The sequence below is a fragment of the Amblyraja radiata genome, chromosome 33 (genome assembly GCF_010909765.2).
Source record: "Amblyraja radiata isolate CabotCenter1 chromosome 33, sAmbRad1.1.pri, whole genome shotgun sequence".
In the NCBI taxonomy this organism is placed as follows: domain Eukaryota; kingdom Metazoa; phylum Chordata; class Chondrichthyes; order Rajiformes; family Rajidae; genus Amblyraja; species Amblyraja radiata.
The window spans coordinates 913,056-1,057,234 of NC_045988.1; the positions used below are offsets into that span (position 1 = coordinate 913,056).

The following is a 144,179-nucleotide window of genomic DNA, read 5'->3' on the forward strand; positions in this document are numbered from 1 at the left end:
GACGCGCATGCGCAGCCCCGCGTCTGAGCGATGCGCACCTTCACCCCGGGGCCTGGGCTGCACCCGCGCGCATGCGCGCCGCCCAACATCTAGTCATTGGAAGCAAAGATCATAGATAATTGATTGGAAAAGCAACAGAGCTGAGGAAACAACTTCCCCTCTCCTCACCCACCTGCAAGTGAAGGTGACCTTGTGTGCATCAAACTACTCCAAATGCCTCTGTGAGCAAATCTCCAATGTATTTCTTGCATTCAGATTTACTTGAAAACAGTTATCCTTCATTGAACTTGTTACTCCTTTAGATCAATTGGTCTTTGTTCAACTTTTCTTGTGCATTTAACTATAATATACTATCTTTTGTATTTTCCTTGTCCAACTGAGCAGAAATGAAATACATTTAGATTAGATCAGATCAGATTAGATTAGATTCCTTGTTCAAAAGGGAACTGCAGATGCTGGAATATCGAAGGTACACAAAATTGCTGGGGAAACTCAGCGGGTGCAGCAGCATCTATGGAGCGAAGGAAATAGGCGACGTTTCGGGCCGAAACCCTTCATCAGACTCTGATTAGATTCCTTTATTTGTCATTCAGACCTTTAGGTCTGAATGAAATTTCATTGCCTGCAGTCATACATATAATAATAAATAACAAAACACACAATAAACACAAATTAACATCCACCACAGTGAGTTCACCAGGCACCTCCTCACTGTGATGGAGGCACTTATAGGAGAAATATGAAATCAAGGAAATGAAAATGAAGTTTGACAACACATGGCAAAGATAAACATTAGAGTTTGATAATTTTGCTTGTGCCAATTTTATTTTTAATCACAAAAGCCAAAAAAGATCTGCCTTATAGTTGAAGATAGATTTTTTTATCGAGAAAACTCATGTTTCTGTTCTACAAATGTTAACTGACTTGTAGACATCCACAGTTGTGGATTACTGCGTATTTATGTTGCTTATTAAAAAAAACCCACCTAAAGTCCCAAGATAAACTCCATGGATGGTACACAAAAATGCTGGAGAAACTCAGCGGGTGCAGCAGCTTCTATGGAGCGAAAGAAATAGGCAACGTTTCGGGCCAAAACCCTTTTGCTTGCGAAGGGTTTCGGCCCGAAACGATACCTATTTCCTTCACTCCATAGATGCTGCTGCACCCGCTGAGTTTCACCAGCATTATTGTGTACCTTCGATTTTCCAGCAACTGCAGTTGCTTCTTAAACCTTAAGTCCCAAACACTTTTCACCTCTGGTTTCAAATCTATTTGTGACTGGTGATTTAAAATCTAAACAAATTACATAAAAATTTAATGAACATAAATTCATTTCCTCCAGGACTATTTTGAATGCTGATTTTCAAAAATTGGAAAGAAAGTGGCCATGATGTATAGCAAACACAAAATATTTCATTAAAATTGAGATGAATTGTTAGGTTATTTTGTTAGGATTACGGAACCAAATCAAATAAATGGAATCATGAAGCAGATCAAAATTTATTAATTACTCCATTAAAGTTCCCCCTTAGGGGTGGAAGATTGCAACCTTCACGTGGTCCGCCCTGTTTCGACTAATGCAATCAACTCTTGGAAGATCAAACAGAACAAGTCCAACAACTTTAGGCTGTGCACGTCACACGAAAGAAGAAGTTCCTCCTTAGTTGTAAAATACTTCAGAATGCCCTAATTTATAGAACCTAACATACAGCTCTTTTGTTACTTTAAGTTTTTTGGTTATCTGTTTGTACAGGCAAAGAAGCTGCCATGACAAATCACCTTGGCTCAATAATAAAGCCAATCTTAAACCCTACAATAAACCCAAAATAATGATTTTAATTGTAACAGTTGCATGTTACAGTACTTTGTAATCTTAAATATTGAAGTTTTTAGGAAAGTTCATTCCTTGGCAGTAACCGTTATTTTTATAGATTGTTCACTGTGACTCCATCTTTCCTATTCCCATCTCATTGTACAGCCCAGCCCCCCCCCCCCCCCCCCCATTATCAATTTTGGTGACAAAAACAGGAAAGCAGACTATTATCTAAATGGTGGCCGATTAGGAAAAGGGGAGATGCAGCGAGACCTGGGTGTCATGGTACACCAGTCATTGAAAGTAGGCATGCAGGTGCAGCAGGCAGTGAAGAAAGCGAATGGTATGTTAGCTTTCATAGCAAAAGGATTTGAGTATAGGAGCAGGGAGGTTCTACTGCAGTTGTACAGGGTTTTGGTGAGACCACACCTGGAGTATTGCGTACAGTTTTGGTCTCCAAATCGGAGGAAGGACATTATTGCCATAGAGGGAGTGCAGAGACGGTTCATCAGACTGATTCCTGGGATGTCAGGACTGTCTTATGAAGAAAGACTGGATAGACTTGCTTTATACTCTCTAGAATTTAGGAGATTGAGAGGGGATCTTATAGAAACTTACAAAATTCTTAAGGGATTGGACAGGCTAGATGCAGGAAGATTGTTCCCGATGTTGGGGAAGTCCAGGACAAGGGGTCACAGCTTAAGGATAAGGGGGAAATCCTTTAAAACCGAGATGAGAAAAACTTTTTTCACACAGAGAGTGGTGAATCTCTGGAACTCTCTGCCACAGAGGGTAGTTGAGGCCAGTTCATTGGCTATATTTAAGAGGGAGTTAGATGTGGCCCTTGTGGCTAAGGGGATCAGAGGGTATGGAGAGAAGGCAGGTACGGGATACTGAGTTGGATGATCAGCCGTGATCATATTGAATGGCGGTGCAGGCTCGAAGGGCCGAATGGCCTACTCCTGCACCTAATTTCTATGTTTCTATGTTCCCAAGAGAGGGAATGTAAAATGGAATAGCCAGCGTTTGTACTTACAACTACATAAATGTCTTAATTTGGTGCATGCAACATTTTGCAATACACATGCAGCTAGCGAGTGAAAATATTTATTTTCTATCATGCAATTTCTTAGGAATTAAAAAGAAACATTATCATATAATAATAATAGTGGCAAATCTTTTGGTGTATTGTATATCTTAATCAGAATCCCATTTTATTTTTTAAATATTTTGTAATCCAGTCCAAAAATTTATGAATGGAATCATGATGTCAAGGTCAAAAGTAATTGGACCAGCAATTAATTATATTTTGATTATATGTACCAATTATTATCAAATTTCATACTGAGAGGTGTGTGCTCACCTTTCAACCACTCTTTAGAAAATCTAGAGCAAATTGTATTAACGTCAATGGTATTATTAAGGCACCTCAGCATAAAAATTGCAGGTTATTTATGAAGAATCTGAGTGCTTTTTAAAATTGTTCTCCCTAATACTCTCCCATCTGATTGTAGAGTAGGGCAATGTTAAATACAAATTTGCCACTTAAACGTCTTGGCTTTTTTAATAAAGCACAGCAGATAACATCAACACTCACATTGTAAGTATATAATATTGTGATATAATTTTGTTGTTTGTAGATTATTGCATTCAGTCTTAAAGATTTCTAATTGTTGTTGTCCTCTCCTAAAGGTGTAAAACTCATGTTGAAATAGTGGTCCCCAGCCTATTACTTATACTTAAATCTCATGGAACATTCTTCATTTGGGATCCAGGATAACAAACATCAAAAATCTACCAGGCAAAGGTTCAATTCATTTTTATTTATACTCATCACAAGTTTTAAAGGTGAAAACTGTTTATATATTTTTTTCAGTAATTCCAGCGAGATTCTAGACAATTGTAATGTTCCTGCTGATATCTTCTCTTCTTGAAGTACAAGTACATCTTTCTCTTTCCAGATGTGGGTATTGAGATTGTAGATTTGTGACTAAAAGTCTTCGTAGATGAATAGCCACTGTCAAACCGCAAGGTCCTGTACGCTTTTAGAAAGAACATGGCCATTTTGACTTCTTGGTCGGTGGGGGCGCTGCAAGCCGGCAGCCCTGCCAGCAGCGTGTCAGTTTTTTCTACTTTTTGTGTTTTTAGTATGTTTTAATGTATGTTTTTAATGTTTCTTTGTGTGTCTTGTGTGGGAGGTGGTGTGGGGGGGTAAGGGGGAAACCGCTTTGATCGCCTCCACAGAGAGGCGACTTTTTCCATGTCGCCTCCCCCGTGGCCTAACAGCAAGGATCAGTGCGGCCTTTCCCGGAGACGCGCCTGAGGCTTCAGCCGCAGGCACAGCGCGGACTCTCGGCGTGGAGTGGGCGATATAATTTTGTGCCTTCCACCACAGTGATGAATGCTGTGGTGGATGTTTGTGTTAAATTTTAATTGTGTTTTTGTGTGTTCTTTTTCATTGTACCGCAGCTGGCAAATTCATTTCACTTGCACTTTATGTACAAGTGACGAATAAAACTGATTGTATTGTATTGTATTGTTGATCAGTTGCGATAGCATGGCTGATCCGAAAAGGTTGTTATTTGACAGAGTCAAGGGTGCCCATGACTAGGATGAAATCACAGTTGACAAGGTTTTAAGTGTTTCTTCAAGCAAATATTTGCTGCCTTTCTCCTTAAAAAACACTCATGTTCTTACCTCTTAATAGATTAGGGCTATGGGAGGTTGAACTATTGATTACCCTAACAGTGCTAAAGAATCCATGCATGTCATAGTTATCAGCAAATTGCTGGGAGCTCCACACTCTTTCCATCCACCATATGGTTGTTCAACCAAAGTTCTTTGTTGGTCCTCTGCCTGAGGTGCTTATAGAACTGTTTAATTTCTCTTGAGGAATGCTGGATCAAAACTTCACACCTGACATAAATTTATGGTCTACCAGGCAACAGCGATCTCGTATCCTCCTTCATTGTTGTGGAAAACAAGGCTTTTCCAAAGTTACTACGTACCAATATTGCTTCTGAAAAGTACTCCATATGCTCTGGATAAATGAAGCAACAACAATGTTCTCTCCCAGGCCAACATTCTCAGTATTGAAGTTCTAATTATGCAGTTGAATCCATTGATCAGTCCATGAAATAACAGAAATATTAGGTGATGCATGTTGGAAAGATGAATGAAGAAAAACTATTTGAAATAAATGGTGCAGATCAGAGACCAGGTGGGGAGATACCTGTACATATCTTTGCAGACCCCAAGACAGGTTAAGAAGATTTTTTTCCAAACAAAATCATAATAAATAGTGAAACATGGATCGTTAATACTGGTTAAGCCTCATCTAGAATGTTATATATTTTTTCTCCATTTATGACACTATGGCTTTAAAGACTTGATGGGTACATAAAAGATGCATAATGAATTACACAGGGATGAAAGACTAAAGCTCTGTGGTAATAAAAACAAACTCTGATGGTTCTCCTGAGATGAAAGTAGGGCAAGAGATTTGTGAGATTTGTCCATTCAGTCTTAAGAGTAACTATTACGAAAATCATCAGGGTACAAACCACCAGGGGTGCCGCACAATTGGCAGCCCCGTCAACAGTCTGTGTTTTTTCGTCTTTATTTTTGTTATTTTTAGTGCGATTAAAAAGTTTGTGTAAATGTTCTCTGGTTTGTTTTATGTGGAGGGAGGGAGAGGAGATCGGGGGAATTTTTTTTTTATCAGTCTCTTACCTTGCCGGAGATACGATTGTTTTCCAGGTCGTATCTCCGGTCGCTATGCGGCCTAACATCGTGAAGCTGGAGGCCTCCTCGGACTGACTTTGAGCCCCTCTGCGGGGCATGGACTTACATTGGGGCTGATCCCTTGCCTGGGATCGCTCCAACATTCCTTTACATCGAGTGGTCACATTCTCGGGAGAGGCTGGGTCGGGCGCTCCAATGACGCAGATGTTCGACAAGCCCCGACCCCCGTCCGGCGCGGGATGCTGACATCCCCCCGATGTGGGAGCTGATCGCCCCGACACGAAGGGCCCAAACGCCGCAGGCTACAGGAGTCAAAATCATCCCGTCAACAGAGGGCTCGAGGCCCCCGACCACGGGAGAGCAAAGAAGGGAAGAGATTGTACTTTTATTCGTCTTCCATCGCAGTGTGGAATGTGGAGGAGTCACTGTGGTGGATGTTTATGTTACAATGTATTTTGTGTGTTCTGTTGCTTTTTATTTGTATGACTGACTTGGCAAATGAAATTCCTTGTATGTTGCAAAACATACTTGTCTTCTTCTTTTCGAGCGCACACACAAGATTAGAAGTTGTTCAGCCAGAGCTGAACACACTTCTCGGCATCTGCATATAATGGTGTTTGTCTTGCGTTTCTTGTGCCTGGTGGTGGAAAGTTTGGTGAAAATAGGGCCTCGAAGTGAACGCTCTTTCCTTGACCCCCATACCTGGCTAATAAAGTATTATTGTATTGTATTGTAAATGTTTCTAATAGCAAAAGAAACAGAAATGAAATGCCCAATGATGGGCGTACATTTAAATGCCAAAGCCCTAAACTCTCAAATGCCTTATATTCTTTCCAACATTAAGAGAACATAGAAACATACAAAATAGGTGCAGGAGTAGGCCATTCGGCCCTTCGAGCCTGCACCGCCATTCGATATGATCATGGCTGATCATCCAAATCAGTATCCCATCCCTGCCTTCTCTCCATACCCCCTGATCCCTTTAGCCACATCTAACTCCCTCTTAAATATAGCCAATGAACTGGCCTCAACTACCTTCTGTGGCAGAGAATTCCACAGATTCACCACTCTCTGTGTAAAAAATTTAAGAGAATGAGTAGAAATCTATCTTTTTTCATTCTGTGGTTTTTCTATTTTCTATTTTTAGATATTCGTGCTTAGCAGAATATAAAAACATAAATGGGGGCACCAGACGGAAGACTCTTCCTATTATAATTGCTGTCAGGCTAAATCAGGAAAACTCTTTGCAACAAAAAAATGAGACAAATTGATACTATACAATTCTTATTTTGCTATAGTATATCAGTATGGAATTAGGCATTATAAACTATCTGTAATAAGTCAGGTAATAATTTTATTTAAAACAAATCAATGATTAAATGCAGCAGTTTTATTATTTGACATCTAAATACCAAGCAAGAATACCTGTTACTCACAACAGCAGAATGCAAATAGTGTCACTATATTTATTATGTACATTACCTTAGAAATGAATGGAATATAGAACAGGACAGCACAGGAATGGGCCTTTCGACCCACAATATTTGTGCTAAACACAATGACTACCTGAATTGATCTCATCTGCCTGCATGTGATCCATATACCCCTCTATTCCCTGCACTTCCATGTGCCTTTCTAAAAACATTAAATGCGGCTATCGTGTCTACTTCCACTGTCACCTCTGGCAATACGTTCCAGGCCCTCGTCACTCTGTGTGTGTACAAAACATGCTCCGCAAATCTTTCCCCCTCAGTGTAAACTTTCCCCCTCTCACTTTATAGCTATGCTCTCTAGTGTAGGATACTTCTACCCTGGAAAAAAAAGTTCTGACTGTCCACCCTATCTATGCCTCTCAGAACTTTACATATGTCCACAAATTCCGACGTTCCAGAGAAAACAATGAGAGAATATTGTGAATACCAATAAATTACATCACAATTTCTTATGGCATGAGGCTATTACGTCTATACTAGTTCCCAGAGCAATCCCATGAATCACATTCCCCCACTTATTTCTCGTTAACACTTTCTCTTTCCCAGTCCCATTATCTCTCTGATTCTCTAATCACCCGCGTACACTGGGTGGTAATTTATAACAGCCAACGGCCTACCAACCAATGTGTTTTGGAGATGCGAGCATCAAGATGAAACTTGCACGGTCAAAGGGAAATTTGCAAACAGCACGGAGACAGCACCCTAAGTCAAAAGCTGGTTCTATGTGGCAGCAGCACTACTGAAGCTTTTTGAGGACAGTAGTAACAGCCAACTTCAAAATATTTTTAAAATTGTAGTTTTTTTGCCTTTATTGTTGAAGGTCAGGAGATTGTTGTTTTTCTCTTTCATGCATTGAGGGTGTTGGGTGTCAAGAAGTTGTCAGAACACAAAAAAATCTAATCTCTGGCTTCAATTGACATCTGTAAAATTACTTCAGATATTTTTAAAGCACACATTCACATTCCATCTATGAAACTTAAGTTTTATAGCAGCATATAATCACATAGTTACCTTCAAATTTGAAACTGATGAAAACTAACCAAAATTTACATTGGATAAAAACAGACTTTTGGGAAATTGCATACACGAAGTAATCAATTTCAATTATATTTTTGCTGTGGTATATGTTTGTGTCATCTCTTAGCTATTTGGACAATATTCCACACAGCACTAGGCAGCTAGGAGTACAGACTGAATGCAAGATAAAAATATTCAATAGAATACTAAAAACATTTGAAATATTTCCATTAATTGTAAATCAGTTCTGTAATTCCAGTTGATTTTAAAATAAACTTTTTTCCATTTGAAAAAAATCTTCTGTCATTTTTACTGGATAAAACTCAAGGAACATATGGGACAATGTCACAGATCACAAACCCAGCTTCTTGGAAAGCCTTCTTTAGTTCAACCTGCAAAGAATATGGAAACACACAAAGTAAATTTAATGTGACCTGCTATAAAGAGTGCTAAAAATGACAATAGAACAATAACTCAACATAGAAATAACACACATTTATTTTCTTATCCAATGCTCCATGTAGGGGCATTGCTGGGAAGTCAACATTTATTCCTTGCACCTAGAAGATGTTGTTTACTAAATTAATGTTTAACTGTTGCACTAAACCAGTGAAGCGTGTTGGTTATTGAATACTGCTGAAAACAAAAGGGAGTTAACTTCAATTCTTCATTTATCTCATAATACCAGCAGCTTGATGCGCAGACATATTTGAACATACCCGGTTGTCAGGGTCCAAGCATAGACCAATTACTGCTCCTCCACTGCCAGGAAGCTTTACAGCTGAGCCAAACTGTAAAAAACAACAGATGCGCATGTAACAGACTAGTTTTTCTCTGAATTATTATCTGAACATGTCAAGCCATTCCAGAATCACATTCATAATTAATCAAGATGGCTTGCTAACCCTAATGGTGAGTGAAATGCATGGCATATTTGTGGATTTTAAATATTAAAATGTTAATGACAGATTCATTAGACTTAAATCTTAATTACCACTAGTAATTGAGATAATTTTTAAAAAATATGATTTTTAGTTATTTATCATTAAAATAAGAATAAAATAGATTACTATTGTTCACTAAATTACCACAAAATAATTTATAGGTAAAGCCATAGTATTTATGTAACACGGACCAAGCATAAATACAATCCTTCCATAATTAATTAATGAAGTATACTTTATAATTCATTCCTACCAATATTTTGGAAAGGTTACACTAGGGTGAATCAGAAGAGAGTCAATTGTCTCCAATATGATCAATCTTGTGCTGTTTTTTTAAACTAAAGTTTACTATTACATCTCTGAGTAAATACTTCATACTGGGATTCAGATACCATTACCACATAGGAACACAGATGGAATACACATTTTATAGTTTTAACAAACTTTTTATAGTGAATACCTTTCTGCCAAGTTGTACCATCCTTAGATTTCCTTCGCCCAAACAAGAGTCTGTATATATGGACCTTAGATAAGCAGAAAGCAATTATTTTCCATTGAAAAATCTCTATTTTCTCTTGAAGCCATGTGCAAAAGCACATGCAGTGAATTTTTGACCTTTGTATAACAAACTGAGGTAACCATTCAATAATGGTATCAAATAATTTCTCAAAATGACAGTTACTTAATAATACATTGATTTTTTAATCCTTTGAGTACAATTGCCAGTTCAAATTAAAAATTGAATGATGAAAATTGGAGTCTAAATAGAGGATACTGGGAAGGAACTATTTTTATTCGTTTGATGGATCTAAACTAAAGCTCATTGGTGGAAGGATCAGAGGAGTGAAAAAGTAAAGGGTGGGAGAGATTTGAAACTCACTGCTTGAAATGAGGTAGAGTAAGCAAACTTGATTACCATCTAAAAAGTGTCTTGACATGTATTTCAATAGTTAACACGATTGTAGATCAAGAGCTGGAAGGTGGCAACATGCTAGGTTAATCTTCTTCAAATCAACACAAGCACTTGCCAAACAGCCTTGTGTCATTTGGTAGACATTAATGCTGGAGAAACTCAGCGGATGAGGCAGCATCTATGGAGCAAAGGAAAAAGGCAATGTTTCGGGTCGAAACACTACTTCAGTACCAGAACATATTCCGGTAGAGATTTACCTCATGATTTCAAAAATGTCCTCTTCTGAAAATTTGGTTAATTATTTCCCGAGTTTTTTACTAAAATTGTTTTAAAATCCTCCCCCCGCCCCGCCAAGGGCTCTGGGTTGAAGCCCATGAACACGTGATCAAGCCTTGCTGCTCGCTCCGCTGGACTCTTGAAGTTCAACAACATGGCGGCGGCTGTCGGTATTGCAGCGCGGCCGCGGACAAGCGCAGTTGAAAAGTCGTCGTCGCGCCCGTCACAGGGGACGACCTCCTCTCAGTCTCCCCCGCCCAATCGTCTGTCACGCTGGTGAGTGAGCTTACCCTCGGGGAAGCCACGAACGGCAGGCCCACTACGGGCCTCGCTCTGGTCAATGACGCCCGCAGCCTAGCTCGGGCCGGGCACCTGAGGGCCCGGCTTGTGCTCTATGACTTCGGTAGCTGCTGCCTCTACCCCCTCCCCCTCCCTTTTTACCCCATCCCCGAGGCAGAGAAAGAGAAAGAGAGAGAGAGGGGGGGAAAGAGGGGGTGGAGAGGGAGGGGTGGATCGAGAGGGGGAGAGGGCCCTTCCTCTCTGTCCCCCAACTCTCTGTCCTGTCCCCTCAACACGCGGTTGAGGGGACAGGACCCAACGGGTCCCTCTTGGTCTAGTAATTGAATAAAATTATATTTCCGAATGCCAGTTCACAGTTCAGAGATGGAATGCTGAGGCTCAATAAGGCACTCGTCAAGCCGCATTTGGAGTACTGTGAGCGAATTTGGGCCCCATATTTGAGGAAGGATGTGCTGGCACTGGAGAGGCTCCAGAGGAAGTTTACAAGAATGATTTCAGCAGTGAGTGGATTAGCATATGATGAGCATTTGACAGCACTGGGCCTCTACTCGCTGGTGTTTAGAAGGTTGCTGGGGGACTTCATTGAAACTTAGAATTATGAAAGGCATAGAGTGGATGTGGAAAGGATGTTTCCACTGGTGGGAGAGTCTAGGACCAGAGGTCATAGCCTCAGAATTAAAGGGCACTCTTTTGGAATGGATGTGAGGAGGAACTTCTTTAGTCAGAGGGTAGTTAATCTGTGGAACTCATTGCCACAGAGGGCTGTGAAGGCCAAGTCAGTGGACATTTTTAAGGAGAAAGACAAATTCTTGATTAGAACGAGTGTCAAGGGTTATGCAGAGAAGGTAGGAAAATAGGATTGGGTGGCAGAGATCAGCTATGATTGAATACGGAGTAGACGGGATGGGTGGAATGGTCTAATTCTACTATAACTTGTTAATTTGTGAAAATTAAGCCATACCTTCGTAGTTCAAAATTTTTGTTCATCAACTCAAAAAGATCATTCCAATTCCCAGACTCAAGGGCTATCCTGCAGAAATAGAAAGAAATTTTACTTTTAACCAGGTGCAATGTTCTGAAAGAAACTCATCATTTTCAGCAGTTCTTGTTTTGAGTTAATTAGTGAAAGGATTTTGTGCTAATGACATGCACTATACTATTGTGCATTTATGATATTTATAGTTTTAATTCACTAAATGGGCAACAATGGTATATCATGCTCTAATTTCTTTTGAGTAAAATATATATTTGCTATACTCTGACAATTTGCATGTTAAGCAAGCCATAGCATTATCGAGAAGTATCCACATGAGCAGCCTATGGACCAAGTACTTGATTGTTGGTAGAGACACAGTAGGCCATAGGGTTCTTTTTCTGTGCTGCATGACTCTTAGTATTTGAACAACATTGTTTTATTCCTGTTAAATTACTGATCTTGTCATCTGCAAGCCTGAGTTGATCATTCCATTCAGAGGCGGACTTGAAATCATGCCATGGAATTTAAATTTGTTCAAATAAATGTTGAAATTCCAACAATAGAACTACAGATTATAATAAAAAATCCATCTGGTTTACTTAATGGGCTAAATCGTCCTGGATTTAATTAGTTGCCTGCACTCGACCATATGCACTTTCATTCATCAGATGCTAACCCTCTGCAACTGACAGGCATTCTGCATGATTGGTAGAATTCAAGTGGCAAATAGACCTCAAGTAGTGTTATGACCTAAATTAGTACAGTCTCGTGTCTCCACTTGTCTCGGGCATTTAAAACTACTCCAACAGATTTTTTAAAATATATATATTTTTTAATTAATCATTAGAATAAAGTAAAGTAGTTAAGAAAACAAAACTTGCTATTCTTGCTCAAACTTTACACTTGAAGTGATTTGATTCTTAACTGCCTTCTGAAAAGGTTTAGCATGCCTCTGTTCAAGTTACTTCCCAACCACATCCACTGAACTAATTTCAATCACATGGCTATTACTAAAGCACTGTATACTAATTCTGGAATAATGTTTCCAACTTTCCAATTTTCTCAAAAAATACTTACTTAGCCAGATCAGTGAGTTCTGCAAAGGTTTTCATTGCTTTCCCAACATCAGAATCACCTCAGCAGTAAGAAAAGTTTCACATTAGTTGTAATTCATTGGCAAATAAATGTAGTCGTAAAAACACAACCAAGATAATTGAATCTTATATTAACGTTGGTCTCTACTTACCATTGAGCCATCTTTGTCGCACATTACTATGAATCTTCCCAGAATCACTTGGATCTCCCATGTAAGCAAGCCAGAAGTTGGGTAAACAGTTCATATCCATATTAATATAGCTTCCTATAAGTAGATAAAGTATGCCAAACATATCAATAAACACAGTCTTGCCCAAACAATAACCTCTACCTAGAGCATCTTCTTTGGGTTTGTCCTTACCCCCAACCCAATGCCATTTTTGCTCCTCTTTTCCCTTCTAATTACTTTTATCTTAAGTGATCCTTTGTACCCCATCATGTGGTCTTGCTTGATTTTAGGATAAGCCACCTTTTTTAATTCCTTATTCAATCCCCAATGTCCCTGGATATCCAAGGTTTCTTAGGCTTGTTGACTTTACCCTTCATCATTGCAGGAATTCACTGGCCCTGCACTCTCACCATTGCATTATTGACCTGCAGAGTTACCTGTAGTCTTACCATTATTGAAATCAGCCTTTCTCCTGTTCACAATCGTAATTTCCAATCTATTCTCCTACTTTTTTATAACAATCTTAAAATCTTAATAGTCACTATCTCTGAAACATTCTCCCAAGGACTCTCGCACCATTTGCTCAACTACATTTCCAATGATTGGATCCATTGCCTCTCTGGACTGCCTTAAAAAGCTATCTGGGATGCACTTTAAAAGTTCTACTCTTTTAAGCCTTCACATTAAAGCAATCTAAGTTAACACTGAGAAGGTGGTTATATTTAATGCTAGGAGAATCATGATAGGCAATTTTTGACTAGATAACAATATTACAGCTGGGATATGGACATAAGTGGTAGCTCAGAGGGCACAAGGTCTCTCCACAACCATTAAGCACATTAAGGATGTTTGTGTTTGTGTTTCTATGCCGCCTCAAGAGAGTTAAACTTGGATTATTTTGTATGCCTTGCAGCTTAAATGTAATTTCAAATATTTCAGAAGCGATCTGTAAATCTTGGCAAAATTAAATTATCTGGAATTGCTCTTTTTTTTGCTCAGAATGGAGGGGCAGAGCAAATGGGTAACAAAAAAAAAAGGTATCATGTCATAAAGCTGTACAGCACAGAAACAGACCCTTTGGCCCACCTTGTCCATGGCGACCTGATTAGCATTATCTCATGGAGTGATGGGACACCATCATCCTGTGTCTCTGATGGACATTAAACTGAGGCACAGTACACAGTACAGATGTAAAAGGTTTCATGTCACTATTTTAAAAAAGAGTTGATGAATTCTCCCCAAATCTATTTCCAACATTTCTTCTTTAGCCAACATTAAAAATCATACTTCTTTATGACAATGATCAAGAATTTGAGAGAAACAGACATGGTTAATTTCTAAAGTGGCAGCTTGCCACTCGCTCATGTTTAGTAAGGATTTCCACTTCATAAAAAAAGCTTAATCATCGTACCTAATATACTATTTCTTTTCATGCAGCAATAATTACCACTTAGATTGTTCATTAATTGTATCAAGGCGAAAATTCCATATCCCGATATTATCTATTGACAAACAAGGCAGCATAGATCACGGGTGATTTGGCTTAAGGTTGTGAAATAATGGAGGGGCTTGCTTGTGTTCATGTGAAGCAACTATGTGGGTGACTGGGACTGGGATGTGCTGCCAGGGATGGTTGAGGCAGTTATGCCAGTGGCCTTTAAGTCATTTTAAGATAGGCACATGAATATGCAGAGATTGACAGGATATGGATCACATGCAGACAGAGAAGATTAGTTTAACCTGGCATCATGTTCAGTATGGACATTGTGGGGCAAAGGGCCTGTTCCTGTGCTGTACTATGTCCAACATCATGTTCAACTATGTCATTTTAAATCTCCTCATTTTATATTTCCTTTTTTACAACGTTTAATGTTTAATCATATCTTATGATAGGAAACATCATGTAAAATGTTATACTTTGATGAATAATACTGTACTGTACTGTTCTATGAATAGGGTAGGAAAGCCCTGCGGGATTTTTACAACACCCGTTTGTGACCTTTTGTACAAAATTGGAGGATAAAAAGCTCATATCTTCCAGAGGTTCTATACAAAAAGGCTACAGAACGCACCAGCAAATTGTGTGCTGCAACACAGCACTAGTGACCCAGGTTCAATCCTGACTATGGGTGCAGTCTGTACGGAGTTTGTATGTTCTCCCCATTACTGCGTGGGTTTTCTCCAAGTGGTCTGGTTTTCTCACACATTCCGAAGATGTGCAGGTTTGTATGTTAATTGGCATCTGGAATTTACTGCTTGTGTGCAGGATGCAAAACTGGCATAACATAGAACTGTGTATGGGTGATCGTTGGTGGGCGTGGACTCGATGGGTGAAAGGCTTGTTTCTACACTGTATCTGCAAACTAAACTAAATTGGTGGTTTGCAAATAGCACAAATATTCACCCATACACCTTCCTTGCAGAGTGAGATCCAAAGAGCAAGATTAGAAACTGTGAGCAGGGAATGGATGGGAGAATTATAATTATAAAAAGCTGCTTTATGCATGACCTGATTTAGAGGTCAAAAGTATTAGACAGTCAATAATAACCAGTAAGGAATTAAAAACAAATGTTGTTAGCCTGTCATGGTTGCAATGTGGAACTTATTATAAGAGGGAGAGATGGAGACAAATAGCTGGAATTAAATGAAACAGAAACTGGTTACACATTTAAACAAAATGATTGTGAGGGTCAATTGATGCAGTGAGAGGAATATGGTCAGAGCTAGTTCCAGCAGAGCATATCAGCAGCAGACCTAGTGCTATAAATATTTCATAAAATGGAAAACACTTCCACTGCCTAATATAATTTTTAATCAAAGTTCATCGGAAGTGCAGCCTAAATATAGGGTTTTATCACTTCTCAACTGCAAGTAAAACTCTTACCATAGCCCTGCTTCTCCATGAGTTCCTTACTGAAATCCATGTAAACCAGCCCCTCATAAACCTAAAATATATAAAAGAAATTGAGCCACCAAGTCAGAAATAATGCTAAACAATGCATTGAATCCATTATTGTGTCAGCGTAGCTTAAACAGATTACTCTGAAACACGGTGGCCATTATTAACAGATAAATGAATGGATTTGCACAGTGCAAAATCAGCAATTGAAAGAGATGAGAAATTCTTACACTTACTTTATTTATAACCAATTACTTGTTTTCCTGGTAGTGTTAGTTGAGGTAAGGAGGACACTGACATTGAATGATTGGGCAGTAATTATTTGTCATGAACATTATTTGTCCTGATTTTTGGGAACAGATCATTGTGGGCAGTTTTCCATATAATTAGGTAGATGTCAATGCTGTAACTATACCGTAACGCATTGCCCACTGGCGTCGTTGATTCAGAAGCACAAGTCTTCAGTGCTGCAACAATTTGCTGTTTGTTCCCATAACCATTGCTGTATTCAGTGTTCTCTCAGCCATTTCTTGATATCAATTGGAATTAATTGAATTGGTTGAAGAGTACCTTTTGTGATGGTGGCAATCTCAGAAGGGAACCTAGATGGACCATCTATTTAGCACTTCTAGGTGACAGTGTTTACAAATGTTTGCTTTATCTCCAATGTCTTTGACAATAGGGATGTTCTTGGAGACTGTCTTCCTGCTAATTTCCCACCACCATTCACAAACAGACGTGGTAAGAGAGCAGTTTTCAGGGATCTGTTGTTGTAGGATTACTGTTTAGCCTGCAGGTTTTACATCTTCACCATTTAGATATTTCACTATTATGTGTGCCTGGTTCACATCGACCATGCCTTCTGCGCCCTTTCATTGAGCCAGAGCTCATTGTATTGGAGGAGTAAGGAATACACCAAACTACAATGTTACAGATTCTGGTTATGCTGAAAGTTCACTGCACCATAAAAATGCTTAGCTTTGAGCACCAAGATCTGTTCTGCTCTATCTTTTTCAATGCAAATGTATTGCCACACAATAGAATGGAGTGCCGTTAGTATTAAGATGGGTCAATGCATCGTATGCATAAATTAAAAAACAAATTACACATCAATTCTAAATAGTGAAAAGAAACTGCAAAAAAAGAGAGAGCAAAGCACAATTAGAAAGTAAGTCCATTGTAGTGCAAGAGGTGGTCCATGTGTTATGTTGCCGAGGTAGGATTAGGGTTGCTCAGATCTATTCAGGAACTGACCTATATCTCCATGGGTGCTAAACAGCAATCCTACTCTATCAGCCACTCAGCTGCAGGCCCATCCAGGCTTCAGGATGCCTTGTGCTCATTTCATGATCTTCTGCTTAAGGGTTAAGCAGTACTAAGCAATTTAAAATGATACTTCTTCCATTGCTAAAATGGAATTAATTTGATCCCAATGCATATTTGAAATTTGAACTTTACCTGGACCACTCGATCTTGGAGTCCAGCTGTAATAATGAGTTCTTCAGACTCTACATTCAGAATAAAGTTTGCTCTAAGTGGCTTTGGCAAATCCTGTCAAAAGAAACTTGAAATTGGTCTCAAAGATTGATGGAATTTATATCATCATTTTACTAAGGCAAAAAAGAGGTGAATTAGTTGCACAGCTGTTAGTAATGTCGTCATTTTATGAAGGGATAGTGTGGCACAGCAGGTTAATCCCCAAGATTAAAATCCAAACCAGATCAGATAGATAAATTACAAAGTACCATTGTGCCCTTACTGTTTAGATACATACTCAGATAGTAGTTGATCACTGGAGTCATGTAAAAAACAGTAAACATATCATCTGCCACGCTTTGTCCTGTCTTTCCTTTCTCCCAACTTTCTTTGCCCCAATCTACAATCAATCTGAAGAAAGTTCTCAACTCAAAAAATCACCTATCCGTGTTCTCCAGAGATGCTGCCAGGCCCGCTGAGTTACTCCAGCACTTTGTGTCATTTTTTTTGTTAACCAGCATCTGCAGTTCATTGTTTCAAAAGTTTTATCATTCATGCTTTCAACACACCAGGAAATACTCATCAATGGAAAAGATTCCTCAGTCATTACTCAATGCAAGGTCACAGTGGCCAAGGCCTCATACATTTGCACATGATGGTCAGTCTCTCAATCCTGAACATGAATTTAACTAGATCATGATAGATGTGCATCTTGACAGATCTGGAAGACCAGATCTAGAAAATAAAAGTTGATCATGACTGAATTTTGAAATGTTCAGCTAATCCAGAAAGGAATCCATCCCTTAAATCAGAAGGCTAAAAAATTGACAAGAGGAAAAGGACATAAACTTAATCTAACAGTCGGTGGTAGACATAAAATGCTGGAGAAACTCAGCAAGTGAGGCAGCATCTATGGAGAGAAGGAATTGACGACGTTTCAGGTAAGACCTTCTTCAGACTGATGTCAGGGGAGGGGGCGAGACAAAGAAAGAATGTAGGTGGAGACAGTAAGACTAGTGGGAGAACTGGAAGGGGGATGGGATGGAGAGAGAAAGAAAGGGCTACCTTAAATTAGAAAAGTCAATGTTCATACCGCTGTGGTGTAAACTACCCAAGCGAAATATGAGATGCTGTTCCTCCAATTTGCGCTGGGACTCACTCTGACAATAGAGGAGGCCCAGGACAGAAAGGTCAGATTGGGAATAGGAGGGGGAGTTGATGTACTGGGCCACCGGGAGATCAGCTTGGTTAAGACGGACTAAGTGGAGGTGTTCAGCGAAATAATTGCCGAGCCTGCGCTTGGTCTCACCGATGTAGAGAAGCTGGAACAGCGAATACAGTAGATGAGGTTGGAGAAGGTGCAAGTGAACCTCTGCCTCACCTGCAAAGACTGTTTGGGTCCTTGGATGAAGTTGAGGGAGGAGGTAAAGGGATAGGTGTTGTATATCCTGCGGTTGAAGGGGAAAGTACCTGTGGAGGGGGTGGTTTGGGTGGGAATGGACGAGTTGACCAGAGAGTTACGGAGGGAACGGTCTCTGCAGAAAGCAGAAATGGGTGGAGATGGGAAGATGTGGCCAGTAGTGGGATCCCTTTGGAGGTGGCAAAAATGTTGGAGGATTATGTGCTGTTCACTTGCACCTCCTCCAACCTCATCTACTGCATCCGCTGTTCCAGGTGTCAACTTTTCTACATCGGCGAGACCAAGCGCAGGCTCGGCGATCGTTTCGCTGAACACCTCCGCTCAGTCCGCTAACCAAGCTGATATCCCGGTGGCCCAGCACTTCAACTCCCCCTCCCATTCCCAATCTGACATTTCTGTCCTGGGCCTCCTCCATTGTCAGAGTGAGGCCCAGTGCAAATTGGAGGAACAGCACCTCATATTTCGCTTGGGTAGTTTACACCACAGCGGTATGAACATTGACTACTCTAACTTCAGGTAGCCCTTTCTTTATCTCCCCATCCCCTCACCCTTCCCAGTTCTCCCACTAGTCTTACTGTCTTCATCTACATTCTTTCTTTGTCCCACCCCCTCCCCTGACATCCGTCTGAAGAAGGGTCTCGACCTGAAATCTCGTAAATTCCTTCTCTCCATAGATGCTGTCTCACCCGCTGAGTTTCTCCAGCATTTTGTGTCTACCTTTGATTTTACCAGCATCTGCAGTTCTTTCTTAATCTAACAGTCCTTCCATTCATCTTCTCTAACACTATTGAAACAAATTAAATAAGCCAGCATATAACTCACATCATCAATTAAATCATAGAACTTCATCAAGCACTTAAGTGTGGCTGAAACAATGGCACTGTAAAAATTAAAAAAAACTTTGAGAACAGAATACATGAAATTCAGAATATCACATCTAAAAATATGTTAATAAGTTCAAGCACCCAGAAGGATAAAAAAAAAGGTGGTCACATAGGAATGGCATCACTTATAAATCCCACCCCACCCAAAGATCTACACTGCCCTGACACAGAAATACAGTATGTCACCATTCCTTTATTGAAGTAATTCATAAACACACTTTTTGAAAAAACATTGCTGGAAAGAGTGCAGAGAAGATTTACAATGATGTTGCCAGGACTTCGGGGACTGAGCTATATAGAGAGAGTTTGGGCAGGCTAGGACTTTATTCCTTGGAGAGTAGGTGGCTGAGGGATGATCTTATAGAGGTATATGAAATCATGAGGGGACTATATAGGGTGAATGCAGAGCCTTTTACCCAGGATAGGGGAATCAAAAACAAGAGGATATATTTAAGGAGAGCGGCAAGATTTAATAGAAACCCGAGGGGCAATTTTTTCACTTGGAGAATGATGGGTATATGGAATGAGCTGCTAGGGGAGATAGTTGAGCCAGATAATATAACAGCATTTAAAAGACACTTGGACAGATACATGCATAGGAAAGGTTTAGAAGGATATGGGCCAAATGCAAGCAAATGGGACCAGCTTATTTTAGACATTTTGGTTGGCATGGATGAGATGGGCCGTAAGTTCTGATTCTATACTCATCGAGTTAAACAGCGTGGAAACAGGCCCTTCGGTCCAACTTGCCCACTTGACCAATATGCCCCATCGACACCAGACCCACCTTCCGGCGTTGGCCTATAACCCTCTCAACCTATCCTATCCATATACCTGTCAAAATGTCTCTTAAACATTAAGATAGTGCCTGCCTCAACTAGCTCCTCCAGCAGCTCGTTCCATATATCCATCACCTTTGTTTAAAAAGTTACCCCTCAGGTTCCTATTAAATCTTTTCCCCTCCACTTTAAACTTATGTCGTCTGGTTCTAGATTCCCCTACCCTGGGCAAAAGACTGTTCATTTACCTGATCTCATGATTTTTTACACCTCTAGAAGATCACTCCTCATCCACCTGGGTTCCAAGGAATAAAGTCGTAGGCTGCTCAACGTCTCCCGAAAGCTCAGGCCCTTGAGTCCTGGTAACATCCTCGTAAATCTTCCCTGCACCCTTTCCAGCATCTTTCTTATAACATGGTGACTAAAACTGAATGCATTACTCTAAATGTGGTATCACCAATGTCTTATACAACTGTAACATAATCTCCCAATTTCTACACTTAGTACTCTGACTGGTGAAGGGCAATGTGCTAAAGACCTTTTGACCACCCCATCTACCGGTGGCACCACTTTCAAGGAAATCTATACCTGCACTCCTAGATCCTTCTGCTTACTCCATGTCCTGTGTACGTCCTGCCTTTGTAGGACTTCCCAAAATGCAACACCTTGGTTTTCTCTGTATTAAATTGCATCAACCATTCATTGCCCAACCGATCAATATCCTGCTGCAATTTTTGACAACTCCCTTAACTGTACAATACTACCCACTTTAGTGTCATCTGCAAATTTGCTAATCATGCCTTGTACGTTCTCATCCAAAATATTGACATCAATGCCAAACAGCAATGGGCCCAGCATCGAATGCTGACGCATAGCACTAGACACATGCCTCCAGTCCGTAAAGCAATCTTCCACTATCACCCTCTGCTTCCATCCATGAAGCCAATTTTCTATCCAGTCAGCTATCTCTCCTGGGATCCCATGCGATCTAACCTTCCAGTGCAGCCTACCATGCGGAACCTCGTTGAATGCCTTCAGGGCCTGTCCCACTTGGTGATTTTTTTGGCGACTGCCGGCATAATTGACTGATGTATCAGGTCACCAAAAGAATTTGCAGTGTGATGACGTATGACGCGCAGTGTTTTTTCAAGTGTCGCAACATTTTTTTTGTCGCTGCTGGATTTTGAAATGTTCAAAATCTTTTGGCGACACTGATATGACACTGGCAGTCGCCGAACAAAAATCAGCAAGTGGGACAGGCCCTTTACTGAAATTCATATATACAATGTCTACAGCTCTGCCCTCATCAACCTTTTTGGTCACATCTTCAAAAAACAGATTTGTGAGATACGATCTCCCACATCGATACTGTGCTGACTATCCCTAATCGGCTCTTGTCCATCTAAATGCATGTATATCTTATCCCTCAAAATACTTTCAGACCACAGATGTTAGACTCACTGGCCTGTAGTTACCAAGTTTTTCCCTGCAACCCTTCTTAAATAGAAGCCCAGCAGTTGCCATCCTCCAGTCATCTAGCACCCTACCTCTATTTAATGATGACTCATAAATTCCAGCCAAGGCACCTGCAATTTCCTCTCTAGCTTTTCAATGTCTCCTTGGATATATCTAATCAGGCCCGGGAGATTTGTCTACTTTCGTGACTTGGCTTGGCTTGCCTTCAATACCTTGCCCTCAATGCCTTGAAGGGCGTCAGGACATTCAGCACTTTCTCGACCACAATACCGACTTCCCTCAAGAAACTTCCATCAGCTGGCCCAAGTTCCTGGGTCCTCATGTTTTTCTCCGCAGTAAAAACAGAGGAGAAATACTAATTGAGGACCTTGCCCATCTACTGTGGCTTCAGCACTGTATGATTCTATGGCTCTATTGAAAAACTTGAGCAAAGACATGATGTACAATGTAGGAGGTAGCCAGGATTAGAAAGGGTGGGGTGAGAAAATGGAAAAAAAATTTAAAATATATATTTCTGCCAGCTGCAATTAGTGCATTGAGAGAGACATTACGATTGTAAAGATCCAAATAAAACGAGTTTCTTCTGAATAAACAAGAGCAAATTGTCAGCATAATTGTTTACATACAATCTCCAATGTGGTCAATTTCTGAGAATTTCTGAGATCCAAGCTTATAATTGTCCTGATTTTGATTAATGCTGACAGTGTTACAGGGAATGCATTTATGACTTCTCCGGCTTTGCAGCCATTTTATGAACAGAACGACTGGAATAAAAATAGCAAAAGTTGACATGGAAGCGAGAGAAGCCCATGTTATAAATTCAGAGAATCACAGACAAAACTGATTTTGGTTTAATATCGTCACGTATATTGATATTGGTGCTGTAGATTGGTAATTTCCGACTAGCCAATTGTAGTGCTTGTTAGTAGTTGTTCTGCCTAATATGCGCTTTATATTAACAAGAGCTTGCCTACGCCATGCAATATGAGTAGCTGCTAGGAATGTAATGTCCAGCAGATTGATACTGGAATTCCGTGTCCCTCGCCATCTTCCAGTCCCGCCTCAAGACCCATCTCTTCACCTCTGCCTATCCTTAGCCCCACGTCCCCGTCCCTTTTCATCTGTGCATTAATTGCCTCATACTGTGTTTTGTATTGAATTCTGTCTTTGTGTACTAGTCATGTCTCTACTATTTATTTCATTCTCCTTACATGTTTTTCCTCTACATGCTCAATTTTTGTAAGGTGTCCTTGCGACTCTTGAAAGGCGCCCATAAATAAAATGTATTATTATTATTATTATACTGTAAGTAGATTTAATAAATATGTGTTGTATCTTGATATGTGTTTGACTCAACTCATTACAATGCCTTACTGCTTCAGCCATAAAGGCTCACCACAGTCAGCTGCTGCTCATTTGATTTATATTAAGATCAACAAAAGACTTCTTTAGTATATTTTCCCTTACTGCATAGACTGCAGTTTATGTTAGAGACAGCCACAACAGACTTTTCAATATGAAGTGTAAAATCACAAACCATTATTTCAAAACATGTATCTCTTGAGAAATAATCTCCCGACCTGAAACATCATTTATCCATGTTACTCCAGCACTTTGTATAATTTTTCCACGTCTTGGATATTAAAACAATTTTATATATAATTGGTCGCATGTGGTCTGTCTGAACCTTTCAAAGTCTCCCACTGTGAGAAATGCAGACAAAATGTTCAATGCACAAAGATATAAATTTGAGTTTCAGTGAGGGAATAAATCTAGCTTTTTTAACAACTGGACCAGTTGCTAATTGTAATTGCCTCAAATGAGTAAATGAATTGATGAAGGGTCTTCAATCTGAAAAGTTAGCATTGCTTCCTATCAACATTTGATGCTTGACCTGCTGAGTGCTTCCAGCATTTTCTACTTTTAATTGAAGTTATTAGCTTTGCCAATTCCCTCCATTTTGCCAAGTTTTCTCCCTTTCCTATGCCGTCTCATGCTTTAAGAAAAAATAAACAAGCGAGGGTTCTTCTTTGGATCTTTGAGCAGATGCATTAAACATTTGTTTTAGGTTATGAGGATGTTTAACAGATTAGAAACTGATAAAAGTTTCTATTTTACAGGGAGTCTAATACAAAGTATAAATAGATGATTAAAAAAATACAGGAAAGAATTCAGAGCAATGTACTTGCTCATGAATTAGAGTGTGGAATGCGTGGCTTATCATTTCGTGGGAAACACTAATGAATGAGCACTTTGTTGACCTTTATACAAATCAAATGAACTGTAATTGATAGAGCGAAGCACATTTTTAACTAACCAGTAAATCTTTCCTGCAGTCCACTGTGGCCTTCATTTTAACAAAAGGCTCTGTCACCTTCTCAACAGAGGTAGGCTGTCAATGTGTGTTTTAATGGAAGCTGAATAAGTACATAAAGGAGAATAGCTTTGTGGAAAAAGTTCTATTATTGTGTGCTACATTCCGTGTAATTTTGTGAATCTGTAATGATATTCTAAAAATGTTAAATATAGGAATGAGAATGATGAGTGCAGAGAAGTGAAGGGGGTTATGCGATCATTAATCTTATTATTTTATGGCATGCAGTGCATTAATACCATAATAACAAATTTACTATTGTACTTTAGTTTCATTTCTGCAGTATTGCAGTGAGAGGATCTGATGAGTACAGTCCATCTGCGAATATGCTAGGAGAAATCTATTCACATTTAAGGATTTTTATGATCTATAGGAATGTTCATTTTAGTGAATATATGATCCAAAAGATTTTATTAACACTGACCTGCTTCCAGCAAGGCCCTGTAGAAAAGACATAAGAGAAATGAGATGACATGCATCCAAACTGCACTAAAGAAAATCCTCTCAGAATCCACAACCATCGTCTACAATTACCTTTACCGCTCCAATTCCTTCATAGACAAGACAGCTTCCACTTACTAAGCACAATGAATTACTCTCAATAGCATGTAGAGAAACATAATCAAATAAATAGATGCTGAGCCAAAATACTAAATATTAGCAAGGGTAATGGAAAGCATGCCACGGAATTGGATCTTGAGAAGAGAGCAGCAAAATATTTGGTAGTTAATTCCAAACCCAGGAGCCAGGCTATAGACATGGCCAATCATATGTAAAAACCTGAATGTATAAAAGGCAGACGAGAAAAATGTTGTTAGGCATTTTAGAGTGGGAGGAGGCAACAATAGGGATGGATGAGGCAACAACAAAAAATTGAACACAGCAAATAGCATAATACATTAAAAGTCATTGTCTGGACTGACATTGGGCAAATCAGAGTTAGCAATGTCATACAGCTATTTGTGACAGAGAAGGTATAAGTTCAAGGGTTTTGACTGTTTAAGAACAAGCCAGATAGTGAATGGAATTGGTGCCAACTAGATGGAAGGTGGTAGAGGTTGAAGACATAACTGACATAGGATAGATGAGCTGGTTTCCAAGAGATCAGCAGCACTTGTTCTGTACTCTTGGTCTGGCAGTTCAATGATAGTTCACCCCCCCAATGTTGCTAAGTATACTTCCTTCTGTAAAGAGCCCAAAATAGAAAATAAAATGGCGTCATAGTGAGAAAGGGGTTGGAAACCTTATAATTACCCTGCATAAAGAAGAGGGAAATCCTATTCCAATTGTGCTAAGGTAGGGAAGAATGTCAAGGATCGATAAGGAATGCAACTTGAGTGAACAATGAAGTCTAACAGAAACAGTTCCATTCCAAGCTACTTATTAGTATGCAGGATTTTATAAGCACAGAAACAGGCAATTCATGCCATCTGGAGCCCTTCAGCACATCTTTTCATTCAGTTGCACGTCTGCACTTACTGACAAACGTAATTCTCCTGACACAATGCAGCACCAGTTTCAACTCCTCCTGCTCTTAGTAATTGCTTGAAATGTTATCCACTTCAAAACAAAAGCCAGCATCTACAAATTTGCTCATAGATGTACCTACCACTTGCCGTGGTATATTAGTGTCATATTTCAAAGTGAAATTCCGTTTGGCCAAAGCAATTCTGAAAAATATATACATGAAATTAATTAAACTACAAGGAAAACAAATTGAGACATGAATCGGTAGAATTTCATTTTCCTTCCAACAAACCACAATTAGACGTAAAGAAGGCACGGTTTACACCCTACACTGCCTCAGGACATTATGATCTTTTTTAATTAGCCAAGTATATATTTTTTATTAGCCTAGTATGTTTTGCAACTTATGAGGAACTTCATTTGCCATACAGTCATCATACTAATAAAAAGCAACGGAACACACAAAAAACATTTTAACATGAACATCCATCACAGTGACTCCTCCGCATTCCTCACTGTGATGGAAGACGAAAAAAATTCCAATCTCTCAATAGACAATAAACAATAGATGCAGGAGTAGGCCATTCAATGTGATCATGGCTGATCATCCACAATCAGTACCCTGTTCCTCCTTTGTTCTCCCTTCTTTGTCCTCCAGCGGTCGGGGGCCTGTAACTTTCCGTTGACGGGACGATCTTACTCACGGTGCCGGCAGCTGGCCTTCCTCGTCAGGGCAATCAAGCTCCTGCATCAGGGAGGAATCTCAGCTCCCCCCTCGCTGGGCGATCTACCCTGGGTCGGGGCTAGTCAAATGTCGTGCGGCTTTTGGAGTTTCCCGACGGCCTCAACCCGAGACAGCGAGCTCTCGATGGTGAAATCCGCAGACTGCGGTTGGAGCAAGGGATCGGCTTCGAATGGCAAGTCAACGTACCCTCAGTGGGGCTCAAAGTCAGTCCCGAGCAAGGCCTCCAGCTCCACGATGTTAGGCCGCAGAGAGACCGGAGATACGATCCGGAAAACAATCGCATCTCCGCCAAGGTAAAAGATTGAAAACAAGTTTTCCCCTCCCCCCTCCCCCACATAAAACAAACCAGAGAACATTAACACAAACTTTTAAAACACACTAAAAATAACAATAAAAAGAGCCGAAAAGGACAGACAGACTGTTGGTGAGGCTGCCATCGAAGCACCACTCGGTGGTAACATCATACAGGGATTTACTGTGAACAAAGTGATTTATTGCTAGTTACGTGCCTTTGAAGCATGGGTACTGTAAAAATCATGAGGACTAATATGGCTACTGCAAAATCCATGTAAATATTGGCCAGGCCACAGGGGAGCAACTACTACTCTATTTCAAATCAGTGGTTGACGGATTGTTTATGACACACTGGCAGGGCAAACAGAGTCTCTGGTTAACCTCAATATCAGAATATACATCGCTTGATGATCTATTTGATCTATGAAACAAATTATAAAGCTCTCCTTACCCTTGTTCAGAGCAGTACTGATAAAACTTTTTACACGTTGCTTGCAGTAACCTCAAACCACCCAAATAGCTGTGAAAATAAACTTTAGTTAAGCACTTCCTTTTTATTGCCCCCACAGATATTGTATCCAGGGCCGGATTTAGATGAAGAGAGGCCCTAAGCTGTTCCACTTGTGAGGCCCCCTCCGCGTTGGTTTTCAGCACTGGTGGCGAGGCAGCGACCCGACAGCCATGGCGGCCAAATCTCCCAAATTTCAAAGCGAGGGAGAAAGTGCCCAGCACCGACCAGTTGCTGTTGCAGTGCGCATGCGCAGGGCGGCCGATGATGTGCTGGCCGTGGTTGTGCGCATGTGCAGGGGGGAGGACGTACAGGCCGCAGCAATGCGCATGTGCAAGGCGGCCTGACGTGCCGGCGGATGAGGAGCGAGTGGAGCCCGGCGGCCCGGAGATGGATAGCGGGGGGAGATGGAGAGAGAGACATAGAGAGGGGGGCCCGCACAGAGTTGAACGGTAGGTGTCCTGCCTTGGCCGGAGGCCCCCCTAGACATCGAGGCCCTAAGCTTAAGCTTGTCTAGCTTATAGGTAAATCCGGCCCTGATTGTATCTTCCCCCCACCCCCTCACCCCCAAGCTTTACGGTTAGGGTTCTCAAAAGAAGAATCATGCACATATTTCCATTGAAGAATGCTGTAGTTTTTAGGCTTCTTATTATAACATCACATCCCAACCAAGAAGAAAATGATTGGGTAATTTATCCCATTAACTGTCTAGAAGCCACAATCCATGTGTGACTGGGATTGACAGAAACATTTTGTATTATGTAACTACCCACAACACTACCTTATGCTGGATAAATAATCCTAGTTTTATTGGCAAACTTTATTGTAGTTTCACTCAGGAAATCTGTTGACTGCAGTATTGCGATTCACTAAATAAAAGGATGTTTGCTGTAGACAGTTGCCTGTCATATTTCTAAGTGTGCATAGTGATAAACTAGTACTCAGTGATACATCAGTCTAATAACAAACTGCACAGAACAAGGTCTTTGTGTCAGCTCTATGAAATGTCCTGAGTCTGTTTCCTTTCCCTCCAAAAATCCTGCATTTCCCCCCTTTAATTCAATTCCCTTTCAGAAACTAATTCCTCCACCAGCAGATCTCCACAAATTTGTGAATAATAAAGCCTCCAATTGTCTCTCCCATTCTCCAACCCCACCAAAAAGAATACATCTTCATGCTGAAATAGAAATGTTACTTTGCAAACTGCTGCTTTCTAAAAGTGAAACAATGATTCAAATTGAAATGAATGTTTGAGATACAAACCCTTCCTTTCGACTGATCCCATGCAAATCCTGCAAGCTTCCAAATACTGTCGGGTCATTGAGAGGATGGGGTACCAGTACCTGAATTCAGAAACAGAAAAAGAATCACAAGCACGTTTTGTTTCAAATGCTCAATTTGTTTTTGCCCTCAAAAGACTGCACACATATCATTTACTCAACCTTCTGTTCCTAATGAGTGATGTCATTTAATGCCACTATGGTTTTCTATGGACAGTCAATCTGCTGGTTCCTAACAAATACATTTCTTCCTGTTAGTTCCTTTATTTCCTTTCAGGAGGGTGACCTGATTGTGGAAGCAGTAATAACTGAACCTCGCCCTCTTTTTATCCACCAAGTAAACATTTACAGACTCATGCAATCCAGTTCTGAAAAAATGTGCATGTATAAACACAGCTGTAATTTCTATATGATGAAACCAAAATGTATAAAAATGGCCTTTCATAAAATCTGACAACGTGCACTTTAACCACATGTGATTTTTTCTATTACAAATCTCAAATTGTGGAGTACAGAGGCAAATAAATAAATGATGGATCTTTGTCCCAAACATTATGGAGGGCACTGTATATTGCAAGGTCATATTTGCAAAGTGAGGCTGAGTTGTAGACATAATGGATAACATTGCAGAAAAGTGATATTCACTTTACAAATTACAGAAATTTGCAGATAATTAAGTCATTAATTTCTGGCGGGAATCAGATTAAACTTAAAAACACTCCTTATACTTAAAAACAAAACACGCAATTTGCGTCCGCATTGTATTTTACCTCCATATCTATTTTTTTGTTTTCGGTGCATGCCTGAATGCACTATAGGGTGATTTCACTAAAGGTCACTGGAGCGTAGATCCGCACCCACGTGACCGAAAATTTTAACTGGAGTACATGCGTCACTTCCGGTACATGTTAGTGAATGGGAAAACACGCACTTTCACACCCGTTAAAAACATCGAAAACGGCACGTTTTTGAGCTGCAATTTACTGTGCCAGTCGGGGTGACCGTGAGGCACAGCTACCTAAATTTACAGTCCAAAAAAAAGATAGAAACTAAGGTAAATTCAAGAGGGAGCTGAAGGTGTAAAAACAGCGGAAGTTGTTAGCGGACATTTGCCGTGGAGATTTAAAGATCGAAAATATCGGGAATTATTGCGTTTGCTCGCTGCATTTCATCAAAAGTAAGGCATTATTGACTTTTTATCTTTATTCATTTGTTATATGAAAAGTATTAAAAGTTAAAAACCCGTCAGTAAAATTGCAAAATCGCCCATGGTTCTCAGGTGGGTTTTAACATGCAAAATGAAAATGCTTCTGAAGCTCCATTTACCATTTAAATAATCGTAAACTATCAATGCGTTTTGGAAGCAAGCTAAGGAATGGGATAATTGTCAGCTGTTAGTTGGACAAAAGCAGGACATTTTATTATTTGCCAAAATATATTTCTCAATGTTTCTTGTTTAAAGCCTGCACAATCACCCAAACTACTTATTTATTTATTTATTTATCATCTAATAACAGACAAGCCTGCAGCATGGAATGATGTCGACAATCCTGATTGGGCACCCACTGTGAGCAGGATAGACAATGTGCACAAGAACGCCATCAACTTGCAGAGCTATAGATGCTTGAGCTGCAACCAAATCTGCTTTAATACTCTCTTCTTGTTGCACGTGCATGGCGTTTGAGGCAGCAGAAATCTGCAGCAGGGTGATGCCATCCGGTTCGACATCCGTAGGTGCCCGCCCTAAAAAGGACACATGCTCCGGGTTGGCGCCAAGCCGCGGTGCTGCTGTCTCCGTTTGTTGTCGTTCGCCAAAATGAGGACAGTTGACAGGGCTCACCACGGGGAGATCGACAACATGAGCCCTCTGAGCAAATTAAAACAGTTATTTCCCTTAAAGCATTTGATAAAACCTGTATGTAAATACTGTATGTATTCTACACCAAGTTCTCTGCTCAAGCATGCATGAGTTTCACTTACAACTTTTTTGCTTTCATGTATCGTTACATCAGCCCAGAAGTTAGATATTGTCATCGCAATAGTCTTTCCATTAAAGCCGTCTGATGGATTTCCCATAATCCCTGCCCTAAAGACAAATCAATGTCAGTGCAATGATTCATTACAAGGCCAGTACTTGTTCAAACAGATCTGGAACATGAAGAGACATCTTCTGTGTAAACAGTGGATATTTTGTGGTTTTAATTCTCAACATTTAGATACAAAACAAGATTAGAGTGGAGAGGTACAGACATGCATACAACTAAAGAAATGTATCATAAATTAATGCTGAATGGAAAACAACTGAAAGGGCATATGCAGATAACAGCATGGTCATGATATCATTTGTATCTTCTACTCTGTAATCTTCCTTTACATTTATCAGCCTCAGTGATGTAATGTTATTTGGAGATATTAGAGATTGCAAATGCAATAATCTGAACCAAAAACAAACTGCTGGAGGAAGTCAGTGGGTCAAGCAGCATCTGAATAAGCAAAACATTTGTTGAAATTTCAGATCAGGACCCTGCATCATGACTGCCTCCCCTTCAGAATCAATTATTCATTGTCAATTTAAAAGAAAACTTTGCAAGAGTGGTACATTTAAAATAACTTTAAATGACTGATCTATTTTCCCCTCTCATTCATCTAAATTCCAGTGAATACAAGCCCAGTCGACCCATTCCTCTTCACCGTGGCTATCTCTCTCTCTCAACTCTCAGTCCTAATGCTTGGTGTTGACCCGAAATGTCAGCCATTCCTTCCCACTCACAGGTATTGCTCAATGGAGTTCTTCTAACGGATTGTTTGTTGCTCCAGATTCCAGTAACAGCCGTCTCTTGTATCTCATTATAACATGCCTTGTCCATATTGTAAACTAGTCAGCTGCCAGTTTATGCTACCAAATTAAAAGCTCAAAAGAATCATCCAATTCCTCAGCAGCTGTGTGAATCTCAGACATCTGCTCTGCTGAAATAGCCAGCCTGTTCCAGAAGGTCGGCAAGCTGTGGGCATACAGAGAGCCAGTTCCTATTTTCCATTCCATCCCCTTTCCACACTGACCTTTCTGCCAGGGGCCTCCTCCATTGCCACAGTAAGGCCACATGCCAACTGAAGGAACAGCGCCTCATATTCCGCATTGGTAGCTACAACCTAACAGTATGAATATTGAAGTCTCCAACTGTCTGACACATTCCCCCACCCCACCCCCCCCCCCTTTTGTTCTTTTTCCCTCCCCTCCTCTCATCTCTGTCCCCCACATTTTGTCTTTTCATCTCTAGCCTATCAATGCCCCTACCCTATCTGTATCCACCGATCACTAACCAGGCTTTCTCCTGCCCCTCGTCTGTTCCATCTTTCTCCCCAAAGGATCCCGACCCAAAACAACACCTATCTATTATCTCAAGAGATCTGCCTGATCCGCTGTTCCAGCTCTTTATGTCTTTTCTAGCTATCTTTGAATGGAACAGTGTGGGAAGGAACTACAGATGCTGGTTTAAACCAAATATAAACACAAAATGCTGGAGTAACTCAATGTGACAGGCTGCATCTCGGGAGAGAAGGAGAGGTGAGGTTTGGGTCGAGACCCTTCTTCAGACTCGGAACAGTAATGTAGCACCCTCTGGTGTCAGGCAAGGAGATAGCCTTGTGCCAGAACTCTACAACACCTTGTGTAGGAAAGAACTGCAGATGCTGGTTTAAATTGAAGGTAGACACAAAATGCTGGAGTAACTCAGCGGGACAGGCAGCATCTCTGGAGAGAAGGAACGGGTGACGTTTTGGGTTGAGACCCTTCGAAGAGTCTGAAGAAGGATCTCGACCCGAAATGTTACCCGTTCCTTCGCTCTAGAGATGCTGCCTGCCCCGCTGAGTTACTCCAGCATTTTGTGTCTACCCTCTCCAACACCTTGTTTGTTGCTATGCTTCATGAACACATAAAACTGCTGCACCAAGCATGCCCCACACCATGACGGTCAGAGCATTATGATGAAACACCTCTTTGCCTATACTTCAATATAATTAGAATGAAAAATAAAGAATGAAGACATACATTCTTTAATGTAGCACTTTTTTTTTAACATAACACCATATAATCAGAAACCGGACTCCACTAACAATCAAATTGCGATCAGATGTGGATTTGGTTCTAGATCCTCTGTGCATAGGATTATCATATGAAACGTTGTTCAACATTGATTTGGGACGATCAGCCATTATCACAATGAATGGCGGTGCTGGCTTGAAGGGCCGAATGGCATCCTCCTGCATCTATTTTCTATGTTTCTATGTGCAGCTGTGAATGGTAGAGTCCATGGAGAAACACACCTTCAAAAGACAGGCGAGGTGTGCTTCCTCATAATAAATGACCAGCCTGATCAAGTTCTGTGGCTGTGTTGCCAGCACATGGATCCTACTAACAAGAGGTCCCCTTAAATTTTTTATCATTTCTATTTCTTATCATTCAAACACCCACCCTTCACTACTAATGTCCTTCAAGACCCTGGCCATGTAACCACAGCTCAACCACATTTCCAATTTCCAAACCCTTTCGCTCATTGTAACCAACTTCTCCCACATCCCCAAACTGGCCCCTCCACTCCACCCTCTGCCTGCATCAATTGCATCTCATTGCAAGCCTCACTTGTTGTGGAGCAAGTGGTGGTAAGTCATTTATGTGTGATTGCTGCAGAAGCCCACTCTTCAGATGTTTTGCAAAATAAAATGAAGGTGCACAGGATCCACACACCAAATGCATATTTCCATCTCAACCACTGCCATGCCCTTTGAACCATGGGAAATTTTAAGTGGATTTGAGATGGAAGATAATTCATACTAAATGTCTCATTTGTTAAATATTTGGAAATGGATATCCTGCTAATCCACTCAAATCACACAGATAGGCAATAAAACATTAGACTTTCCATTCTAGGACATCGGAAATATCCTCTTTCTTTAGTAAATATGCCCCCCCCCCCCCCTCTCTGGATCCATCACCCACATCTCCTCTATGTCCCTTAGTTCTGCTTTAGCTCCATTTCCCCCTAGATGGAACAAGGATAGAGTTGCCGTCGTCTTTACCTTTTACCCTACATGCCCTCACTCCAACCCATTGTCTCTGACATTTCCGTCACCTTCACTGTGATCCCACCGCCAATCACATCTTCCCTTCCCCTCCCCTTTCCACAGAAACTGCTTGATCCTCAACTATATGGTTCACATCCTGTCCCACCCAAACCACCACATCCTCAGGTATTTTCTCCCTGCAACTGCACGAGATGTAACACCTAGTGGTGTGCAACAGGTTTCAGTGCTGGGCCCATTGCTGTTTGTCATCTCTATCGCTGATTTGGACATACGTACAATAGACAATAGGTGCAGGAGTAGGCTATTCGGCCCTTCGAGCCAGCACCACCATTCAATGTGACCATTGCTGATCATCCACAATCAGTACCCCGTTCCTGCCTTCTCCCCATATTCCCTGACTCTGCTATCTTTAAGAGCCCTATCTAGCTTTCTCTTGAAAGTATCCAGAGGATAGGCCTCCACTGAGGCAGAGAATTCCCCAGATTCACAACTCTCTGTGTGATAAAGTGTTTCCCCATCTCCGTTCTAAATGGCTTACTCCTTATTCTTAAACTGTGGCCCCTGGTTCTGGACTCCCCCAACATCGGGAACATATTTCCTGACTCTAGCGTGTCCAAACCCTTAATAATCTTATATGTTTCAATAAGATTCCCTCTCATCCTTCTAAATTCCAGAGTGTACAAGCCCAGCTGCTCCATTCTCTCAACATATGACAGTCCCGCCATCCCGGCAATTAACCTTGTAAACCTACACTGCACTCCCTCAATAGTAAGAATGTCCTTCCTCAAATTTGGAAACCAAAACTGCACACAATACTCCAGGTGTGGTCTCACTAGGGCCCTGTAGGGGTGGATGATTGCAACCTTCACGTGGTCCTCCCTGTTTCGACAAATGCAATCAACCCAGTGTGCACAGTCAAATAAGATCAAATAGAACAAGTTGTCCTACAACTTTAGGCTGTGCACGTCATACGCAAGAAGAAGGGCCCTGTACAACTGCAGAAGGACCTCTTTGCTCCTATACTCAACTATACTTGAGAAAAACATGTCATGATTAGCAAATTTACAGATGATACAAAAGTGTGTGGTATTGTTGATTATGAAGATGATTGTCAAAAATTGCTGCAGGATCTTGATCGGTTGGGCAGATGGGCTGAAGAATGGTTGATGGAATTTAATACAGAGAAATCTGAGGTGTTACATTTTGGGAAGACAGAACCTACACAGTGAATGGGAGGGCTCTGGGGAGTGTTGTGAAGCGGAGGGATTTAGGAGAGCAGGTACATCATTCGTTGAAAGTGGCATCATAAGTAGATAGGGTGGTCAAAAAGGCTTTTGGCACGTTGGTCTTCACCTTTCTTCCCCTCCCTACTACAATCAGTCTGAAGAAGCTTCATGATCAGAACATCGCCTACCCATGTTCTCCAGAGATACTGATCCACTGAATCACCCCAGCACTCTTTTTGTAAACCAGCATCTGCAGTTCCTTGTGTAAACAGTTGGACATCTCACACTTGATTAACAAACTAATTGCAACATTTCAGGCTTCATTGCATCTGCATTAAAACTTAAATGCAACAGAGTTGTGTGAGCAACACAAAATGCATGGTACCTTGCGTAGGAACGGCAGGTCATTTGTTTGACAGCCACGCCATGTTGTTTGGAGGAGTAAAGTGCCAACCACTTCTTATATTCAGAAAGACCCTGAAACAAACAAGCTGTTAGCAACAAAAGCAAATGCAACAGAATGCTAAATAATAAGTAAAACCACCGTGTACAACATGACAGCAAAGATTCCCCCGTTTTCACTTCCATGGGATAATTTTGATTTAAGTTGAAGCTGGATAATCATAGGATAGGGTGGCACAATGGCAGAAAAAACTGGGATAACTTAGAACAAGTGTGAATGAGTGATCGATGGTCGGCGTGGACTTGGTTGGCCAAAGGGTCTTTTCTATGCTGTATCTCTGAACCACACTAAACTAAGTATAGAGGAAGTACACATTTAAACACAATTAATCCAGAGTTGTGAATCTGTGGAATTCTCTGCCACAGAAGGCAGTGGAGGCCAATTTACTGGATGTATTCATGGGAGAGTTAGACATAGCTCTTAGAGCTAACGCAATCAAGGGATATGGGGAGAAAGCAGTAACAGGGTACTGATTTTGGATGATCAGCCATGATCACATTGAATGGCGATGCTGGCTCGAAGGGCCGAATGACCTACACCCCCACATATTTGTTATGTTTCTATCCAATGTTGGACATGTGCAGCAGCGCCAGCACCATCTGTGGAGAGCCAACAGAGTTAATGCTTCCCTTCAGTAGTTACTTTGATGGAAAGTAATTGACCTGACACGTTTGTTCTATTTCTTTCTCTGTTGGCTCTGTCTGACCTGCTGGGCATTTCCAACATGTTTCAAATTTCTAGCATCTGATGTAACAGATTAGATGGACAGAGCCAGTTAGTGTGATAGTGTTTACTTCAGAGTTATTTCTCAACTTTTCCCACAATGTATGATTTCATTCACCCCATGATGCCCCTCAGAGCAATTCCATCAATGCCATTTCTCCATTGTTTATTAATGTCACAAGTACCAAGGTACAAGCTTTATTTTGCATGCTATCTAAACAGGAAATATACCATACATAAATAGTTTAATCAGTTTAAAATCATTATAATAGAGAAAAGGGGAAGATACACAGAATATAGTAGTCAGCAATATATTTAATTGTATTATATGTATGACTGCTGCAATTTCGTTCAGACTTCGGTCTGAATGACAATAAAGGTCTGTCTGTCTGTCTGTCTGTCTGTCTGTCTGTCTGTCTGTCTGTCTGTCTATCTATCTATCTATCTATCTATCTATCTATCTATCGCATATCAGTTCCAGATAAAGTCCTAGTCCTCAGGTGATTCGGACAGTACCCTCGCTTATGGAAGGACCATTCAGAGCCTGATAACAGAGAGGAAGAAGTTGTTCCCGAGTCTGGTGTTGCGCACAATGTTGAGCTACCCAAACCAAGCTGTGATGCAACCTGACAATACGGTTTCTATGGTGCACCTGCAGAACTTTGAATCCAAATTTCCCTTGTTTCTTCAGGAAGGAGAGGAATTGGTGTGTGTTCATGGCTGTAGATCAATGTGGTTGGTTCACGACAGATTATTGGTAATATTAATGCCAAGGGACTTGAAGCTCCTTGACATTACTTTCCTGTGACACATTCTCTTTCACATGCCCACCAACTGGCTCCTTCAACTCCTGCTTGATTCTCCTACTCCTACCAACCACTTGCACAAGAGGAAATTTACAGGAATCAGTTAAGGGCCTGTCCCACTGTACGAGGTAATTCTCCCGAGTTTCCCCTGATTCGAACTCGGAGAATTACGGTAATAGCCGTTCGTTGGCACTCGAGGCTCTCGTGGACATTTTTCACATTGCTGAAAAAACTTCACGAGTTACCGCGTTTCCCGAGTACCTGCCGTTAGCGTTACGAGCCGCTACGAGACATCCACGAGCTCCGACATAGCCACTACGTACTTACCACGAGTTTGATCTTTTTTAAACTCGGGAGAGCTCTTGAATTACCTCGTACAGTGGGACAGGCCCTTTAACCTACCAGCAATTATTTGGGATATGGGAAGAAATACACTAAGCTTCTATGGGAAACGCATGCAATTAGATGGAGAATGTGCAAACTCCACTCAGATAGGATTGAATGTGATTTGCCGCAGTTATGGAGCAGCAGCTCTACCTGCTACACCACTGTTATATGGAAAATAAATGTGAACATAGTCCAGTCGCAGAAACTAATGTTTAGTCAATTTGATTACAAAGTAACCCTCTTGACTTACACTCCAACCACCGACCCAAACATACATTCCTTGCACCATTATGGCACGATGGATATATTCTTCACTATCTACAAACTACAGTAGGTTTATTCATCTGGGACACTCAAACATCATGTCCCAAACATGCAACCTTAACGGAGAATGGCTTTGTGGAACAGAAGTACCACGCATATGTTCACAGCTAAGACACACCATCCTGACTTGGACATATATCACCACTCAATCATCATCTAAATCCTGAAACACCCTCCCCAAAAGTAATCATAGGAGTACTTTCACTGGAAGGACTGCAATGGTTCAAGAAGATGGCTCATAATCTTCTCAAGATAAATTAGAGGTGCTAATAAATGCTGGCCTCTGTGAAAGCTAGATCCCAAATAAATATATATAAACTTTAAAGAAATATTTAAACATGTCTCTGGATGAATGATTGAGAATTCTAGCTGCCACTCCCCTACATTGTGTCTTCCTCCTCCACATCAGGGAAAACCAACAGGCCTCCTATGGAGGTGAATTTAGCAAACTTTAAGGAATCTCGCTCTCAAGAAAATCGGGGAGCAAGACATATTTAGAACCTTACATTGGAATATGCTAAACATGCGCAGGGTTCAATGTGTTTACAATCAACACTTGGATGAGCATGTCTCTGACTGCAGAACATTTTGTTGTTGTTCCGAAAGAACTTGGTAACAAAAGGCAACTGTTTCAAATCTCTGCCTCAGACTTGCACACCAAGAATTGTCATAAATCTAGGGCAGCAACAGTTTAGCATAATATACTGATGTGTACTGGATAAGACAAAATTGTAAGACATAGAAAATAGGTGCAGGAGTAGGCCATTCGGCCCTTCGAGCCTGCACCGCCATTCGATATGATCATGGCTGATTATCCAACTCAGTATTCCATCCCTGCCTTCTCTCCATACCCCCTGATCCCTTTAGCCACAAGGGCCACATCTAACTCCCTCTTAAATATAGCTTATTTAACATCTAACATCTAGACAACTGACATCTAACATCTGACAACATTTAACATCTAGCTACGTGGATATTAGGTCGGCTGGCTAAAATATATTTCAAGGAGCCAAGAATTGATTGAAACAGATTGAATCCTCACCAACATCCATCTCCAGTTCGCATCTATTCCCTACACACTAGGTGCAAGTTACCGAAGCCAATTAACCTACAAACCATTACGTATTTTTGGGATGTGGGAGAAAACCAGAGCACCCAGAGGAAACCCATATGGTCACAGAGAGAATGTGCAAACTCCACACAGACAGCGGCCAAGGTCAGGATTGAACTCGGGTCTATGCACTGTGAGGCAGCAGCTCTACCACTGCGCCGCCCTGAAGCTTTCAAGAAAAACTTTCAAAACGGTAAATAATGGCAGAGAGCTTCAGGGAGCAAACTCCAACATGTAGGTATCTAGGCTGTTGAAAGCACAACTGGCAATTTAAGGCAAAGGAATTCAAAGATAGAGTTTTCATTTGGATGTTGAGCTCAAGGTGATTACAGAGATGAAAAGGAGATTAGATGATTAAAAAAAGATTTTTCAAATGCAGGGATTACTAATGTATAGGATTATTCAGTCCTAAATTCCCTTCCCTTCTCTTTTGTATCATTCATTACAATCAGACTGTCTAGCTGCACGTCAACTAAACATTGGCATCAGCACATTACATTCTGCCTTTGAAGTAATGGACACTGGAATATGGCATGTTTGGTTATTGACCAGGATGAATTGCCATTAATTTTCTTCAATTTAATTCTATATTCCTAAAGAGTCTATTTCCACAGGCAATGCCATGGGGAAACTGTAGGGTTAACTACATTGTACCATGTAACTATAAGTGGCAGCAGTCTACATTTTAATTGCAATTTTAATTGCCAAATAGATGTTGATGTCCAATCTTACCACTTGGCCAATGAGCTGGAATCCAGTAGGCAACTTCATTCCAAACACTGGGATGTTGGCCTCATTGATGAGCCATTCCTGAAGTGGAAATAAAATGGTTTCAATCATCATATAATAAGAAAACAGTTTGGTACTTCGGTAAATGCTTGCAGAGGTTCAATGGACTGATTTCCCAACATAGCTAACATCAGAGCATTATTTGGTTTCTGTCCTCTCCACAAAGAGTTTTGTGTCATCCACATCCGACACTTAAAATACTGAGTTTTAATAAAACTATTCCCTTGTTGCATGCACAATCCTTCTTGCACTGACAAACTTAGTTTAAAAGTAGGAAGATTTTCTCACCATATACTTCCCAAGACCTCGATTGTTCACCTGTGAATACTGGCTCAAATACTTCCCAAGAGTTGGTAGCGTCTTTCTCTGGAAACAGTAAAAGACAACACTCGCAAGCCTCGAGTCTGTGGCACCTGCACAGGGTTTCTCATAAAACTTAGAGATTCTGAAAGCACAGAATCATAAGTATTTTTAGTAAGGGAGGACTCCCTGGGCTGGCAGGTCTGTACATAAGCAGAAGGAGGAATTAACCACCGACCCATGGGCCTTCTCTGCTTCCCAACAAAATCTTTCACCTCAGTTCCACTTTGGCACATTGACCCCTTAGCTGGATAAATATTTTGGAAGACAACAAATGCTTTAACATAGAAACATAGAAACGTAGAAATTAGGTGCAGGAGTAGGCCATTCGGCCCTTCGAGCCTGCACCGCCATTCAATATGATCATGGCTGATCATCCAACTCAGTATCCCGTACCTGCCTTCTCTCCATACCCTCTGATCCCCTTAGCCACAAGGGCCACATCTAACTCCCTCTTAAATATAGCCAATGAACTGGCCTCGACTACCCTCTGTGGCAGGGAGTTCCAGAGATTCACCATTCTCTGTGTGAAAAAAGTTATAGAAACCATTTATGCCATTAGCTGAACCAATTTTCCTTCTTTGTCTTCCAAAGCACAAGCAAAGGTATGACTTTGGAATCCATGATTATGAACTCTTCCATGATGATATGATTCAATCCCCATGTAGAAAGTAAATACAACATAAACACTCGGTCTTTCCAATCAGGAACCTACCTGTGTGTATGGGGACACACCTCAACTATTCCCCGAGATTCAGTCTTCTCTCCTTCTTCCATCTCATAGTAAATCGCCAGCTCGCCCATCTGTCAAACAACAGAAGCATAGTCATCATAAAAAGCAGATCATAATGGTTAGTTGCAATTGTTGTGACCACCTTAAGCCCTTGCATCATTAGCAAGGCATGTCAACAGCGCAATGGGATACTTTCCAATTCATTGCAAATGTTAATAGTCAAGAGTGTTTTATTGTCATATGTCCCAGATAGAACAATGAAATTCTTACCTGCTGCAGCACAACCGAATATGTATTCATAATGAATAATATAATAAACGAGAGAGGAAAAAATATACACACATACTCACATATGTTTATATATATATATACATACACACATACTCAAAAAACAAACAATAACAGTGCAATAATAATAATAAGTCTATTGTAGTTCAGAGCTTATGAGGTTATAGTGTTTAATAGCCTGATGGCTGTAGGGAAGAAGCTGTTCCTGAACCTGGACGTTACAGTTCTCAGGCTCCTGTACCTTCTTCCTGATGGCAGTGGTGAAATGAGTGTGTGGCCAGGGTGGTGTGGGTCACTGATGATGTTAGCTGACTTTTTGAGGCAGCGACACCGATAAATCCCTTCGAAGGTGGGGAGGTCAGAGCCGGTGATGGACTGGGCAGTGTTTACAACTTTTTGAAGTCTTTTCCGCTCAAGTTGCCTCACCAGGCCATGATGCAACCAGTCAGAATGCTCGCTACTGTGCACCTGTAGAAGTTCAAGAGAATCCTCTTTAACATACTGAATTTCCATAATCTTCTCAGGAGGTAGAGGCGCTGATGTACTTCCTTTATAATTGCATCAGTGTGCTAGGTCCAGGAAAGATCGTCGGAAATATGCACGGCCAGGAATTTGAAGTTCTTGACTCTCTCCACCATCGTCCCATTGATATAAACAGGATTGTGGGTCCTCAACCTTCCTCTTCCAAAGTCCACAATCAGTTCTTTGGTTTTACAGATATTGAGAGCCTGGTAGTTGTGTTGGCACCATTTGGTAAGTTGGTCGATCTCACTTCTATACTCTCACTCATCACCATCTGTAATTCGTCCCACAACGGTGGTGTCGATGGCGAACTTGAAGATGTAGTTCGCACTATGTCCGGTTACACAGTCATGATTATAGAGTGAGTAGAGCAGGGGGCTGAGCACGCAGCCTTGAGGTGCTCCTGTACTAATTGCTACTGATGGTGAAGTATTTCTGCCAATTCGAACAGATTGTTCGCACCAATAACGCTCAAGAAACTCAGCGGCAATTATACAGAACTAAGGGGTACCACAACTGTGGCCTCCCAGCTCGTGACCGAGGTTCATTTCTTCCCTCCTGTGCTGTCTGGAGTTTGTGCATTCTGTCTTGGACTTCATGGGTTTTCACTGAGTATTCCAGTTTTATTCCCTGAATTGCACGCCGTGTACAAATAAATAATGGAATCTTGGGGGAAATTGTTATGTTGGAGGATAAAATGGGTTAATGTAGTATTAGTGTAAGAATGGTTAGCATCTGTCTTTATGAGAAAGTAGCTCACTGGATAGGTTTAGGCATTCAGTTTAGGAGAGGAAGTCATGATGCAGCTTTCTAGCATTTGGAATATGGTGTGCCGTTCTGGTCACCCCATTGCAGGAACAATGTGAAGGCTTTGGAAAGGGTACAGAAAACGTTTACCAGAATGACGCCTGGATTGCAAGGCATTAGCTAAATGGAGAGGATGGACAAACTTCGATTGTTTTCTCTGTAATTATGGAGCTTGCAGGTACCTTACTAAATTTCCATAGATCCCTATGATTCTTGTAGTTATGCCAATAGGATTTTATGGATCAATTAAACAAGGTTTAAAAAAAGGGAACTGGAGGTCCCACCTGACCTTAAATTTGAAGAACTTGAGGACTTCAGCAATATCAAAGTTCGGATCTTCACACAGCATATCCCCAGCAATCTGGAAATAGATAGTTCACAATGAGACAGTGTTACAAGGATGCATGCACATCCTCAACTACATATCAACTAGACAAGACATACCACCATGACGTCGTCACTGAACTTCTTGCTCCTGGCCACCAGCTCTAAGTCAGCTACAGCGCCTATCTGTGTATCACTGGTGGTCGAACCATCGTTAATAATGTTTTCTGCTGGGAAGTCATTGGCAGTTGCCCATCGTTCATAGTATTTGTACCTGAAGGTGAAAAGACCACAATTAATGCCAAAGTTGTTGAAGGTACATATTTCAGCTGCATTACACATGTGACATTGCAGAAGAGTAAGTCTTCCATCCTAGTTAACCTGCTTAAAACCTAAGTGATTCCGGTTATACCATATTAAATACATCCACTGCCTTAATTAGAGTTTATTTTGTAACTCACCTATGTGTCTATTATTCTACACATATTTGTCTTGGTATTGGTTTGCTGTTGATATTGGTTTATTATGGTCATGTGTACCAAGATATAGTGGGAAACTTTGTTTTGCGTATTATTTGGACAAATTATACCGTACATGAGTGTAACAGGTCGTGCAGAAGAGGAGATTCTGTACATCCTGCAGAATATAGTGTTACAGCTAGAGTGAAAGTGCAGATTAAAAAATTGCTATGGCTGCAACAAAATAGATTGGAATATTAGAAATTCATCTTTAGCTTATGAGAGATCTGTTCAAGACTCTGAACACAAGGGGAAGAAGCTGTTCCTAAATATGGTGGTACATGCTCTCAAGCTGGTGTTCATGGTGAGAGGGGACAAGAGAAAGCATTTTCCATTTCTAACCCCCCTTTTGACTGATTCTGCTCTTAGCCAAACCCATTTACCCTTCTGTCTAACAACATTTACACTATCAACAATATTTCACTTTCATTTGCTTGATTTATGCTAAAGGAGAAAACGGATGCACTCACTTGTCGGCGTTTGTGATAAGGTAGACTTCATTGAAGAGGTGACGCCTACAAACAGAACAGTCAAAATGTATTCTTTATTCAAAGTAAAACCAATTTCAGACAGAAAGTAATAATTTGCTTTAAAAAGTTTCAACCTTGAACATCAAAATGTTTGACATGGTTTTTACAGAGTGGGAAACATTGCATCTTGCTTCTACACACAAAGATCCGTCAGTGATGGCAGCCTTTTCATCTTTTTTTGTTATTTTGAGTGTGTTTAAAAGTATGTGTTGATGATTTATTTTATGTGGGCGGTGGGGTCGTGGGAATCTCTTGCCTTGCCGGAGATGCGATTGTTTTCCAGATTGTATCTCCGGTCGCTCTGCGGCCTAACATCATAGAGCTGGAGGCCTCCTCGGACTGACTTCGAGCCCCACCGCGGGATCGCGGACTTACCATCGGCGCCGATCCCTTGCCTGGGATCAATGCTCCAACTGCGGTCTGCGGATTTCACCATCGAGGAGCTCGCACTCTCGGGTAGAGACCGATGTTGGGAGCTCCGAATGACGTAGAAGGTTTTAACTATCCCCGACCCGGGGTTAGATCGCCCGGCACGGGGGGGGCTGAGATTCCACCGATGTAGGAGCTTGATCATCCTGACGTGAGGGCCCAAACACCGCTGGTTACGGGAGCCAAGATCGTCTCGTCAACAGAAGGCTCGAGGGCCCCGACCACGGTAGAACAAAGAAGGGAAGAGATTGAACTTTTTTTCGCCTTCCATCACAGTGAAGAATGTGGAGGAGGCACTGTGGTGAATGTTTATGTTAAAATGTATTTTGTGTGTTTCGTTGCTTTTTATTGATATGACTATATGGCAAATCAAATTCCTCGTATGTTACAAAACATAATTGGCTAATAAAGTATGATTATGATTATGGTCACAAAAATATAGTATACATAACTCGATGATAACTAGGGCTTATGGCATCAGGGAGCGTTCTTCTCCAAAACAGTTCCATGGGATTTCCCTCTGAAACCTTTTTTGAAGATATTTCATCTGACAATTGGAATCTTGAGAGCGCAGTATTTCCCCTGTCCTGTTATAGACCCCCCCCCCCCCCCCCCCCCCTCTCCTCTTGATTATACACTCAGGTCTCTAGCAAGTAGTCAAAAAACACAAACATCTGACGTCAGAGGTGAAGAGATGACCAGTCAGCCACGGCAGTGTGGCTGCAGCCAGTTAAACATCACTGCAAACCAAATCATAGGATTACTATGGCACCTTGCAGTCCATCGAGATTACACTGGCTCATGGCAGTGCTCTGTAAATCTTATAGTCCAGGAAATTATTCTTTCTCAAGTGCCTTTCCTTTTTAAGGAATTGATTGATTCAGTATTCACTAAATATTATTTTTCTTCTCATTCCCATTTATACCTAGTGCTCAATATTTTAACTCTATGGCCCTTGTCCTTGTCACATTGACTTCAATAAAAACTTGCAGATTGCCCTGATATTGGCTTAGGTAGCCACGTAAGCCTATTTATTTTGAAATGTAATGCTTTAATGAGAACAGTTTATGTCATCTTGGTGCACATCTGGTGATCACAGATTTATCCCAGGCAATTTATTCAGACAAAATACAAATTTGAAAAATTAACAAAAATTCAGCTCTTATTGGTAGAAGTAGGAACAATAATAACAATGCACTCACATGTTCACAACTTCCCACCAGAAGTCCAATATCTTTTTTCCACCAACTCCAGGTAACAAAGCCTTTGGGATTCCCTCCAAATGGGAATACAGGCCAGTTGCTTCATTCTGAAAAAAAGACAGACACAGCAACCCAGATGTCATGTGAATCCCGCTCACTAGTATGAAGACTATAGTATGTGGAAGCAGCAACATTAATCACTGTGTCTACAATGGAACCATTCTTGGTGAAGACCAGCATCAAGCAAGGCTGCGTCATTCAGGAAAATCTTCCTGCAATGTAGCTTCACACCGTCAACAAACTACCCATGGGAGTGGAGCTAAACTTTGAACTAATGAGAAGTAATTGAATTCTACAGACTCCAGAGATAAAATTGGCCAAACATCCTTCAGGGCCTGTCCTTCTTGGCCGTCATTTGCGCGTAATTTACGCGTCATGATGCACGACGCTTGCATCATGACACGCACATGATGCGCGCATGGTGCGCATTACGCGCGCATGGTGCGTGATGACATGGGCAGTGATGCGCGGCCGCACGTGGAATCGCAGGATTTAGTGATGTACAAAATCTTTGCGCGCCATGTGCGTGACGCGCAAATGACGGCCAAGTGGACCAGACCCTTAAGTCATCTCAAATTGTGGAGTACAGAGGCAAATAAATAAATGATGGTTCTTTGTCCCAAACATTATGAAGGGCATTGTATTCAACTTATTTTTGTGTTTAATATATTATTTATTGAGTACTGTGTTTACTAACCTGTTCTGCTGCTGCGAGTAAGAGTGTCATTACTACGTTTAAGTATGTATAACAATTAAACATTCTTTACTCTTGTCTTTGAGACTTGGGAGGAAAACAAAGCACCCAGGAAAACCCATGCAGTCACAGCAGAGTGTGCACACTCCACATGGACAGCATCCAAGGTACTGTGCCACTGAGGCAATGACTCCACAAGCTGCACCACTGGTCTCATTCCCTGGTGTGCACAATAGAGTAGAAATAAGCCACCCTTGATCTCTTGGACCTGTGACTGCCAAAAAAGTTATGCAGGAAATGAGAATTTCATATTTCATGAAAATCTTCATTTTATGCAACATCTTTCATAGTTGAAGGGCTTTAGAGCCGACCAAGTACATTTTGAAATGTCAGGAAATCCAACAAATAACACACGCAGCAAACACCTACAAATAGCAAAGATTAATCTGTTTTAATGGTGTTGTTTGCAGAACACGGTGATTATTCTATTTAATTAACTTCCTTGCCAATATTTATCCCTCAACTAACAGTGACGGGATCATATTATTCCAGTCATTATCACATTGTTCTTTGTGGGAGTTTGCTGGATGGTCTCGACCCGAAACTTCACTTTTTATCCAGAGTTGCTGCCTGACCTTCTGAGTTACTCCAGCATTTTGTTTCTATCTTTGCTGGATATAAACTGTTGTTGCAGCTTCAACATTACTTTAGGACTATAGACAAGGTGGAACAAGGTGGAATGTCCTGTGAGCATGAAACCCACACTGGAAATGGAAGTTCCCATTCCCAAACCCCATTTCCCCAAAGATTTCGAGCACTTCCTTCTTTTTAGGGATCAAACCATCTGTACATATGTGTCTGGTCGGTTCCGAGGCCTACTCTGTCCCCAAATTGTATTTTTATTCCAGGTAAACCACATAGTGAGAGTTTATAAATCTGCAAAATGTCCACAGGATCTTTTCTGATCAATATCTGTCCCACTTATCCTATTACAGCATTCTCTCGTTCCATTCCAACATTCAGTCTATACTCGCATACTCACTACTTTAGATTTATTGTCCAAGCCAAAATCTATCTTCTCTTTACAGACTTAAAACATTTGGTACTCTTCCTAATTTTTATTTCTAGCCGGTCAGGTTTCATTGTTACCAATCTTAGTGGCCTCAAGATCGCAACAAATTGTTACTTTTCAAGGTTATTTGCAACATTATATGTTCACAATAATGTAGCCATAAATTGGCTCTGTTTCCAATTTTCTGTTTCAGGGAGTTTCTGAAAACACATGGTTCAGCACAGATAGTCATTTCTTGGGCATATGCAGAGTTGGTTCTTACACCAATCATCTCACAAAATGCAATAGGTCTTAAAAGATTTTGGCAGTTAAATGTTGATGTTCTTTCAAAAGGAATGACATATTGTATTTAATTCTAGTGCTTTAATGATGAAGTATAGGCTTTTAATACGAGAAGCTAACAGAACAATTAAATGTGATGCAAGTGCTGTTAAATTTGAGAGGTTACAAAATTGATTTTGAGGTTGAATGGTATGGTATATTGGATCTGACATTTCCATATATAGCGACTTCGGGGACGAGACCCAAAGTACATACAGTTTATTAACTTAGACATCCTAAGAGCTTAACTAAAATTCTCACTTACCACTTTAACCCTCGAACCAGTGTGTGACAATGTGATACAATTCCTGACAGTATGCCACAGTTACAACCTTACATTAGAATAAGGAATGACTGAGAAATTGAATCACATTACTTTGACATTCTAGACCATGACAATTTTCAAACAGCTTTTTGCCCATGTGTACAAAGCCAACAAGATATTTCCACCATCTCTATCTACTGCATTGCTATGCCTTATATTTTCTAAAAAAAATGTTGTTTCTCACAACAAGTCTTTCCAGGTGAGGCAGAGGTTCACCTTCACCTCCTCCAACCTCATCTATTGCATCCATTGTTCTTGGTGTCAACTCTACATGGGTGAGACCAAGCGCAGGCTTGCTGATCGCTTCGCCCAACACCTCCGCTCAGTTCGCATTAACCAACCTGATCTCCCGGTGGCTCAGCACTTCAACTCCCCCTCCCATTCTGAATCTGACCTTTCTGTCCTGGGCCTCCTCCATGGCCAGAGTGAGTCCCACCGCAAATTGGAGGAGCAGCACCTCATATTTTGCTTGGGTAGTTTACACCCCAGCGGTATGAACATTGACTTCTCAAATTTTGGGTAGTTCTTGCTTTCTCCCTCTTTCCCCTCCCCTTCCCAGCTCTCCCACAGTACACTGTCTCCGCCTCTTCCTTTCTTCTTCCCCCCCCCCCCACCCCCACCCCCACATCAGTCTGAAGAAGGGTCTCGATCCGAAATGTCACCTATTCCTTCGCTCCATAGATGCTGCCTCACCCGCTGAGTTTCTCCAGCATTTTTGTCTACCTTCGATTTTTCCAGCATCTGCAGTTCTTTCTTAACCATTCAGATAGTAATCTGCCTTCTTGTTCTTGCCACCAAAGTGGATAACCTCACATTTATCCACATTATACTGCATCTGCCCACTCACCCAACCTGTCCAAGTCACCCTGTGCAGCCTCATAACATCCTCCTCGCAGCTCACACTGCCACCCAGCATTGTGTATTTTGCCCACTAACTTGAGCAGAACCTATAAAGATGTTGCACACCAATAACAAACAAGGTAAAGGCACTGGAATTTGCACGGGTCCATCCTAACCTGCAACATTATCTGCACTTCAATCATATTACTCGGCTGCAGTCATCTTGAGCTCTTGTAAGGTGCAAATGCAAAATGGAAATGGAAAATTCCCTTTCGAACAAAAACTTGATAAGCTGCTAGCAAAACACAAAGTGCTGGGGGAACTCAGCTGATCAGGCAGCATCTGCCAGCCATTCACTCCACAGGTGCTGCCTGAGCCACTATCTAGCACTTTGTGCTTTGCTCAAAATTCCAGCATCTGCAGTCTCTGGTGCCTCCACTGTACAAATGCAAAACTGCATTTTCACCAAAGATATAATAAGCTTCTCTGGACTGTAAACTGGGTGCCATTGAATCGTCACCCTGCAGCACGGTGACGATTCAATGGTGTGTCCAGGGGGAAGGGGTGACATTGTCGCCATTTACTGGTTTTATTTGAGGTTTAGCGTTGACAGCGATTCTCTTGACAAACGTCCAGGTGGTGATCCCACCCCTTTGACTTTGGACCTGACCTACTCACGAAATCGGTTACAAACATGTTACAGCTCCCTTTGTAGCAATATGGTGCACTTATTTTGCAAGAATAAAACAGTATTCCAGAATCCTCAAGTGTGGAGCCGTTCCACGAGTGAAGCCTATACGTGGCAAGTTCCCCATCCACAGAAGGGAGGCAGCAATCATGCCGCACAATGGCCGAGAAAGCGTGGTGCGGGAGGACAGTAGCAAATCCTCGTGTCTAGCGAATGCTGGATCTCCTAAACAACCCCTACAACCAAAGATACTAGCTTTGCCTACAACCGTCCTATCCAAACAGATCCGCACAAGCAGAGGGGTTGAACTTATTCCGGAAGCCGTGATGTGATCCCTTCAGTGAACTCCTTTCAGTGCGTTAGCAATGCTTGCGATGCTCAGCAGCGAGTAATTCACCTTGATCTCGCTCTCCAGCAAGGTTCCGTGTCCAGCAACCAGAAGCACACAGATCATGACCCCAGCAACCGGCCGCGCCGCAAGGCAAGGGGATTAGCCGCAGCTTTCAAACAGCCCAACTTCAATCGCCTCTTTTTTTTAAACAAACCCACAGACTATCAGAGCCGAAGATCAGTGCTCGCTCGGCGTCCTGACATCATCGGGTGCAGGCGGGGCCAAGCAAGGCAGCAGGAGAAAGTAAAGGCAAGTAAAGGTACTTGTGTTGGCTTGTATTCTGTGTCTCCTGTGCAAAGGACTGTGGGTTGATTTTCGCTCTGCCTCTTTACTTAACGTAAGAATTATATTAAATATAGTAATGAAAATAAATAAAGCTGTAGACGCTAAAATATAAAATAAGAGAAAATGTTGGAAATATTCAACAAGTCAGGCCGCATCCGTAGCAAGAATACAAATCGACGAAACAGAGTTAACCTAAAGCAAAATGTGGAAATAAAAACAACAGAAGTGCTGTTATTATGCTATAATAACAGGTACTATAACAACATTTAAAAGACATTCAGGTACGTAAATAGGAAAGGTTTAGAGGGATTAGGGCCAAATGCGGGCAGGTGAGACTAGTGTAGATGGGTCATTTGATCGTCAGGGGCAAGTTGGGTCGAAGGGCCTGTTTCTGTGCAGTATTACTCTAAGTGCTGGCAACCCTCAACAGGTCAGGCAGCATTATGTGCAGTAAAAAACAAATCTAACCAGTCATCAGAAAGCTAACTTGAGGAAGCTCAGACATGAGGAAATATATTTTACATCTAAAGTCTTTGTGCACTGCCAAGAGTATCAGTGAAGGCAGATTAAAGGGCCTGTCCCAATTGGGAGACCTTACCCGCGACCTCTGGTGACCTTACCCGCGAATACTCAGCAGCGTAAGGTTGCCACGAGGTCGTAGGAGGTTTTCGTCACTCTCCTTCATGGTCGAAAGTGATCTCCGCGTAGTCGAGGCTTCAGCTAGGTCGCGGCGTATTTTTCAAGATGATAAGAATTGGCCACGACTAAAATAGGTCACCGTGGGAAAAATCGATATTTTTTTTGTCGTAGGTCTAGTCGAAGCCGGTTGTAGTAGGCCGTGATGCTAGTCGTAGGTAGTCGAAGGTGGTCAAAGGTAATAGCTCCGGGGTGAAAATAAGGACAGTGTGAAAAAAAGGTAATTTAAACTGCAGAACGTCACCTCTGTCACTCCATGGCATGTTCATTCATAGCTGGAGAATGTTTTGTAGAGGAGACGTGTTTTAGAGATGGCACCAAAAAGGCTGCAGCACAGGGGGAGGGCACTACCCTAAAAAAAACCTGCCATGCAGGTATTGCCCACCTAGGAGGAGGAGTGGCAGGAGGTGATGCCACAGGAGGTGATAGTGTAGGAGGAGGTTGCCCTGCATGAGAGACCCCTGGAGGAGGAGACCAGGGTGGTAGTACATGTCCCCAATACCACCCCATACTTCACTGCCTCATTTGAAGGCAGCAAAGCAGCCCTTTCTCCTGTGTCTGACACAGCATCAGGCAGATGCCCCATTGGTGGTGAGGGAGGGATGGCTGGAGGAAGGTTATGCCCTACACCTTCACCAGGCAGCAGGAGGAAAACCTTGAGGAATGGTTCCAGCAGAATGCCATTCTGTACGAAAAGGAAAATGAGGGGTACAGGGACAGGGACAAGAATGGCATGCTTGCCATCCACTGCCCCACATGTGTGCTTAAAGTTCCATCTTTTGTCAAAGCCCAGTGCCACTCTCTTCCAGTCATCTGGTGTACAGTCCATCACATCATCTCCATTCACCCATTGAGACCTCTTCTTGTGCTTCCTCTTCACCCTTGCTCTTCCCCTTCTGCCTTTCTTAAAAGGCTGCTGAAGCAAAAGGGCTACTGCAAACAGCAGTAGTTGTATTTTTATTAACATTCTCCAAACTAGTTCCTTCCTTGCTTGCATGGTTCAGAATGATTTAGCAGAGACCATCCTCGAGTAAACATACATGGTCGAAGCCAGTCTTTAACATAGTCGAAGGAGGTCTTCTTCATAGTTTGGGTGGTGCGACCGACGTTCGCAGCGGCCTCTGCAGTCCGTCCGTCTTTTTTTTATTTTTGTCCCGTTGAATGTATAGTTTGTTGTTGTTTTTATATTGTTTTTAGCTGTGTATACATGGGGAGCGGGGGAAACTTTTAAAATGTCTTCCCTGCACAGGGGACCCAACCTTTCCCCTGTCGGGTCTCCGTTGTCGTTGGGGCCTCCAACCGGAACGACCTGGGGGCTCCAGTCGCGGAGCCTGCGGACTTACCATCGTGGAGCTGGCCAGCTTTGGAGCATGGAGAGCTGTGGTGGCGCGCGGCTGCGACCCGACTCCAGAGCTCGGAGGCTCCAGCCGCAGGTCCGGTGGACGGTGACATCGGGATCTCACTTGAGAATAATTAGCCAGAGACCATCCTCGAGTAAAACGTACATGGTCAAAGCCAGTCTTCAACAAAGTCGAAGGAGGTCTTCTTCATAATTGAGGGAGGTCTTCAACATAGTCGTAGGAGGTCGTACACATAGTCGTGGAAGGTCGTAGGAGGTCGTAGGTCACCGCAACCTTTTTTTTGAAGTTGCTTAAGGTCGCCAGAGGTCCCAGTGGAGGTCTCCTAAGTGGGACAGGCCCCTTACTTGTTACTTTCAAAAGACAGCTGTACATGTACAAGTAGTTCATCTATTATGTATGTTTCCACAACATAAATCGGATATAATGCAGTTGGTGAATTGGAGAACAACATTTGTATTATACAATGTAGGAAGAAGCTGCAGATGCTGGTTTACACCATAGACACAAAATGCTGGAGTAAATCAGTGGGGCATCCAGCATCTCTGGAGAGAAGGAATGGGTGACATTTCAAGTCGAGACCCTTCAGACTGAGAGTCAGGGGAGAGGAAGAAACAGAGATATGGTGTGAAAACGAGACATCAAAGGAGATGGACATAAGGAAAACGTACAATAAATCATTGTTAGCTAGGAGAAGTTGACAACGAAGCATACAAAGATAAAATGTAATCAGGGGTGCAGTCAGACTGGTCGGTGAACTAAGATGGGGGAGGGATGGAGAAAGAGGGTTACTTGAAGTTACAGATGTCAATATTCATGCCACAGGGTTGTAAGTTGCCCAAGCAAAATATGAGGTGCTATTCCTAATTATAACTACTTAAAAGTTATTTTGGTAATTGGCAACCATAAAAAAGTTATCTTTGGGAAAAAAAGATGTTGGAAGAAAAGTCTCTGGACATGTAACCTCACAGCAATAATCAGACACCATTGTGTCTTAAAAACGCATCTTCTTTCTTCACAGTGGGAGGCCATTTAAATTGACAATCACTTCTGTTGATACATGCAATGATACTGTGTTAAACAATGTAACACATATTGGCACCTTACATTGTTTAATAAGTGTATCATTGCGCAAGTATCAAAATAACCAATTGATTGCCTATTTCAGTGGCCACCCATAGTTTGGTGATTGTTTGTATTTTAGGTTGCATAAAACTAAATAGTTATGAAAAATAACCTTTAGTTCTGTCTGAAAGACTTGCAGGAAAAATAACTTTGTTACAGCAAATATGAAACACTCTAGCCCCTAACACATTTTTTTCCGATTAACACAATTGTTTTTATAAAGCAAAGTTAGTTTAGTTTATTGTCACGTGCACCAAGGTACAGTGAAAGGCTTTTGTTACGTGCTATCCAGTCAATGAAAATAGACATGATTACAATTAAGCTGTCCACACTGTACAGATAAAGGATAAAGGGTACCACATTGAGTGGAAGATAAAGTCCGATAAAAGATAGTTCAGAGCTCTCCAATGAGGTAGATGGGGACAGCACTCCAGCTGATGATCGGAAGGTTCAGTTGCCTAATACCAACTGGGAAGAAGCCGTTCGTGAATCTAGAGGTATGCATTTTCAAACTTCTGTACCTCTTCCCCGTTGGAAGAGGGGAGAAGTTACTGGGGTGAGACTGGCCCTTGATGATGCTGAGGCAGTGTGAAGTGTAGAGATGGAGTCAATGGAAGGGAGATTGGTTTGTGTGATGGTCAGTACTCAATAGTGTTAGCACAAATCTTGAAATAAAACACCCTTACGATCCCTTGGGATGACATCCCGTCTCCTGTTTGAGGGATGTTCCCCTTGAACTTTGCCCCTCGAATACTCAGCAGCGTAAGGACCCAAGCCTGCCAGACCTATCATTGCCCGGACAGGACATAAAGTGTGACTGAGTAACTCCAGCACTTTGTATCCTTTTGTGCCAACCAGCATCTGCAATTTCTTGTTTGTACATTTTGACTGGCATTGCCCGAGGTCTGGTTATTCTCAGGGTCTGACCCTGACTCTATCCCAGTGCCCCTGGCCTTTTAACTGCAAGGTTCACCATCCCCAGGACCCCAGTGCTGTCTGTGCCCCAGCCCTTAAATGACCAGGTTCACCATCCCCAGTGACCATTGCTCCAGCCCCCAGCCGCCACTGCCCGTGCCCCCGTCCCCAATGCCCCTGTCGCCACTGTCCCAGTGCCCCCTGTCCCCAGTACTTCCACTGCCACTGTCCCAGTGCCCCCTCTCCCCAGTGCTCCCAGCATCCCCTGCCACTTTCCCAGTGCCCCTTGTCCACAGTGCCCCCTGTCCCCAGTGCCCCCACTGCCACTGTCCCAGTGCCCCCTCTCCCCAGTGCTCCCAGCATCCCCTGCCACTTTCCCAGTGCCCCTTGTCCACAGTGCCCCCTGTCCCCAGTGCCCCCACCGCCACTGGCCCAGTGCCCCTGTCCACAGTGCCCCCTGTCCCAGTGCCTCCGTCCCCAGTGCCCCCACCGCCACTGTCCCAGTGCCCCCTGTCCCCAGTGCCCCCACCGCCACTGTCCCAGTGCCTGAAGAGCGTAGCGGGTGGCGTTATCCTGATGTCATTGGTCAGACGACTGCTCGGCCAATGGCAGCCGCAGCTGAGCTGACGCAGAGTGTGTGATTGGTCCGCGGCATCCCCGCCCCCTCCGCCAATTGGCTGTCCCGGCCCCTCCAGAGGAGGCGGGGGTCACACGGCCGCCTGGGATTGGCTGCTGTAACCGCTCTATGATCTTTGCTCGTGTTGATGCTGGAGCGGCTCAAACCCCAGACCTCGCACAGGCACCGGGACCCACAGCCCGTGGACCCGGCACCGGCACCGGCACCGGCACGCACAGCCAGCAGCCCTCGCACCGGCCCGTGGACCCGGCACCGGCACGCACAGCCAGCAGCCCTCGCACCGGCCCGTGGACCCGGCACCGGCACGCACAGCCAGCAGCCCTCGCACCGGCCCGTGGACCCGGCACCGGCACGCTCAGCCAGCAGCCCTCGCACCGGCCTGTGGACCCAGCGGGCCAGGCTCAGCCAGAGGCAGGCAGGACAGGAGGTACCGTGGGCGAGATGCGTGGCTGGGGAACGGGTTGGGCAGGATGGAGGGACATAAACTCAATGGGCCAAATGTCCTCGTCCATCAATGTTCTAATACCCAGTCAAACATATCCCGAGCAGTCTGCAGATGATTAGACTCTTCCCCCCGAAAACGAGCTGACAGCGCTATCTTCCCCAAGGGGGATCGCAGATCCGAAACATCATTCTCTTCCGAACATGCCGTCCGACCTCAAGAGTCAAGAGTGTTTTATTGTTATATTCCCAGATAGAACAATGACATCCTTACTTACAGCAGCACAACACAATATGGAGACCTGATGAGCTTTTCCAGCGAATTCCGTGTTTGCAACAAATTGGGTACTTGGTGTGCGATTCGACAGCAGTTTGGTTTCCTTTGCATTAGCCACGTGCAAGGTGTTTTGGTTATAATGTGTCTGTTGATCAATGCGACAATAAATAACGTGGTTGTTATCACATTACTGCTTTTGGGAGCTTGTAGCTTAACATATAAACTGCTTTACTTTAAAGGTACGATATGGCATAAAAACAGAAAATACAAGAATCCCTCCCTCAGCAGGGCAGGCAGTGTTTGTGGAAAGAAGCATTTGGGGTCAAAGACCCTTTATCAGAACAGGGATCAAGGAAACAATTTGGCTTCCCGCTTCCCCAGCTCAGGATCAGGATCTTCAACCTATAAGGTACGATAGATATGCAATTCTCCATTTTCCTTTTCTCTCCTCTTTGTCAGGAAAGGTACCATACTTTGTTTTTGTTGGATTGGGGGGGGGAGGGAAGGGAGAGGGGGGGAGGGAAGAAGGGAGGAGATGGGGGGGGGAGGGGAAAGAAGAGGAGCGGAGGAGAGATGTCAAATGCTTACAGGACAAGAGCAATGCCTGGAGTCTCAGGAGTGTGGAAATACAAAGTGACCTTCGGATCCAAGTTTATTGATCCCTGGAAATGGCAACACGGGTGGATAGAGCAGTGAAGAAGGCATTTGGCATAGAAACATAGAAAATAGGTGCAGGAGGAGGCCATTTGGCCCTTCGAGCCAGCACCGCCATTCATTGTGATCATGGCTGATCGTCCCCAATCAATAACCCGTGCCTGCCTTCTCCCCATATCCCTTGAATCCACTAGCCCCTAGAGCTCTATCTAACTCTCTCTTAAATCCATCCAGTGGTTTGGCCTCCACTGCCCTCTGTGGCAGGGAATTCCACAAATTCACAACTCTCTGGGTGAAAAAGTTTTTTCTCACCTCAATCTTAAATGGCCTCCCCCTTATTCTAAGACTGTGGCACCTGGTTCTGGACTCGCTCAACATTGGGAACATTTTTCCTGCATCTAACTTGTCCAGTCCTTTTATAATTTTATATGTTTCTATAAGAATCCCCTCATCCTTCTAAACACCAGTGTATACAAGCCAAGTCTTTTCAATCTTTCCTCGTATGACAGTCCCGCCATCCCAGGGATCAATCTCGTGAGCCTACGCTGCACTGTCTCAATCACAAGGATGTGGTCTTACCAGAGCCCTATACAACTGCAGAAGAACCTCTCTACTCCTATCCTGAAATCCTCTTGTTATGAAGGCCAAAATTCCATTAGCTTTCTTCACTGCCTGCTGTACCTGCACACCAACTTTCAGTGACTGGTGTACAAGGACACCAAGGTCTCGCTGCACCTCCCCCTTACCTAACCTAACCCCATTGAGATAATAATCTGCCCCCTTGTTTTTGCCGCCAAAGTGGATAACCTCACATTTATCTATATTATATTGCATCTGCCACGCATCTGCCCACTCACTCAACCTGTCCAGGTCACCCTGCAACCTCCTAACATCCTCTTCACAGTTCACACTGCCACCCAGCTTTGTGTCATACTTGTCTTCATAGGCCAATGCATTCAGTATATGAGTTGGGGTATCATGTTGCAGCTGTGCAAATCATTGGTCAGGCTACCCTTGGTGTATTTTGTACAGTTTTTTGGTCGCAATGGCGAGAGTGCAGAAGAGATTCATTCGGATGTTGCCTGGAATGAAGGGCTCTGTTTATACAGAGAGCTTTGATAGGCAGGATTTATTCTCACTAGAATGCAGGCTGAGGGGTGTGTAGGAAGGAACTGCCGATGCTGGTTTAAACCGAAGGCTGAGGGGTGACCTCCTAGAGGTTTATAAAGTTATGAGGGGCACAAGGTGGCACAGCGGGTAGAGCTGCTGCGTCACAGTGTGACACCCGCCTTCGACCCTGACCTTGGGTACTCTGTATAGAATTTGCATGTTCTCCCTGTGACTGAATTTGTTTCCTTCAGGTGCTCCGGTTTCCTCCCACATCTCAGAGACGTGCGGGTTTGTAGGTTAATTGGTCCTCAGTAAATTGCCCCTGGTGTGTAGGGAGTGAAATGCGAAAGTGGGATAACATTCAATGGATGATCAATGGTCAGCATGGACTCAGTGGGCCAAAGGGCCTGCTTCTGTGCTGAATCTCTAAACTAAACTATATGAGAGATAATCACAGTATTTTCCCAAGGTGGAAGATTCTAAAACTAGATGCTTTAGGTGAATGGGGAGAAATTTACAGGAGATATGAATACATTTTTCACAAAGAGCATTGCAAGGGTTATTCTCGTCAAAACAGTGGGTTGGGATCATTTGGCAGCCTGGACAGTGATGAGAGTGCGCTTAGTAATGCAGATGAGAGAGCTGCTGCCTTGCAGTTCCAGTGACCTGGATTCACTCCTGACATTGGAGCTGCGTGTGCACTGTGTGCATATTGTCTCTGTGAGTGAAAGGTTTCCCCAGGGTGTGCTGGTTTCCTCCCACATTCCACAGATGTGCACATTGACAGGTTATTTGGCCAGTGTAAATGGCCTGATGTGTGAAGGTGAGTGGTAGGATCTAGGGGTAATTTTAGGGAATGTGGGGAGAATATGCTACAGGGATAATTAAGAAGATAGCCCTGAGCCAGCATATACTCGATGGGCAGATATGGCATCCTACTGTGTGGTAAGGAAATGAAACCCCAGTTTAATTTTGCCCTTGGTGTAGCACTGAGATGATAGATTTGCCTTCGGAGAGGGTTGAATCCATGATCTATTGACCTCGGATGTGAATGTACCAATTGAGCCATAATGTTAAGGGAGAAGTAGTGGACTGGAATTAATTGCAGAGCCTTTTTGAAAGGGTCAGTGTAAGCATTGTAAACCAATTATCTGCTACCTGTGCTTTCACTATGTTTGATGAATAAACCCATTTTAGGACAGTTTACTACCTTTTATATAAGTTGTAACAATGCAAGTTTTTGTTGCAAACTTTTATGGTGTTCTGTCAAATATTTTATTCCTCAATTATTTTTAACCATGTTTATTGTGTTGTGACTGCAGTTCATGTGTTTAAGCTGGTGTGTCGGCTGCCAATAAAGTGGGTTGACATATTCCAGTATTGAGGTGTGTTAGTAGTGCAAGAATTGCATCAAACAGACTAAGTGCAAAATTCCATCATAGCTTTAGCTTATGTTTTGGAAATGGATCCCACAAGTTGCAGTACAGAACATTGAGTCTCTGATTTACTCTTGTGGTTGTATCAGGTGATGCATCAGACAAGTTAATCGCTACTCTTGACAGAAGCTTCTTGTGCCCCTTGCCTTGACTGTATTGGTGGAGAGTGCAGCTCATGATGAATGATATTCTACCGGTAATGATGACATCTCATGGCACCCAATGGATGCCTAGTGTTGATCTGCCAGATCTGCTCTGTTCTGTTCAATCCGATTTAGCTCCATATATGGCAGGTATCTTCAGTGTGAATATAGACTGTGTCTCTGCGAAGATTATGGTTGTTGTTCCCACCAATGTTGTCACGAGATGTATCGACAGTAAGTATATTAGTGTGGATGATGTCAAGGGAGTTTATCCTCATGTTGGTTTTTTCTTCACCGGCCACGGTTTCCCATGCTCAATCAGAGGTATGGGTGATGGGTACTTGAGTCCTTGTTATATACCTTGTTATATATGTAAAGTTAATGTGTGAATTCAAATGGTGTTTATAATTATCGGTTAAAGGGCTCTTTCAAAGGCTTTTAAGAGTCAACCATATTGCTGTGGGTGTTGGATTGAGATCAAAGTATTAGCTTTGTGAGAGCTGTGGTTACATAATCACCTTTAATGTGACTTGCTTTCAGATTTAGTGAATTTACAGTAGGTACCATATCTATAATAGCGAGATCTGAATGATTATTTCAGAGTTACTGGTCTGATAATCTGGGCAATGTTTGGGATCTATCATGCAAAGTATCTACACTAAATTGGGTAACATTCAATGTACATCACCTAACATCATTTTAAAATTGTCAGTTTGTATAAATGCCCATAATAACTAGGTTGGCCTACTGTGAGAAAATCCTCAGGCAGCCTCGGGGCACCTGTAATTGATGCATGATTGCCATTCTTTTAAATGTGTTAATGTTTTAAAGGTAATCCTTCAGATGAGACCAGTCTGTGGCTATTGTGTGTCTGTCCAAGCCACTGCATGACATTGTGCAGTGGTTTATTAAGCAGGACAGGCCACATGCACCAGGGTATTCTGTCAAAGTAGCTCTGAAACAGACGGTAGACTTGCAATCATCATTTGTGATGAACTACTACAACCTCTTCTCTTTATTGGCAGGTTCTGCCATGGACATTGTACTACACTACGCAGATGACCACATTTTCACACCGTATGTGTATCCCAGCTCCTGGCCAGAGGGTGGTGCTCTACGCCAGATAATCAGCCTCCTCATTGTAACCAACCTGGGAGCCACCGCTATATATCTGTTCTTTGGAATGTTGAGCTATTATCTTATTTTTGATCATACACTGAAGAAACATCCACAATATTTGCCAGTAAGTCTTACATCCATGGATGTTCCATAGAACCTTTTCTCTGGAAATATGTGACAACCTGTTTTGATTTGATTTTTACACCACTAATCAGTATTGGGTATTGAGTATTCTGCATGTAAACCACTCATAGTTAGATTCACTGATCCAGTTTTAAATGGCCTCCTCCTCTCTCATTTCCAAAGTGGATTTAGTTTATTTTAGATTACTATTGTCACGTGTGCCGAGGTACAATGAAAACCTTTTTGTTGCTTGCTATCCAGACAAAGAAAATACTATACATGATTACAATCAAACCATCCACAGTGTACAGTTAAAGGATACAGCATACAATATTTAGTGTAAGATGAAATCTGATTAAGGTTAGTTAAAATATCTGGAATGAAGTAAATGAAAGGTCAGGACCACACTCTAGCTGGTGATAGGATGGTTCAGTTGCCTGATAATAACTGGGAAGAAACTGTCTCTGAATCTGGAGGCATACGTTTACAGACATCTGTACCTCCTTAGAGAAGGCAGAAGAGAGAGTGACCGGAGTGAGACTGGCCCTTGATTATGCTGCTGGCCTTGCCGAGGCAGGGTGATATATATGGAGTCAATGGAAGGGGAGTTGGTTTGAGTGATGGACTACGTCGTCCACATTTCTCTGCAATTTCTTGCTGTCTTCGATAGAGCTGTTAACCAAACCATGCCGTGATGCATCCCGATATGCTTTCTACAGTGCATCTGTAGGAATTATTGAGGAATTATTGTCGGGATATGCTGAACTTCCTAAGCATTTAAAAGGTGAAGCAGTTATTTTATTCCTTGCAATGGCAAATTCTTATCTTTGTATGTGTTGCCTTGCCTGTGATGTTAATTCAATTTGTACTACTTTATTGTATGTGTAAAAGGGCATCAAGAGAGATTTGAAAAGTTATGGTTTCACTTATTTGAAGATTAATATCCAGGAGAATTCGCCTTCAAAGTAAATGATGTTCACTGGCTTTTGTAGTTGCTATTTTGCGGGCAAAATAATATAAGAGAAACATGAAAGATTGGAATGTGGAAATATTTTGTTATTGAAGCAGAATGAGGCATCACAGTCTGAGGAGAGAGAGACTGACGTAGGCATCATGGCTTGCTGCACCTTCCCCTGCTCCACTATTTGATAATATTTTGTGTTCAGGTGCTTCTCAATGTTAGTGAGCCAACAAAATTGAAGTGCACACTGCTAGTGCACACAGGTTAGTGAAAGAGTGACAGGCAACGCTTGCATTATGGGGGGGGTTGCATTCCTCAAACTGTCTGTCATGCAATTTTCTGTATATCAAAGCCACATCATCTGCACTTAACAAAAGTTTATCTATTTACTTCCTTTACATATTCTGTAATTTTTTTACATAAATGTTATTATACTTTATCTCAAATTTTGGCAAGTGAATTCTGTAAGACAAATCTCCCTTGCCCAAACAGCTGCAATATTGAGGTCACCTGGACTGAACTTATTTTATCTCTCCATAGAATCAAGTGCAACGAGAAATAAAGTATGCTATGCAATCACTTCCATGGATAAGTATTCCAACGGTTGGACTGTTCTTTGCAGAAATCCGTGGCTACAGCAAATTGTACGATAACATTGAGGATTCCCCTTATGGTAAGTGTTGAGAAAGAAGTGGAACAGAGCTGGGAAGTGGGTAACCTGGTGGTGTTGCCACTTGGCTGCTGAATATTTGTCACTTTTATTTCATCTTCTTGCATTGAAATCCATCCTCAAACAGCAAACTAGAAATGAATGGCTGCAATTTTAAACCTGCTAGTTTGGTTTGGTTGAGAACAGGAAGGGTCTGTTGCCATGTTTCCTCCACTTGGAGAGTCTCCAATGTGTTGTAAGATGCAAGTGTGGTCGTTTACAAGTGAGGTGTGTCAGAATATTTTTCACAGTGGATGGAAAATCTCTGAAATTGTTCTACTCTGCAAGGTTGCAGATGCTGGATCAATTTAAATAGATGGTTATTCTACTCTATTTAGCCGGAGGAATTTAAATAGATGTAGATGTTCACTTTTTCACCTCTAGTTTTTGTCACTATCTCCACCCATCTGCCAATCACCACACGCCTCTTCCTCACCTGTATCCACCTATCACTTGCCAGGCCTCACCTTGCCCCCAACTCTCTTTTCCAGTATTCGCTCCCCCCAATTCCATCTGTCTGAAGAAGGGTCCCGACTTGAAATGTTATCTGTCCATTCTCTCCACAGATGCTGTCTAACCTACTGAGTTCTTCTTGCAATTTAGTGTTTTGCTGTAGATAAATTGTCTACATTTTTTCAATTGAACAATGTGGGGAATTGGCACAGAAGAGGTTGGAGAACAAGGACAGATAAGCCATGATCATATTGAGGAACCAAATGGCCAGCTAGCTCCAGCTCCTATTTACTTGTTTTACTGTAAAAACAAAAACTTTTCACTCTACCTCGGTACACATGACAATAAAACTAAACTAAGCTAGATTTTGTTATGCCTATGAATGCCTTAAGATCGGGATTTACTTAAAACCACCCTTTTCCAGAAGTTCAAAGGAACCAGCTTTCGTGTCCAATATTAGAACTTACCACTTTTTCCAGCGTCACTGCCAAACTATTATAATGGTCTTGGAGGCATCTTTGAATGTTTTAGATGTTAACTGTGGTCTCCAGATGCAAGTCACCATAACTGCACAATGACTGTGGAGAATTAGAATGTTTAATGTTTGCATAGTTACTCACCAGCACCAAATGATAAATCTGTGACTGTGTGACCCTGAGTGCTGTTATGTAATCTGGAAGGGCTGAGTGATCTCTGTACTGAAACTACAACCTTCTTTCTTTTTAGGTTGGTTTGGAGTGGTGCTCAGTATGATCTCCTTCCTCTTCTTCACAGACATGTGTATCTACTGGATCCATCGGTTTCTTCATCACAGGCTCCTCTATAAAGTAAGAAGCTTGGGGTTGGGTGACAGGTTTTGTTTGGTTGTAGAGATCTGAAAATGGCCGTTAGCACACATTTGAGAAATGCATATGTAGAAGGTATTCAAATGCCTAGCTGCTATTTCATTGCATAATCCAGCACATTTGTGCTGTTGTACCTGTGCCAACTCCTCCATTAGTTCCAACCCTCCCAATGCTGCTGCCCCTGGCACTGCAAATCCATATATTCATGTGTGAATGTTTGAGAATGATCATTGAATGCGTTGCCTGAACATATGGTCTTGACTTCATTCTCCTTGCGTTATATTTATTTAATAAAACGCCAATGACATTCCATGATTTCATGGACCCGGCTTTATCTGTTAGTTGATTAGTCATAGTGAGGATGGGCTTGAAATGTATTGTAAGTAATATCAAATGTTTCTTAATTTTAACATGAGCACTTAATGTGTGGATTCTTTAAACCTCTGGTATTGTCTTTAGCATTTGCACAAGCCCCACCATATTTGGAAGCTTCCGACGCCATTTGCAAGTCATGCCTTTCACCCAGTGGATGGTTTCATGCAGAGTATCCCATACCACATCTACCCATTCCTCTTCCCGCTGCACAAAGTGGTCTACCTGGGTCTCTACGTCTTTGTCAACATCTGGACGGTGTCCATTCACGATGGGGACTACAGAGTGCCCAGAATTATTGAGGGCATCATTAATGGGTCGGCCCATCACACAGATCACCACCTGTACTTTGATTATAACTATGGGCAGTACTTCACACTGTGGGACCGAATTGGAGGCTCCTACAAATACCCGTCAGCCTTGGAAGGCAAAGGACCACGGGACTTCATGAGGAACTTGAAGGCCAAGGGAAAGCTTATGGATGGGGCATTCATCACAGCTGACAAAGAAGAATGAGCAGCTTTCATTTCCCCATTATTGCTCAGCCGTAATCTCAATGGAGCTCCCTATCTTTGTCCCGCACTGTTCTGACACAATCGACTCGATGATCTGCTAATATTTTCTGCATTATTGCAAGTGAGAGCAGTTTGAAGTAAGCAATATAAACTGTAGCCTTGTGTGAGATGTGGTGTGGACGCCACTTCCATATCTCTTTGCAGATTGGATGTAATTTTGTGGAAAGCCTGCATTGAATGTAGCACAGAATATCTGGAAGACTTGTGTATCATGGCCTCGATGTACTATTGAAGCAAGTGCTGTAGTATCACTGAGCACTTCACATTTTGGGTACTGGTGATGCCTGGCTGTCCAGTTTTAATTATGAAAGATATTATAATGGGAATAGAATGATTGCTGAGGATCTAGATTATTGTGAATCAGATTGCAAGCATTAAAACTAAATTCTGTGCCATAAAATTGTCCTTGTATTTTAAATATTTTAGAAATGTACTGTTGGTTTTTAGTGATGAATAATACAGCATCTGAAATGAAGTGTTGAACTATTGAGGCTTAAACCATTTTGTTTTGTTTTTAATGTTTACTTACTATATGATTTTTCTCTGTGCTTGTGATGAATTGTATCGTGAAATGACATGTTATTTTGAGATTGAAATATAATGAATCAAAAAATGATTGCATATCTCATGTCTTGGTATTCCAATTGTGTTGTATTATATGTGTTACAGTGCGTTCAGCCATCAGTCCTGGGTTCAAATCCAATGTGAAAGATTGAATTTACCAATGTTATATACAGGAGCACATAAAAAAAACCCTTTGCTCCATTACTTTCATGCCAACCTTGTGTTTGAAGATTTGGAGGGAATTGTAATAGAATTACTGAATTGTAACAGAAACACTAAATGAATATAAAAGTGTCATTCTTCATCATTTAAATTATTAACTTAGACCATATAGGTGTATCATGTGAGAAATTGTGACATATTGACCTTGGTAGGCTGCATTTACTTGGGTACGGAAGGAAAGGTCTGCTTGTCATGGGACTACATTGGAATAGGTTCTACTAGAAACTTGCACGGGCTCATGCATCCAGTGATCACCTGTGTTCATAAGACAAAGGAGCAAAATTAGGCCATTCAGCCCATTGAGTCTGTCCACCATGGCTGATCTATTTTTCCTTCTCAACACCATTCTCCTGCCTTCTCCCTGTAACCTTGGACACCCTTACTAATGAAGAACCTATCTTTCCCCTCTTTAAAAGTACCCAATGTTGGCGTCCACCACCATCTGTGGAGATGAATTTCACAGATTCGCCACACTCTGATTAAATAAATTCCTCCTCATTTCCATTCTAAAGGTACAGTCAAGTCAAGTCAAGTTTATTCGTCACATACACATACGAGATGTGCAGTGAAATGAAAAGTGGCAATGCTCGCGGACTTTGTGCAAAAAGACAAACAAACAAACAACCAAACAAACTATAAACGCAATCATAAACACACACATATTCTTTTACATATTAAATATTGGAAGGAAAAACGTTCAGTAAAGTTAGTCCCTGGTGCGATTTACAGTCCGAATGGCCTCTGGGAAGAAACTCCTTCTCAACCTCTCCGTTCTCACAGCATGGCAACGGAGGCGTTTGCCTGACCGTAGCAGCTGGAACAGTCCGTTGTATGGGTAGAAGGGGTCTCCCATGATTTCCTTTTATTCTGAGACTACGCCCTCTGGTCCTAGATTTTCCCATTAGTGGAAACATTCTCTCCACATCCACTCTATAAGTATGTGGTTGCAGGGTGACATCTTCTGGCAAGTGAATACTTCAGGATGCTTGGTAATTTGGAAGGTTGGGATGAATGGAAATAAAGGCCAAGACTAGTTAGCAGTGTGATTCTGAGCCATTTCCTATCTCATCATCGCCCAGCTGAGGGCAGCAAAGAGCCAAATGTTTCAAATCATCAAGGTGCAGATGGTTAGATGTGTAGGAAGATGTTGGTTTAAATGGAAGACAGACACAAAATGCTGGAGAAACTCAGTGGGTGAGGCAGCATCTATGGAGCGAAGGAATAGGCGACGTTTCGGGTTGAGACCCTTCAGACGTCTGAAGAAGGGTCTCGACCCGAAACGTCACCTATTCCTTCGCTCCATAGATGCTGCCTCACTCACTGTTGACTGTGGGCCGAGCATCAAAAATGTGTCTTGAATTTAACTTTCACGACCCATGTCTCGGAACTACGTTCAATTTTTCACAGATTTAGATAACATATAATTGAGACGAAAGTCATTCTCGTCAGTTGGGGAAGTCCAGAACAAGGGGGTCACAGTTTAAGGATAAAGGGGAAATCTTTTAGGACCGAGATGAGGAAAACATTTTTCACACAGAGAGTGGTGAATCTCTGGAATTCCCTGCCACAGAAGGTAGTTGAGGCCAGTTCATTGGCTATATTTAAGAGGGAGTTAGATGTGGCCCTTGTGGCTAAAGGGATCAGAGGGTATGGAGAGAAGGCAGGTACGGGATACTGAGTTGGATGATCAGCCATGATCATATTGAATGGCGGTGCAGGCTCGAAGGGCCGAATGGCCTACTCCTGCACCTAATGTCTATGTTTCTATGTCAGTGCCAAAAGGTGCACATTAATTAATTAAACTAATTAGAAAATGAGATCGAAAAAGAAAGCGCCATCTATTGTCCAATGCCCATATTGCACCATGGTGAGCCTAATTCCATGCTGTGGCCCTCGGCCAGCATGCCCTTCTGGATCATCGTGGTGATGATGGTGGGGAGCAGCACTGCCCTGCACACCGCACGGGCCGCCTTCAGCACCACCATGGCGCCGGCTCTGTCAGTCCGCCCACACGCTCGCTCGCTGCAACAACGGCCGTCCGATCACTCGCAGCACCCACCGGTGGCCCGGCCCGGCCCGGCCCGGCAGCCCAACTCTCACCACCCACCGGTGGCCCAGCAGCCCAAACGATCCTCCACAGCATCCATCGGCCTACCGACAAGCCCGACCGACAATCCCGACCGACAGACTGACCGATTGACCGATTGACTGACTGAATAACCGACTATTATTTATCATTTTTATTTAACAGTTCACATCATAACTTTATAAAGATAAATCAATTAGAAAAACAAATTATCAGCAAGGTGAGCATTACCTTTATTCCTTGGAAACCTTGTTATTGCTTTGATGTAATCAGGAGGCAGTCATGATCCCAGGGTCCACCCTGCCAAGCGACCATAAAACAAAGTGCGGGGTTGGTCAATTTGCGTCCGACCTCAATGTCAAACGTGCATTTATTGGACAATTACTACTCGGAAAATTGGAGCTTTTTCTCATATTTTTAAAAAAATTGCAGGGTTTTTTCTTGACGAGTTTCAGGTATGATTTATATAATATTTTTACACAATATGTTAAAAATTCATGTAGTTCCGTGAGTTGGGTCATAAACTTGAACAAAAAAGCTACTCGGCCCACAGCCTATCTGGATACTTTCAAGAGAGAGCTTGATAGGGCTCTGAAAGATAGCGGAGTCAGGGGATATGGGGAGGAGGCAGGAATGGGGTACTGATTGTGGATGATCAGCCATGATCACATTGAATGGCAATGCTGGCTCGAAGGGCCAAATGGCCTACTTCTGCACCTATTGTCTATTGTCCATAAGGAGAGAAGAGGAGGAGTGAAATGAGTGGAAGAGGACAAAGGGGAGGGGAAGATGGACAGGGTGCATTTAAAGAGTGCCTCAGAATTAACAAGACGTATCTTCCTGTTTCAGCATCTTGGAGAAGGAGCAAGAGAAAATGCTCTCTTTGCACTTACTGCCCAGTTTTCTGAGTATTTCCTACATTACCTGTTTGTATTTCAGACTTTTGGTATCAGCAGCCTTTTGCTTTGTTAGTCAGTTTGACATTTGTTTTCTTTGAGTGTTGGAGATAACTTGCTACCATTTTGATGTTATGGCCAATGTAGGAAGCTCAGATTAAAGCATTGGAACTCCTGAGCAATGGCATGGATCCTGAGCTATCTTACTTCAAATGGATGGCTTCTCTCTCACTCCTTACAGTAGAGATCTCTGATCTCATGTCATTCTCTAACATGATAGAATAGCTACTATAAATTATCTTAGACTTTAGTTGTATGTTTTACATTGGAATCCATCTTTATTCCAGTCCTTGGTTCCATTGCAATTTAACGGTGTTGCTAATTAGGCATTCCTATATTCCTTTCTGTTCTGTTTCCTTTTCGTGATGTGCAAGGTAATATACGCTTATGATGTAAGCTTTGGTTTCAATGAGTTGTGGTGTAACAGAAACCAGTGTTGGTGTACCTGAAGGCAGCAGAGACAAACTGATGTGGTCACCTGTAAATTTCCCCACTGCCGGTTCCAAACTGATGAGTTTTGGTCTGTTTGAAAAATGGTCTTTGGCTTTCCAGATCAGAGAAATATATTGACTCATTAGTGAAGTTCTATCTTAACTTGTTGACTGAAGCTGAGAGTTAAAACTACTTACATGATCAAATCTCAATGCCCAATTTTAACTTATTGATGTATATTAAAGAAACAAAGTGGTCATGGCACCAGCGAACACCATTGAACACTTCAAATCAGTCGGCAGCTTCTGAGGAAAAAGTGGTCGATGCATTAGAAATGGACTTCCCAAAGGTGTTTAATGAAGTGCCACATTATAGTTTGTCACTGTGGCTTGAAGACCATGGAATAAAGGAGTCTGTAGCAGATGATAACAACATTGGCTACCAAGAAACAAAAATATTGAATTAGCTATCAAGAACCACAGAAATGCTGCACCTCTTAATATATATTACTAACTTTGAATCGGGCATATCGGGAATAATTTCCTAATTTGCAGATAACGATATCTTGGAGGTGAACTGAACCTGTGATGCGAAGACAGGTAGGATGAATGAATGGATTGATAGTAGATCAAATTTAATGCTGAGAAAGGAAAAGCATTACATTTTGATAGAGAAAACGAGAAGGGGACAGATAATTAAGAGGGCACAAGATGGAGAGAGAAAGGGAGAGAGGAAGGGAGAGGGAGAGAGAGACTAGGACCAGAGGTCATAGCCTCAGAATTAAAGGGCACTCTTTAAAGCCCCTGTCCCACTTTCGTGACCTCTGACGACCTTAAACGACCTAAAATAAATCAAGGTCGCAGTAACCTGCGACCTCCTACGACCTTCCACGACTATGTCTACAGCCTCTTACGACTATGTTGAGACCTCCCTCAACTATGAAGAAGACCTCCTTCGACTATGTTAAAGACTGGCTTCGACCATGTATGTTTTACTCGAGGATGGTCTCTGCTAAATCATTCTGAACCATGCAAGCAAGGAAGGAACTAGTTTGGAGAATGTTAGTAAAAATACAACTACTGCTGTTTGCAGTAGCCCTTTTGCTTCAGCAGCCTTTTAAGAAAGGCAGAAGGGGAAGAGCAAGGGTGAAGAGGAAGCACAAGAAGAGGTCTCAATGGGTGAATGGAGATGATGTGATGGACTGTACACCAGATGACTGGAAGAGAGTGGCACTGGGCTTTGACAAAAGATGGAACTTTAAGCACACATGTGGGGCAGTGGATGGCAAGCATGCCATTCTTGTCCCTGTCCCTGTACCCCTCATTTTCCTTTTCGTACAGAATGGCATTCTGCTAGAACCATTCCTCAAGGTTTTCCTCCTGCTGCCTGGTGAAGGTGTAGGGCATAACCTTCCTCCAGCCCTCCCTCCCTCACCACCAATGGGGTATCCACCTCTGATGCTGTGTCAGACACAGGAGAAAGTGCTGCTTTGCTGCCTTCAAATGAGGCAGTGAAGGATGGGGTGGTATTGGGGACATGTACTACCACCCTGGTCTCCTCCTCCAGGGGTCTCTCATGCAGGGCTACCTCCTCCTACACTATCACCTCCTGTGGCATCACCTCCTGCCACTCCTCCTCCTAGGTGGCCAATACCTGCATGGCAGGTTTTTTTGAGGGTTGTGCCCTCCCCCTGCGCTGCTGCCTCTTTGGTGCCATCTCTAAAACACGTCTCCTCTACAAAACACTCTCCAGCTATGAATGAACATGCCATGGAGTGACAGTGGTGACGTTCTGCTGTTTAAATTACCTTTTTTTTCTACTGGCCTTTTTTTCACCCCGGAGCTATTACCTTCGACCACCTACGACTACCTACGACTAGCATCACGACCTACTACGACCTCGTGGTGACCATGCTGCGAGTATGAGATGGGCAAACTTGGCATAGGTCGTGAGTTAGGTCGTGAAAGTGGGACAGGGGCATTAGAAAGGAGGTGAGGAGGAACATCTTTAGTGAGAGGATAGTTAATCAGTGGAATTCATTGCCACAGAGGGCTGTGGTGGCTAAGTCAGTGGATATTTTTAAGGCAGAGATGGCCAAATTCTTGATTAGAATGGGTGTCAAAGGTGACAGGGATTAGGAGGCAGTGATCAGCCATGATTGAATGGCAGAGTGGACTCGATGGGCCGGATGGTCTAGTGAACTTGTTAAAGGACTAGAATTACTCCAACAACATGTAATAGGAGTTATTCCCCGTGTCCCACCCGGATGCACACCCATCTCTCCCACTCATTTCTGGCCTTTGTCCAACTGTCTGCCAAACAATCCCCCCCCCCCCCCCACTCACCTGTATCCACCTACAACCTGACAGACTTTGTCCCAGCCCCAATTCTTTTCCCACTTTGTCCCGTTGCTATCAAGTCTGAAGCAGGGTCCCAACCCGAAATATCTCCTATCCATGTTCTCCACAGATGCTGCCTGACCCGCTGAGTTACTCCAGCACTCTGTGAAACGTCACCTATCCATGTTCTCCACAGATGCTGCCTGACCCGCTGAGTTACTCCAGCACTCTGTGTTTATTTTCATTGGATGTAAATTGCTTACGGACATCCTATAAAAAGCGTGTAATGCAATGCTGCATTGACTGTAAAGCAGTGTGGATATTCTGACAGGGAAGTCAAACACACCATATAGATATTAGCTTTTAATTTGATGACATTTGTTCTAAAACTTTAAAAAAGGTTTATTACAAAGAGCTCAGCTCTTCAGTAACGAGACAGCTGCTTTTAAAAAATGAGAAAAGTGCAACTAAAACCACCTCCTTCACTTCTTCAGTGTGGTTTCCTGAACTCGGGAATCAGTAACGGAAGCACAGTAACACGATTGGCTACCTTGCAGATGAGAATCAAGGTACTGAGGAACACAGAGAAGGTTGCCACGCAGCACACAGCCCACAGCAGCTGGCCCAGCGGGGGATTGAACACAAGTGGATTGTGACCGTTCTACTGCATGATCTTTGGTGGAGTCATCAACTGCTAGTAAGTTCTTCCTTGCTCTGAAACATTAAAGAAACATTATTCATGAAGATCATCTCATGGTCAGAGACTTCGGTTTTAATTACAGAAGTTTCTAATTTAGTTCAAAACACAAAGTGCTGGAGGAACCCAGGGGTCAGGCAGCAACTGAGGACGAAATGGAGAGGCCACGTTTTTGGACAGGATCCATCTTTAGACTTTGTCTAATTCAAATTTGAATTCAGACTCACTCTAAAGAAGGGTCCCGACCTGAAACCTCACCAGTCCATTCATTCCTTACCAGATCCTCGCGCTGAGTTCCTCCAGTACTTGGTGTTTTGCTTAAGATTCCAGCATCTGGAGTTCTTGTTTAAGATTCCAGCATCTGCAGAGGAAAAACCAGAGGTTACCGGGTTGGACGAGTTTGCAGAAATGTACAACAGTGGAATGGTGGGGGGGGGGGGGGGGAGGAATGATGAAGTTAGGGTACACCCAGTGGCGTGTCGGGTGAGTTTGCTGAAGGTGGCTGGGGTGAGACTGGCCAAGAGAGAATTGTAACAGTCATTGGACAGAACAGCTTCTTCAATTTGAACAAGGGAACAATAAATTATTAATACTGGGTGAATATTTACAATGAAAGAATGAAGCAGATCACAAGTTTAATGTAAAGGTATACTTAGTTTAAGATTCTTTTGAAATTCTGTGGAGTTTTTTAAGTCTAAACTGACCACATCCCAACATTAAGGAGTGATTTGTGGAATTGTGAGCTTATTATCTACTCTACAGTTCTCTAGAAATTGTTAATTCAGAAGGTAGAAGAATTTTAAAATGTGAAAATACTTCCCCTCCTCCTCTTTAAAAAGGCTTCTCGTCAGTGTCTGACGCTGCTGTTGGGCTTGTTTAATGGTGAATTAGATTTTCAATTGACTGGACAGACTGACAGAATGAGTGTAGAAATGAATTGAACCAAAAACCCAGCTTCATTTCAGTTTTAACCCTTTAATCCTTGTTTTCTGACCCTACTAAATGACGCTGGCCTCTCTGGCTCTGTGACCTTGTCCAGCACTCTATGGCCCGTGCACTCCTGGAGACTCACACAGATCCCTCATTCCCTTTGAACACCTTCAGTGGCTTTCAGCTCTTCAGGCCCAAGTCCTGCAATACTCCACTTCATCTCTCCACCCCCTCTACTTCCTCCTTTAAGATGCTTGTTAAAACCACTTCTTTGACCAACCTAGTTGCCTCTCCTAGCATGTCCAGAAGTGATTATGTTTTGTTTGATATCACTTCTGTAAAGCACTGTATTAGATTTAAGTTTTATAATTACAAGGTGTTGCATCGACTGTCTATAACCTCCTGTCCTCTCTGCAGATAATGCTTAGCAGAACAGGACTGCTCTTCCTCCACATGATTCTCATATTCAGTGGTAAGTGTTGTGTCTATTGAAAGTAGAGATAGTGGAATGCTGAGTTATATATACGCTGGTCCCATGATTAGTGCTTAGGATGCATTGCCATTAATTTGGATAACTTCAAACAGACATCAGACTATTGACCGATCGAACAGGCTTTCACAACCCATAACCCAAATGTTTACGTTTTCAATGAATGATAGTAAAATAAACCTTTTTTTCCACTGGTCATTTACTAAATGACTAATGTTTAAATCTTGGAGATTCCAGAACAATCTTTAAGAGCTGGCAACCTTAATTGAGGTATGGAGGTTATGATAACCATTAACCTGCACATTGTGTTCCTGCTGAGAATTCCTCAGCACCAACCTGTAATCGTGTGAGCCAACTACCTCCAGCTTCAAGTGTCTCTCAGCCACGGCTCCACAGCCACTTCAGCCTGGAAGCTCAGCGGGTAATGAGGTGTAAAGGAAAAAAACACCGCAGATGCTGGAAATCTGCAAACAAAACCTGGAAATGCTGGCAATCTGAAATAAAAGCAGAAAAATCTCCACATGCTCAACAGGTCAGGCAATGTCTGTGGAGAGGGTAATAGAGGCACAGTTTTAGGTCAATGACAGGTCTCAGGTCAATGTGTGATGCCAGGTACAGTGGAGTAGGAAGTTTAGAAAGAGCTGCCACTATGGCATGAAGTCAAGCAGGCCAGAGAAGTCTCAGCTTCCAAGCACGAGCCTGTGCTCACCACACTCCAGGCAGAAGTAGAAGAAAGAAATAACTTGCATTAATGCTTTATATTTTCCAACCTCAGGAGACAAATGAAGTACTTCTGAACTACAGTAACTGGTCTCCACACCAAAATTAGGAAATTAGATAATCTGATTTTCCAGTGGTAGTCGGGTCTTGCAATACAGAAGCAAGTGCTCTGACCCACTACATCCATATTGACTGCTGCATTAATCTATACTAATGTTTAAGAAGGAACTGCAGATGCTGAAAAATCGAAGGTAGACAAAATTTCTGGAGAAACTCAGTGGGTGCGGCAGTATCAATGGAGCGAAGGAAATAGGCAACGTTTCGGGGCGAAACGTTGCCTATTTCCTTCGCTCCATAGATGCTGCCGCACCCGCTGAGTTTCTCCAGCAATTTTGTCTACCTTTAATTTATACTAATCCCTGTTACCTGCATTAGCTTGATAACCTTCTATACCTTGCCAATTAATGCGCCTGTCTAGATGATTCTTAGCTGTGACAGTACCTGCCTCCACACCTTTCTCAGAGTGATCCTGATTTCAACTGCCTTCTGTATGGGAGAATTGCCCCTTCAAATCCCTTCAAAATCTACGCCACTCCCCTTAAGCCCACGCCCTCTTGCCTGAGACAATCCCACTGTGGAAAATAAGGATTCTTATTATTTATCCTATACATCTCACTAATATATTTGAATACCTCTAATTGGTCTTCTCAGCCTCCTCTGTTCCAGGGAAAACCAACCCAGCCAATCCCATGTCTCTGCAGGACTGAAATCCTAACTCAATTGTAATTGTGTGGACACTTTGACCATATACAGTGGAACACTTTACTGCAGAGCTGCAGCAGTAATTTACAATAAAGGGGAAATCACTTCACAAAATCCCTTCCTCTCCCCCAACCACAAACCACCTGCTGTTTCCATTGCATGCACCTGAATGTTACCAACAACAGCCAGCTCGCTGTACAGCAATTTAACTTTTAATGTGAATAAGTACTTCAGGTTAAAACAAGGAGTGATTATATTTCTTCAAAGAAAGCCTTATTTGGAAACTAAACTTACTGTCTATGTAGGGAGATTTCAGCTGCCTTTAAATTCTGTTGAGAAAAAGGCATATAGCAAAGTACATCACAGGAACAGGCCCTTAAAGCCATCGTGTCAGCAGTGACCATGACACCAAATTAAACTACCACGCACTTGATCTATATCCCTCTATTCCTTTCCTGTTCAGGTACCTGTCTAAATGTCTCTTCAACATTGTGAATGTATCTGCTTCTAACACCACTTTAGAGTTTGTCTCTGTTTCTTCCTGTACTGGTGGCATGGCCACCCCAAGCTGACACTCAATTAAGTAATAAGTACACCAAGCCAGTCCCAATTTGTTCAAGACTAATTCTCTTTACTCATTTAATAGAATTTTTAGAAGAACAATAAAGAGGATTGTAAAGAGTACTGTTGTTGATGTGGTTAATATGGTATTTCACAGGTCTGTGACCAAACACCATATCATAGACACGTTAGCAAAATTAAACTCCCCAAGATTAAAGTTGCAATGGTTGCTTGGCTACATAGAGTGAGATGTCATTTATCAGACCCCGGGAGAAATGTGACAACACTTCAAAAAATACTTTGCATCAATGCTCTGGAATTGCAAGTATGTCCATCAAAGACCAGAGGCTAGAATCTAAAGAAGCTTTGGGGGGTTTATGCCTGGAGATCTGGGGCTGGGCTACTGGATATAATGTCGGTGTTTGTCTGCTTTACACATAGAATGATGAAAAGTTATCAGCTAGAATCAAGGTGTTTGAGTGGATTATAACAGATAACTTGAAATGAAGCAGGTTGTTAATAACTCTTAAATGTATTACCAATCAGAATGTAATGGAGAAGCTCAGGGCTTTATGCATAAAGTCTGAGGAAGGGTCTCGACCCAAAACGTCACCTATTCCTTCGCTCCATAGATACTGCCTCACCCGCTGAGTTTCTCCAGCATTTTTGTCTACGTTGTATAACTTCATAAACATTTAGGAGTGAATTACAGAGTGATAATTGTGCATAAATACAGTATATCCAGTATCTGGGGATGGAAAGAGATGAAAGCTAACCATGTTTTGGTTATTATATATAGAGTAAGAGATATCCTTGAGTGAGTCACTGGCTGAACTTGAATCAAAAGGTTTAAGTGTCCTGGAAATAGAATTACAGATAGTTGGTCAGCATCCTCTTTGATGGAAATTACAGCTCAACTTGACTCTGCGCTGTTTGTCACTGTCTGTCTGTCTGTCACTGACTGTCTGTCTGTCACTGTCTGTCTGTCACTGTCTGTCACTGTCTGTCTGTCTGTCTGTCTGTCTGTCTGTCTGTCTGTCTGTCTGCCTGTCTGTCTGTCACTGTCTGTCTGTCACTGTCTGTCTGTCGCTGTCTGTCTGTCACTGTCTGTGTGTCTGCCTGTCTGTCACTGCCTGTCTGTCACTGCCTGTCTGTCACTGCCTGTCTGTCACTGTCTGTCTGTCACTGTCTGTCTGTCACTGTCTGTCTGTCACTGTCTGTCTGTCTGTCTGTCACTGTCTGTGTGTCTGCCTGTCTGTCACTGTCTCTCTGTCTGTCTGTCACTGTCTGTCTGTCTGTCTGTCACTGTCTGTGTGTCTGCCTGTCTGTCACTGTCTCTCTGTCTGTCTGTCACTGTCTGTCTGTCTGCCTGTCTGTGTGTCACTGTGTGTCGATGTCTAAGTTCAGATGGTTTATTTTACCTTGTAGATGTCTGGCCAGTCTCAGCTGTTGGTATCTATACCCCAGAGTACCTGGTTGTGAAACAGGGAATGGATCTACGATTAGACTGCATGTTTGACTACCACGAACACACTGATATGCACAACATCAAGCTGGAATGGTTGTACACCCCTTATAATGGCACTGGAGAGAACGTGGTGAGTGTAAACCCTGCTGCCTCTGCCAACCCTCACCAATGAAAACAGTGCACTGATTTAATCCACTTGAAAGGCCAATGACAAAGGTGTAGAATTAGGCCATTCAGCCAATCGAGTCTACTCCACCATTCAATCATGGCTGATCTATTTATCCCGCTCAACTCCATTCTCCTGCCACCTATGGAATACATTGCAGCACCTACATCTGTTTCCACTGGACCTCCCATTCCTGCATGTTTTACCATCCAGGAAGAGTTGGCAGCGGCTACATGAGTTTTCCATCAGCTGCAAGTTCCCATCCAGGTCACGTATCATCCGGATTTGGAAACAAATGGTCATCTTTTGTGATTGCTGGGTGTAAGCTCTACATCGCTACACTGTGCACCACTGATATATGCATTCGTGCTGTTCAAGAAGGCAATATCAGCGATATTAGAAATGGACAACACATACAGGACCTGTCAGTGTCGCATCTATTTGATATCATATTAAAAAGTATCAGCTCTGGGAATTGTTAATAAAGATAGGGCAGGGATAATCCAACTCTGCATTTAACAAGTGCAATTTTCATCGGTGAAATTGATGGAGAACTGTTTCCTTTCAGTTATTTTCCTTCTTTATTCCAACACAGATATTGTTTTACCTCCAAGACCACAGTGTGGTGGTGCAAGGTAGCAGGTTCACCCAGAGGCTGAAGTGGACAGGTGACATCAGCAAGAAAAATGGCTCCATTCTCATAACCAAAGTGACATGCTCTGACAATGGCAACTTCATCTGCGATCTGCGCATCCCTAGATTGTGGAACAAAGTCCACCGAAGCAAGACCCTTCTAATGGTTTTGTGTGAAGGTATAAACACAACCACTGCGACTGTACACAGTTGGATTGAATGTAAAGAGTTGGATGGTTTGGTATTTTACATGGTGGGACATAAGCAAACGAGGGATTGGTATGTTCCAATTCAATACAAAAGAACTAAATGGGGAGGGAGTGATCTTTTGATATTCTGTACATTAGGTGAAAGGGAAGGAAATTATCTCTTGAGAAGCAAAAATAGGAACAAATATGAAAGTAGACACAAAAAGCTGGAGTAACTCAGCGGGACAGGCAGCATCTCTGGAGAGAAGCAATGGGTGACGTTTCAGGTCGAGACCCTTCTTCAGACTGGTTAGGGATAAAGGAAACGAGAGATATAGACGGGGTGGAGTTAAATCATTGGTCATTAAAGGGTGAATTGGTCATGGTTATTCTGGTAATTGTTTCTCTTCTTACATCTAAATATCTTGGCCACCATCGTCACTGTCGCACTTCCAGTGCTATAAATTCACCCTGGAGTGACGAAGGCTGAGAGACGACATGATGGAACAATATCAAATTTACAGAGGCATAGATAAGCTAGATAGGAATGTCTGTTTCCCATGGTAGAGGTGTCTAGCCGAGAGGGATTCTCTGACTTTTACCCTCTTCTACCTCCTACAGATGGCAAGCAGTCACGAGCCATCCACGTTCACAAGACTGAGAAAGTGATGCCAATGGGTCTCATCATAAGTACGACAGCTGGGGTGTTCATCCTCCTTGTTGTGCTCTCCATAATTCTTGTAACCAAACGGAAGTGTTCATCTAGAACAGCACCGAGGGATCAAAGGTAAAGTGTTTCTGGAGACAGATATGAACGGAATTGCAACGTTCCACCTGTTGAACAATGTATAATGCTGACCATTTTTTCCCCAGACCCTATGATGTGTCTGCAAGGAATGATCCAGGTGCCCTTCAGGGTGTTACGGTAAGGGCCGTTTTAAGCCTAGATTTATTATGATCCCGATCAATGAGAGGGATCTTCCAGTGACTGGCACACTATAAGAGCGGCACGGTGGCGCAGCAGTAGAATTGTTGCCTTACAGCGCCGGAGACCCAGGTTCGATCCCGACTACAATGCTGTCTGTACAGAGTTTGTGCGTTCTCCCCGTGACCGCGTGGGTTTTCTCCGAGATTTTCGGTTTCCTCCCACACTCCAAAGACGTACAGGTATGTAGGTAAATTGGCTTGGTAAATGTAACTTATAGGATAGTACGTATAGGATAGTGTTAATAAGCGAGGATCGCTGGTCGGCGCGGACCCGGTGAGCAGCAGCGCCTGTTTCCGTTCTGTATCTCTAAACTAAACTAAGCAAGAAACTCTACAAGGAAAGTTTGAGAAAATGATAGGTGCCTGAACGATGCTGCTGGGGAAGTGGTGGAAACAGATAGCAATGTTGAAGAAGCATTTAGATAGGCACATGGATATACTGGGAATAAAGGAATAAAGACCATATGCAAACAGTTAACTTTAGTTTGGATTAGCATCATGGTGGTTTGAAGGGCAAGCCCCTGTGCTGTACTTTTCTAGGTTCAATGTATGTTCTAATTCTATTACCCCCTCTATGCCCTGCTACGTATAACCTGCTGCTTTTAGCTTTAAATACCTGTCCAGATGCTGCTTAACTGTTCATGCCTCCACCACCTTCTCAGGTAGCTCATTCCATATACGAACTACTCTTTATATGAAAAATGTATCCTCAGATCCACCTGAAACCTTCTCCCTCACCTTAAGCATGCCCTCTACGTTAGACACCTCTACCATGGGAAAGACATAGCTATCTAACCTATACATGCCTCTGTTAATTTGATATTGTTCCATGATGTTGTGCCTCAGCCTTCGTCTTTCCTGGGTAAAAAGGCCGAGCCCTTCGGCCCACTATGTCTATACTGAACATAATGCTAGATTAAAGTAATCAGCTCTGCATGTGACCCATGTCCCTCTGTTCCCTGCCCATCTGAAAACCTCTAGAATGTCACTTTCGTATCTGCCTTCACCACTATCCCTGGCTAAGTAATGTCCCTTGTGAATCATTTCTGCACCCTCTCCAGGGTACACATCCTCCTTACAGTGTGACAGCCATAACTGCAGACAAGTGTGGCCTCAGCAACATTGTCTACACTTGCAACATGATGTCCCAACACTTAAACAATGCTTCAGCAATGAGGGCAGGTATGCCCATACACATTCCCCCAACCCTGTCTTACTACGTTCCATGTTTCTGTTCAACACTTCAGGGGCACTGCTGTTCCAGAAAAGAAATAAACTGAGAGTTATACATGAGTCCAGAATGTTAGTTCAACTAAAGTCAGAGTTACAGAGATCGAGGTTATATATTTATAATCTATTGTAAACAAATGTGACATGGAGTGACAAATATTTGCGATGACTTTAGTGTCAGCAGAATATATTTTTGTGGGATACTGATATATCATATGTCAGTGGAAGTGCTAGCCTTCCATCAAAGAGATGGGAAACTAGAGTCCGACTCCCGTGAGAGATTGGGTTGAGTTAGAATTAGATGGGTGGTTTGTGGGAATAATGGTCACTATGGTTTGCTGACGGATCATTAGTGAAAGAGCATTTAAATGATAATGTTAGGGTACAAGAAGGACAATAAGGATCTTACAGGCCTGCGCTTGCTTCAATGATAGACTTCACATATTTGAGTCGAGCTGCTACAGGAATGGTTCGCTACCAGGTTTACAATACTAGAACTCGGGCCAGTGAGAGGTGATTTAAGGAAATAAAAATGTAGGCTTTATTAGTCCAATGGTATTTTCCCCTTAACTATTCTGCTATGATAATATAATCAAGTACAGTGGCTTATTCACTGAATAATATAATTGTATTTGTAGCCAGTTTCTAGCCTGAGTTTTTCAGAACTGGTCACTAATCACATTTGCTTGACTTCCTTAGATATTGGGTGTCTTTGGAAACTAGCGTGATTCAGAGATTGTTGTTTTATAGCTTTATTTGTATCTCCTGAACATCGCCTTGCCCTGCTGCCAAAGGCTTGGCTACCTCACCAAAGCACCCGTTCTTTGTGAATGAGCTTCAGCAGTGAATGTTATCAAGTTCCATTCTGTCTTGGTTCAATAAGCAAAATAAGTTAGGACCTGTAGAAATTAATTTGGAATTTGGAGGAAGAAAAGTCAGTTGATTAATTAAATATATTCACCAACAACCAGGAGCAAAACACGTACGCCAACGTGACGAGGCAACCAGCACTTCCAGGCAACACGGCAACCGCACCTGTGGACGGACAGGACAATACGGAACCAAAAGATGATGAAAATGAAATCTATGTAACAATGGTAAGATTATTGGGGGTGCCATTCCTTTACCCTGATGTAAGTAGAAAACATGATACAAGGAGATAGACACAAAAAGCTGGAGTAACTCAGCGCGACAGGCAGCATCTCTGGAGAGAAGGAATGGGTGAAGTCATGCTGCCTGTCCCGCTGAGTTACTCCAGCATTTTGTGTCTATCTTCGGTTTAAACCAGCATCTGCAGTTCCTTCCCACACATAATAGAGGGAGGCTCACTAATGTTATCCATCCCTTGAGTACACAAATTGTGTGAAGATATTTTACCAAATGATACTGAGCACAACCTCATGCATCCCATTCCCACTCAATCCTCCACTCAAGCTCCTTCAATGAACTAGTTCCCGAGGCCAGGAATCCCCATACCTCTAGCAGGGGACTACAGTGTCCACAATGTAAATACTAACTAGTGTGAGAAATACCAGAGAAAGAAACATCATTAGGACATTAAAAGAAATTCGATTTTTTTCTAGGTAAATATTATTTTTATAAAAATAATAGAAATATATAAAAAAATAATAGAAATAGATATAAATAATAAAATAATAGAAAAATGAACTGTGCAGCAGGGCAGCATAGTGGGTAGAGCTGCTGCCTGACAGTTCCAGAGACCCGCGTTCGATCCTGACCTCGGGTGCTGCCTGTGTGAAGTTTGCATGTTCTCCCTGTGACTGCGTGGGTGTTTTCCGGATGCTCCGGTTCTTCCCAGAACCCAAAGACTTGCAGGTTTGTATGTTAATTGGCCTCTGTAAAATTGCCCCAAGTATTTAGGGAGTGGATGAGAAAGTGGGATAATATAGAACTAGTGTGAGCGGGTGATCGATGGTTGTTGCAGACTCGGGAAGCCCAAGGGCCTGTATCTATGTTGTATCTCTAAACTAAATTAAATAGTGAAGAATGATAGGGCAGGTGCAAGCCTCTTTCACCACATGGATGGATATTTAATTAAAGAATGTGAAGGATTTTGCATATCTTTGCTGCCTTTTACAATAATAAGACATTACAGATGAATTCACTGCCATTGAAGTACACTTTGTCAATGGTCACTTTTACTCTAGAAAATGCAACAGACACCTAGTCACAGACAGCTCACAGAACAGCAATGTGATCATTATCAGGCATTCTATGCTTGGTACACAGGTTGCCAGGGATATGTTTCCTGTGTTTCTACTAAAGAACATGTAGCTATCTGAGCAGCAAATGGGGCTTCAGTTTGACATCTCATCCAGAAGATGGCACTCCCACAGTACTGAACTGAAATGCTGGCCTGAATTTACAATTCTCCCTAGAGTAGAATTTGAATCCTCAAATTTCCGAGTGAAGCAAGATATTGACCTCATGTGCTCTAACTCCAATTACCGCAAGTAGTTGCATTAGATACCATTATTCTCTTATCAGTGCTTATGCAATAGTTTACAACACATTTTACTGCCTTCTTGTTGGACAGAGCCTCAGACACTCCATTTGACCAGCCAATTCCCCTTAACTATCTCTGACATCATCAGGATACAAGGAACTGCAGATGCTGGTTTACAAAACTGACACAAAGTGCTGGAGTAACTCAACGGGTCAGGCAGCCTCTTTGGAACACATGGCTAGGCAACGTTTCAGGTCAGGACCCTTCTTCCCAGCCTGAAGAAGGTTCCTGACTGGAAATGTCATCTGTCCATGTTCTCCAGCGATGCTGCCTGACCCATCGAGTTATTCCAACAATTTGTGTCTTTTTCTGACATCATCCTTTGGTTCATCTCGCATTTGTATTCCTGGCCTCTACCCTCTGTACCATTTTGGGTATATTTTATATGCATTTACACATTTTTTTTAAATGTATTCGTTCCTGGGTTGTAGATAGCACAAGTAAGACAGCAAGTTTGTGTCCATCCCTAAATGCCTCCATGTGGAAGGTTTGTGAAGCCATTGAGAGGAGAGTTAAGAAGCAGACTGGGTGAGAACAGTGAGTGAACCAGGTGGATTTTACAACAAACTGATCATTATCATCCTTTACTCCAGATTTATTTAATCACTTGAATTTCAGTTTGCTGACTCTCACGATGGGATCCAAACTAATGTCTCCATCAATAATCCAGGCCAGTGATTCAGCCAAACACATGCTCCACTAATTACTTGTTCCAATAATTATAGCCCTCGGAGGTTTCACACTTTTCCATCTTACATTATTTTAGTGTGATTTAGCTATTATTTGTGACAGCAAGATTTGGAGTTCAATTTTATACCAATTCCCAAGTTTCTGGTGTTGTAACAATAGAATGGAAGATGACTCACTGGGTAAGATTGCTTAGATCATCACTTCATTCATACTTCAAAATGTACCAGTGCAACAACAGAACAACCACAATTTAATAATTCTCTTACTCAAGGTAATCTGGAATTTATTCCTGAAATAATGTCTTGGAAGTGTATGGTTATTTATTGTAATTAACATGCTTCAATCAATTCAAAGTTATAAGTTGGGTGGTCATGTTGCAGTTGTATAAGATGTTGTGAGACTGCATTTAGAATATTGTGTTCAGTTCTAGGCACCATGTTATAGGAAAGATATAGTTAAGCTTGAAAGGGTTCGGAGAAGAGTTACGAGGATGTTGCCAAGATTAGAGGGTGTGAGCTATAGGGAGAGGTTGAATAGGCTGGGTCTCCATTCCTTGGAGCACAGTAGGATGAGGGTTGATCTTATAGCGGTGGATAAAATCATGAGAGGAATAGATCGGGTAGATGCACAGAGTCTCTTGCCCAGAGTAGGGGAATCGAGGACCAGAGGACATAGGCTCAAGGTGAAGGGGGAAAGATTTAAGAGGAATCTGAGGGGTAACTTTTTCACACAAAGGGCGGTGGGTGTATGGACCAAGCTGCCAGATGAGGTAGTTGAGGCTGGGACTATCCCAACGTTTAGGAAACGGACAGTTACATGGATTGGACAAGTTTGGAGGGATATGGACCAAGCGCAGACAGGTGGGACTAGTGTAGATGGGACATGTTGGCTGGTGTGGGCAAGTTGGATCGTAGGCCCTGTTTCTACACTGTATCACTCTATGACTCTAGAAAGGATGCTGTTGATTTAGTTACATAGTTACTGGCCCTTGCCCATTTCTTACACTGTCCTTCTTTTAATTCCAGCATGCATTCTTAGGAATCGGGAAATCAGACAATCAACTTCCCGACCCAATCATGAAACAGTGACTCAACAGGAATATTTCTAACAAACCCAGTGTTCATAGGTTTTTTCATGGATTGTTGGGATTTTGAGGCACCGTTCATTCATCATTTTAGTAACCGAGGACATCTACCAACAATTATTCAGGAACATATCTGTCAGGTCTAGTTTGACACAGCGATTGACAGATTATTTCTCAAGCCTTGTTTCTCAAACTTCCTGGTTTATTTCGAGTCACCTTGAACCGGACTCATTCTGTTTTATCACACCAAGAGCCAAGAGGGAAAGCACTTCCAGGTCAAAGTTTTACCAACCTCTACCATGGGGTTTGTGAAGAAATAATTATGAACCAATCAATGCTCTGTGTTTCATCTATTTCTTAAGTTTGGAGTGGGTAACATATTCTTTAAAAATATGGTCATGAATTCTGTTATGGAATAGAGGTTGAAGGGAAAGGACAAGTTGGTTCAAGTCTGTGTGTGCTTAAATAATACCTTTCAATCTACTTACTATTCAATTGGGACACAAAGTTAGGCAAAGACGTCTCAAAAATTGCATGAAACATGTACCTTATAATATATATTGTCACTGATGTGCCTATCTGTGTGGATTGTGAGTGTAAATGTCAAAGAGGAAGTTTGTGTGTCAGAGTTGTTGACTTTAACCTTGAGTCATTTAATACATTTTATGATCAAAGGAATACATTGAAATATATGCATTATTGCGATATCCAGTAAACTCTCTGTGCACAGCATGCTTCAGTGATAAGACCAAATAATCTACACTTTGATATTCCTGGTTCCATAATATTTGCCATTAGAACAGCAATATATTTACTGTGCTTCAAACCATATCAAAGCACTTCACTCCAACAAAATAAAACATAAGGCCCATTTGGACAGATGACTAAAAGCTTGGTCAAAGAGATAAGAAGTGTCTTAATTGAGGTTGGAGTGGGAGACAGGCAGAAAGGAATTCCAGTCAGTCACAGCAATAATATTTGAGAATGATAACTTGGCTGCAAATGCATGACTGTAATTATCTTGCCGCGCGGGATGCTGGTAGAGGTTGCAGATACCAAAAAATTAAAGAGTTTTGAGGCTATAGAAGCATTTAAAAACAAGAATTAAAATTCTAAAATCAAGACTTTCCTTAACATGAAGCCGGCAGGGGCCAGCAAGCAAAGGGGCTCCATGAAATGACCCCATAACCCCATCTCCCTACAAGTAGCATCTTGAGATCAGTTATGTTTAGCTGGAAGTATAGAAATCTGGAGTATAGTATCTGGATTATAATCAGACAGCATGTCTGAGTGTAGCACTTCCTCAGAATGGCCCTGGAACTGTTCTGAAATCTCTGGAATGGGGTGAATGTCCAAGCTACTGATGGAGAGTGCTCTCCACTGAGCCTGAATACTATTTGCTCGTACCCTCCCCTCTGATTACTTTCCAAAAGAGGTCACTGGACAGCAATCAGAAATCGTGTCTCAAGTCAAGTCAAGTCAAGTTTATTCGTCACATACACATACGAGATGTGCAGTGAAATGAAAGTGGCAATGCTCGCGGACTTTGTGCAAAAAGACAAACAAACAAACAACCAAACAAACTATAAACACAATCATAAACACACACATATTCTTTTACATATTAAATATTGGAAGGAAAAACGTTCAGTAAAGTTAGTCCCTGGTGAGATTTACAGTCCGAATGGCCTCTGGGAAGAAACTCCTTCTCAACCTCTCCGTTCTCACAGCATGGCAACGGAGGCGTTTGCCTGACCGTAGCAGCTGGAACAGTCCGTTGCAGGGGTGGAAGGGGTCTCTCATGATATTGTTGGCTCTGGAGTTGCACCTCCTGATGTATAGTTCCTGCAGGGGGGCAAGTGAAGTTCCCATAGTACGTTCGGCCGAACGCACTACTCTCTGCAGAGCCTTCTTGTCCTGGGCAGAGCAATTCCCAAACCAGGTGGTAATGTTTCCCGGACAAGATGCTTTCCACAGCCGCTGACTGGAGGATCCTCGGAGACACTCTGAATTTCCTCAATTGCCTGAGGTGGTAAAGGCGCTGCCTTGCCTTACTCACGAGTGCTGAGGCGTGTGATGCCCATGTCATATCCTCAGAGATGTGGACTCCCAGATATTTAAAACAGCTCACCCTATCCACAGGATCCCCATTTATCCTCAATGGTGTGTACGTCCTCGGATGATGTGCCCTCCTAAAGCCCACGATCAGCTCCTTCGTTTTTTTGATGTTCAAGAGGAGGCTGTTATCCTGGCACCAGAGTGCTAGACCAGCCACCTCCTCCCGGTAGGCCTTCTCGTCGTTGTCTGAGATCAGGCCCACCACCACAGTGTCATCAGCAAACTTAATTATTGAGTTGGAGCTGAACCTAGCCACACAGTCATGTGTGTACAGGGAGTACAATAGGGGGCTGAGGACACAACCCTGGGGCGATCCTGTGCTCAGGGTGAGGGACTTCGATGTATTCCCTCCCATCTACCTGGGGCCTGGCGGTGAGAAAGTCCAGGACCCAGGCACACAGGGAGGTGTTGAGCCCCAATTCCAGTAGCTTCCCGGCCAGTCTGGTGGGGACTATCGTGTTGAAGGCTGAACTGTAGTCTATGAACAGCATCCTCACGTAGCCCCCCTTCTGGCTGTCCAGATGAGAGAGAGCGGTGTGCAAAACCTGGGAGACCGCATCGTCCGTGGATCTGTCCGGACGGTATGCGAACTGCAACGGGTCCATGTTGCGAGGGATGAAGGCGCAGATGTGTTTCTTCACTGCTTGTGTTTCGTCTCTGCTTCTCTGCCGCACTGATGCTGATGCCATCTTGCAGATTGTTGATTTGGTTAAAACTTTGTAAACCAGCAGTCATGATTGGTGGAATAATGGCGGAAGTGAGATAAAATCTTACAGAGAAGGATAAGATTATAATTGTAGAAAAGGAAATGGTTCTGAATAAAAATAGCAGAACTCATGGTAGCAAGTTACTTAGGTCTGATCATATACACCTGGCTGGTGACTGGAAAATGTTGGGCACTATTCAATATTAAATATATCAATTGTATTGTGATAAAGGACGCTAATAATCTTATTGAATTTATCCAACAGCGAAGGTAATCCAGAAACATTGTCTAATCTTGATCTTGGACAAATCCATTATTAATGATAATTGAATCCATTAGTAGTCATTTAAATGACTATCAAATCAATGAGTTAAACAATCATTCAACCAATGTCGATCTATTACTGGCGAAGAAGCAGAAAATATTGATGAAAATCAATATCAGGTAACATCCGTGGAAAGAGAAACAGTTGGTGTTTTGGGTCCATTGTCAGGTAGGAATGTGAGTAGGATTTCAGCAAGAGAGATGGTTGGGAGAAATGTGAAGAACACACCATGATAGGTTGACTCAAAATGGCTTAGAGGAGAGTTTTTAGCACTAAGTAACTAGACTAGTGGGTGAGCAGCTATTTACTAAGCAATAAGTTGTTTGTGGTAAGATGGAAAAGAAAAACACAGAAAATGGAAACACTGAATAAACTAAGCAGGTCGGTGAAAAATGAAAGAATCTATGTTTCAGATGAGGGGCCGTTCATCACACCAGAGAAGGAGAGGAACAGGTTGGTGTGGGTAGCAGGCAAATGGGAATTGCCCATGGAACCAGTGGGATTTCCCTCGTGGGGTGAACACATTGGGCAGACGGGCCAAAGTACCGCAGCTGTGTAGTTTGTGGCTACTGTGGTTGTGCCGTACAGGAACATATTCAGCAAGTAGACACAAAATGCTGCAGTAACTCAGCGGGTCAGGCAGCATATTCAGCGGGTCAGGCAGCATATTCAGCAGGTCAGGCAATGCATAAAGAGGAATGGAAACAAGGATGACAGGTGGAAATTGTCCTTATTTAGACATGTTAGCTAGAGTTTGAGAATTGAGTGTTAAATCTGGAGGGCTGCAACATGGAGTTGGTCTCTCCCCTCATCATGTTTGGTACAGATGTTGTGGGCTGAAGGGCCTGTTCCTGTGCTATACTGTTATGTGTTAACATCGACAGGTGGAAGATGAGGTGACATTCTTGACCGTGTGTTGGCTCTTGTTGTGACAGTGCAGGAGGTCACAGAGGATCAGGGCAGTGGGGGCGGAGGGGGGATTTTTAATTTATATTTAAAGACAAGATGCGTTTGACAAATTGATATTTTTAAAGAAAAGAATGATTCCTGTGATAAAGGAAATCTGGGAAAATGTCCCGAATATTTCCACCTACTTCGGAATGTTTCAAAGCTTTCCAACAAAATCTGCCTCTGAGAAACAAATAACTACATGGATAAAAGGTTGGCTGAGGGTGGGGATGCAAACTGATTTGGACATGAGCAGTTATGGACAGGAAAGCAAGTCAGTCAAGGGACAAGACAGAGAGAAGGACAAGTCTGAAGAAGGGTCTCGACATGAAACGTCACCCATTCCTTCTCTCCACAGATGCTGCCTGTCCCGCTGAGTTACTCCAGCACTATGTGTCTACCTTGGATGGAACAGAGACATACGTATTCATATATATAGTTGGCTAAAGAAGTAAATATGGGTAGATATTCACAAAATGGACAATTATAAGTTTAATAAATGGAGCACAGACAGCGAATGAGGTTAGAAACAAAGTGTTGCAGATGCTGGTTGTTACACAAAGTGCTGGAGTAATTCAGCAGGTCAGACAGCATCTCTGGAGATCATAGATAGGTGACGTTTCAGGTTGAGACTCTTCTGAGGTAAATGAGGATTCTGTACTAAGGTGTTTGTCGTGGTTATTTGAGAAAGAGCAGCTAGACGCCACACAGCATTTACGCATAGAATATGGAGAGTGAGGCAGCTATCCATTATTTTACTAATTGCTTTGCATTCTCGCATAGAAAGCGGAATAATGTGTGGTGAGACCAGACAGGTTGAGCAAAAAGGTTTTTTATTTTTAATAAAAAGGAATAACAAAAACCCGTGAAGTTGGCGAGTTACTGAGTTGGATGATCAGCCATGATCATATTGAATGGCGGTGCAGGCTCGAAGGGCCGAATGGCCTAATCCTGCACCTATTTTCTATGTTTCTATGTCTGCACTAACAATAATAAGCTCCTGTTGCTGGGAGGAGCGCTGACTAACTAGCGGATACACCCCAAAAGCCCGCGAAAACCCGCACATGACCGCACCGACCAATGAGGAGGGTTCTGCCCTCTCCACCCCACCACTAGGTGCCGCTACAAATGGGCGTTTTAAGGGGGTTTTGATAAAATAAATTGGGTAAGTGTGAATGAGGACGAGTAGTGGAAAGGAAAGCTGGGTGGACGGAGAGAGGGAAGGGGAGAGGGGGAAGAGAGGAGGGAGGGAGGATGGGTGGACAGGAAAGGGGGAAGAGGGGACCATGGACCGTTTTATTCCGTCAAAATGGTGTTCCAACAGATATAATTTACCATGGGTAAATTCATCAATTAGGTGTGCAATTAGGAAAAAACAAAGGCTTTATAACAGAGCAAGAAAATCTGGGTCAACTTCCGCATGAGATTTCAGCGTTTAATTGACAGACAAATCAGGAAAGCGCATCAAGATGTGATAGGGGAAAGTTTAAAATCAGAAGCCTTTCTGGAATTACATCAAGAAAATGAGCCAGGAAGTATTGGGAATCTCAAGCCTTACATCAATGGGGCGGGCAAGGACGAAGTGTTAAACCAGCAGTTTTGTTTGGTTTTTACTGAAGAAAACCTAGATGAATTCCCGTCATTGAACTCACAACAAATTCCAAAAATTGCAGATCTTAAGGTAACAATGGTGGGATGCAGAAATTATTGGAAGAAATACAACCAAAGAAGGCATCAGGGCCAGACCAGATACAGAAGGCATCAGTGCCAGACCAGATACAGAAGGCATCAGTGCCAGACCAGATACAGAAGGCAACAGGGCCAGACCAGATACAGAAGGCAACAGGGCCAGACCAGATACAGAAGGCAACAGGGCCAGATCAGATACAGAAGGCAACAGGGCCAGACCAGATACAGAAGGCATCAGGGCCAGACCAGATACAGAAGGCATCAGGGCCAGACCAGATACAGAAGGCAACAGGGCCAGACCAGATACAGAAGGCAACAGGGCCAGACCAGATACAGAAGGCAACAGGGCCAGACCAGATACAGAAGGCAACAGGGCCAGACCAGATACAGAAGGCAACAGGGCCAGATCAGATACAGAAGGCAACAGGGCCAGACCAGATACAGAAGGCAACAGGGCCAGATCAGATACAGAAGGCAACAGGGCCAGACCAGATACAGAAGGCAACAGGGCCAGATCAGATACAGAAGGCAACAGGGCCAGACCAGATACAGAAGGCAACAGGGCCAGATCAGATACAGAAGGCAACAGGGCCGGACCAGATACCAGCCAGAGTTTTAAAGAATTGTTCAGCAAGCTTAGCTCCAGTCTTCCAAAAGATTTTTCAGAAGTCTGGTTTGTGGAGAACTCCCAGAAGATTGGCTGAATGCTAACATTGTCCCCATCTATAAAAGGAGATAGGATAAATCCTGCAAATTATCGCCCAGTTTCACTGACCTCCACACCAAGCAAGATTCTCCAACATATAATCCATCGACATATTATGGACCATATTGACTTCCACAAGGTACTAACGACAACCAACATTGCTTTAGACAGGGTCGACATGTGAAACCCAACTGGCGGGACTCATCGATGATCTAGCCTGGTCACTCGATAACAAAGGTCAGATCGACCTGATTATATTAGACTTCAATAAGGATCTTGATAAGGTTCCCCATAAGCGGCTCCTGTACAGGCTCAACCATGGAGGAATAGGCGACAACCTCTTAAAATGGATTGAGATCTTTTTGACAAGGAGACACCAGCGAATTCTCTTGGAGGGAGTGACGTCTATTGAAACTTCTGTGACATCAGGTGTACCACAGGGGACTGTCAGGGGTCCATTGCTCTTCCTACTGGATATCAATGACATTCCAAATGCAGTTTCGTCCAGAGTTCGACTCTTTGCAGATGATGCCATCATTTACAGAGAGATTAAAACACCAGAGACAGCTTGTCCTTCCAAAAGGATCCAGATGCTCTCTGTGTGGGGAAAGTGTCTAACAAAGCAAATAGAACTCTCGGCCAACTCAAAAGAAATTTTCACGCATGTAGTACATCCGTCAAAGAGAATGCCTACAAGTCCTTGGTCAGGTCCAAATTGGATTATTGTGGAGCCGTTGGGTTCCCTTCACCAACAACAACAAGATCACCCTGGAGAAAGTACAACGCCGAGCAGCCCGCTTTGTATGTAATGACTACAAGCGCAAATCAAGCGTGAATAATATGCTGACTTCTCTCGGATGGGACGCCCTAGATCTCCGCAGAATCAGGCTGAGACATTGCAATTTACAAGGAGATTCACAAAATCACACCATCAAATCTCCTGTCATCCCAGAGCACCAACTGCCATGAAACAAGACTAAATAACGGCCCCTACATCATCAACTCGCTAAATGTCAATAAACCTTGCTACCAATATTCCCTTTCCCCAAGGACGATAAGGGAATGGAATATGTTGCCACCCAACACACGCGCTGCTCCCAATCAAAAGGGGTTGAGCAACCAGATCTCCTCAACTTTGTCAAAAAGGCCCACTTCAAAATGTAATCACTACGCTACTCACTCCCACCTGTGCGAGGTAACCACTGATGGGGTGTTTGCAGTCATCAACCAGAACCAGGGGAGGGGAGGGAGGGAGGGACAGGAGAAGGGAAGAGAGAAGGATGAGAGAAGGGGAAGAGAGAAGGGGAAGAGTGGAGGGGAGAGGGGGAAGAGTGGAGGGGAGGGAGGGAGGATGGGTGGACAGGAGAGGGAAGAGTGGAGGGGAGAGGGGGAGGAGAGAAGGGGAGAGGAGGAGGATGGGTGGACAGGAGAGGGGAGAGGGGGAGGAGAGAAGGGGAGGATGGGTGGACAGGAGAGGGGGAAGAGAGAAGGGGAGAGTGGGAAGAATGGAGGGAGGGAGGATGGGTGGACAGGAGAGGGAAGAGGGGGAGGAGAGAAGGGGAGAGGGGGAGGATGGGTGGACAGGAGAGGGAAGAGGGGGAGGAGAGAAGGGGAGAGGGGGAGGATGGGTGGACAGGAGAGGGGAGGGGAATGTAAAAGGCAAGACACTGCAAATATGGAACTGGATCACGGGACGAGAAGGACCCGTTATCAATTAGCCGAGATTAGGGGTTAAAAATGAACATATACAAACAAATTCTCAATGGGAAAGAACTAATGATATTGTATATTTTTTATTTTTTAATATATTGACTATGACAGAAAGAATCCCTCCAGCCGCACCCTAATATTGAATCCTTTCAGTAAAACCCCTCCCTCCTCTCTCCCGTGCGTTCATGGATCTTCTTAAACGTATCGATGCTAATACAGTTGAAATGGTGGATTTCCTAGTCCCCCCCCGCTCATAAATCCAAATATAGAGATGAAATCTGTTTGAGAATGAACAATTGTAGCTGCCGGTGACAGCGTGGCCGTTAATGACAGCGAGCCCGGCATCACATTGACCGCTCAGTAACAGAGAACCGTTCTCACCTCCTCCACAGCCCAGAATAAACCCCTTCCCCTCCCTGCAAACACACACCCAGCCATATTGAACAGTCGGCATTAAAACAGCCCAGCGCCGAGAGTTCCGTCCCCCCGCCTCGCCTTGCCTCCATCATCACTGTCTCCATCTTTGGGAAATTCAGGATGAAAGTTACAGCCAGACCTGTTCTCCCACTGTTCCGTTTTGCCCTGGTCGGGCTTGTGTTGCTGTCCGGCGGCTGGGGTAAGTTGCAAACCATTCATTGCATCTTATAAGCTTTCTGGTGAGAGGGGAAAAACAAACAGGATGGTGCAGGGGAGGGTAGATAGGTGGGTGGACAAGGCGGTCTGAATCACTGGAGACTGAAGGCAAACCACATCTCTCAACCTTCTGGCAAAGAAAAACATTAAAGGGTTTAATATAATGCGAGAATATCTGAATCGCCTTCTCTATACTGATTGCAATGTCTTCATTAAATTGTCGGATTTCCACTTAATTTCTTGGACTATTTACATTTATAATATTTAGATTATGGTGATCCATGTATATATCAATCTGAGCGATTGTTGCTGTGAACCATCTCAGCTATTTAAATTGTTTTGTGCACACTGACACACACACACACACACACACTCTGACACACACACACACACACACAGACAGGGAGACATACACAGAGACACACAGACACACAGGCAGAGACACAGACAGATAGAGAGAGCCACACACACATTTGCTTGCCTTTGCTCAGGCTGACATGACAAAATGTCTTCACCCTCATCAAGAACCTTTCTCCAGTAGAACTACCAGTGTCGCAGAAGGCTGTAATTCAGAAATGTACTGATTGTTTTTTCCTGAATTGCTACCTTCTCCAGAGTGGGAGAGAGTGATTGTGTGCCTTGACAGAGTCTATAGGAGGGAAGAAAGCATGAATTCCTGCCAATGCTGAAACCTGCACTAAAGGGGTGGACATGCCCAACTGATGGACACAGAGCAAAATAAAAGTGACTGAATTGCATCTTGTATTTTCACCGACACTTTCACCCTTCCCTGTGTTTGCATCTTTGAGCAACTGCCAATGAAACTCAACCTGTGGTAACTGTGTTTGTATGTGGACCCTTCTTGTTCTGGGAGGGCTTGATGTTACAGGACTAGCTGTGGTGAAATGGGAAAACACAGTCAAAGGCATCCATTGTTTTTGTACATCTTCATAATTTAAAATCCTTAATAATCGGTGGCTTTTTGCTAGAGTGTAGCAAATCGATTATGAAGCTCTTACACCGGGACGTGCGAGACTTCACATCATGGAGAGGCTGTCAATAATTAATGGGCCTGTTGAAGTTCTTCCATTGACACTGACCCACTGCATATAGTTGTGTGCAGCTACACTTGGAATGGGTGGACACGATCCCAATTGTCCTCACCTCGCCTTAGCAACCATGTCCTTAACACCGTAAGCCTGAAACAGTTGCCCTCATAGCTCCATCTTCCCTCCTCTTTGACTCTGCTTTTGGGCTTGTCTTTGTATCTCTTTATATGGAATGGTGTTGAACGTTTGATATCGCTCCTGGGAATTGCTGCTGAAATCTATCAGGCCTGGTAGCAGGCAGCTATGATGTGGTTTCCCTGACAACCCAAATGATTGATTAGTCTACTAATAAATTCCTAAAAGTGACGCCCCTTAACATGAGTAAATAAAAACAGATCACTACATTTGTTCACTCATGCTTGAATTCTGGTGGGATAGAAATACAGATTAACATAATAAAACTTCCTGTTAAGAAACATTATTTGTCCCGATACAATTAAGTCCAAAGTGGTTCAAATCTGAATTCAGAGATGATCTAATTTGATGCCCTTAGTGCAGTACTCAGGGAGTCTTGAGGTTTGTGTAGGAAAGAATTGCAGATGCTGGTTTAAACCGAAGATAGACACAAAAAGCTGGAGTAACTCAGCGGGACAGGCAGCATCTCTGGAGAGAAGGAATGGGTGACGTTTCAAGTCGAGACCCTTCTTCATTGAAGTATTGCAGCCTTTTCAATGAGATATTAAACTCTCAGGTAAACAGCAGGAAGATTTGTTCTGTGGTTCTTGGCCAATCTTTAGCTCTGAACTAACGTCAATAAAACAAGACTGCCTCGAGAGTAATACCAGTTATTTGATGGGTTATATGGTAGCAAACCTCTCAGCAGTTGGGGGAACCGAGGTGGCAATGGTGCGTTTATTTGGGAGCTGAATTTCTAGGCAACTATTTGACTGTGATCATTCTGTCTGTGTAGCCTTGCTGTGGGTACATTGGCTGTTGTGTTGCCTTTATAAAGATGTGAATTTTTATGAATCTCCAGAGGTGAAGGCAAGTACTATTGAAGTGTCGATCACGTCCCAGAAGTTGATGCAACTCCATCTGTTGGAGACTCAGCATCTGTGGAGAGAGAAACAGATACTATTTCAGGTTGATGGTGCTTAAAATGACAACACTTATAATTGTTTGCTTTCCATCTATGGGATTGGAGGAGTAGTTGCAGCTCAATTTAGTTTAAATGCCCTTTTAAAAAATTTGCTTCAGATGTAGTCCACATTGCAATTCTTAATAGTTAAATAGTGGGAATTTGCATACATAATTGCTAATGTCAGTACATCATTTTTCCTTTTGGTGCATAGATTATAAACGTGTAATCTGATTATAATTATCATTGGTAAACCTTTTTGAAAAATTGTGAAAGCTTGGAGCGAACATTAAGCCATTAATCTTAGCTCCTTCCACAACCCAAATTTCCACCAGCCTGGCTGTGTGGCAATAAATTATATCTAATCTAATCTTATATCTAATATCTAATCGACATATATTGGCCTCAATCACACTTTCCCAGCTGGAAATAATCAAACCTATTGATCCCTGTCTTTCCCTTGGTAATTCCTGCATGGAAATTAATATTCCTTTGATTTTTCTCTATCAGGCAACATTTTTCCCCAGGGACTGATCTAATCTATTGATTTCTCCATGACACTTTCATTCCTTCCAAAAATCACCAGATCTATTGATCTCTCTCTGACACACAATAACTTCCATGGAGTACTAACTTCATCTATTGACTCCTCTCTAACTCACTAATTCCCCACATCGCACCCACCCCCCACCCTGGGTACTAACCAGGTTTATCAATATATCGTGAAAATTTATGTGAATAGAGGAAAACTGAGTTAAAGTTTCAGGTCTGTGGAAGATGATGTACAACATTTTTTGATCTCTCCATCTCTCTACAACACTCATTGTTTCCATTACAAAATTAAATATCACTCCAACCTTCAATAACCTACATCCTGGGGATGCATCTATCTAATTGATATTACTCATTTAGTGGTGATCTGCTTCCTTTCTCCATTTCCTGGTTTTCCAATAGTCTATTCAACATACTCACCCATAAAAGAATTGAGTCATTTAGCCTTGCACACTCTCCTTGTCAGACAACAAAGACTATTAGCTGTGGTTTTCTTCCATTCCACACCAACATTTTACTGATCATACCATCAACCTTCCATTTATCCATTTCCATTTATAAACCACCTTTAATGTACTCTGTTACTTTACAAAAATCAAATTGGACACATAGATTGATGGCAACACAACGATGAATATGATGGTTACAAGAGCGGGTCGGATGATGGCTATTATATGATGAGTGATGCAACTCCTTGTTCCCAGCCTGCATGAGCAACAAGTCAGGGTTGTGTGAGGGCCATCTTCACTGTCTGATTAAGTGCATTTCCAAACACATTCAAAAAACTTGATATAGTCCAAAAGAGATCAACCTACTTGGCTGTCAGCACCTCTACCATCCTGGATATTCACTGGATATCCAACGGGATCCCACTAGTAGATCCCACATCATCCCATCTCCACCCCTTTCCGCTTTCCGCAGAGACCGTTCCCTCCGCAACTCCCTGGTCAACTCGTCCCTTCCCGTTCCCTCCCCAGATACTTTCCCCTGCAACCACAAGAGATGCAACACTTGCCCCAATACCTCCCCACTTGACTCCGTCCAAGGACCCCGACAGTCCTTTCAGGTGAGGCAGAAGTTCACTTGCACCTCCTCCAACCTCATCTCCTGTATCCGCTGTTCCAGGTGTGGGCTCCTGTCGGCGAGACCAAGCACAGGCTCGGCGATCGATTCGCTGAACACCTGAACACTTCAACTCCCCCTCCCATTCCCACACTGATCTTTCAGTCCTGGACTTCCTCAGAGTGAGGCCACATTCAAATTGGAGGAACAGCACCTCATATTTTGCTTGGGCAGCTTACACCCCAGCGGTATGAACATTGACTTCTCTAACTTCAAAAAGCCCTTGCATTCCCTCTCTCTCCATCCCTCCCCTTCGCAGTTTTCCCACCAGTCTTACTGTCTCCGCCTACATTCTATCTTTGTCCCGCCCACTCCCCTGACATCAGTCTGAAGAAGGGTCTCGACCCAAAACGTCACCCATTCCTTCTTTCCAGAGATGCTGCCTGTCCTGCTGACTTAACCTCTGTCCATCAACACCTGAGGATTTGTTTAAATAAGGTCACATTCTGTATGTACTTGGTGAATCACGATATAATAATAACTCAGATCTGCTCAGGAACCTATAACGTGTTCATTCGCCAACAAAGTAATAATTCTTCATCTGGAATGTTTAATTATTATCAATGCTGTCCTTGCAATACCCACTAGATGGCTGTACAGTTTCTACAGACCATGTGTTACTGCAGCACAGAGGAATAGAGGGATCTAGTTGACTGAGGCATATTGAGGAGAATAGTGGAACTGCACATGCTGCTTAGTATAAAACAAGACACTAAGTGCTGGAGTAACTCAGCAGTCAGGCAGCACCTCTGGAGAACGTGGATAGGTGACATTTCAGGTTGAGACCCTTCTTCAGACTGACCTATAGTCACACACAGAGCAAGCACCAGTCCCAGCTGTATGGGGATGGGGCAACTAGCAAAACACAACAAGTCTGAATAAGGGTCTTGGCCTGAAACGTCACCCATTCCCACTATCCAGAGATGCTGCCTGTCTGTCCCACTGAGTTACTCCAGCTTTTTGTGTCTATCTTTTTTTTAAAATTTTTATTATGAAACTACATTTATTCAAAAAATAAAAATAAACATAGAGTATTAACACAATCAAAGACTGCCTATGCTGACAGTTTACAAACAAATGATCGTCAAATTAATAACGTCAACGTCAACTGGACCCACGAATGGCCGTTGAAGGTCGAGTGTTCCGTTTATCAACAAAACACTCGACCTTCATCGGCGACCAGTATTCATGGAAGGCCTCCAAAGTCCCCATGGACACCACGTGTTCCTTTTCTAGGGACATGCGAGCTCGGACGTAACCCCGGAAAAGGGGCAGGCAGGCGACCGGTGTGCGGCCATCGACTGCCTGCTGCCTGGACCCGCGAATGGCCATCCTGGCCAGGCCCAGGAGCAGACCGACAGGGAGACCCCCTCCTCCCTCCCATCCTTCCCCCCTCTCTACCGGGTTAAACAGCAGTTCCTTCCTACACAGCAAGTCTGGTGGTGACCCGGCATCATTGACATGGAGAGAGGTTAATTACAGATGGACCATGGCGTGCTGTCAATGGCACTGGATTGGTGTTACTGTTTCAGGTTTTTAAAACTCAAGTTCAATGCTGACTGTGTAGTTACTTCCTGTTGTGTTTTACTTCTTTCTGGGTCTCATTTGTTCTCCCAAACACTTCACTCACATGTCTGTGTTTGAGCATGCAGCCTCCAATGTTGGTGACCGGCTGGACTCGTTCACTTGCTCCATGCAACTTCCTCCCCCCCACCGCCCCCCCCCCCCCACACACCCCACACCCCACACCCCCCACCGCCCCCCCCACACACCCCACACCCCCCACCCCCCCACACCCCACACCCCCCACACACCCCACACCCCCCACACACCCCACACACCCCACACCCCAGTGTTAACTCTGACAATGCTGCCTTTATTACCCCAGTGTTAACTCTGACAATGCTGCTGGTCCTGATGAGGCCACGTGATTATGTTGATATCTCTCTCAGGGACATCTGTGAAACAAGTTCATGAGCTCACTGTAGTTTAGTTTCCTTTATCGTCATGTGTACCAGAGAACAATGAAAAGCATTTTAGTTGCGTGCTATCCAGTCAGTGGAAAGACCGTACGTGATTACGATCGATCCGTCCACAGTGTACAGATACAGGATAAAGGGAATAACGTTTAGTGCAAGGTAAAGTCCAGTAACATCCAATTAGAGCATAGTTGAACACTACTTACAAACACTTTATTCATTATTGTTATTAATAACTCCTTAGTTGTGGTAAAGCCTCCACTTACCTCCACCTTCCTGCTGCACCATCATTTATTAAAGGACAGGGACACCAGCAATGGAGTTTTTCGACCGACTTCATTGTCCATTGTCAGTGGGGACGAGCCTGGTGTCCAGAGGGGATTCTGAGAAGAAACTGTTCCGTGAGTCAGCTTCCAGTGAAGGAGGGTCCATGTTCACTGACAATTAACTCTCCCGACTGGTTCTTCGTCCAGTGGACATGGAGGGGAGCTGTGACAGTATTTTGTCATTCAGATAGTTTCTGGTAGTTTTCTTTCAGTACAATCACTTTTTGATTGTGTGTGTGTGTGTGTGTGTGTGTGTGTGTGTGTGTGTGTGTGTGTGTGTGTGTGTGTGTGTGTGTGTGTGTGGAGAACAGCCCATGGGGGTTTACAGAGAATCGCTCTTAACGCATCCAGCTCCATCCTTCCGGTACGGAATAATCTGGTCCCTAAGGTTCTTTATATTGACTCTGTGGCATCACATTTATCCACACTTCCCTGGATTGGCATTACGAGCTGTCTGTGAAATACATCCACCCTCTCTCAGGTTGTGGGAGACAAGGGTCCATAACTTATCTGCGTGAGGACATTCCTAGTTTTACAGATGACATGAGCTCCGTTTGTACAAAGTCCTTGATCTTCCACTGTCTCTGCATTGAGAGAGTACGCACATAGCCAGAATATCTCCCGAGTCTCTCCTGAAAAAATCAACTCTCATCTGAAGCCCTGTTCACCAGAAAGCTGACATTAGACAGAAGGAGCTGGAAGACAGGATGCGATTGCTTTAAGTATTTAGTGAGGAGTGGCTGGTCTATTGCAGCAGCAGTTTGTGGATAGGCCCCGCGTAGCAGCAGTGACTATAAGTTGCAGAGTCAGCAGTCCAGCGGCAGCTCTGGCCACTCATTGATGCCGACGGGAGAGAGAGAGAGAGACTGAGCTTTTTTTTCGAGTGCAGCAATATGTAAATAAAGCTGCAATGGGCAAAGGCACAAGTGCAGGATGACAGCAGCAGCAGAGAACCTGGTGCAGTTAATGCTGCATGCAGCCTGCAATGGGAGGGCTGATGATGCAGACACCTTGACAACAGGGTGGTCTGCCAGACCCCACAGATAGGCTGCCGACTCCACCATTACTGCCTCTCCCTATTGTAAATATAGACAAACCTTTGTCATCAGGCCTAATAATGACATTCTACGGTTACTACAGTATTGTCACGTTTACCGAGACACTGTGAAAAGCTTCATTGCTATGTCATTTCCCCAATCAAATAGACTGGGGGTTAAAAGAACATTTTTAGAGTCTCTATATTATTGTTGCCCTGGATACCGTGGCCTCACTAATATAAGACCATTAACCCTTTGTAGCTTCAAATAATGTGAAAGGATGTTCACAGCCTCCTCATTGAACTGTCCCTCAAATCATGGTTGTGAAAACTGTCTCTGTTCTTCAGTTTGGGAACAGTAGTATTGCATGGTGGCACGGCAGCTCCAGAGACTGGAGTTCGATCCTGACCTCAGGTGCTGTCCATGTGGAGTTTACACATTCTCCCTGTGACTACGTGGGTTTCCTCTGGGTACCCTGGTTTATTCCCGCCTGCCAAAGACCGATCGGTCTCTGTAGATTGGCCCTTGCGTGTAATATCATAGAACCAATGTAAATGATTGACGGTTGGCGTGGACTGGGTGGGCCAAAGGGCCTGTTTCCGTGCTATACACCTCTAAACTAAACTGAACCTAGAGGTGTTCAAGGAGGAACTGCAGATGCTGGAAAATCGAAGGTACACAAAAAAGCTGGAGAAACTCAGCGGGTGCAGCAGCATCTATGGAGCGAAGGAAATAGGCCACGTTTCGGGCCGAAACCCTGAAGGAAATAGGCAACGTTTCGGGCCGAAACCCGGAAGGGTTTCGGGCCAAAACGTTGCCTATTTCCTTCGCTCCATAGATGCTGCTGCACCCGCTGAGTTTCTCCAGCTTTTTTGTGTACCTTTGAACCTTAGAGGTGTTTGTTTTCTGACGGCTTCTTCTCCTTTCCCTCGCTGTAGTCCACCTTGGCTCAGGAATGGACGTGACGGTCCCTCCGCACCTCATCAAGCTGAATGGGACATCAGTCAAGTTGACCTGCACCTTCAACTCATGCTATGAAGTCAACAACAAACACTTCTCCTTAAACTGGACCTACCAGGAATGTGAGAACTGCACAGAAGAACTTGTGAGTGTTCCAGCTCTTTTGATTCCAGGTTTCATTCAAGAGAATGAAACAGTAAACATTGATGAGATAGAGGAGGAGAAGTTACTGAATCCAGCAGCCACTTCAACTGTCCGCAGACTAACTGAAGGACAGTTGGACTGATAGCTGTGTTGTACCTTTGGCTGAATCAACATGCCAAACTCCACTCTTCACTCTGCTCCAGTGATAGACGTGTTGGTGTAAATCTCCTCAATTAACCCATTCTAGACGTCGTGAATATATTATAAAAGGAGCTAATGTCAATTTGCTATCCAACTCCTAATTTGCTGCAAATTTATGAAGAAAATTGTTGATAACAGGATATTAATATTGAATCTTAGCAAAGTGTTTAATTATGGCCATTGTGCCCTGGCTTCCAGCTGACCAATGGGAGTATTCTTGTCTGTGAGTCAGGGATGAAGGGAATATTTATGGAGGGATTGCAGATAAACTGCAGACGCTGGTTTACAAATAAAAATACACAAAGTGCTGGATTAACTCAGCGGGTCAGACAGCGTCTGTGGAGATGTGACCAAATGGATCAGGTCTGAAGAAGGGTCACGACCTGAAACATTGTCTGTTTGTGTTCTCCACAGATGCTGCCTGACCAAATGAGTTACTCCACCAACTTGTTCTAGAAGGGAATATCTTTTCTCGACTTCAGGTTTGACAGAGATTGTCCCACCAGAAGGAATAACAATGAGCAAGATTTATAAATGTAAAGGGGGAAGTGAGTTTGGAGAATATGAAATGTATTTACAAGTGAAACAATCTATAATTCATTAGCGAATGGAAACAGGCCCTTTGTCCAAACCTGCCAACACCGGCCAACATGTCCCAGCTACACTAGTCCCACCTGCCCGCATTTGGTCCATATCCCACCAAACCTGTCCTATCCATATACCTGTCTAACTGTTTCTTAAACATTAGGATAGTCCCAGCCTCAACTACCTCCTCTGGCAGCTTGTTCCATACACCTACCACCCTTTGAGTGAAAAAGTTACCCCTCAGATTCCTATTAAGTCTTTTCTCCTTCACCTTAAACCTATGTCATCTGGTCCTCAATTCACCTAGTCTGGGCAAGAGACTGTGTGCATCTACCCGATTTAATGTGATTTTTGTGATTTAATACATTTATAGACAGACAGGCAGTTTGTTGTTGTTCCTGAACTGTCCCATGGACTGAGTGACTTACCAGGAGAAGCCAAAGACTGATTGGGTGGAGACACATGAGACTAGGCAGCATCTGTGCAGCCACAGTAAGTGGGCAGATGATGTTTCAGGTCAGGACCGATTGACTGATAAAGGTCACATCCCATCAGTGTGCTGATTGCATGTCCTGTCTCTAGTTCACCACCATGTCCCACCCCGGTCATTCCATCTCCCTGCTCCAATCCGGCAGAAGGTACAGAATCTTGAGAGTGCGCACCACCAGACTCAGGAACAGTTTTTTCCCCTCCGTAATCAAGCTTTCGATCGGCTCTTCCATAAGCTAGGGTACTGTCCGATTCACCTCTACCCCCATCGCGGATATTGGACTTTGTCTGATGCACTATGATGCTGAGATCTATACTCTGCACTCGGTATCTTTCCCTTTACTCTACCTATGGGACTTGAGATTGCCTAGATTGTATTATGGTAAAGTATTATGTCATCTGATTAGATAGCATGCAGGCATCCTTCAGTACACCGAAACCTCAATCTAAAACCACTCTGATCTTTCTATCTGTTGCCTCCTGCACTGTTACACTGAAGCCCAGGCACCTCCCACCCACCCTCTGTGTGAAAGAATTCCCAACACACCTCCTTTCAACTTGCCCCCCTCTGGCCTGAAAGCTATGGCCTCTAGTCTTTGACAATTCAACCCTGAGAACAAGGTTCTGGCTGTCTTCCTGTGGGAACTAGAGTTCGGGACTTTGATCCTGAATCATGTGTCCAATCCCCTCATGGTAGTCTAGCCCATCTATACACAGACAATTCAATAATACCTGGATTTTTAAAAACTAATTCCAGGAATTAAAAATAAATTGTTACAAAAAAAAAGCACAGTTGCTTCACTGATACACTTCAACCGAGGACATTTGCTAAAATGGTGACTTTTAAACTGCCTCCCTAGTTCTGGGGCATGTAGGGATGGACAGATGTTAGCAGCATTGCCCAACAATGTCTACACCCTGTGAATGAATAAATTAAATCTAATTTCCTCCTTAACAATTATATTTTGAAGGGAAGGTCACTAAGCTGTTGGCCACTTGTCCTCATGTCTCCTTCATTGGTGTGCTGGGATTTTATTATTATCTCATTATTATCCTGTGAACTTTGTCCAAATAAAAGTTTCAATGCAAGTGTTTGCCTGACGCCCGGGACCGATACAGCAGGACGTTGAGACGGGCTTGGAGATGGGGTTGAGGTAAAGAGTGAAGGTCGGATATTTGATGCAATAACTGAAGAGATGTCTCAGTGTGGCCTTGTCAGAAGATCTCAGAATGTCAGGGGGTCAACTGTGGCAAAGATCCATAATTCCGGAATAATAATAGTGCACGTCTATAGATTACCTTCAAGGCTGCTCATCAGACAAGATTGGACACTGAGTCAAAGAGGAGTCATTGGGCCAGACCGAGCTGACCGGTGTAGGTGGCACACACTGACAGGATTGGGTTCAAATCTGACACCCGTCTCCTTCAGTGGATTCCCAGAGAAACCAGCGACAGGAATCCCACTGGGGTCTTCCACGGAGACTTGGGTTGATTAGTAAGGATGTCAAAGGTTAAACGGTGAAGGCAGGAGAATGGGATTGAGAGGGAAAATAAGATCAGCCGTGATTGATTGGCCGAGTGGACACGATGGGCTGAATGGCCTGATTCTGCCCCAATATCTTATGGTTTCTTGGACCAAGCATGGGATCTGAGACTCCACATGTTTAATGGAGATTTTTGGCTTGCAGATCAGGAAGTGAATGGGAAAGAAAGATGCCTGTTTAAATATTTTACCTTTGTTAATATTCGCCATTATTTCTAAAAATTATGTAGGTTTTCAGCTTGGAAACAATTTGTTGGTTATTAATTGCTTCATGTTGAATAAAAACATTGAAGGTCTATAAATGTCAATGGCATTTGGAAACTGTTAAATTCAAATGCATCATTTCCATTCACATTACTTGATATGGAATAATAAAAAATAATACCTACACAGCTTTGGAGAGGGTATTTGAGGGATGGGACCTCTGCAGCCCACAACCCCAGTCCTGGTCCCCAGACCAGCCTCTCTACCCCACTCACAGGGGGCAGGGAACGTATTGAGACCAGGCCTCCACATCTCTGTGGGTCTATGCGACCATGGGGCAGTGCATCTTCTCCAGCCCGATAAGGCAGGTGGCAATGCATGGTCAAACACGAGCTGTTAAGGAGAGTTGTAATGGGGCTGGTAGATTTAGGGGGGATTCCATCTCTGGAGATCATAGATAAATGATGTTTCAGGTCGGGACTCTTCTTCAGTCTGATTGTAACGGGATGGAGACATCTAGATACTATAACAGCAATCTCATCAGTCTCATTCTCCCACTTCCTTCCTTTCCATATAACCATATAACCATATAACAATTACAGCACGGAAACAGGCCATCTCGACCCTTCTAGTCCGTGCCGAACACGTATTCTCCCCTAGTCCCATATACCTGCGCTCAGACCATAACCCTCCATTCCTTTCCCGTCCATATAACTATCCAATTTATTTTTAAATGATAAAAACAAACCTGCCTCCACCACCTTCCCTGGAAGCTCATTCCACACAGCCACCGCTCTCTGAGTAAAGAAGTTCCCCCTCATGTTACCCCTAAACTTCTGTCCCTTAATTCTCAAGTCATGTCCCCTTGTTTGAATCTTCCCTACTCTCAGTGGGAAAAGCTTATCCACGTCAACTCTGTCTATCCCTCTCATCATTTTAAAGACCTATTCTCTCTCACAAGCCTCCTCAGCTGTATCCACCTATCACTCCCTAAACCAGTGTCTGCTCTTCCTTCTTTCTCCATTTATTCCTACATTATGTCAGTATATTACCGCAAACTTTTCATTTTCCAACCATGTTCCCCAGGCTACAGGTGGCACTTTATTGAAAGCCTTCTGAAAATTCATAAACACCATGCCCCACGCCATTTCTACTGAAGTGCCAATGAGTTCAACAAATAAGCACAAGCAAACGAACCTCCCTGTGTCTCGCCCTCCTCTCACCCCTACGCACTGATCATCTTCCCTCCACCCTCACGACCTGATGCATGAACCATTCCTGTACCTCTACAGATCTTGTGTTTAAGAAGGAACTGCAGATGCTGGAAAATCGAAGGTATACAAAAATGCTGGAGAAACTCAGCGGGTGCAGCAGCGTCTATGGATGCTGAGTTTCTCCAGCATTTTTGTGTACCCTCTACAGATCTTGTTTGGCCACCCGCTTCTTGCAGTTAAGCTGTGGATTCCAGCGCTTGCCTGTACCCGTGAACTAAACCCTCTCTCTTCTCTCTGACAGTTTGTGCAGTTCCGTAACAGGGTGATCTTCTCCAGGACGGAACCTTTCTGGGGTCGGGTGGAGTGGTCGGGAAATCTGGTCAAGAACGATGTCTCCATCACCATTCACAACATCCAGAGCAGCGACGACGGCTTTTACAAGTGTTACGTCTTAAACCCACCCGACCGGCACAAAGGACTGGGAATCATTCAGCTGAGTGTGGTGACAGAAGGTATTGTAGATAGACAACATCATCATCACTACACCTCCACACTCCAGTGCAGACACGCACTATCCCAACCCCTCTCCCTCATCAACCACACAGTCTGGAGCCTCATCCATCATCACATATCCATCCACACTAATCCTATACCAATCCCATTCTATTCTCTGGAGAGGGTGGGGGGAGGGAGACCACCATGCCTATATGGCCATGTAGTGTGCATTCAGGAATTCAAAGGCAGCTTCTTCCCCGACCAAAGTCATGAAAGATTGGAGCATGAGTAGGTCAGTGAACCCACCTTATTCTTGCCCTGCGATCAATAAGTTCATCTGCCTCAGATTTCATATGTGCCATTTCCTCAGAGTCCTCAGTTCTATGAGTTTTAGAATATTTATCCCTCTCGACTCACGCACGGTGGCGCAGCGCTAGAGTTGCGGCCTCACAGCGCCAGAGACCCGAGTTTGATCCTGACTACGGGGTGCTGTCTGTACAGAGTTTGTTCGTACTCCTTGTGACCGTGTGGGTTTTCTCCGGGCGCTCCGGTTTCCTCCCACACTCCAAAGACGTGCGGGTTTGTAGGCTAATTGACTTCTGTATAATTGTAAATGTAAATTGACCCTAGTGTGTGTAGGATGGAACTAGTCTGCGGGGATCGCTGGTCGGTGCGGACTCGATGGGCCGAAGGGCCTGTTTCGGTGCAGTATCTCTAAAGTCTTTCTCATATACCTGTGGTCTCCACAATCTACTGAGGTACAGACCAAGGTCCACTAATGCGTGGACTCACGTCCAGCTGTCTGCCTGAGGCAGTAACACTGCTCCTAACGCCAACCCTCTCTTCCAGTGGATCCTGAACACCACTCCATCGTGGCCGTCATCATCGGCGCAACTGTCGGTGGATTACTCGCTGTCCTCATCCTCTCCTTGGTCGTTGTGAAGTGCGTGAGGAGGAAAAAGAAACTGGATAATCAGTCCGAAGAACATAAAACTGAAGAGGAAGGAAAGACCGATGGGGAGGGCAATGAGGAAGGAAAGGAGAAGTAAGGATGATTGGTCATAGTAGTAGCGTTCGTGTCTGGGACATGGCGGGTTCAAGACCCACTCCCCACACTTGATTCATTTAGTAGGAAGGAACTGCAGATGCTGGTTTAAACCAAAGGTAAACCACAAAAAGCTGCAGTAAGTCAGTGGGACAGGCAGCATCTTTGGAGAGAAGGAATGGGTGATGTTTCCGGTCAAGACCTTTCATTAGTCTGAAGAAGGGTCTTGACCCGAAACGTCACCCATTCCTTCTCTCCAGAGATGCTGCCTGTCCCGCTGAGTTACTGCAGCTTTTTGTGTCTATCTTGATTCATTTCATTGGGTGTAGTGTTGTTGGTGAGGCCCGAGTCTACTACCCATCCCTACCTCCCTTTGTGAAGCAGGGGGTTGTGAGTTTCCTTCTTCAGTCTCTGCAGTCTTTCTGCTAAAGGTAATCTCACAGTCGTATATGGACTGGGATTTACAGCATTAATGAAGAAACAGGAATATATTTCCATGTGAAAGCTCATGGTTCAGGAGGTGATGGGTTGTTGTAGATAAAAGATTGGTTCGTTAACAAGAAATGGATTATCGGCAAAGATCCTATAGCGAAGCAAGATAGACCACTCCTGCTAAATGCAATGGGCTGACATGTAGTACGCAACGGAGCGGAACGTGGGCCTTTTTTTCATCCATTTCAGTAACTGGACCCGACCCGACCCGACCCGCAGTGTAATCAACGTTGCGGGGGAACAGTTTGTGTTAATAAATTATAATTCTGAAAATGAGGAGAAGATTTTTACCAAATAACAAATTATATTTACGAGGATGTTTCTGTAACCGGCTTCCGTCTCCGCGCTAGTTATCCTACGGGATCTTTGGTGCGGAGACGGAAGCCGGTTACGGAAATGGGGCCTTAAATTACCCGTGAATCTGCCCATGACCGTACTACGTATTTTTCGTCGAGTGGTCTATCTTGCTCGCTATTGGATCTTTGGTTATCGGTGCAAACGGATCTTTTACAAGTTGACAAGATGTTTATTGGTGTTGGGATTATTACAGCATTTTACAACTTATGTCAATTACTTGGATGAAGGCACCAAGATACAATTGTTAAACTTAAGTTGGAAAGAGGACGCCAGGAGATTGCCATAGATTAAGACCAGCCATAGAAAGTATAATAAGGGGAAAGGTGATTAAAATAAATAATATTGAACTGGTGTAAGATTGCAGAGGTGTGAAATACAGAGGGGTCTACCATGATTTAGTTTGTTTGCAGGTATTGTAAGTAATTATGAACACTAATAATTGTGTTATTTCATGTTTGGGGAAATGAATACAAAAGTGGTGAGATAATGGTGCAGTTACGCAAGGCTTTGTGGAGATGACATTTTAGTGCTGCGTACACATTGGTCTCCTCATGTAAGGAGGAATGTTGGAAGCATTCCGAGAGGGATTACTGGACAAATACCTGGAATGGGGAGGTACACTTGTGAGGAAAACCTGACAATTAAGATGCTTCATTGTTGTGACAGAGTGGATGTGAAGAGGATGTTTTCTCTTGTAGGAGAATCTGGAAATGGGGGTCCCAATTTAAAAATAAGCGGCCACACATTTAGGAGAGGGATGGGGCAACTGTTTTTTTTAAATCTCAGATGATCAAAACTCTTTGGAACTCTCTCGGAGGGTGGTGGGAAAAGTCCATGACTACTTTCAATGTAGATGGCCACTTCATGGACATGGAGGTGAAAGATGCGGTGGATGGATGGGAACACAATGCTGGAGTTACAGTCACATCACCCATGGTTTCATTAAAGGTGGTGCAAGGGTCCAAGCCCTATGTCCATGTGACAGCTCATTTTCTCCTTTCATGCTAATGGTGTGGAAGAAGCAGGCAAGCATGGCTGAGTTGGGCCGAAGGGCCTGTTCCCATTCTGTAAGACTATAATGTAAAATAATTTCTGGTATTGAGGTTGAAATTGCTTCCTGCTTTTGCAGGCGGCACTAGGGCCAGTGAGAGATGGCTGCCTTGGCCGGCCGGCCCCTGGTGACAACTGTTCTCATCATGCTTCCTGGGACAAGACTGGATTTCCTCTACGCTCTACACGTGCTGCTACACATTAACACGAGCTCGCCTACTGCCGTGCCCTCCGTGAACCCATTGATTCATTATGCATGCCATCCACCTCCAAACTGTATGCAGGTGCCATCACCAAAACTGGCAGCGTCCAGCGGGGCACCATAAATAACGCGCTTAATGTCCAGTGCCATGTGAGTTTGGTGAATTATAACCACGGGTATTGTTATAAATGTGCATGTTTTTAAATTGGGTGTCAATGGGAAGGTGGCACATTGGTAAAACATAATGTCCACCTAGGCTGGTTGCCCGTTGAGGGGAATGGTAATGGAATCTTTTCTCTAAATTCATTTTTTTGGGGAGTTAAGTATTGCCAGCAAAGCCCCCAGTCAATCCCCTGCTCCCATTGTGGCTGAGATGTAGCTGGTGAGCGGTTTCCATCAGCTGCTGTGGCAGGGTGGACCTACACATTGTCCAGTAGGTGTCCCAGCAGATCAGGTGTACTGCCGTTTCTACATTCCCCACCCGATCCTGCCACCGAGCAGACATGGAACCCAGCTTCACCACCAGTCACAATCTCCCACTAGCTGCCTCGGTTAACGTTGGCCCAAAGTGGCTGAAGGTGTACTTCATGTAAAACAGAGTAATAACACCTCAAGATATCCATTGTAATGGCTCTAAACTCTTGCTTGGGTGTTCCTGAATCCTGAAATTATTCATGGGACGCATTTGTCCAAATAAGCCAAGATTGGGCAAATTCTCAGAAATAGCTTTGACTGGATCCTTGTGAGATATCTTTACATGCCCCCCCCCCCCCCCCCCCCACCCCTGGAAAGAGGCAGCGACAAGCCCACCAGTCAGTGGCAGGGAACATTCCAGAAACATAGGTTTTGTACAACACAAGATGGCCTACTTTTTATCCAGTGTGGTTAGAAATCGAGCTTGCTACAGACTGGAAAAGGATTTATTTTCATATCTAAAAGTAAAACTTTGTAACTATGAGCGCAATCTGAAGTCCCATACTGCCAACTAACGGGATAAGCATGATATCCTAATCACTGGGGCTGACGTGAGGCTTGCTGGTTGGGTTCCCAACTTTCTCGTTGTGTCCCGGAATGTGGGACCTGAGGGTGGCCATACTGACCACAGCCTCCACTCACCCAGATCACCGGAGATGGTGGGCACCCATGTGGCCAGTGGATTGCAGGGAGAGGTTCTGCCAACCATGGCCTGGGCCACAGCTATAGCAGCAGCCTCAGCCTCAGGTACAACGGCAGTCAGCATTACATTGGGCGGCACCGCTAATGGAGCTGCTGCCTCTTATCTCCAGTGATCTGGGTTCAATTGTGATCTCTTCGGGTGCTGTTTGTATGGAGTTGGCACGCTCTCCCTGTGGCCACATGGTTTCCTCTCGGGGCTCCAGTCTCCGTCCATAACCCAGAGGTTAACTGCAACTTTGGGTGCGGGGTGGGGGTGGGGGCAGGTTGGGGGTGGGGGCAGGTTGGGGGTGAGGGTGGGAGTGGGGGTGGGAGCGGGGTGGGGGCGGGGTGAGGGTGGGGGCGGGGTGGGGGTCGGGACAGGTTGGGGGTGGGGGCAGGTTAGGGAGGGGAGCAGGTTAGGGAGGGGAGCAGTCCCCAGTGAAGAGGAGACTGAACCTGCCGATCCCACTCTGGATAAACTGGGAACATTGTCTCCCTGTTGAATGGGGAATCTGGTGGAAACCATGGGTCAGTGGGGAGCTAGTTTAACCAGGACTTCCTGGACATACGTGCAATGCCTATGGATATTGACCTGCAGGCTGAAACATCATTTCAAAATGATCGGAGTTAATAATTGATTGTTTAGTAAAGTGTCATGTGATCAACCATCACATGGTCAGGTATTGTGTGATGTCAATGTTGATGGAACCTCCATGTTCCTGATCTCCATTGGACCATCCGTGGACTATAACGCCTGGACCAACACAGACGTCCACAAGCTCCTCATCTTCCCTGCACTACTGCACTTTGATCGTTCTGCCAAGGTTTAGTACTTCGACACATTTAATCTTTCAACAGGCAAGTTATTTTGCTTCAGACCCTGCTCCAAACCTCCCCATCCAGACTCCGTTGTTCCCAGTTGGACATCATAGGATCACTGTTACAATATCAGTCTGCTGTTGATGCCACTCAGACCGGGAGTACACATGACATTGTCCAAATGCCTAGGGTTCATTCAATGGACAGAGAAGAGACAGTAGATGCTGGAATATGGAGCAAAACACAAAGTACTGGAAGAACTCAATGTGTCAGGCAGCACCTGTGGAGGGATATGGACCTGTGATATCTCGGGTCGGGATTCTTATTCACACTCATGGAGTAGGGGGGAGAAAGCTGGGAAAGAGAAGTGGAGGTGGAGAAAGCTAACATGATAGGTGTATACAGGTGTATACAGGTGTATACAGGTGGGGGTGTTTAGCAGGTGAGTGGAGATAGTGACAATGACTAGAAATGAAAAGGGGATGAGAGATGATTGAAGTTGGGCTATCGTGGTTAAAGCGTGGTCTCATCTCCTGATCCTCACATCAACATTGAATGCACCTCGTGGCAACAGTATGAACATTGACCTCCAATTTCTGGTAGTCCTTGCTTTCTCCCCCCTTCCCCACCCCCTCCCAGCTCTCCCACAGCCTACTATCTCCGCCTCTTCCTTTCTTTTTCCCGCCCCATCAGTCTGAAGAAGGGTCTAGACCTGAAATGTCGCCTATTCCTTCGCTCCATAGATGCTGCCTCACCCGCTGAGTTTCTCCAGCATTTTTGTCTAACATTGAATACGCTGTGACTTCACTTCAGTTGCCAAGCTTGCATTTGTATATTTTACATGTGCTGTAACTTGGCTAGCACTCTGCCTACATTCCTGCCTTTGGAGTCTAACACATCCATCCTCAGAGTTTCCCATCTTTTATCATCCCATTGAAAAACAAGCAAACTCTTCACATTCCACAGAAAATCTGCTGGAGGAACTCAGTGGGTCAGGCAGAATCTGTGGGGAGGAAGGAAAGTTCAGCTGATGCAGACATGTCCACCACACCTTCCCACAGATGCTGCTTGACCTGCTGAGTTCCTTCAGAAGTTTATTAGTTGCTCCACATTCCAGTATTTGAAGCCATTTGTGTCTCCAGATCTTGTAGATGACTCACTAGATGATGCTTGACTGTTGCCCGAGTTAACAATGCACAGCAGGTGAATCTTAACTTGTGGACATCCCAGGACAATCCTGAAGGACCAGCTCAGCCCCTTCTCTGAATGAGTGAGATAATCCCATAGACTAACTCTTGTGTTGGTGGTGATGATCTGCCTGTTACTCTGCCCGTGACGTTGAACGTACACAGAGATCTCTCCCCACCAATTTCTAGCAGAATTGTGAATGGATTTCCACAGAGTGAGCTTGTGATCACACCCATAGCATTTACCTTCCTTGACGGACTGACCCACTACAGAATGGTGTAGTTGGACAAGTGAGGGCTGCAGTTGAAAAATGATGATGTTTTTATATATTTTTCATGGTTTTTCTCCTTCGGGAGGTTTCAGTATTGCCAGAGTTATATGAAAGAATTGCCAGGGATTATGGATATCTGTTTGTTGTAACTTAGTTAAAAATAAAATATATGTGATTGAAATAAATCTTGGTGGTGTTTCCAATTTATTTTCATCATTTCTCCAGTTAGATCTTGTTGGCCTTCAAGGGCTCAACCTGATGTTGAAGATGGTCACTGCTTAATATTCCTTGCTGAGTCTGAAATGCGACGGTCATTAGGCTGTATGGGGACACAGAGGGTTGTGAGTACATAGGACTATCCTGATCCTACCTTCTCCTATTGTACACACATCACATCTAAGTTGGAAAGAATGCAGAGAAGGTTTACGAGGATGTTGGTAACGTCATAAGGAATAGGATTAGAATTAGGCCATTCGGCCCATCAAGTCTACTCCGCCATTCAATCATAGCTGATCTATCTCTTCCTCCTAACCCCATTCTCCTGCCTTCTCCCCATAATCCCTGAAACCAAATGTTGCTGAGGCTTGAGGGCCTAAGCAATGTTGGAGGTTGAGCAAGCTGGACCTTATTCCTTGGAGTGCACGAGGCTGAAGGATGATCTTATAGAGGTGTATAAGATCATGAGGGGAATAGATAGGGTAGAGGCACCGAGTCTTTTATCCAGGGCAGGGGAAGCAAGAACCAGAGGACATAGGTTAAAGGTCTGAGGGGAAAGATTTAATAGAAACCTGAGGGGTAACTTTTTCACACAGAGGGTGGTGGGTGCATGGAACGAGCTGCCAGACAGTTAGACAAGTACATGGATGGGACAGGTTTGGAGGGATATGGACCAAACGCGGGCAGGTGGGACTAGTGTAGCTGGGACATGTTGGCCGGTGTGGGCAACATTTCATACACCTTGTTAAGATCACATTCAAAAGAATAAGGTCCGATCCTATCCAACCTCTCCCTATAGATCAGGCCCTTCAAGTCCTGGCAACATCTTCTCGGCACTTCATTCCAGCTCAACAACATCCTTCCTCTAGCATGAATATAGTAACTACTCCACAAATGTGGTCCCAAAACACCAAACCTTAGTTCTACCCTTGTGTTTCGTTGATTTTGTTTCCCACCAACAAGATCTTACCTGGACCATATTTTACAGAACCATCCATCAGTTATGCATCAATTTTCACCACCCACCAAATCTCTCAGCCCCTACTTTCAGAATATTTGGCATTGTCCAACATGCTGGATTTTGTGCTTTGACATTATTACAGATCCCACAGTGAAATCCTCTGGTCTTGGACACCTCCACGGGTGCTTCACAGCTGCAAGGCAATATGGCAGAATGCTAGAGGTTGAAACAAGGAACTGCAGATGCTGGTTTACAAAAAAAAAAACAACACAAAGTGCTGGAGTAATTCAGCGGGTCAGGCAGCATCTCTGAAGAGTGTAGATAGGTGATATTTTGTGTCGGGACCCGTCTTCACCGTGGAGAATCTGAACAACATTTATGCTCTCATAGAAACATAGAAACATAGAAATTAGGTGCAGGAGTAGGCCATTCGGCCCTTCGAGCCTGCACCGCCATTCAATATGATCATGGCTGATCATCCAACTCAGTATCCCGTACCTGCCTTCTCTCCATACCCTCTGATCCCCTTAGCCACAAGGGCCACATCTAACTCCCTCTTAAATATAGCCAATGAACTGGCCTCGACTACCCTCTGTGGCAGAGAGTTCCAGAGATTCATCACTCTCTGTGTGAAAAAAGTTCTTCTCATCTCGGTTTTAAAGGATTTCCCCCTTATCCTTAAGCTGTGACCCCTTGTCCTGGACTTCCCCAACATCGAGAGCAATCTTCCTGCATTTAGCCTGTCCAACCCCTTAAGAATTTTGTAAGTTTCTATAAGATCCCCTCTCAATCTCCTAAATTCTAGAGAGTATAAACCAAGTCTATCCAGTCTTTCTTCATAAGACAGTCCTGACATCCCAGGAATCAGTCTGGTGAACCTTCTCTGCACTCCCTCTATGGCAATAATGTCCTTCCTCAGATTTGGAGACCAAAACTGTACGCAATACTCCAGGTGTGGTCTCACCAAGACCCTGTACAACTGCAGTATCTCATTTCAGTGAAGGCTTTTGCTCCAGAACCAGTTGTCTGACATTCTCACCATTTTCTATAGTTATCCATAAGATTCCTATAATTGACACGATGTCTGATTAAAGCGTTTGGAAGGTTTGGGATATTTGTGGGGCGTGATCTTCCCCTTTAGGTTCATCATATATTGGAATTATATTGTCAGACCCATCAGAAAGCAAGTGGAGCTCAGTAAAATAATGAAATAAAATCACACCCCTGAACCAAATGAAGGCATCAAAATGGAATACTCTGTGTGGATATAATGTCAAATAGTGGTTTTATTTATGACGCATTAATAACCTGCAAGCCGGTTATTGATTCACCATCTAATGCTTGCACTAACTCATTTCTATCTACTACACTGATAATGCAATTAACAGAAAGGTGCCAAAGATGACTTAATGGAATTAACTCTTCAAGTATCACACCTGCTGTCAAATTGCTTCTGCAATAAGTGACAGGTAATTCAGAGAAGACTGTGAGGTGAAAATAATGTTACATCACATTCAGGCTGGTGTTGTCACATTCAAACACTGATCCACAGCCCCACCCTCTCCCATTAACTGCTCTGTTCTGCCATTAGATTCAACCCAATTTGTAAATAAATGGGAAAAAAATGAGATTTATTGTGCGTTTGCCTAAAATGTTGCTCTGAACTGTCCATGAGCTATGGTACCGACCAATTAGCCCCAGTACGGACATTGGTCTTTGTGCTGAGAAATATATTCCACAGTAGACACAAAAAACTGGAGTAACTCAGCGGGACAGGCAGCATCTCTGGAGAGAAGGAGTGGGTGACGTTTTTCGCATTGAGATCCTTCGGCATTCAGTATCCTCTCCTTTGCTCTACCTAGTGTACTTGAGTGTGGGTTGATTGCTTTCATGTTGTGAGAGAAGGGTTAATAGGGATGGTTGATTTATACTAGAACTCTGAAAATTATAACTTAGAAAGAAATAAGGTGTCAGCAGAAGCCAGACTGCTGGTCGAAGAAAGTAACAATATACAGGACAGAGGGAACTTCTAGATAAAGAAGTAACAGATAAATACTCCAGCAGAAGCCTTTGACGTCAGGAGATGTTCCGAGACGTTTCTGGACGTTCTCGTGGGAATGTGGGCTTTATGTTATGATTGGACGAAGCTCGATGGGGAGACATGAGGTAGTGACCATAGTGAAGAAAGGTATAAAAAGATAGATACAACCTCCATTTTTGTGTGTCTCTAGAGGATGATAGAGGAGGGACACCCTTTTCTGCGCAGAAATGTAATAAAGGAAAACTTGTTTCTTTGATTTTGTCTCTGAAGAGTTTGTGATTGATTTTGAATCTCACAATGTCCAGTATTATCTGGTCTGATTAGATAGCATGCAAAGCAAAGCATGTCACTGTACCTCAGTACAGGTGGCAACAATAACCCTAAATCTAATGTGATAGCTAATTGTGGCACAGCAAAGTGATGAGCTGAAGGCTTTTGTTTGTTTGAAGGGTATATATTGTTGAGGACCCTGGGAAACTCTGTGACCGGTGCCCACCGAGAGAGTGGCCGATGAATAGCTTCTAAAGGTGACATTGCAGACAGGGCGGAAATCTCCCACAATAACACTGAGAGTCTTAGTGTTGGTATTTCACTCAAGTGAAGTTTGATCCCCAAAAAGTCACCGCAATCTATCTATATATCTTCTATCTATCTTTTAATATATAAAACTGTGTGCCTGCAGTCCGGCTGCCTTTCTGCCTTTTGATTCGTTCCCATCGTGTGATGTCACAATGCCCAATCCTCGCAGATGTCCAATCGGAATGGATCCATTTACATATGCCTTTGCACCAGCCTCAGCCCCTGGTGACCGTGTCATCGTGTGATGTCACAATGCCCAATGCCCAAAGACATTCTTGCCATAGAGGGAGTACAGAGAAGGTTCACCAGACTGGTTCCTGGGATGTCAGGACTTTCATATGAAGAAAGACTGGATAGATTCGGCTTCTACTCGCTAGAATTTAGAAGATTGAGGGGTGAACTTATAGAATCTTATATTTCTATGTTGCCCTCTCCTCACCCCTCGGCTTGTACTCGCTAGAATTTAGAAGATTGAGGGGTGAACTTATAGAATCTTATGTTTCTATGTTTCCCTCTCCTCACCCCTCTCCCTCCCACCCATCCCTCTCTCCCCCACCCCGTTCACTCTCTACCCCACCCGCTTCCATCTCCCCCCGCCCCATCCCCTATCCCTCTGTCCCTCTTCCACCACTCCCCCTACCCCTCCCACCCCACGCTTCCACTTCTCTCCCCCTTCCCCCTCCACTCTCCCTCCCCACTCTTTCTACCCTCTCACCCCACACCTCTCCCCCTCCCTCCCTCCTCCCCTCCCTCCCCATCCCTCCCCTTCCACACATCTCTCTCCCCATCCCCCTCTCTCACCCCCTACCCCGCTCTCCTTTCCCTCCCAAATCTGCCCCTTTTCCTCCTCCTCCTCTCCCCTCCTTCCCCTCTTCTCACCCCCCTCCCCCCACCTGTGTGTTTGGGGTGTGGTTAATGTGAGTGTGTTGCCGCAGCCCCCCCCCAACCCCCCCCACCCCACCCGCAAACGCCGTTGGGGAAACAGACCCAACGGGTCTGCACTTGGTCTAGTTAATATATAAAACTCTCGTCCCATCCGTCCGGCTGCCTTTCTGCCTTTTGATTCGTTCCCATCGTGTGATGTCACAATGCCCAATGCTCGCAGATGTCCAATCGCAATGCCAAATGCTCGCAGATGTCCAATCGGAATGGATCCATTTACATGTACGGCTTCCGACTGCATTTCTTCCTTTGATTCACTGTAACTCCGAAACCAGACGCAGAATCGCCGACATCTTTTCCATTTCGGTAGAGATTTCACTTTTCTTTCTAAGTATCCGCACCTCATTACATTTCGTTGTGTTTAAGTGCACGTTTTTAATTAAATCCTTCCCCCCCCCCCCCCCCCCCCAATATTTCAAAAATAAACTGGCTTCTCACCCATAGAAGCAGCACCAGCCCCAGCCCCTGGTGAACGTTCCATTGTGTGATGTCACAATGCCTGATGCTCACATATGTCCAATCGGAATGGATCCATTTACATATGCCTTTGCAGGAGCCCCAGCCCCTGGTGAACGTTCCATCGTGTGATGTCACAATGCCCAATGCTCAAATACATTGTTGCCATAGAGGGAGTACAGAGAAGGTTCACCAGACTGATTCCTGGGATGTCAGGACTTTCAAATGAAGAAAGACTGGATAGACTCGCCTTGTACTCGCTAGATTTTAGAAGATTGAGGGGGTATCTTATAGAAACTTACAAAATTCTTAAGGGGTTCGACAGGCTAGATGCAGGAAGATTGTTCCAGATGTTGGGGAAGTCCAAAACAAGGGGTCACAGTTTAAGGATAAGGGGTAAATCTTTTAGGACCGAGATGAGAAAAACATTTTTCACACAGAGAGTGGTGCATCTCTGGAATTCACTGGCACAGAAGGTAGTTGAGGTCAGTTCATTGGCTATATTTAAGAGGGAGTTAGATGTGGCCCTTGTGGCTGAAGGGATCAGGGGGTATGGAGAGAAGGCAGGTACAGGATACTGAGTTGGATGATCAGCCATGATCATATTGAATGGTGGTGCAGGCTAGAAGGGCCGAATGGCCTACTCCTGCACTTAATTTCTATGTTTCTATGTTTCCCTCTCCTCACCCCTCTCCCTCAGCCACCCATCCCTCTCTCCCCCACCCCCCTTCCCTCTCTACCACCACCCCCTTACCCCTACCCCTCTGTCCCTCTTCCACCACTCCCCTGTCCCTCTTCTACCACTCCCGCTACCCCTCTACCCCTCCCTCCCTCCCCACTCTTCCACTTCTCTCCCACTCTCTCCTCCCCCTCTCCCTCTCCTCACCCCTCTCCCTCTCCCATCCCTCTCTCCCCCACCCCCTTCCCTCTCTACCCCACCCCCTTCCCTCTCCCCCCCTTCCCCCTATCCCTCTGTCCCTCTTCCATCACTCCCCCTACCCCTCTCCTCCTCCCTCCCCACTCTTCCACTTCTCTCCCCTTCCCCTCCACTCTCCCTCCCCACTCTTTCCCCTCTCTCCCCCACCCCTCTCCCCCTCCCTCCCTCCTCCCCATCTTCCCCCCCCCCCCTCCCCCACATCTCTCTCCCCATCTCTCACCCCCTACCCCGCTCTCCTTTCCCTCCCAAATCTATCCCGTTTCCTCCTCCTCCTCTCCCCTCCCTCCCCTCTTCTCACCCCCCCCCCCCACCCCCCGCAAACGCCGTTGGGGAAACAGACCCAACGGGTCTGCACTTGGTCTAGTTATCATATAAAAGTCTGTGGCTGCCGCCTGCCGTCCGTCCGTCCGGCTGCCGGCTGCCTTTCTGCCTTTTGATTTGTTCCCATCGTGTGATGTCACAATGCCCAATCCTTGCAGATGTCCAATCGGAATGGATCCATTTACATATGCCTTTGCAGGAGCCCCAGCCCATGGTGAACGTTCCATTGTGTGATGTCACAATGCCCAATGCTCAAAGACATTCTTGCCATAGAGGGAGTACAGAGAAGGTTCACCAGACTGATTCCTGAGATGTCAGGACTTTCATATGAAGAAAGACTGGATAGACGCGGCTTGTACTCGCTAGATTTTAGAAGATTGAGGGGGGATCTTATAGAAACCGATGTTGGGGAAGTCCAGAACAAGGGGTCACAGTTTAAGGATAAGGGGGAAATCTTCTAGGACCGAGATGAGAAAAATATTTTTCACACAGAGAGTGGTGAATCTCTGGAATTCACTGCCACAGAAGGTAGTTGAGGCCTGTTCATTGGCTATATTTAAGAGGGAGTTAGATGTGGCCCTTGTGGCTAAAGGGATCAGGGGGTGTGGAGAGAAGGCAGGTACAGGATACTGAGTTGGATGATCAGCCATGATCATATTGACTGGAGGTGCAGGCTCGAAGGGCCGAATGGCCTACTCCTGCACCTAATTTCTATGTTTCTAAGTTTCCCTCTTCTCACCCCTCTCCCTCTCCCACCCATCCCTCTCTCCCCCACCCCCCTTCACTCTCTACCCTATCCCCTTCCCTCTCTCCCCCCGCCCCCTTCCCCTACCCCTCTGTCCCTCTTCCACCACTCCCCCTACCCCTCCCTCCCCACTTCCACTTCTCTCCCTCACCCCACCCCTTTCCATCCCCCACCACTCTCTCTCCCCCTCCCTTCCCCCTCCCTCCCCTCTCTCCCCACAACCCTTCCCCCTACCCCTCTGACCCTCCCCACCTTCACCTCTCCCCCTCCCACTATCCCTCCCACTCTTTCCCCCCTCTCACCCCCACCTCTCTCCCACTCCCTCCACACTCTTACCCCTCCCTCCTCCTCTCCGTCCCCATCCCTCCCCCCCACATCTCTCTCCCCTCCCCATCCCTCTCTCCTCCCTCTCTTCCACTTCACTTCTCTCCCCCTTCCCCCTCCACTCTCCCTCCCCACTCTTTCCCCTCTCTCCACCAACCCCTCTCCCCTTCCCTCCCTCCTCCCCTCCCTCCCCATCCCCCCCCCCCCCCTCACCCACATCTCTCTCCCCATCCCCCTCTCTCACCCCCTACCCCGCTCTCCTTTCCCTCCCAAATCTGTCCCGTTTTATCCTCCTCCTCTCCCCTCCCCTCTTCTCACCCCCCCTCCCCCCTCCCCCCACCTGTGTGTTTGGGGGGTGGTTAATGTGAGTGTGATGCCTCAGCCCCCCCCCCCCCACCGCAAACGCCGTTGGGGAAACAGACCCAACGGGTCTGCACTTGGTCTAGTTAAGTATAAAATCCACCTCTGCACAAAGGCATCTCTCTGCCTCAGCACGTGTGTGAGGTCAGGACATGTTTCACACCACCTGGTAAAGGTTGAGAGATTGGATTGTGTGTTTTAATTTGAGCAAAGCTGGCTGAAGGAAGGAGGGAAAATGCTACCGAGTTGATCATTAAACACGATGTCCATGGGTGCTCAACAACTTAGCGTTTGCCTTTAAATCACGGCCTGGCCTGCTGACAATTGCTGGAGTAAAGAGAGATGGTGGCTGAGAGTGGCAGGCACAGCTGTAGGATCACACACTGACCTTTGCAAAGCTGCACTCAAGGTGCCCGGGCACTATTGGTTTGTGCAGGAAGGAACAGCAGATCCTGGTTTAAACCAAAGATAGACACAAAAAGCTGGAGTAATTCAGCAGGACAGGCAGCTTCGCTGAAGAGAAGGAATGGGTGACGTTTCGGGTCGAGACCCTTCTTCAGACTAGTCAGAGGAATGAGAAACGAGAGATATAGAGAGATAAAGAACAATTAATAGGTTTGATGTCTTCTCCTTTCAACTGACGATTAGTTGGTACTCACCAGTTTGTGTTCAGTGCTGCCTGTGTTTCTCAGGGCACAGGCTCTATTTCCCAGGGGCAGAGCATGGCCAGTTGCTGGGAGTGGGACTGTGGAGTTGACCAGCAAGACGTTGATGAGTGTATTATCAGGCAATTGGTGTGAAATGTGACCAAAGAGTCCTGTGTATGACTGGGCTAATGCACCACTGATATTAGTGCACTGTAGTGCAAGTGATGTCTCTTGGTCTCTCTCCACCACTCCGTGCCACTGGAGCGGTGCCCGATCCAATCAAGCCCCAGGCTGCTCCAGCGGCCCACTCCACTGACTCCTGACAGAGTGGGGAGATGGAAGGGTTTGTGTGAACCTAAGGCTGGGACCCCTTCTCTACTTATTTGAGAACAGTCCTGTCAGCTTCATGCTGTTAATCCCACTCACCTGCTCCAAAATGTACCTTAATATCAGGTAATGATGGGGAGGGGAATTAAGCAACCCCCCCCCCCCCCGATTGCCCCACCAGGTCTAGTGCAAGTGAACCCCAAGGATCAGATGGTGGAGAGTCTGACAGTCTACTTTAATGTGCAGGAAGGAACTGCAGATGCTGTTTTACACCAAAGATAGATGTAAAATGCTGGAGTAGCTCAGCGGGACAGGCAGCATCTCTGGAGAGAAGGAATGGGTGACGTTTTGGGTGGAGACCCTTCATCAGATGGTCTTTGGACAGTAGTACAGTATTCATCCAGTGACACCAGGTGAATAGAGACGGCAGAAATGTACAGCTGCAACTTCACAGTAACCTCATATCTTGCAATATGTTCCTGGAAGTGGAAAGATGAGATAGTGGATATTTTGTGCAGCTTTCTATTTTAACCTGCCACTGAGATGTAGCAGAAATGTAAGATTGTTACCTGATACTATTAAAGTGACAGTACTACTGCACCAAGACTCAATATTCCAAACTGAAAACGAACTTATCTCTGTATAATTGTAAATAAAACACCAGTGTTGCAAGCAGGTCCCTCAGCTCTCTGTGAATTGTAATAGCCTTAACTAAAACGTGAGTCTTCAAACCTCCATAACCAACTCAAATCAAAAGTAAAAGGTAGAAATGGGATTGCTCGGTTAGGAACCAGACAGGGTCTGATGGGATGAATGGCCTTGTTGAACAGTTCAGTTTATTGTCACGTGTACCGAGGTACAGTGAAAAGCTTTTGTTGTGAGCTAACCAGTCAGCGGAAAGACAATACATGATTACAATTAAGCCACTGATCATAATAAGTGCGTAAGATGAAAGTTCCCCTTCCTTTCATGTTCAAAACAATATAATGGCCTGGTGTGTCTATATTTCTAAAGTTTATTTGTCGAGGTATATCTTCTAGTAATAGGTGTTTCGTTTACTTTTGGAGATAGTGTAGATTGTACAGGGGATAGCAAGTTATCTTTCAGTAGTTTGTGAAGTTCCACTAATCTGCTATTACCCAGACCAACACAGAGACCATGTGTACAACACTAGAGTGTCCCCTCAACAGAACAAGCAAACGTCGTAACCTCATCAATGGCTTAAAAACAATGGAATCCATGACTGTAGAAAGCTCAATCACCATCCGCCATTATGAGTCTGTGGTCAATTTGGAAGTTGACCAATCTTCCAGCTCTCCAGACAACAGAAGCTTCAGTTGTGTCGGAAGGAACTGCAGATGCTGGTTTATACTGAAGATAGACACAAAGTGCTGGAGTAACCCAATGGGAGAGGCAGCATCTTTGGAGAAAGGAATGGGTGATGTTTCGGGTCGAGACCCTTCTTCAGACTGTTGGTATGGTTATGATTCCTTACATTGGGGTCCACACACACAGGTTTTCTGTGGATATTTATTTTGTAATTGCCCCCATCACATATCAAATGAAGCTTCCCATGACTGAACTCCGATCACTGTTTCTACACGGACCATCATTTTCTTTCCGCGTGAAACAATATTTCTGTTTCCTTGACAATTTATGAAATCTCTTCAGTCAAATGTTCAGCGTCTTTCAAACTAATGGATGATGATCACTCCAAATATCAATCACCCTCTGACCACAGATGCCAGCTTCAAATCTATCGTCCCCTCGTAATCTGTGTGCATCATGTGTCTGACGCTATTAATGCTGTAAATAGTTGTATATTCTGTAAAGGTGCTACTGTTAAATCCAGGTTAAGTTTCATATCCTTGTAGAATGACCTCTCCCTTGAGACGAGCTAAAGTCTCTCACATTAAAAACTCTGCAGACTCAAGGATGTGAGTCTCCAAGTACCTTGATCTGCCACGGTGAGTCAAACTGACAAGGTTACATTATTCTCCTCACTACTTTTTATATCGTATCATCTCAGTCAGTATCCCCAAATTATTAGAGGATAGCAAGTAATATAACCTAACAATACGATTTGTAAACTAATGTACATTGTAAAGAGCAACATTTCCAAAAGGTAGACAAAACATGCTGGAGAAACTCAGTGGGTGAGGCAGCATCAATGGAGCAAAGGAATAAGCGACGTTTCGGGTCTCGACCTGAAGTAATGTCCTGACCCGAAACTTTGCGTATATCTTCGCTTCATAGATGCTGCCTCACCTGCTGAGTTTCTCCAGCATTTTCGTCTACCTTCGATTTTTCCAGCATCTGCAGTTCTTTCTTCAACATTTCCAACAGTGCCTGTTTGAGGCTAGCTTTGAGAAGTTTCAGTGGAGTTTGACCATCTCTAGACATAGAACCTGTTTGCCACATGTTTTAAACCTTAAAGTGATACCAACCAATATCATGTTCATATTGGTAAAACAAGTATCCAAAACCACCATTGTGTAAGGTCATGAGAGGAATAGATCGGATAGATGCACAGAGTCTCTTGCCCAGAGTAGGGGAATCGAGAACCAGAGGACACAGGTTTAAGGCAAAGGGGGAAACATTTAATAGGAATTCGAGGGGTAACTTTTTCACACAAAGGGTGGTGGGTGTGTGAAACAAGCTGCCAGAGGAGGTAGTTGAGGCTGGGACTATCCCAACTTTTAAGAAACAGTTAGACAGGTACATGGATAGGACAGGTTTGGAGGGATATGGACCAAACGCGGGCAGGTGGGACTAGTGTAGCTGGGGCATGTTGGCCGGTGTGCGCAGGTTTGGACAAAGGGCCTGTTTCCACGCTGTATCACTCTGTGACTCTAACTCTACATTTGTCACTGCAACAACCTATTAAATATATATCACTGAAATTTCACTGGAGTTGTTGGTGCCAATGATGGAACAGTTTTAGTCCATTCGCTAATGAATTATAGATTGTTTCTCTGTCAAACCTGAAGCCAATAAAAGATATTCCCTTCTAGAACAAGTTGCTGGAGTAACTCATCTGATCAGGCAGCATCTGTGGAGAACATGGATAGGTGACGTTTCGGGTCGAGACCTTCCTTCAGTCTGAACATCTAGCCATGTTCTCCAGAGATGCTGCCCAAGCCACTGAGTTACTCCACCACTTTGTGTCTATTTGGTATCTGAAATTCCTTAGACAGACACAAAGTTGGGAGTAACTCAGTGGAACAGGCAGCATCTCTGGAGAGAAGGAATGGGTGACATTTCATGTCAATAGACAATAGGTGCAGAAGTAGGCCATTCGGACCTTCGAGCCAGCACCGCCATTCAATGTGATCATCCACAATCAGTACCCCGTTCCTGCCTTCTCCCCATATCCCATGACTCCGCTATCTTTAAGAGCCCTATCTAACTCTCTCTTGAAAGTATCCAGAGAACCAGCCTCCACCGCCCTCTGAGGCAGAGAATTCCAGACCTACAACTCTCTGTGAGAAAAAGTGTTTCCTGGTCTCCGTTCTAAATGGTTTACCCCTTATTCTTAAACTGTGGCCCCTGGTTCTGGACTCCCCCAACATCGGGAACATATTTCCTGCCTCTAGCGTGTCCAAACCCTTAATAATCTTACATGTTTCAATAAGATATCCTCTCATCCTTCTAAACTCCAGAGTGTACAAGCCCAGCTGCTCCATTCTCTCAACATATGACAGTCCCGCCATCCCGGGAATTAACCTTGTAAACCTACTCTGCACTCCCTCAATAGCAAGAATATCCTTCCTCAAATTTGGAGACCAAAACTGCACACAATACTCCAGGTGTGGTCTCATTAGGGCCCTGTACAACTGCAGAAGGACCTATTTGCTCCTATACTCGACTCCTCTTGTTATGAAGTCGAGACTCTTTGAAGGAATTCTCCTCCGTGTGCTCCTCAGCCGGTCGGGCAGCGTCTCTGGAGAAAGTGGACAGTGAACGTGTTTCTATAAGGACTGCAGATGCTGGTTTACAAACACTGGGCACAAAGTTCCCTGTTTCTCCATCTATCACTTGCCGGGCTTTGTCCTAGCCTCACCTCTCTTCCACCTGAATGAATCTGAAGAAAGCTGCCGACCCGAAACACTCCCTCCACAGACGCTGCCTGGCCCGCTGGGTTCCTGCAGCATTTTGTGTTTTGCTCAAGGCTCCGGCATCTGCAGTTCCTTGCGTCTCCACTTCTGCAAGGAGTCGGTGTAAAGGGCTGCACGCATGAACACGGCTAGTACAGGCAGCGCCGAGGCTACACCAGCCCTGCTGAAGGAACCTCCAGCCTGCGTCTAAACACTCGCTGTCCCACTACCGACCGGGGCAGTGTCAGCATTCGCTGCCAGGGCAAATATGGTCCCCGCGTTGTCAGAGAGAGAGAGGGGGGGGGGGGGGGGGGGGGATAAACACCTCATGAAACATTTGCCACCGGATGAGTCGGGGTAACTGGAGGAGCGCTGACCGACAGGGGAGCGCGGCGAGGGCTCCGATTGGCCGCACCCACATCACACCAAGTTGCGGGAAAGTTGACAAAGTTTTATAACTTGTGTAATCATTTGTAATCTCTGCCCCCCCGGGCTGTGTCATGTATGGGGGATGCGTGTGTAGCGGGGCTGTGTGTGTGTGTTGTATGATGTGTAGCGGGGCTGGTGCATGCATAGTCTGTGTTGTATGAAGGGTCGCTAGTAGTGAGTGTAGCGGGCTGCAGGGCTGCAGGGCTGGTGTTTAGCCCAGCCTCTGTGGGTGATGACGACAGCAGCGGTGTGACTGCAATGCAGAATCACACAGCACATCGTGAAGTCCGCTCACAGTTCCGCAGTGTGCGCCGACTCTGGGATACATACAGCGGATACAGCGGCAGGAGAGAGCGGGGAGACAGCGAGTTCTCTACAACTAACGGGACATTCGCAGCCCAACCCAGCGCCCTGCTTGTCGGCTCCGGGGCTAGGCTCCGCGTGTAGGGCCGAGCATCCGCTAGTGCTGCCCCGTCTCTGTGCTGCAGAATGGCCGCAGCATCAGGAGCTGCCGACAGCTGGGAGAACCCCCACAAAATACCCCCCAGCGCCTTGTTGCTGGTTCTCTTGACGGGTAAGGCAGCGACCAAGAGTCCTTGATCCGTTTACCACCCTGGTTCCACACAGCATGTTTGTTCATGGTCACTGGCCGCCCGCCCTGGCCATTGGCCTGTTTGTGATAGATTAGTTTAGTTTGGGTTTGTGTCTGGATGGGGGTTTAGATCAGAAAATCTCTCCATTTGATGAAGTCTCAGTAACTTTGGCCAAAGTTCTCGTGGGGCGCGGGTGCCGGCTGTAAGTTTGTTCCCGGCGGGGGAGTCCCGCAGCCCAGTCCCGCTACAACTCCACAAATAACCCGGTGTAAGTCCCAACGCGGCGATTCGGCCTCGGCCTCTCCGCACTGACCTCTGCTGAGCGGATCCCAACCCGCGCCTCCTACAGAATTGGTAGTTTGTAATAAAATCCAGGATTGAGTTTGGGGAAGGTGAGAGATAGCCAGGCTTGGATGGAAATAAAGGCTGTGGTCTTGAAACACGGTGGATGTTCTATATTCACGGTCCATATGCTCCATGTTATATAATATAATCAATTGACATTCACTTGTGCCGAATCCTGAGTCTTCCTTCACTGACGAGGCAGCTTACATTTGTCGCTATCGACCAGGCAGGCACTCGTTGGCAATTCAGACAGCGCAAACCCCCTACATGGTAGGAAGAAGAGACGTTCAATTCGTTTTATAACAAAATAAAGAGATTGTGTAGGAAGGAACTGCAGATGCTGGTTTAAACCGGTAGACACAAAATGCTGGAGTAACTCAGCGGGACAGGCAGCATCTCTGGAGAGAAGGAATGGGTGACGTTTCGGGTCGAGACCCTTCTTCAGTGCCATCTGCTGCTGCAGGAGTACTTGCCTTGTGGCCTCACGGCCCGTTTGTTTGGTTTGTTCATGGTTGTCTATAAGCCTTGAAGACATCTAACACTTGTCACCAAGGTGAGTGGCGGCCAGCCCTAGGGGTTTGGCCAAATGGATTCATGCCCATCTTCTGCCCAAATAACTCTATTCAGTTCAGTTCAGTTTTAGTTTATTGTCACGTGTACCGAGGTACAATAATAAATATTTTGTTGTGTGCTATCCAGTCAGCAGAAAGACTGTACATGATTACAATCTTGCCATCCACAATTCCTATGATCTTCTTTACCCTGGTAAGTCAAGTCAAGTTTATTTGACACATACACATACAAGATGTGCAGTGAAATGAAAGTGGCAATGCCTGCGGATTGTGCAAAAACAACACAACAGAATAGAACAGAATCAGTATTTACATATTAGAAAAAACCCCAGCAATTTTAAAACGACACAACACAACAGTAACTTGGTCCCTGGTGAGACTGTGATTCCATCTTCATCCCAACTCTACCACCTGGTACATCTCCCATTTTGAACACTTGACCATTGGTGACCTGTGACTGGGCGCATGGCCTGAAGAATTGATGATAATGTTTAACTTCTGTCAGTGATCAGTAGTATATTCAGTGAAATCAGGGGATTCAGTGGGAGATACAGAGAAATCAGTGCAAATTCAGTGATATCAGAGGGAAATACAGAGCTCACAAATCTAATGTCGTGGCAATGGAATATTATGGACCACCTCTCGTACTACCATAGACTTGTTTTCTAATGTATTTTGCATTAACACCTTGTTTTTTTTATACCATTTCATGTTACTGACTTGCAGATTTCATATGTAATGTATGTATATTTTATGTTTTCTGTGCTTGTTGCATGTAAGATCTTCATTGTAGACACAAGAAGCATCTGATGCCGTAATCTTGGGGAAAAAATCAAAGTGCTGGAGGAACTCAATGCGATTTACGCTGAGGTCCTCCAGCCCTTTGTCTTTGGCTCAAAAGTTTCATTGTACCTGTACCAGGTGGTGAATCTGTGGAACTCATTGCTACAGAAGGCTGTGGAGGCCAAGTCAATGGACATTGTTGAGGCAGAAATTGACCGATTCTTGATTAGTTCGGGTGTCAGAGGTTACGGGGAGAAGGCAGGAGAATGGGTTTGAGAGGGAAAGATAGATCGGTCATGATTGAATGTTGGAGTCCACTCAATGGGCCAAATGGCCTAATTCTGCTCCTAGAACCTATGACCTTATGTACTTGTGCTTGTGACAATAAACTTGACGAAAAGAGTAGATGGGAGTTTGAACATGTAGAGAAAGCCCAATAGATTGAATAGTCTTCTGCTGTATGAGTTCAAACAGGATTGAGAGTTAATGTATGTGTACTTTCCTAGTGAGAGTTGCTGGATGACAGCAAGGGGCAGTCAGTCACTCTTTAACCTTCACTCTTAGAAACATAGAAACATAGAAATTAGGTGCAGGAGTAGGCCATTCGGCCCTTCGAGCCTGCACCGCCATTCAATATGATCATGGCTGATCATCCAACTCAGTATCCCGTACCTGCCTTCTCTCCATACCCTCTGATCCCCTTAGCCACAAGGGCCACATCTAACTCCCTCTTAAATATAGCCAATGAACTGGCCTCGACTACCCTCTGTGGCAGAGAGTTCCAGAGATTCACCACTCTCTGTGTGAAAAAAGTTTTTCTCATCTCGGTTTTAAAGGATTTCCCCCTTATCCTTAAGCTGTGACCCCTTGTCCTGGACTTCCCCAACATCGGGAACAATCTTCCTGCATCTAGCCTGTCCAACCCCTTAAGAATTTTGTAAGTTTCTATAAGATCCCCTCTCAATCTCCTAAATTCTAGAGAGTATAAAGCAAGTCTATCCAGTCTTTCTTCATAAGACAGTCCTGACATCCCAGGAATCAGTCTGGTGAACCTTCTCTGCACTCCCTCTATGGCAATAATGTCCTTCCTCAGATTTGGAGACCAAAACTGTATGCAATACTCCAGGTGTGGTCTCACCAAGACCCTGTACAACTGCAGTAGAACCTCCCTGCTCCTATACTCAAATCCTTTTGCTATGAAAGCTAACATACCATTCGCTTTCTTCACTGCCTGCTGCACCTGCATGCCTACTTTCAATGACTGGTGTACCATGACACCCAGGTCTCGCTGCATCTCCCCTTTTCCTAGTCGGCCACCATTTAGATAATAGTCTGCTTTCCTGTTTTTGTCACCAAAATGGATAACCTCACATTTATCCACATTATACTGCAACCTCTTCACCCACTCCCTCGCTTGCCCGTTGCAGTTAGCTAATTTTAGCATTTGACAAGAGCAGGCATTCATGGTACTGGCACTGAGGAAATCTGTAAATGCACAGAGTGACCCTGGGCTTGCCAGCGTTCCTTTAGGAGTGTATTGCGGAATATTAAGCTGATAGCTGTACGTCTTTGAAAGGAACATGATTGTAGATGAAAGAAAGGTAGTGAGACAATGTAGAGTTGGTGCAAGCTGAGAGGGAGAGATGGAATAGACCATGTGTTCCTGTTCCATAATTGAACCAGGTGCAGGAGAGGGCAGCTCAACTACAGTAAGTAGTCGACAGTAATGTAGACTGAGATGGTCAGTCTTGCTGCGGCCAACTGGCTTGCTGGAGCCTCGTGCAGTCTGTGCTTCCGAAACGTTCCTGTGCCACGGATTCATACCTCAGCGCCAATAAGGCTGCATCTCATAGAAACATAGAAACATAGAAAATAGGTGCAGGAGTAGGCCATTCGGCCCTTCGAGCCTGCACCGCCATTCAATATGATCATGGCTGATCATCCAACTCAGTATCCCATCCCTGCCTTCTCTCCATACCCCCTGATCCCTTTAGCCACAAGGGCCACATCTAACTCCCTCTTAAATATAGCCAATGAAATGGCCTCAACTACATTCTGTGGCAGATAATTCCAGAGATTCACCACTCTCTGTGTGAAAAATGTTTTTCTCATCTCGGTCCTAAAAGATTTCCCTCTTATCCTTAAACTATGACCCCTTGTCCTGGAGTTCTCATCCAACTCCAGCACAAACCTGTATTAGTGGGATACATCTATCCTGGATCAGGAATGCTATCCATAAATCCAGGCTTGAATAATGATTTTATTTGTGCTATTGAAAGAAAGTATATGCATTTGCAAGGCATGTTTCATAATCACATGATGACCCAAATTAGTTTCTATCCAGTGATGTGTTTTTTATGTTTAATCAATGTTGTAATGTTGGAAACATAGTAGCCAAAGTGAACTCAGCAACACCAAGGAGATGATTTATGTTTCGTGATATTGCTTGAAGAATAAATAATGTCGGGGGCACTGGGGAAATACTCCGGCCTTGGAAGTGCCGTTGATGAGCTTCCCTTTCATCTAAGAGGGCAGATGACTGATTGGATATTTCACCTAAAATAAGGATTCTGAGATCACTCCGTATGAACAGCACTGGATGGGGCTTCATTGGAATGAGAATGTAATGCTTCACCTTCTAACTCAGCATTCAAGACATGATGCTCCACAATGTTCTCTAATGCTCTATAACACTCTATAATGGACATAATGGTCTATAATACTACAAGGTCATAAGTTCACATCTCCATAGTGTGTATGTTGTGAACCATTGGTAGATTGTCATCTGAAAAATAAATATTATACATATCATCGGAGATAGACACAAAATGCTGTTGTAACTCAGCGGGACAGGCAGCATCCCTGGATAGAAAGAGTGGGTGACATTTCGGGTTGAGATGAGTCTGAAAAAGGGTCTTGACCCAAAACGTCACCCACTCCTCTCCAGAGTTGCTGCCTGTTTCACTGAGTTACTCCAGAATTTTGTGCCTATGTTTGGTGAAAACCAGCATCTGCAGTTCCTTTCTACACATTATACATATCATTCAGTGAGGTCCTTCTGAATATTTGTTATCCTGATCAGCGAGTAGGCTAATGACCCAAATATCCTAATGCATGTTGCGGCTGTGAATGTTTCAGCCGGGCTGGCCCCACCCGGCAGAAGATGCCTGCAGCCTCGCAACACCAGAGTCATCCCAACCTGCACCTTCCCCTCCCCTCCCCCACGTCCCCCTCCCCTCCCCCACGTCCCCATCCCCTCCCCCACGTCCCCATCCCCTCCTCCACCTTCCCCTCCCCTCCCCCACGTCCCCCTCCCCTCCCCCACGTCCCCCTCCCCTCCCCCACATCCCCCTCCCCTCCCCCACGTCCCCCTCCCCTCCCCCACGTCCCCAACCCCTCCCCCACGTCCCCATCCCCTCCCCCACGTCCCCATCCCCTCCTCCACCTTCCCCTCCCCTCCCCCACGTCCCCCTCCCTCCCCCACGTCCCCCTCCCCTCCCCCACATCCCCCTCCCCTCCCCCACGTCCCCATCCAACCTCCCCACATCTCCATCCCCCTCCCCTCCCCCACATCCCCATCACCCTCCAACCCCCCTCCCCTTCCCCAGCCCCACCCCCTCCACCTCTCCATTCCCACCCCCCCTCTACTCACCCATTCCCATCCCCCTCCCCAGCTGGTCTCTCAGTTACATATTTGATGGCCCAGTATGTCCACCAGTCAGATGTCTGTAACCCAGAGGGGACTTGTACCACCTTGCTTATCTCACTTCTAACCTGCCGTTCCATAAAACCTGTCCTGTGCCATTAGTTCACCATAGAAACAAAGCTCTGTCAGTTACACCAGGAGTCATTGGTTTAGAGATACTGTATGGAAACAGGCCCTTCAGCTCACTGATGCCACGCCGATATTCATCACCCATTCACACTAGTTCTATGTTATCCCACTTTCTCATTCACATCATACACATTGGGGGCAATTAACCGGCACGTCTTTTGGATGTGGGGGGAATCTGGAGAAGCCAGAGGAAAACAATGCCGTCCCAGTGAGAATGTGCAAACTCCACACAGGCAACACCCGTGGTCAGGATGGGACCCAGGTCTCTGGTGCTGTGAGGCAGCAGATCTACCCGCTGTGCCACTCGGCTCAGGTTATTTTCTTAACATGCAAAATGTTCTAAACCTTTTATTGTTAACAGCTCAATAACTAATGTAAACTGCAGCCCATTTACACTGAATAATGCTTACACTTCCAAGTAATTGAGAACTGGGCATTATTAGCACAATGTGCAATTCTTATCCTGCTTATATCTGCAATTTAGTACAGGTTGCATGTGAATAATTCTTACCTTCAACGTGATCTGTCTGCATAGTGTGTGTATTCCTTATCTTGCTGAGTAATCCCGGAACTCGTTGACAAGTTCCTACTCTGATGAAGAATTTAACGCTGCGTTCTGTTGTCACAGAGATTAATGCCTCCTCAGTAATCTACAGCTGTGCTGTCCACTGTAGAGGCAAGAAGGTAGACACAAAGTGCTGGAGTAACTCAGCGGGACAGGCAGCATCTCTGGAGAGAAGGAATGGGTGACGTTTCTTCTGTCTGACCTGAAACGTCACCCATTCCTTCTCTCCGGCGATTCTGCCTGTCCCGCTGAGTTACTCCAGCTTTTTGGGGTAAACCAGCTTGTGCAGTTCCTCCCTACACACAAGCTGCAGAGACAATCTCCAGTGGGTATATTTACCTCTGAATTCCACCGCTCAGCTTTGCAACAAGAGCATTTGGAAGAAACTGGAGATCAGATGCCAACACACCTGCCCTGCCACCCTTCTGCCAGCCTCATAGAAGCTGAGGGGCAGGATGCCCTTCACATGCAGATCTGTAGCATTTAATCAACCACGCCAGGTCTATGTGGGACAGACCCATCCATTTGCACAACATCACTGCAAAGGTAAACATGGCTCCCTTTCTTTTTCATTTTATTTCATCCTAATATTTTTAATTCATTTCAATCACAGGAGCTTTATGTAAATTTGTTACATTAGCTGTATCTAAAGTAAATTAAACTGAGCTGAGGCAGGCACTGAGCTGAGCTGCAAGAAGTAACCTATGTCCCTGAGTCCCACTGGGACATCATTATAAAGGCACGAGAGAGCTTGTGACAACGGGGCTTCTGAAGCATGAGTAGACATCTCTTCACGGGGCTGGCAGGAATGAAATTAGTGAGAGCAGAGGAACGATGTCAATGTGGTGTTTTAACGTGGCTTTCTCTCTCTCTCTCTCTCTCTCTCTCTCTCTCGGCAGGTTTCGTTCAATTTCACCAGATTTTCGGGGTTGAAGTGAACATTGGGAAGGTGTCAACCCTTACGGTCTTGAATGGCAGCGACGTTATGCTCCCCTGCACTTTCTCCAGCTGCATGAGTTACTCCGACTCCTCCTTCTGGTGGAATTTCCAGAAAAATAAAACAGCACCAGTAGAGAGAGTGAGCATTGGATCTTCATTTCCACGCTCATTGTAAAATTCACTTACACAACAAATGACAGCGGGTGTTTTAGAAAGAGAGATAGTTTCAGCAACAAAGGCAGAGCATTCTGTGACTCAGTCTTCACCTCACACTGCTTACTATTCTCAACTCCATTGCCTACCACCAACTTACTGTGTTGAAACTAAAATCACCTGCTCTAATGTCAACTGTGGATGAGTTGTTAGTGCGTCTGTTGTTGAGGCAGAGCTGAAATCTCATTTGGAAATTAATCTGAGGAACTGTGTGGGATTGCACTTTGGGAGGTTGAATGTAAAGTGAAATTATTCAGTTAATGGCAGGAACCTGAACAGCATTGATGCTGAGGGATCTTGGGGTCCAAATCCATAGGTCCCTGAAAGTGGCCAGACCAGTAGCTATGGTGGTGAAGTAGACATGTAAGGCTGGCCTTCATTAGTTGGGCCATTGAGTATGAGACTCAAGAAGTCATGTTGTAGCTCTATGGAACTTGTTTAAACTACATTTGGAGCATAGTGGGCAGTTCTGGTCACTCCATGATAGAATGATGTGGATGATTTGGAGAGGGTGCAGAATGCTGCTTGGACTAGAGCTTATTACCTATAACGAGAGGTTGGATAAACGTGGATTGTTTTCTCCGGAACATCAGAGGTTCAGCTGAGACCTGACAGAAGTATATACAAATGATGAGAGCCACAGATAGGGTTGACAGTCAGGACCTATTCCCCAGTGTTGAAATGTGAAAAGAGCATTGCTTTAATGTGAAAGGGCAATGTTTAAAGGAGATGTGTGGGGAGATGAGTGGAGGGAAGAAGGAGTTGGGTGATGGGTCCGTGGCAGAATGGTGTGCACGCAGTAAGTGGAGGGGGGGGGGGGGGGTTGAGGAGGGGACTGAGTGCTGGAAAATAGGTTTTGGGGAGGGGCTTAGTCCTAAATTAGAGAATTCAATGTTAATGCTTTTGGGGTGAAGGCTTCCTGAGTGTAATCTAGTTGTTGATTTGTGTGTGGTGTCAGGTAGGAGCTGAGCTTGACTGAGACTGATGCCCTAGTCCATGTCACGCTGGTGAGAGCAGGATTTGCTGCATACACATTGGGGACTTAGTTATTTTTCCATGGCAATATTGATGCACTTCACAAGTCCATCATTGACTGTGCAACAGATCGCGACATGCTGATGTTTTGAAAGGTGCTAGAGAAACCTGTTTATTTTCCTTAGGTATGGATTCATGGGGGAGGGAGAGTGGAAATAAAATAACTCTTTTGGTTCCAATAAGTCTTTAACTACTGTTCTCTTCTGTACAGATTATTTTTATCAAACTAACAGGAAAGAGGCCCTCTGTCACTACAGAAATAGACAGATTCATGCTCATCGGGGACATTAAAAGAAAGAATATCTCCCTTTTACTGGAGGAAGTGGAATTTGAGGATGCAGGCCTATACACGTGCGCCTTCAAAAACCCTAATGAAGCCGACCAACAAGCCAATTCCACACTGCAGCTTTTTGTGGTCAGTGAACGTAAGTACACTGATGTTTCTTGAGATGATTGACAACGCAAACATTATATTTAGATGGCATCTCACCTTAAATCTGGTGGACATTAGTTCAAACACTCAATGACTCGACACTGTCTCAAATAACATTGCGTGCGATAGTCATGGAGATGCTGCGAATGAACATTCAAAGCTGGGGCATCGACGAGGTCAATAATGTAGATTTACTAGCAACATGGTGGGGGAGGGGGGAGGGGGGGAGAGCAAGGAAAGGCACACACACTGCTGATGTCCAACTCAGCCAACCCTGCTGAGCTTTCCTCTTCAACCCAGGGTCCTGCCAACATTTGTCATGCAACCCCACATGTTAGAAACCAAACCAGGGGATATCCTTCACAGTGAATGGTCGGTCCTGGTTAGTGTTGGTGAGCAGCGGGGTTCTAGTACAGGTGTACTGTTCCCTGAACGTGGTGTCACAGGTAGATAGGATGGTAAAGAGGCTTTTGATATATTGACCTTCTTCAGTTAGGGTATTGAGTATAGAAGTTGGGACATTATGTCACAGTGTTACAAGACATTAGCGATGCTGCATCTGGAGTATTGTGTCCAGTTTTAGCCACCCTGCTAGAGGAAAGATGTCATTAACCTGGAAAGGGTGCAGAGATGATTTACACCACCTTTGTCAGGATTTGAGGAGCTGAGTTATAGGGAGATATTGGGCAAACTAAGACTTAATTCCTTGGAGCACAAGAGGTTGATGGGTGATCTTATCAAGGTATATAAAATGATGAAAGGATTTTTCACATAGTAATTTACCCAGGTACAGGGATCAAACACCAAGGACATTGGTCTAAGGTGAGAGGGGTATGATTTAATAGGAACTAATGGGGGGCAAGTATTTCATTCAGAGGGTGGTGGGTATATCGAATGAGCTGCCAGAGGAGGTAGTTGAGGCTGGTATGATAACAACATTTGAAATATACTTGGACAGGAACATGGATAGGAAAGGTTTGGAGGGATATGGACCAAATACAGGTAATTCAAAGCAGTTTAGATGGGGCATCTTGGTTGGTATGGATGAGTTGGACTGAAGGGCCTGTTTCCATGCTGTATGGCTCAATGACTCTAGTACCAAGCTGATATAGTCAGAAATTCATGCCTTTTATCCATTGCCTTTACAAACTCCTGGTGTCCCCTGTCCCAATTGTAAGGCAGATCCAACAGAAGAGACATGATGGTGATGTATAATTGAGACTGTCCTAGACCTGAGCAACATTGACTCTAGTCCCTGCAAGAGGTCCAACACGGGCAAAGAACTACCTGTTGATTATCTTGCAGCCGATGAAGCACACATTGTCACCTTATCTGAACTATCCCAGGCCAATGACATGGTCTTCCGGTTGGGCCATTGTAAGCTGTTTGTTGGGTGAAAATGAGCAGCTAGTGTGACTTGTGTGGGGGAGGGATAGAGAGAGAGAGAGAGGGAGGGAATGCCGGGGCTACCTGAAGTGAGAGAAGTCAATATTCATAAGCTGCTCAAGCGAAATATGAGATGCTGTTTCTCCCATTTGCGTTTAGCCTCACTCTGACAATGGAGGAGATCTAGGACAGAAAGGTCTGTGTGGGAATGGGATGGAGAATTAAAGATTCTGACACCCGGGAGATCTGGTTGGTCCCCATCAGTAACAAAAGCGGAGATTGACAAATACTTGATTAGTACGGGTGTCGGGGGTTACGGGGAGAAGGCAGGAGAATGGGGTTGAGAGGGAAAGATAGATCAGCCATGATTGAATGCCAGAGTAGACTCGATCCTATGACTTGTGGGTCCAGCAGTCTGGTACTGGAACACTGACCATTACACTGTCATCGCAAACAGCATCTTACTCCCTCTCTTGCCCCTCTTGTAACCAACTGCACTCTACTTGTCTATGTACACTACTGGTGAAACTGCACTAATTTGTAAAACTCTTCTTTGTATTTCAGTGTTACCAGTGGACAACAAATTGACAGTTCTCATTGCTTCCATTGTCGGAGGAGTGATAGGACTCCTCATTCTATTATTTATTATTAAAAAGCTAATAATGTTAATAATTAAGCAAATTGGAAAAAAGAAGTAAGTAAGATGTGAATATGCAAAAGATTATTATCCAACATACTTATTTACAAACTATTTAAAGAGAATGTTTCCAGTTAGCAATTTGCAAGATGGGAATATCAACAAGCTGGTGAACTATAATAGTCTTTGATATACCTCTCCGTAGCCCGTGCCTATAGTCTATGCCTATAGTTTTATTTTCATGCCTCAATTAGTTGAGTTGCTGGAAGGAGTGCAGTGCAACAAGATAAGGCCATGGTCTTCATCTATGTTGTATCGTTCTAACACAGTATTTAACTCTTCTGTCACCTCAAAGATATCAAGCAACGAATAAGATGCAATCCTTGGTGTTTATGGCAGGGTCTATGTTTTGCTAATTCTATGCAAGAGAAGTACTGCGAGTGTCAGACTATGTGCTTTGTAATAGGACAAGATCAGACAGGTTCAATGTAACAGGAGCCAATAGCGTTTATTTGTCATATGCAATGGATATTAACTGGATCAATGATCCTTGCTGCAGCTTTACAGATGCATAAGATGCAATTACGGCAAGACACACGACACAACACAGTGTTGGGCGGTGATAACTTGAGTGGCTGCTTTGGATGGGTAACCCATGCTCATGTCGTAGAGTTACAAGGAGTAGTTGTGCATGTTAATGTCATCCATAGTGTGAATGATTTGAGAATCAGTGTAAAACTCTTTACTAATCAGGTAACAGAAGCGTATTTCAGGGGTGGGAGGGCATATCTTCAGGGATTTATCTGCAATTTTCTCTTTCTGATTATCAGCCGCTCAGCGGCATGCAATAATATTGACAGTGCATTGTTCCTCCTTCAAGATAGTTCATGTTTGCAAACGTTTTAGATTCCCTCCTTCCATCATTGTTTCCACTATCCTTGTGATCCCAACTAATGGAGCAGGCTGCGTCAGGCTAAACCAGCCTAAAGACTAATTCCATTGTTAAATTTGTGCATTCCCATTTGCTTCAGTGAACTTGGGGAAGGTCAGAATGAAAGGTTTACTTTGGCAAGTCATGCAAGAACACCCACCCCTTGCCCTTCAACCAAACCTGCACGTTCTGATCAATGCATCTCTCGCTTTCAATGGTTTGTCCTGTGTTACACTCGCTTTTACTCCCACCTCTGAGTGAGGAGGTTCTGAGTTCAAGCCCCACTCTAGAGAACGGTGTATAATAGTTTTCCTGATGAAATTCTGCTCTGTCAGAGGTGGCCTTTAGTGGGTGATACTTTAAGCCATGGGCTCACTTGGATGTACTAACCAAAGAGAAGCAGGAATTTCTTTTTTGAAGTCCTAGCTCGTGTTATTCCTCAGTGTCAGTGCAGAATTATTCTGTCAATGTCAACTCTGTTTGTGGGACCTTGTTGTGTTCCCGTGTTGCAATAGTGACTACGTTTCAAAAGTGGTTATAAAACACTGATTATCCGAATGCCACAGAAGCCAAACGCAAGGCCGGACGGACTACTGCAACATGAGCTGTAGTTTCCGGCATTGTTCCATGTGGGTCATGGCATCTCACCAGTTTTGGCCAAGTTGCAGCAGCACAGCTGGTGGAGCTGCTCTCCGAGACATTGCTCTGCGGGGCAATGTCATTCCACTGATTGGTGAAGCAACTGCTTGTTTGTATCCCCATGAGTAAAATGTTGACTGGGTGAAACTGGTGGGTAGGTGGTTGTATTGATGCTGCTTGCTGTGGTCTCTCTAGGAAGGAGTGCCTGGTAAACTCCTGCGCCAACACTCAACGTGGACATTATGGTTCCAAGGCCGACCTCAAAAGTCCACCAAAGGCGTGAAGATTGCACCAATTTTAACATCAGTGCTTAAAGACATGAGATGTGCCTATTAAAACACTAGCGAGCACATTACATCATAAGGTAACCCTACTACACACAACAAGATGGGGGGGGGGGGGAGCGTACACACTTTGTGCTGGAGACACGGGCCATCAGCATGAGATACCACAGGTATTGAGATACACTTGTCCCAGACACACACTGATCTCCTCAATCCTCACTACTGTCATCTCAAACCCTCAGACATTAGGGCATGTGACTCATCTGCCTTGCAGCATGCACACGCTGTTTGTACAGGGGCCGACACCAGTCTTGTATCAGGTGCGGCCTTTTACCTGATATCTTACTGTCGTTTTAATTTATTTTCTTTTTAGCTCAGTGTCTTCTGAATTACAGTTGTTGGTGTTATCATTGACTGCATCAGTCAGAACCTGTAAGGTTACGCTTTGCTCCTGACTATTCTGCAAGTGGACTAAAGGCGTTGTGAGTCTAGTGTGAACACTGAGATGGTTCTTTGCCAGTATAAAACGGATAATGAATAAGTAGATGTTTTTCTGCAAGATACCACAGGCTTCTTAAACTAGACTATTAGACAAATCGGTTTCCAGGGTATATTTCCTCCTTCACTAATTTAACTGGTGTTCATGCCTAGCTAGTTGGATTGATCAGCAATGGTGATCAGGAACTCATATTGTGAGGCATCTTTGAGGATTATTTACAGGATGCATTCACAAGCACGTCTCCGGAACATCCTCTCCCAGTCTGGTGGGGAGTGGAGGTACATCACTCAATGTTCCTTGCTCACTATATCTTGTACATGTTCAGCTTCACCCAGCTAACTGACACAATATCGCATCACCACCACCCTGCTATCCTTCCAGCAAGTTGTGCACTTCAGTTATTTGTACATATTCATTTGCAGAATTTATTTCCCACCCTTTATTGAAATGACTACTATGAAGGTCATTTCAATGGACAATTATAAGCCAATAACTGCTGTGGGACAGAGGTCACATACAAAACGGTCTGGGTAAGAATAACATGAATGAACATTAGAATCATAGAGTCACACAGTGTGGAAACAGGCCCTTCAGCCCAACTTGCCCACACCGACCAACATGTCCCATCTCCACTAGTCCCACCTACCCACATTTGGCCCATATCCCTCTAAACCTACCCTGTCTATGTACCTGTGAACATGTTTCTTAAATGTTGAGTTGGTACCTGCCTTAAATACCTCCTCTGGCAGTTCGTTCCATACACCCACCACCCTTTGTGTAAGACAGTTACCCCTCAGGTTCCTATTAAATCTTCCCCTCTCACCTTAAACCTATGTCCTTTGATTCTTCATTCCCCTACTCTGGGTCAAAGACTGTTTACCCAACCTATTCCTCGTGTGATTTTGTACACGTCTATGAGATACACCTTTATAAAAGAGAAATCATAGAAGCATATCATGGATCAAGACTATCTAATTCAAGGGTCATGAAACTTCTCACTGCTGTTCCCGACACTCTGGATATTCCCCAGTATCTACCAAATTGCCTTTTGAAAGGAGAATGGAATCTACCTTCATCCGTCTCTAAACTCCAGTTCATTGTGAAAGGAATAATTCTCCTGTCTCATCTTTGACCAATTTAAGTTACATTCTAGATCTAGTTAACTAAATGTTCTGGTTACAGTAGAGACACCATGTCATTAATCTGGACATCTCCCATGACTATTTTTATATCTATGTTACTTTATCCTCAACCATCTGCAAGATTAGCCATTCCTCACGTCTCGTCTCCACCTCATTACTTCCCCTTGCCTTTGCTTCATAGTTCTGATATCCTCCCCTTACATAAAGCAACAGAAGCTCTCAGTGAAGTCAGGATTCCACATGTCCACCACCATTTGTGTGAAAAGGTGTATTCTGATTTTATTTCTCAATGGCTGGTTTTAATGATGATACTGCCTGGGAAGTAGTTTTGTTTATTTGCTCTGGGGATGCAACCGTCCCTGGCTGGCAATGTAGGCATGAGTGTCCATCAGTAGTTGTCCATGTACTGAGGAGGCAGCTCCAGCTCAACCACAGGTCCATTTACTGGCCAGAGATGGCAGGTATTGGTAGAAACTAGGAACTGCAGATGCTGGTTAATACACAGAAAGACACAAAGTGCTGGAGTAACTCAGCGGGCCAGGCAGCATCTCTGGAGAACATGGATAGGTGTTGTTTTGGGTCGAGGCCCTTTTTCACTCTCAGTATTGGTGTTGGTTTATTAATTTTAGTTTAGTTTAGTTTAGAGATACAGTGCAGAAACAGACCCTTCAGCCCTTTGGTGCATGATACACTTCTGTACCAGCTGCCCCACTTGTTGAAAGCTTTACTAAAGTCCATGGATTCATCTTATCCTTTTTTCACAGAAAATGGCAATTATTATAAATTCACTTCTTACATTAATGAATTTGGAATTCAAAATTAATTTGCCAACTGCTTCCTTATTTTCCTTTCATTATTGGTTCTAGTGTTTCATTGGTGACTGTTATCCCTGATTTTATTTCCTGCTCATTCTTGGGTTGTGACAATTAAGAGATAAACAAGGAATATTACCGCAGTGTTTCCAACCGGTGAATGCACCTGGGATAACTTCAACCAGGTGTGACAGGACTGAAGGGGAAGAAAATAACATCATCCCACTGTCTTCAGAACTGTTACGTTAATCACTTGGGTAAGTCATGCTTCTGATGTGCTTGATGGCCACACCATAGCTTGACATAGAAACATAGACAATAGGTGCAGGAGTAGGCCATTCGGCCCTTCGAGCCTGCACCGCCATTCAATATGATCATGGCTGATCATCCAACTCAGTATCCCGTACCTGCCTTCTCTCCATACCCTCTGATCCCTTTAGCCACAAGGGCCACATCTAATTCCCTCTTAAATATAGCCAATGAACTGGCCTCAACTACCCTCTGTGGCAGAGAGTTCCAGATATTCACCACTCTGTGTGCAAAAAGTTTTTCTCATCTCGGTTTTAAAGGATTTCCCCCTTATCCTTAAGCTGTGACCCCTTGTCCTGGACTTCCCCAACATCAGGAACAATCTTCCTGCATCTAGCCTGTCCAACCCCTTAAGAATTTTGTAAGTTTCTATAAGATCCCCTCTCAATCTCCTAAATCTAGAGAGTATAAACCAAGTCTATCCAATCTTTCTTCATGAGACAGTCCTGACATCCCAGGAATCAGTCTGGTGAACCTTCTCTGCACTCCCTCTATGGCAATAATGTCCTTCCTCAGATTTGGAGACCAAAACTGTACGCAATACTCCAGGTGTGGTCTCACCAAGACCCTGTACAACTGCAGTAGAACCTCCCTGCTCCTATACTCAAATCCCGTTGACATGATATCATCACCTTGATTTTACTAGGTCGAGTCATTAAACATGTCAGTGCTGGCTGGGGTCACCAGTCACCCTCCCTGTACCAGATAGCTCTTTGCTTCCCTGTCCACTACACTGAACCATCTTCATACAACATGGAACAATAGACCACAGGAACAGGCCCTTCGGCCCACAATGTCGGTGCTGAACATGATGCCAAGTTAAACTAGCCTCTGCCTGCATGTGATTCCCTACATAGCCATGTGCCTATCTAAAATCCAATTAAATGCCACTGTTGTATGTGTTTGCACCACCAGCTCCAGCAGCATGTTCCATGAACACACCATTTCCTTTTTTTTAAAACGCACCACACAGCTCCTTTAATTTTCAAGAGAGAGTTAGATTTAGCTCTTCGGGCTAAGAGAATAAGGGACACGGAGGAAAAAACAGAATGGGGTACTGATTTTCGATGATCAGCCATGATCATGTTGAATGGCGGTGCTGGTTCGAAGGGCCGAATGGCCTACTCTTGCACCTGTTTTCTATGTTTAATCCATAAAGCACTAATTCAGATTCACTAACGTGCATGGGGTAAATAGGACTGTTCGATGCTCTTGAGGAATATATACTCCACGTTTGCCAGAGACCATTAGACATCGGAGCAGAATTAGGCCATTCAGCCCATCGAGTCTGCTCTGCCATTTGATCATGGCTGATCTATTTTCCCACTCAACCCCATTCTCCTGCCTTCTCCCCATAACCTTTGGCTCCCGTACTAATCAAGACTCTATCAATCTCCACTTGAAAAATATCCAACGACTGGCCTCCACAATCATCATTGTGGCAATGAATTCCACAGGTTCACCACCCTCAGGCTAAACAGATTCCTCCTCTTCTCCATTCTAAAGGTACCTCCTCTTATTCTAAGGCTGTGCCCTTTGGTCCTAGACTCTCCCACTACTGGAAACATCCTCTCCATATCCACTCTATCTAGGCCGAAGATGGAGCCAATAGCCAGGGAGTCAATAGAGAGTAACTCTGAGTGGATAGAATATGGAATGAGAAGAATAGGAATACATGTTATTGAAGCATGCGTGGGCAGGTTAGCTAATCAGATAGATGATGGGGATGAGAGAACATAGGGCAGGAGGTGGTCAGCTGGAGCCTGAACATGAAGGTGGACAAATGATCCATGTGAATACACTGGGTGACTTTGCACCCCCTGTTGTCGAGTGATGTTATGCTGCAAATGTTTGTAAATACAACAGGAACTTGGCACTTGTGGATCCTTCTCGTTATCCTTGAGAATAACAGAGTTTGACCACCCCGCAGTGTTGGTTCACCATTTGGCCTTTGGCTTGTGTAGGGCACAAATAGACAGGAGATCAGGCTAAAGCCACTGTTCATCTGCACCCTGCTTGTGATTGCCACTGGTGCCAAAACATACTTGTAACCACAGAAGCTGCATGTGCATAATCCTTGTGTGACAATAGGACACACGTGCATCATCCGTGTCCATTACTAGATCTGTAGGACCTGATACCAGTGCGCTGCCAACTTGATTTACTGTTTCACAGATCAGAAAAAGCGATTCATGGCTGCTTTACCATTAATAGCATAAATAAATGCCTAATGAATAAACACTGGGAGACTTGGCACCCATCCACTTGCATGTGCAACAGTATGAATCAAGAGATGATGCCTGCCAGGTGGAACCTTAATGTGATATTACTAGAGCTCAGCTTCTTTACAATGTACTTCATGGGCAGCGTAGTGCGGAGAGTTACATGAAACATGGTTGGCAAGCACCCTGAACTATTGCAATATTCCATTCACCTCCCAGTTTTTATTTACTGGTCATCAGATGTTGGGAGTAATGTTTAGTGGTATATCATACTGGCACCCGCAAACAGTTAGCAACTGGATTTTCACATTTACATTTTTTTTAAATATTACTAAGAGATTACTAAATCTTTTTTAGTAAATAGATAATAGACAATAGGTACAGGAGTAGGCCATTCAGCCCTTCGAGCCAGCACCGCCATTCAATGTGACCATGGCAATGTGTTATGTAAAAATGTATTAATTAACTTGAGCAGCTTAGAGGACTAGAATCCTGCATATGCACCAGCTCCCAGAAACCACAGGTGTACGAGACCTTTATGTGTACAGCATGACTATTGATCCGTGGTTGAATGGGAATTTTCAGGTTAAGATGTTAGGAATCGGGCATGAAACTAATCAATCAAGAGCTTCCTGTACTGAAGGTGGTTAAGTCTTTCTGCGTAGAAGTAACAAGAATTATGAAGGGATATGTATGTTCCTCAGCTACAATGTTTGATCCATTGACAAATTCCCATCTTTAATTAACTCACCTGTGTTCAGGAGAAACGGTTTAAACCTGTGATCTGTTGGACTAATTTTCATTTCAATTCTCCCACTCCAGAAACACAAGGTATTGACAACCGGCG

The 144,179-nt window shown here is 43.9% G+C and overlaps 6 protein-coding genes and 1 long non-coding RNA gene across 10 annotated transcripts in view; 4 read left to right on the forward strand and 3 right to left on the reverse strand.

Moving 5' to 3' along the window:
* Window positions 1-6,900: 6,900 nt before the first annotated feature.
* LOC116991332 (probable glucuronokinase 2) lies at window positions 6,901-49,490 on the reverse strand. Its single transcript, XM_033049870.1, has 23 exons — window positions 49,365-49,490; window positions 44,968-45,074; window positions 43,277-43,321; window positions 42,409-42,562; window positions 42,254-42,325; window positions 40,330-40,418; window positions 39,543-39,699; window positions 39,198-39,275; window positions 35,037-35,128; window positions 30,324-30,429; window positions 28,327-28,406; window positions 27,007-27,075; window positions 25,659-25,719; window positions 24,474-24,490; window positions 19,359-19,416; window positions 17,099-17,191; window positions 15,626-15,686; window positions 12,723-12,836; window positions 12,554-12,611; window positions 11,462-11,530; window positions 9,472-9,535; window positions 8,787-8,858; window positions 6,901-8,459 (listed from the first exon to the last, which is right to left on the reverse strand). Exons 1-23 carry the CDS (start codon window positions 49,419-49,421, stop codon window positions 8,391-8,393), a joined length of 1,842 nt encoding a protein of 613 aa, XP_032905761.1. The 5' UTR covers window positions 49,422-49,490; the 3' UTR covers window positions 6,901-8,390.
* A 43-nt stretch (window positions 49,491-49,533) lies between these two features.
* On the forward strand, window positions 49,534-64,213 carry sc5d (sterol-C5-desaturase). Of its 4 annotated transcripts, none has more exons than XM_033049873.1 (6): window positions 49,534-49,661; window positions 55,332-55,501; window positions 59,461-59,678; window positions 61,179-61,311; window positions 62,527-62,627; window positions 63,105-64,213. In XM_033049873.1, exons 3-6 carry the CDS (start codon window positions 59,469-59,471, stop codon window positions 63,531-63,533), a joined length of 873 nt encoding a protein of 290 aa, XP_032905764.1. In that variant the 5' UTR covers window positions 49,534-49,661; window positions 55,332-55,501; window positions 59,461-59,468; the 3' UTR covers window positions 63,534-64,213. The 4 variants fall into 4 exon arrangements, with proteins under 4 accessions (XP_032905764.1, XP_032905765.1, XP_032905762.1 ...); XM_033049874.1 differs by lacking the exons at window positions 49,534-49,661; window positions 55,332-55,501 and adding exons at window positions 54,543-54,623; window positions 54,762-54,792 and having other exon boundaries at window positions 59,457-59,678; XM_033049871.1 differs by lacking the exon at window positions 49,534-49,661 and adding an exon at window positions 54,695-54,801.
* Window positions 64,214-70,541: 6,328 nt separating this feature from the next.
* LOC116991143 lies at window positions 70,542-92,168 on the reverse strand. The gene is made up of 4 exons (XR_004416708.1): window positions 92,083-92,168; window positions 80,010-80,058; window positions 75,773-75,823; window positions 70,542-70,905 (listed from the first exon to the last, which is right to left on the reverse strand). It is a non-coding gene; the product is annotated as an uncharacterized LOC116991143 (long non-coding RNA).
* LOC116991141 (myelin protein zero-like protein 2) lies at window positions 70,772-84,301 on the forward strand. Its single transcript, XM_033049508.1, has 8 exons — window positions 70,772-70,888; window positions 72,236-72,290; window positions 75,780-75,949; window positions 76,581-76,797; window positions 77,428-77,593; window positions 77,680-77,731; window positions 79,995-80,120; window positions 83,266-84,301. Exons 2-8 carry the CDS (start codon window positions 72,239-72,241, stop codon window positions 83,326-83,328), a joined length of 846 nt encoding a protein of 281 aa, XP_032905399.1. The 5' UTR covers window positions 70,772-70,888; window positions 72,236-72,238; the 3' UTR covers window positions 83,329-84,301.
* On the forward strand, window positions 91,747-109,748 carry scn2b (sodium voltage-gated channel beta subunit 2). Its single transcript, XM_033049509.1, has 5 exons — window positions 91,747-92,142; window positions 100,301-100,467; window positions 105,004-105,214; window positions 106,047-106,242; window positions 108,221-109,748. The coding sequence occupies exons 1-5, from the start codon at window positions 92,064-92,066 to the stop codon at window positions 108,228-108,230; spliced, it is 663 nt and encodes a 220-aa protein (XP_032905400.1). The 5' UTR covers window positions 91,747-92,063; the 3' UTR covers window positions 108,231-109,748.
* Window positions 109,749-125,366: 15,618 nt separating this feature from the next.
* Window positions 125,367-138,456, forward strand: scn4b (sodium voltage-gated channel beta subunit 4). Its single transcript, XM_033049959.1, has 5 exons — window positions 125,367-125,732; window positions 132,751-132,929; window positions 134,250-134,463; window positions 136,422-136,551; window positions 138,260-138,456. Exons 1-5 carry the CDS (start codon window positions 125,648-125,650, stop codon window positions 138,345-138,347), a joined length of 696 nt encoding a protein of 231 aa, XP_032905850.1. The 5' UTR covers window positions 125,367-125,647; the 3' UTR covers window positions 138,348-138,456.
* Window positions 131,893-144,179, reverse strand: part of LOC116991365 (transmembrane protease serine 4-like) — a 61,686-nt gene continuing 49,399 nt past the window's right edge. Inside the window, exon 14 of the transcript XR_004416771.1 lies at window positions 131,893-131,927. The gene's annotated coding sequence lies outside the window, so the exon portion shown is untranslated. The remainder of the gene's footprint in view (window positions 131,928-144,179) is intronic.

Coding starts and splice junctions, on each gene's coding strand:
- LOC116991332 (XM_033049870.1), bottom strand. CDS start 49,421: ATGATCTGTGTGCTTCTGGTTGCTGGACACGGAACCTTGCTGGAGAGC. Junction 12,837..15,625: donor CATGGAGAAGCAGGGCTATG/GTAAGAGTTTTA, acceptor ATCTACTTATAG/GAAGCTATATTAATATGGAT. Junction 8,859..9,471: donor TGGTACAACTTGGCAGAAAG/GTATTCACTATA, acceptor TGTTTTTTACAG/TTTGGCTCAGCTGTAAAGCT.
- sc5d (XM_033049873.1), top strand. CDS start 59,469: ATGGACATTGTACTACACTACGCAGATGACCACATTTTCACACCGTAT. Junction 59,679..61,178: donor AACATCCACAATATTTGCCA/GTAAGTCTTACA, acceptor ATCTCTCCATAG/AATCAAGTGCAACGAGAAAT. Junction 61,312..62,526: donor CATTGAGGATTCCCCTTATG/GTAAGTGTTGAG, acceptor CTTTCTTTTTAG/GTTGGTTTGGAGTGGTGCTC.
- LOC116991141 (XM_033049508.1), top strand. CDS start 72,239: ATGCTTAGCAGAACAGGACTGCTCTTCCTCCACATGATTCTCATATTC. Junction 75,950..76,580: donor ATGGCACTGGAGAGAACGTG/GTGAGTGTAAAC, acceptor ATTCCAACACAG/ATATTGTTTTACCTCCAAGA. Junction 77,594..77,679: donor ACAGCACCGAGGGATCAAAG/GTAAAGTGTTTC, acceptor TTTTTTCCCCAG/ACCCTATGATGTGTCTGCAA.
- scn2b (XM_033049509.1), top strand. CDS start 92,064: ATGAAAGTTACAGCCAGACCTGTTCTCCCACTGTTCCGTTTTGCCCTG. Junction 92,143..100,300: donor GTTGCTGTCCGGCGGCTGGG/GTAAGTTGCAAA, acceptor CCCTCGCTGTAG/TCCACCTTGGCTCAGGAATG. Junction 105,215..106,046: donor GCTGAGTGTGGTGACAGAAG/GTATTGTAGATA, acceptor CCTCTCTTCCAG/TGGATCCTGAACACCACTCC.
- scn4b (XM_033049959.1), top strand. CDS start 125,648: ATGGCCGCAGCATCAGGAGCTGCCGACAGCTGGGAGAACCCCCACAAA. Junction 134,464..136,421: donor GCTTTTTGTGGTCAGTGAAC/GTAAGTACACTG, acceptor TTTGTATTTCAG/TGTTACCAGTGGACAACAAA. Junction 136,552..138,259: donor AAGCAAATTGGAAAAAAGAA/GTAAGTAAGATG, acceptor TGGTCTCTCTAG/GAAGGAGTGCCTGGTAAACT.